The sequence below is a fragment of the Thalia democratica genome, chromosome 3 (assembly GCF_965202585.1).
Source record: "Thalia democratica chromosome 3, ktThaDemo2.hap1.1, whole genome shotgun sequence".
Lineage (NCBI taxonomy): Eukaryota > Metazoa > Chordata > Thaliacea > Salpida > Salpidae > Thalia > Thalia democratica.
Window position 1 is genome coordinate 49,841,797 of NC_139167.1, and position 133,701 is coordinate 49,975,497.

At 25.4% G+C, this 133,701-nt stretch overlaps 4 protein-coding genes across 7 annotated transcripts in view; 2 read left to right on the top strand and 2 right to left on the bottom strand.

The window, feature by feature from the left end:
- Positions 1-4,254, top strand: part of LOC145832352 (uncharacterized) — a 5,587-nt gene extending 1,333 nt beyond the window's left edge. Inside the window, exons 2-6 of the mRNA XM_082939670.1 lie at positions 1,138-1,253; positions 1,420-1,619; positions 2,246-2,387; positions 2,736-2,833; positions 3,925-4,254. Of these exons, the coding sequence (XP_082795796.1) occupies positions 1,138-1,253; positions 1,420-1,619; positions 2,246-2,387; positions 2,736-2,833; positions 3,925-4,096 (728 nt within the window). The 3' untranslated portion in view covers positions 4,097-4,254. The remainder of the gene's footprint in view (positions 1-1,137; positions 1,254-1,419; positions 1,620-2,245; positions 2,388-2,735; positions 2,834-3,924) is intronic.
- Positions 4,255-31,795: 27,541 nt separating this feature from the next.
- LOC145831380 (uncharacterized) lies at positions 31,796-51,286 on the bottom strand. Of its 4 annotated transcripts, none has more exons than XM_082938624.1 (25): positions 51,187-51,286; positions 50,435-50,510; positions 47,366-47,519; positions 46,334-46,575; positions 45,855-45,973; positions 45,571-45,630; positions 44,361-44,467; positions 43,973-44,152; positions 43,206-43,327; positions 42,428-42,767; positions 41,772-41,862; positions 41,580-41,674; positions 39,711-39,895; positions 37,799-37,859; positions 37,014-37,250; positions 34,671-34,759; positions 34,420-34,483; positions 34,284-34,356; positions 34,097-34,212; positions 33,762-33,892; positions 33,580-33,680; positions 33,220-33,292; positions 32,830-32,977; positions 32,654-32,769; positions 31,796-32,226 (listed from the first exon to the last, which is right to left on the bottom strand). In XM_082938624.1, exons 1-25 carry the CDS (start codon positions 51,230-51,232, stop codon positions 32,139-32,141), a joined length of 3,114 nt encoding a protein of 1,037 aa, XP_082794750.1. In that variant the 5' UTR covers positions 51,233-51,286; the 3' UTR covers positions 31,796-32,138. The 4 variants fall into 4 exon arrangements, with proteins under 4 accessions (XP_082794750.1, XP_082794751.1, XP_082794749.1 ...); XM_082938625.1 differs by having other exon boundaries at positions 34,136-34,212; positions 41,580-41,677; XM_082938623.1 differs by having other exon boundaries at positions 41,580-41,677.
- A 6,861-nt stretch (positions 51,287-58,147) lies between these two features.
- Positions 58,148-96,753, bottom strand: LOC145832354 (uncharacterized). The gene is made up of 59 exons (XM_082939671.1): positions 96,649-96,753; positions 96,336-96,482; positions 93,743-93,876; positions 93,310-93,407; positions 92,986-93,086; positions 92,478-92,585; positions 92,095-92,177; positions 91,873-91,956; positions 90,947-91,091; positions 90,485-90,642; positions 90,139-90,287; positions 89,352-89,518; positions 88,652-88,754; positions 88,233-88,354; positions 87,995-88,137; positions 86,624-86,723; positions 86,286-86,526; positions 85,756-85,842; positions 85,470-85,537; positions 83,325-83,396; positions 80,692-80,790; positions 80,158-80,220; positions 76,744-76,839; positions 74,388-74,483; positions 74,040-74,135; positions 73,717-73,812; positions 73,340-73,423; positions 71,907-71,996; positions 70,115-70,198; positions 69,408-69,503; positions 67,851-67,934; positions 67,445-67,540; positions 66,748-66,810; positions 66,259-66,342; positions 65,932-66,015; positions 65,375-65,440; positions 65,088-65,216; positions 64,776-64,883; positions 64,353-64,436; positions 63,887-63,961; positions 63,763-63,825; positions 63,562-63,624; positions 63,126-63,200; positions 62,944-63,006; positions 62,730-62,792; positions 62,421-62,495; positions 62,224-62,286; positions 62,062-62,145; positions 61,727-61,870; positions 61,331-61,438; positions 60,837-60,927; positions 60,279-60,431; positions 60,050-60,103; positions 59,813-59,850; positions 59,616-59,664; positions 59,137-59,231; positions 58,916-59,000; positions 58,621-58,685; positions 58,148-58,385 (listed from the first exon to the last, which is right to left on the bottom strand). The coding sequence occupies exons 1-59, from the start codon at positions 96,730-96,732 to the stop codon at positions 58,251-58,253; spliced, it is 5,733 nt and encodes a 1,910-aa protein (XP_082795797.1). The 5' UTR covers positions 96,733-96,753; the 3' UTR covers positions 58,148-58,250.
- A 30,778-nt stretch (positions 96,754-127,531) lies between these two features.
- LOC145832001 (ubiquitin-conjugating enzyme E2 R2-like) lies at positions 127,532-131,394 on the top strand. The gene is made up of 5 exons (XM_082939361.1): positions 127,532-127,714; positions 128,127-128,213; positions 128,602-128,699; positions 129,146-129,280; positions 130,342-131,394. Exons 1-5 carry the CDS (start codon positions 127,550-127,552, stop codon positions 130,589-130,591), a joined length of 735 nt encoding a protein of 244 aa, XP_082795487.1. The 5' UTR covers positions 127,532-127,549; the 3' UTR covers positions 130,592-131,394.
- Positions 131,395-133,701: the final 2,307 nt, after the last annotated feature.

Below are 133,701 nucleotides of genomic sequence, written 5' to 3' on the forward strand. Positions count from 1 at the left end.
ATAAAATATATAATACATTAAAAAAATTGAAAGGCTTGATCCTACTGTGCTACAAACGTAAGATTAGTAATACAATAATGGTTATTTTGATGATGTGTTGGTTTACACCAGAGGCATCATGTTGTGACATCATAAGGAGTGTTTAGCAATTTAAACTAATGAATTTTAGTTGATTTTTATATTTACTAACTAGTTTATGTTGAAATTTCAAAAACATTTTAAACTGAGCATTAAAGAATGAAAAATATCAAAACTTGAAGCATTATATTTTATTCTGTACCCTATAATGTTATCACCTGTAGCCATTGGTCTTCACTTAGTTTTCAATACTAGCTTTACAATTTATATGCATTGGAATTTTTTATTGCTAAAAGTTTAGTTTAGTGAGTGCTTAGAAAATTAGTTATATAAGTTTATACTCGTCTAACTTGATATTGTTTATCTAAGAGAAAGTAAACTTTAATTTTACATATTCATCAATGTTTAAACTAAATGTTCACCTAAAAGTAAAAACTTAAGAAGTTTTTTTTTTATATATAAATGTTAGAGGTTGTTTGAAAAGCATCTAGTTGATAAAATAAATTAATAAATCTCTACAGATCCCTGACTTTAAGTAGTAGTTTTTAGAAATCAGTTTGATTTATTTCAGTAAAAAATATTTAAAAAAATAAACTTTATAACTTAGTTTTGAAATACTCTTAAACATACTTTTCAAAGCTGCAAAATGATAATTTAGGCTAATACTTAGTACTTATTTATTATCTTAATGTATGTGAAAAAGTTTAATTAAGTTGTAGTTGTTAAAAACCAAAACATAATTATTTTGAAAAGTATAACTTTTAAACTGAAGTTTCTTAACTTTTTTATTAAATAAGTTGGTATGTTGTTTATCAAGCCATTTTACTAAATCAGTCTGTAATAGTTGTAGCTTGTTTTTATGGTCTCATTGATAGTTTTTCTAGCACTTAGATTTAAAAGCTTTTAACATTTAATTTTGTAAATTTATGTATTTTTTAGATATTTTTGATACTAAAATTTTAAAAACTAAAAACAGTTATAACTTTTAAAAAAAGCACACTTAAGATATAAGAAAGCTACTCATATTATTTTCCAAAAACTTAAAAATGAACTATATAGACATTGGAAAAGAAGTAGAAGGAAAAGTATCTAGTTTTTATAAGAAAAATACCGAAAAAACTGTTGAGGATGCTATTGAGAAAACAAAATATGAATGCAAGGCAAAGTATATACAAGTAGTTTAATTAATTAGTCAAAATTCATACATAGGGCAGCATGTCTAGTTAAAATTTTACTAAAAGAAATTTTTATGATATTTTTATTTTAATGTTTACTATAAAATTTTGAACCTAACTGATGAGGCATCTGTTTAAACAAAAATAATTGCTAGACTTAAAACAGTCTATCCAATCTGAAGTTAGAAAGGTTAATGAAGAAAATGAAGCTCTTGTTAATAGGTTAAAAGTAGATTTTGATCTAAAGCTATGTAAAGTAAAAGAAAATCACCAAATAAGACTTGAAGAAAAGCTTAATGAATTGCACAAGATATTGGATAGTAAAAGAGAAGAAGCTTTAAGAGTTCAAGCAGAAAAACATGAAAAGTTAGTATTTTGTTTAAAATGTCTTGTCTTAAACATAAATAATTTAGTTTCTCTAACCGAGACCGTCATATTGTAAGTATAAAATTAAGTTTACTTCTTTGTAAAGTAAACATTATCTTAGTAGTAATTTTTTTACCATCTTTGGTAAAGCCAAGATTTTCTCCCGTTATTACAATTATCAACGAACTGAACCGCACGATATCAATCCATTTGACATTCTGCTATCTAATTTCGTCCTCTAATTCAGGGTAAAAAAAGATAAAAGTCAGGAAATTTGATATAAACATGCTCTTAAAAACTGTATTTTGCTTATAATATTTTCTAGAAAATTTGCTTTTGCAATTCATCTTTTTTCAGGGTTTAATTGATTTTTTGAATAAATTAAAATGATTGAATCCAGCAAAAAAAAAACTGTTGCTTTAACCTATTTAAAAATAAGATTGAAAACTGTACATAACTTCCAGTCTTTGTTTATGTAGTTTTGAATTGGTTTTAATTAAGAATTTGATTTAGAAAAGTCAGGAAATTTTATCCAGCTTGATCTATGGCAACCCTGCTAATTGCAAACATTAACAAATTAAAATGTAAATTTAAATTAAAAGAAATAACTAGATTTAATAAAACAGGGAAAAAATAGATGCTGTTAAAGAAGCGTCTAGAAAGTTTTCAAATGATTTCTCACAATCAATTACAACAATGTTTGATCAAGTTTTACGAAAAGCTCTTTATAATCAACGTAAAGAACTCGAAAATGAGAAAAATAATGCTGTTTGTTTGTTTGTTCTATCTGTCTGATAATGAAAAACTTAGATTAGTATTGTAATTAACTAGTTAAAATATTTTTATTATTTTTCATAGTTTAGATTTTATTTTTTGGTGAGTTATTCACAAAATACAGTTACCATTGTTTGAAAAATTTGTTTTTAGTTTACATTAAGTTTTTATTTTTAAATGATTTTTTCATAAATTTTAAACCAAAATGGGTATTAATAAGACTACTTAGTTCAAACTATATATTTTCTTATTTTCAAAAGTTGATACTTTTTTTTGATATGTATTTCAACAATGCAAAAAATATATACTCGAAAAATTTTAAGTTTTTTATAAAAATTGTAGGTTGTACAAGCGTTAAACGAGTGCAAAATTAACTACGAAGAATTACTAAAGAATGAACAGCAAATACATCAATATGAAGTTGAAAAACTGAGAGAAAGGTAATTTTCGTTTTAAGATCCGAATATATTCAAATCAAATATTATTTTCAATCTAATGCTCCTTTTATATGTTTTATTAGTAAGTCGAAATCAGTTAATTTTCTACTTGTGATAAACTATTAGCAAATGATATTGTAAAAAATTATTACTGACTAAATTTATTCTTATTTTTTAACAGCTCTTATCTATTGGTTTCTATTTTATAATGATAAAAGTATTTTTAAAACGCTTTGAACTATAATATATTGCATTATGTTAATAAATAAAAACCTAAGTTTATAAAAGGGTTTCTACATTGATACTAAGATTAGTGTTGTTTTTATTTTAAAAGAGTTTACTACCTTAAAAAACTTAAAAAAATTATAACTGTATGGTTTTTAGATGATTTTTTATTTTATGATATGTTTAATAAAATTACAACAAAAATATGTTTTTAACACGAACTTCAACATGTCAATGGTTTAATAACAATTATAAAATAAAGCAAATTATTGCAGTTTATAACTAGTTATGTGTACTACTTTTTCAAAACTCACCTAATAAAAATACCACGTTTTATTGTGCTTATTTAGTTTCGTGGATTTATGAATTTGTCATCAGTTTATTGTACTTAATTTTTACTTTGTTTTAGTATGAGTGTTAAAAACATAGTTACATTAGTTGCATCTTATCAATCTTGCATCTAAATCTATTTTAATTGCATGTATTTCTTATCAAAAATTATTATTTTTTAATTATTATACGTTAAAATTAAAAAAAAAACTTAGTGTACGTATTTGTTTTCAGATTTTGTATTAGGTAAATATTTGTAATTATATATTTGACTGTTTTTTCATCTTCGTATCAAAGTTTTTTGACTAAAATATTTTGACGAGTTAGATAAACTAATTTCAATTACATGTGATCAAGCTACTTCGATTACATCAGATAAGTTCTTAAGAAGAAAAGCTTTTAATACGAACAGTTTGATAAGAAAAACAAAAAATACATTAAACTTGTTAGAAATATAATTTTTGTTTAATTTTAGAGAACTGTTAGAAATACTATACGATTCGGGTCGTAGTTGTTAGTAGTTAGTCGTTTATTTTCAGAATCGTTGTTCTATCGGCTGCTAAAGAAAAGAAAGAAAAATCAATTGTTTCACCCAAAGATCCATACAGCTGCAGTGTAAAACAGGACAACTTTCAACTTGATGAGTTTAGCGAAGTCCACAAAAATCGGTATGACTCTTCATCACAAACTAATCATGCTTCAGCTAGTTGATGTGAAAATCATTTACACTTTGTGAACTATGTAATTTTTATTGACTTCATAATGCATTTTTATTTTATATGCTTTCTTTCCAAAATATATTAAAATTTATTAATATTTTTTTTGGTACATAATTTAAAAATTAAACATATTCTATAATCTAATCAGAATACATGAACTTTCACATTTTTAATTATGACATAATAATTAGAAATTAATGTTTTAATTTTTAAATTAAACCCAAATATTTTTCTATTATTTATAACTTCATTAGTTATTCTTTACTTTGAAGAAAAATCCAAACTGATTTTTTTTTCATCACCGAATTTAATGTAATAAAATTGTTTCTATAAATTATAGTATTTTTTATAATATAATTTTGCATATTAACGATTGTTTTGTTGTTTCATACCCACAATCACCTCGAAAAAATGTTAACAAAGTATTGTAAGTCATTTATAAGTTGTTCGTAAAATATTTCACTTCACTAACAGTTAAAGTTATTTTAAGTTTTTATTTTTAGCATTATTGAAATTTTTTCTTTCAAAAATGTTTTCTATCGGTATACCAAGTTGCTGATAATTTAAAACAATTTCATTTGTATTTTGTTAAGTGTGGTTTTTTGAGTAGCGCTTACTCTAAAACTCATAACTAATAAACCATCAATGTAAATAAGGTAACTAATAAGTGTGATCATATTTTCTTTAAAAGGCTTGTAAGTCTTCTTTGATATATTCTGCAAACAAACAAAAAAAAACACAAAAAGAAATAGTTTATTTTCCCATCAGAGTTAATCTTTACACAACATATAGCTTATTGTTAATAATATATTATTTAAGTTTGAATGCAAACATAAATCCAATGTTTGTACATAATAATTAAACAAAAATGGTTTCGGATTACCTTTAAGACTAGAAACATTTTCTATGGATTTTAACTATACCTGTCTTAAATGTTTTAGATATGATACCCGCTAAATTTATTGAAAAATTATATTTTACAGCTAATTTTTCAAATTGATTGAATTTGAAAGTTACAGGGAGTTAAATTAGTTATTTAAAAACTCGTCAAGGTCCTTGAAGTTTGGGTTAATGTTCAAGTTTTTACTATTTGATTTACTTTATTTAAAATTGAGTGTATTGACATTTTTTCAAACAAATGTATAACATCTGCTAATTAATAAAAAAAAATTATGTTTTGAATATTTAGTTTAACTTAATTTTTTTTAGTTAGTTAAATTTTTATAAGTTACCAAGTTCATAAAATACTGCTGTTTTTAGATTTATTGTTTTTGAAAAATTTAAAAAGTAAAAAACAACGTAAAACTAAAATACAGAAAGAGATAAAGTATATACTTAACATCATTTGTACTTAATTACTATTGAAATGTTTTAAATGAATAAAATGATTTTTGTTTTCAGAGTAGTGAAAAAAAATCTTCTTATATCGCTTGACAATGACAATTGCAAAGTATTTTTAAATAAGCTGTTCTTTGTTTTTTTAAATGTAGTACGTTTTCAAAGTTTTAGATTTTTTTTAATTAAAAGAAAACTGAAATACATTGGATCCTTTAAACACTTGTTATTTTATAATTTTTTAACTGTTTTACTTTGATTAAAACTCTATACTTTTTATTCAAAATTAGTAAATTTTTGAATTAGTACAAACAGATGTGCTAACTTTTTTTTAACTTTTAACTAACTAAAAGTGTTATCAGCTACAAAAATTCAAATAGAGTTATTTAAACTTATTTAGTCTTTATTTAAATAACTGAATTATCTACAAAAGATCAACACTTAACTCCTGTTATTAAAGATATCAATAACTTTTAAGAAATGTAGAAACAAACGATTCAGCCAGTCTAAAAACTCAAACTTTTTTAACAAAACTAAAACAATTGTACATAAAAAGCTTAATAGTATTTTGTTATTTTCTTCTGACTGTACTACTTTGATAATAAATAATATACTGTTTTCTTTAATTTAAGCTGACTGTAGTTTTTTTCTGCAAATTTTAAGCAAAAAATACGCCGCACGTTTCATGACAATTCAAATTCGGATAACTCAAATTCTTAAAAAAATATTTAAAAGACTTTATCTCAATAAGTAATATAAATTTGAAAAAAATATTAATATATATGTACATCTTATTAACATCTACAAGCCAATTATTTTCTTTTTCAAAATCTAAAATATTTTTCAAGACATTTTAAAATTACTAAAAATAACTATGTTTTTTACTTTATTTAGGCCATATCTCAAAAAATATGCAACGTTTTGCAAAAAAAAAAGTCTTGTAGATATTAATATGACCTACATATGCATTTTTTATATTTGACAAATATACATTAATTCTTTATTTGTGGATGTTTCAATTTTTTTTAAAGAATTTGAGTTGTCGGAATTTGAATTGTCAGAATTTGAATAGTCGCCCACCCACGCCGCAGTTGTGTTATCTAATAAACATACCAATTACTTCTTTGCTTATTAGATTGCTAATAGATACTGATTTTTTTTTACATTTTGTTATGCTTACCATACATTCCTTTTGCTTGGCATTAAAACCCATAAGTTTACTTTAGTTTATTCAGTGTTTTATACTCTTCAAAAAGGCTTATTTTATTAATTTTTCTTTATGTTTGTAGAGACAGATTGCTCAAGATTAGGCATTCAATTTAACTGTGGTTGGTTTTTGTCGTGTTTTGTGTGCTCTGCGAAGTTTTAATTTGAAGTAAATAAAAAAGAGTTTGTTATGATTTAAATTTAGGTGTAATGAGGCAATAAAATAGTAACAAGTTCAAATTTTTTTATAGCTTTAAAAGTGTAACAGTACCCCAAAAAGCCTAAAATGATTAAATTGAAATTTAAGAAAAGTTTTTCAATTTTTAAAAATTAAAGATGTTGTATTTTAATCATGATAAAAGTAATTTTCTTAAAACCTAAAAAAAAATTAGAAACTACTAAAAGGTAATACAAAGTATTAGAAAAATAATATATACATTTAATCCCAAAAAGATTAATTTCTGTTCACTATTATAATAAATTGTAACTTACTGACGATCACATGAAATTTTACATTTCAATGTGTGAAACAGCTGTTTAAATTATAGTTTTTATATAATTAGATAAGTATATATATATATAATGGTTAAAAACCAGAAAACTCGACCTAAATCCTACTAAATGCAAGATTCTAACAATTAAAAAAAACTAATCGTTTGACCCAATTGACCTATTTATTAATAATACTAAGATACCAACATTTAAAGTTTTTATAGAATTAGGAATTTTTATTTCCGAAAATTTAAAATGGAACGAACACATAAACTATTTATATAATATTGCAAAAGTTTCATCCTATCGAATACTAAAAAGTTTCAAAACTAACTCAGCTACTATTCTAACAAAGCTATTTAAAATATACGTCCGTCCCAAGCTTGAATGCAACATACAAATTTGGTCACCTTTTGTAAAAAAAGACATTAACAAAATTGAGTCTGTGCAAAAAAATTTTACACGGTTGATATGTATTCGTTATAACATATCCCATTCATCATATAATGAAAGATTGGTTAAACTTGGATTGAGGTCTCTAGAGTATAGAAGATAGGAACTTGATTTATTTATGCTTTACGAAATTATTAATGGGAAATATAAGGCTTTTTTCAGTCAATTTTTCAGTTTTTCCTATAATAAATATCAATTAAGAGGAAATACCAAAAAAAAAATATATAAATAGTTTTAACAACAGTCAGTGGCAAGGTTCATTTTTTTGAAGAGTAGAGACTATGTGGAACAAATTACCACAGGATGTTGCATCGTGTGAGAAGGTGATTTTCGATTTTCGATGGAACATTTTCGATTAAAACTAAAAAAATTTAATTTGAATAGTATAATTATCACTAAAGTTCATTAACTTTTCACAAAAACAATACAGAAAAAAAAAAATAAAAATTTGAATGGTATTTATCTAATTTATATTAGCTACCGATTTCTTCATTTTCCTATTTGTAATATTAATTAGTTTTATTTTCCTACGCCTCCCCCTTGACAGAATATTAGCTTAATATAATTATTTTTGTACAAATGATCTTGTGTGTACTAAGTTATCACCTTTTATATCAATTAAATAAGTTTAAACTTGTTATTCTGTTTTTTTCTAATTTTAGCTATGTTTGATGTTTTGTTTATGTTTATTTTGTGTTGAATATAAATGTTTTTATTTTCGTTATTCTCATTGTGTGTTTTGTTAAAATGGCTCAGGTTTTGATGCCTGAGTCAAACATTGCAAAATCAACAAAACAATAATAATAATATTGTTTTAAATGTGTCTGTACACACTTAGATGTTACTTATAGAAACAATAATAATAATAATAATAATAATAAAATTAAACTTAACTTAATCTAACTAGTATCAAATGAAAAAGTAGTTCAAAAAATGAGCATCTGAGTACATTTATGTGCATAGGAATTAATTGATATCACAAAAGCTTCTTAAAAATCCAAATGAGTCGAAAACATTAAATAATAAACCTAAGTTTTTATTATTATGTAATTTTTAATGTGTTTGTGTACACTTAAATATAACGTATAGTTATAAAAAATCTATAAGAGAAACATAGGTATAAATCACATGTTAAACTAAATACTTAATTTGTAAATAAATGACATTTTTGTTAATTACTGTGCATTACTCTTGTACATAATGAAAAACATTTGCATTCGGTTTATTTATTAAATAAGTATTATATATATATATATATAACTTACTAAACCCAAGCAATTTTTACTTTTTGTTTCGGATAATAACTTGCTTTTGTAACGAGAAATTTATTATGAAGCTGTGAAAAAAAAAATTCTACTCGAATGCTAATCTGTATTTTTCATATCTTTAAGCCAAAGCAGTAAACCATTTTTTTAATTTTATACAGAGTCTTAAAACGAAATTAATCAAATTAAATCAAATTAAAAAATTTAACTAAAAATATTTTTGCTCAGCGGGCTACATTTACATGATCGCGGGCCACATAATTTTCTTTCGAGGGCCGCATTCAATTCAAAAAAAAAACGTGCTCCCGGGCTGAAGATTTACCCTTTGCGGGCCGCAGTTTACCGATCCTTGACTTAGATGAAAGCTTAAAAAACGACAAAAAAATTAACTATGTGAGTCGATTTTGGAAAGAGTTTTTAATACATACAAGTTTTTCTTGTTATTACATTTAAAATAGAAATTGAAGTTTATATAATTATATAATCAAACTGTTTTATATATTAATATTTCTAAGGCATAGTGTAATAAGTAAGCTGAAGTTTCGCAGATATTCAAAATCAGATATTCACATTTTTGAAAACTTACTTGCTAAAAACACGTTTTCGTTTAAAAAAAAAATAAAGCTTACAATTATTATTCAGTTAAGACAAAAAACATCTAAAACGGTTTATCTTGCCTGGTAGATATGACATTTTCGGTTTAGATTACATTAAAATATAAAGAAAATATTTTTTTAACCTAGAGCTCAACTTTTTTTCTTGTTTTTCTTTTTAAATAAAACATCAAGATATATTTTTCCTAAAAATTCAAATATATTTTTTTTGTTTATGTTATATAAAACAACTAAGTTTCGTAAAAAATAATGGAGCTTACAATTCTTATTCAATTAAGACTAAAAACATCTTAAACGATTTATCTTGTTTTGTACAAATGACATTTTTGGTTTAGATTACATTAAAACATCAAAAAAATAAAGTTCAAATGTACTTTTTCTTGTTTATTCTATATAAAACAACTAAGTTTATTAAAAAATTAATGGAGCTTACAATTCTTATTCAATTAAGACAAAAAACATTAATTTAAAATATTTGTCTTGTTTTTTAGATATGACATTTTTGGTTTAGATTAAATAAAAACAACAAAAAATACTTTTTTGACCTTAAAGTTCAAATGTATCTTTTCTTGTTTATGTCTAGATTATTTGTTTTTTTTTTTATTCCTACTGAATTTCTTAAAAAATTAATGGAGTTTACAACTCTTATTAAATTTAGACAAAAAACTTCTCAAACGGTTTATCTTGCCTGGTAGATATGACATTTTTGGTTTAGATCACATTAAAATACAAAGAAAATATTTTTTATTTACCTAAAAGTTCAAATAATTCTTTTCTTTTTTATTCTATATAAAACATCCAAGTTCCTTAAAAAGTTAATGGAGCTTACAATTCGTATTTAATTTAGACAAAAACATCTCAAACGATTTATCTTGATTTGTACATATGAAATTATTGGTTTAGATTAAACAAAAGCACAAAAAAGTTATGACCTAAAAACTAATCAATTATTTTAACATAATCGGTTTTCTTAACAGAAATAAAAAAAAATTCCAATTAGTATAAGTGACTTTTTAGTTCTAGATTTTTTTTTGTTAATTCTATATAAAACACCTAAGTCTCTTAAAGCTTACAATTCTTTTTTATTAAAAAAAAAAAATTTAAACGATTCCTATTTGTATTTATGACATTTTTATTTAGATTAAAGAATTGCAACGAAAAAAAACACTTAAATTAGACTTAAAGAATTTTAATTTTTTAATCAAATAAGTAAGAGTCTTTAAATTTTAACAATACACCTCATGATCTTCTTTCTTTTGCTGCTTCTTTCTTTAATTTATATGTTAATTAACTTTCATAAAAATAATTATTACCATTTTATTTAGGTCTATTTTTTTTCTCTATATAACTTTTTCAACTGTTATAAACCTTCAGCTGCTAAAATACAGATTCCAATTTCTATTCTTTTTTATCGGATATGTTCTCCGTGTTGCTAAATTTTTTTTCTTAACTCGGTATTGTTGGAAATACTCTCAGTACATCTTCAGCCATCTGCATAGAGTTTAATAAAATATTGAAATTAAGTTTTAGCTAGAGCCTTTGCTTTTTTTCTTAAAATATTACATTTTCAAACCTAAATGACATGAATTTCACAACATTTTTTGTCCATTTGTTGCTCATGCTGAATATAACCTTCTTCCTAGTTATTTAACCGTTCAATGCTTCCATAAGTTTGTTTAAAAATAGCGCTAAAAATATATAAAACTGTTAAAAAAATAATTCTTTTTTATTAAAATACATCAGATACAAAAAGCTTTACTTCACTTATACGAAGGCTATTTTGTATTTGCAAGCTGATCAGATTCTGTTGTTATAAAGGAACCCATAATATTTTCTTTACATTAAAAACTTTTAATTAATACCTGTACTAAACTATTTTTACTTACAAACAGTCATCAGTGTTTGTCATTAAGTTGAAAAAATGACAGTATTGCCTCGTGCATTTAGTGTTTTTTCTGTGATTTAATGAATGTTTTCAATTTAAGATTTACTTTTTTTACTTTACTTTTTAAATTCTTTGTTACCTCAGTTATAAATTTAGGTTGATTTTTATCAAAAAGAAGATCTAAAAAGGTGTTTTGGAGTATAATCTTTTCAATAAATCCAATATTTTTCCACTATTTTTATTAAGCAAATGAACGTATTGCCAATAATCTACAAACATTTTATCAATAAGCACTTATTTATAAAACATTTCATAAAATAAAAATAATCTACCGCGTTATTTAGATAATAACCTAATGTTGTAAGATCCTCTACCAAAATAGTTTTGTATGCATTTGGCATGTATGCAAAACTACAAACCTTAACAAAAATACCTTTCTCCATCTCTTTTATTAACTGTTTAGAAAATAATAACGCCTATTAACTTTAATAAACTAATAATAAGGCTTACAGCTTTCAAATATGTTATTTAACGTTATAGAAAATAACTGATAAGCTAAATCCTTTTTTTTAAAGAAATTTATAAACCACGAAATCATAAAAATAAGTATTAACTGAATATAGCTTAAAAATATTATTAACCGTTAAATAACTGCTCTGAAAACTTAAAACTAAACTTTTTGTATTCAAAAATGTTTATAGAATAATTTTTTTACTTACTTTATCTACCACTGTAAGCTCTTTTTTTATTAAACTGCTTACATCTTTTTAGAAACATTTCAATTTCTTGCCTCTCAATCGTCTTTAAAAACTGTTTCAAAATTAGAAAACTATCTATTCTAATACTCAGAAGCATAACTTTAAAGTTCAATTTTTAAAATTATATAAATTAAGGATCGTGAAATGTTCCATTATTAAAATCTAGTTGAACTTTTAGGTAAAAAAATATTTTTTGATGTTTTTATATAATCTTAACCAAAAATGGCATATCTATAAAGCAAAAAAATCTTTAAAAGTATTTTTTTGTCTAAATTGAACAAGAATTGTAAGCTCCATTAATTATTAACGAAACTTAGTTGTTTTGTATAGAATGAAGAAGAAAAAAAATATATATTTCAACTTTTAGGTTAATTATTAATAATTTTTTGATGTTTTTATTTAATCTAAATTAAAAACGTCATATCTAAAAAGCAAGAAAGGTCGTAAAAAGATGTTTTTTGTCTAAGTTAAATAAGAACTGTAAGCTCCAGTATTTTTTTACAAAAATTAGTTGTTTTGTGTATAATAAACAAGCAAAAATTAGCTAAACTTTCAGGTCAAAATTTTTTTTGTATTATTTATTTAATTAAACCAAAAATGTCATATCTATATTTTTTGTCTAAATTGAATAAGAATTGTCACCTCCATTAGTATTTTTACGTGTTAATAGCGAATAAGTGTTCAAAAATGCGAATATCTGATTTTGAATATCTGCGAAACTTCAGCTTCCCAGCGTAATAAGGCGTTAAATCCTAGAAATTAAAATAAGCAAAGCCAATTGGAAATCGGAACAAATTTTTTTTGTATGCAAATACTTAATTGACTTTCAGTTCATATTTTATGAGCAGCAAAACGTCCTAGTCACACGTTTTATTTAATTTGCGTAAAAGTATTTGCGTAAAAAAACAGTTTATATCTTAATACTTCTATAATACAACAAGTAAAGAATAAATTAGGTAACTAGGTAACTACGATGATAAATTGAACTTTTTATTCAACAATTTTACAAGTTTATTATTTTAATTTACTAATAATGTTTTACAAATAAATAGTATGGACAATAAATTGAACATAAAGCTTAAGGAATTCAGTAAAAAGGATAACAGCAAAAATCGTTATAACCGTATTATAAGTCCTCCTAAAATACCTAAGGACTTGAAAAAAAAGGTTTCGTTTTCCAAAAATACAGATGCTTCACTCATAACTAAAATTTCTGACAAAGCCTTGAAGCGCAAAAAAATTTTGAGCAGGCTTGCAGAGAATAACTCTAAAACTAGACTGCCTGCGGTTAAAAAAAATTCAACCGCTGTGAATGTTGAACAAGACGAACTAACCCAAAACCTTTACAATAGAAATGCATTACGTTTCGAGGAAATAAAAAATAGAATACAGGATGTTAGTTATTTGTTTGGTTCTTTAATTTTGCTTTTACTAGTGAATACCTCTTTAATCTCTGAACTTTATTTAATTTTTTTATTAAACTAAAGCAACCATCCATCTTTTTTCATAACTATACTAAGTAACTGATCTAGAATAACCATTTCGTGCAATCAGAAGATTTTTATTTAAATTAAAACTTGATTGTAATCTTAATTTTTCGATTTGATACTGTAGAATTAAAAAAATAATTTTGTTCAAAATTAAAAATGTTAAAACTCTTTGATTGAAAAAAATAATGTGAAAAAACTCTATTAAAGAAGAATGTAAAAAATGTTTATTTGAGTAAATAAATGTTATTTAGTTAATTTAAACGTTAAAATTAGTTTTTTAGTTTTTTATCAAATTGAGGAATGTTAAAATTTATGTTTGAAAAGTTTGTTGTTAATACATTAAAATAACTATTTTTAAAATAAAGCACTGCAAAAGTTTGTAACAAAAAGTTGCCTTTCAATAGCTTATAAAGTTTCCGAAATTTTATCAGTATTAGCGTTTTCTCTATAGGTATTAACATGTTATGGATTACTTAATAAATAACTTTAAACTACTAAAAACTAGTTTTTTAGGTGTTTGAGTCGAAAATTTAAATACCGAAAATACCTTTTTTAACAATTGTTAACATCAAAATGTTTTAGGGAATATTGTAAAATAACTAAGATTTAATGTTTAATCTACTAATAATTATTAAAATCCAAAAAATTTTACGTTTTTTTAAAAACATGTTTTATTAAATTTATTACTTGTTAGCAACCAATAAATTTTTAGCTAAAAACTTTTTCATGGTTAGAAAATACTTGAATAAGCTTCCAGGCTATATATTTGTGTTTAGTTTTAAACTTCAAAAATATCAAATTATACCTTTCTAATAACTTTTAACACTTAGCTTGTACATTTAAAATTTACTTATTTAGTTTAATGTACTTAAAAGTCAGCTATGTTTAAACTTTCAAAAGAATGAAAGTAAAAACTAAAAAAATTTAAACATTAAAAAAGTTTATTGTAATTTTACTGAACTACAGACAGTAGATGACTATGAGGAAACAGCGTACAAGCGAAACAAATTTGAAGAAGACGACGAACTTACCGACGAAATTGAAAAAGCACTACATCTAATTGAAAACGATGGGGTACGTTGAAATATTTTGATTATTTTTTTTGATGAGAAGTCTTTTGTGTATTTAGTTTATAACTTTTCTGACCAAACACTGACTGACATGAGTTGAAATACATTTTTTTATAGATTACTCGTTTGTAACGAGATGTTTATAAGTGTTGCGAGCTTATGTGTTATAAAGTAAGCAAACTATTGAAAATAAAGTTCAATTAAACAACAACTTTAAAAATAGTTTAACTCACTCTCTTTGTCCAAAGGTTCGAATCAATGTATCGTTGCTCGTGAATAAATTTCGCCAACTCGAGAGCATGAGAACCAACTACTTGAATGGATTTCCGGACAGAAAGAGCACCGAGGAATTTGAAACTTTGTTGGGAAATTTGGGATTGTGGACGGAAAAGGCCGGTCTCAACATGAAAACGCTTGTAAGTACGATTTATTTTATTTGGTGTTGAAATTATAAAAGAAAATAAGAATCGTTAGTAGTTTATTGTAATTTTCAATCATACAACGTTCGCTTTTTTTTCCAAAAAGTAATCAAAAAGGGGCTAAACTTAATTAAATGAAATAAATATTTTAAGAAATTCATCAGTTTATTTTACAAACCAAATTTTTTCCATTAGCTCACTAGTACAGATACATGTTTTTAAAATAGAACCTCACTTGAAGTTGTTTAAAGAATAATAAAGCTACTACCAGTTTCAGTGTTCCACTAAACAATATAAGTACAAAAAGGCTTGTGTTAAAGAAGGACAAAAGCTTTAATAAAGAAAAATACGTATTGAAAATTATCTAAACAACAAATTTATTGAGTCATTTGAAAATGCTTTATAAACTATAACCAAGCATATATCAAGTATATTTTTTTATTACCTTTGTCAAATTTGATTGGCAAAAAAATAATAAAATGTCAAAAGTATACGTTCAGTTTTATTAAAAATAATATTATTATATAATATTATACTAAATAATAAGTAGAACTATATTTAAAAAAAAAACTTTAAAGCAGAACTTTATTACATCAGTATTGCACTTCATTTAATGAAAATTTTAGTAAATTTTTTTAAGTTTGTTGACACTACTTTAGATAAAAATTAATTCTAACAAAAAAACTACTGGTTAAGAAAAAAAAATAGCAGTACTTATTCTAAAGCTTAAAAAACTTTAACAAAATAGATTAAGCTATAAGAAGTCTTGTATGTTTATAGATACACATAACTCTGAATAGTAAGTTATTGCAGTTACTTGTAAACGTAGTACTTAAAGTAGTATACTTTGTAAAACTTTTGTAATTCTAAACTTTTTACATACTACAAAACTAAGTATTTTTTTATCTTGGATCTTTTAAATTTATGTTTAAAACATAAGGGAATGCGGACAGATTATTTTCTGTAGTTTAAAAGATAATCATTAGCTAAGCTACTAGTTAGTTTTTATCGTTTTGTTTTAACCTAGTACAACTTTTGATTTATAAATGATTGAAGTTTAAGATTTTAAAAGGTTTATTCACTGGTAGATTTACTTTAACACATTGTTTCTAAAAATATATTAGAAATGAACATAATTTAATATAGCTTTAATATCTTTATATGTTTTGGTTTAATGTCATTGTCTTTTATAAATTTCACTTGATAGCAATTATAAGAACAGACATGTTTATCGGTTTGGAGAACTTATACAGTTTAAAAAAAGTTAAAGTAGACTTCTTAATAAAATTAAAATTTAGTTTTCGTTTTTTAATCATAACTTTTAAAATTTTCAAAAACTAGTTTAAAAACATAAATTAAATTCTTGTTTTTTTAAACAATTAAACAAGTTTATGATTAGAAGTATATTTATTTGTTACTATAATACTGTAACAATAGTTTAACTAAAGTACAACATTACTTTAATTGAAATTGTTATGTTTGTATGGTGTTATTTTTTTAATAGTAGATATTTTGTGTACTGATTATCTTGAATAAAGTAATTGTACAACTAAAGAGACTGTAGCAATGTAAAATTGACATTACATTTACAATGATAACAAATTAAACAGTATTCTTTCTTTACTACACTAACACATGTTTCTGTTAATTTGTGTAATAAAAAAAGAATACTTTTTAGTTTGTTATTATATATTCCAGTGAACTTGTTTCGCTCGGATCTTTGTTAGCAAACGCTTAAATTTCTATTTTTGAATAGTCATTATTTTTATAGTAATTATACCACGTATTTTTTTTTTGTTTGACAGAATAATGAAGTTGCTAAGTTGAACTTCCGCCATTCTGTTCAAACTTCTAGAAAAACCAAATTTGAGGATAATAAACAACTGATCAATAAAATTGCTTACCTCAAAATGAAAGTTGAGCTGAACGAGTTAAGAGGACAAAACACGAAGCACATCAGGGCCACGGTGGCAGCTCTCGAAAACCAACTAGAACAAGATACTGCAGTAAAGACTGACAACATTGGTAAAATCCTTAAATACATTTAGGTTGTAATTGCATGAATATTAAGTAATAAAAACTGCAGTAATGTCTTAAGTTTTTGTTTCAGTTGGATTTGATGTTTGACTGTGTTTATTAAAGTTTTTAAGCTTGAACTTGCAGCCAACCAAAAACTATTAACTTTATCCTATGAATTACACGTACATCTTTCAAATGAACTTAAATAGTCATTTCTATGTTGTCAAATGCAGAATATATATTTATTAATTTTAAGTTAATATATATTTATTTATTTTAAAGGTTTTTTTTTTTCAGAAATAGTACTAGAAAACAGAAACAAGCTGAACAACACAGACGACAGCTTTAATAACGAGCAGGACAAGGCGCTGTATTACAAAATAGTGTCGGAAGATGTGAGCAAGATGGTGATTGACGCGAGGGAGCAGGGTGAAGTGAAGTTCAAAGAAAACATTGCAAACTACTTCACGCACATGGCGAAGAAAGAAGAGGACATTCAGCTGCTCAACTACAAACTGCTGCTCACTTCTAAAGTTAGTTCTTCTAAACTTAAAAAAATGGTAAAATAAATTTTTGGTTGAGCATAATGAAATTTAGTTTTTATTTAAATACTTAGCAAGTTCAAAATGTTTTAGAAAAAAAATTTTACTAAAAAAAATAAAAACTTTTAAATATGATAACTACTATTTTGTGATGTAAAATTGTTAACAAATAATTGTATATAGTTTTAAAAAAGTATGTAAACTAAACTGTATAAATTTTTAAAGAATTTCAACTATTTCAAGTTTAATAAGCACTCACTTATTTAAACTCGTTATATTACGACTTACTTCAAAACAACTTTGAGTTTATGGTTTAATTTAAGAAAAAGTTATTTAAGAAAACATAATCTGTTATAAATTTTTGATGAATTTTTTGTATAAATACTTTTAAACTTTAAATGTAAAATTTTTATGTGAGAATTAGTCAACGAAAATATTTTATGAAGTATTAATGTTGTAACAGTTTGTAGAACGTCATACATCATAGTTTTTTTAGGTGGAAGAGCAACTAAAGGAAGATATTGATAGCAAACAGCGTCAAATAATTAACTTACAGCAAGCTCTTGCTGACAGTCAATTTTTACTAAAGGTATTTTTTTCTAAAATTTTATAAAAAGGTTTTAGGTAGACTTTTTCTACTTTATAACTTATTCTTAGATTTTTAACTATATTAAAAACTAAAAGTTTAAGTCTTAGGACTATAACTGTTTCTTTGTTTACTACATATTGAGACTTTTTACAATAATTATTAGGATTTTTTCTAAATTACAAAAGTAATATCTTGTAGAACAACTTTTTGTTTTAATAATTATTTTATGTAGAGATGATAAGTGAGTTTCATATACAGATAAACCAAAATCATCGTTCGAATATAACCTTAGCAAACCAAAAAGAAGAACAAGAAAATTTAAAAGCAGCTAGTAAAGTTTATACATTTTGTTTCTACAAAAAAAGTACGATATTAAATTCTACAAAGTTTTCAATAGTTAACTACGTGAGAAGTAGTTTAAATAATTAAAATAACATAAAAAGCTAGAAATCTTATGTTTTTACTTGATTCTCAAAATAACTATTGAAAATCTATGTTTTTAATTTTATCTTTGCTTTAGTAATGAAAAAAGTATGATTTTTTAGTATAATAAATTTGCGGAGAAGCATCAAATATACTTATATATATCTTTAATATTTAAATACTTATTGTATTTACAATTACATATACTTTCAAAAAACAAAATTGAATCTAAACATTGTAGAAAGGTAGCTTTTACCTACGAATTGCTGTAGTTGAACGAGTAACGCGGAAATATGACGTCGCTTTACAGTTCACACAAAGGCTGCATACAGCAGTTGTAAAATTATGACTTTTTCAAATTAAAACTTAGAAAGTTTAATACAGGGGTCAGCAGGCGTTTGGTAATCGCAGGCCAAGTTTTGGAAATAAAAATATTTGCGGGCCGCAGTTGTAACTTTAGTTATAACGCGTAAGTTTCAAATGTTTCAGACCAAAGAATGTCTACTTTAATTTTCAATTCTCACGTCTACTATAAGACCTTTTTTTTTTTTACTCTTCATTAGAAACCCCAGAATGTCTAATATAAGTTTCAAAAACTTCTTTAGCGGGCCAAATTTACATGCTTGCGGACCGCATTTAAATTTTCAAGGATCGCTGTTCTACCGTATCCTACAGTTTTCCGACCCGACCCTGTTCTGATACTATAGTTTTAGTAAAAAATCATAAGTTTTAAAACCCCAAAACTTTAAATGATTCATTTATAACAAGTAAGCTTTAAATGAGAGTTTCCTAAAGTTGGCGATATCGCCTCCTTTTAGGCGATTTTGGTTGTCCTTGAGTGAAAAATAGTAAGGAGATATAAACATAAATTGGTAACTAACTAGTAAAGGTTAAATATTTACTAAAGGGATGCGATGGTTTTTAATTTCTTCTTTGTGGGTGATTATTAAAATTTGTTTGAAAAACCCTATGATTTAAAATAAATCACAATGCAAGTCCAATTTAATTGCCTGATTTTTAACCAAACTTTTTGTAAAACACTAACAGTCATTAACATTTAAAGATAGCTTGGAAATAACTGTTTTATACCTACCGGTTATTTTAGTAATTAGAAGAAACATTCATTTCTAAACAAATTTAAACAGTTATCTTTTTTTCCCATCAAACTTAATGTTTTGTAGTTCATAAGACTGGAATTAAAATCAAATCCAGGACAGTTAAATAAAAATACTTTCTACTATTTTAAATTTTGCAGAATAATGTCCGAAATAAAGAAAAAAAAGATGAATTAAAAGAAGAGGGTGAAATTAAACCGATTTTCGAGGTAAAAATTGAATCGGTGAATACTGAAGTAAATGAAAAAATCGAAGGTAATTTGAATAAAAAGATTAGTGTCCTTTCATCAAAAAAAGCTTCAACAACGACGAAGATTAATTTTAATGAAAGTTTTGAGGAGAAAAGATCACAAGAAAAACAAGTATAATTTTGTTTGATTACTATACAAGTGTGTTATGTAAATGCGTACTTTTTTACGAGTAAATGTAAAATTAAAAAAAAATAATGTACCGACAAATTATGAAAGGTTTTTATAGTTTTAAACTGTTAGTAAAAAATCGTTTAGTTTATTGATTTTGCAACTAACGAATCTAAAGTATTATTTTAAAGATTATTCTTAAAACTTGTTTCGTTATCCAAATTAAAAAAACACAGTTAGCTTAAAGTATTTTGTAATTAGTATAAAATTATTGCTTAATTAATTAAAACAAAGCTTAGTTTGCACTGATGGTTTTAAAGAATATGACTAACAGTTTTTTCATTCTAATTGTGCTAGCTATTCAAAGTTAAAACTAGTTGCTTTAAAACAATAAAGGTAGGTTCAGAAATATCTTCAAAAGAACTTAAGAAAAAAAGGTCCAAGTTAATGAAAGGGGCAACTAGTTCAAGCCTTGGAAAATCCTTAGACAAGTAAGTTAAAGAGTTGTTTATTTTATTCTATCTTTGAAACGTACAACGCAAAAACAGTTATCTACAAGCTAGAAAAATTACAACTTCAAGTGACTTTCTAATAATATTTTTTCATTATCCAAAAGCAGTAAACAACATATTGATTAACTGTTTTTTCGAAGGTTTTTTTCTTTTTCATTTGTAGATTGCATTCTATGCAACAATTTAGTAGTAGTATGTAAAACACTTAAAGCCACAAAAATAAGTTTAGTGAATTATATATTTTATAACAAGAATTTCTATTATTTAGTACTGGAAAAAAGTCTAAAACCAAAATACTTAGAAAAAGTTTGCCAACAAAATCATACAATAAGAAACCGACTTCAAAATCAAATTTTAAAAAAGAAACAAAAAATAATACATCTCTTCATAAAAAAAATAAAAAAGAAGGAAGTTGTACAAAAATTGAAGAAAAAACATGCAAAATAATAGAAGAAGAAAATGAAACTAGTTCTAATGATAGTATATTAAAGGATTCAGATGAAAATGTTTCATTAGTTGTGGATGAAAAAGTAACACGTAGTGATAACAGTGTATCTACAATTTCTGCAGGCTTTGAGGAAACAACCTCAAAAATAGACGTGCCTTTTAAAGACTCGACAAGTGAATGTAACTCTCAGTCAAAACTTCCTGTTTGTACTAAATCTTCTGCGACTGTAAATGATCTGTCAATTATTTGTTCTGAAGTAGACAAAGTTGATTTTACAGATACGAGTTTACCTACTCAGAATTTTCAGCCAGATGACTATTCTAAATCTACTTATCTCACAAACACATTAACCACGTTGAACTCAATTCTACATGAAGCAAAGCATTTGAGAGATAAGCCAGCTATAAGACTCTCTGAATCTAATAAGCGAACTTTCAAAGAAAACGAAAAAAAAGAACGTATAGGTCATATCAAAAAAGAGCAAACTTCTGCAGACAAAGGTAAAAGAAGATTAGGTTCAACATTGAAAAAAACGCACGACATTTCAAACAGAGACTTGGTAAGCTAATTTAATAATTTTAATAAAACCTTGACAAAATATATTTGAACTAGAAAAATTTAAGGTAGCTTTGGTTGTATTACTAAAAATTTTAAGAACGTATCCTAAAAAACTAATTAAGTAATATACTCTATTATTTCCTGCTTCGTTTTTTAATAAACAAATATTTGTCGTAAATGTCACTATCTTGTTCTAACTGCTCAATCATTTGATTAATCAAAGTTTTGCTTTGAACTTCTTTTTACATAGTCATAGTATACTAAAGGTAAGTAGAATTACAATAGTTATTAAATCATAAAAAAAGCTTACTTAGTTGCTGAAAAATAAATTATGTACGAAAGTACTCTAATGCTAATTTTCATTAATTTTCTTTTTCGTTCTATGTATAAAAGTTATATATACTACCTGATAATTTTGAAACACATCAATTAATGATAAGGAATTTAGTAGAACTTTCAAGCAAGAATTTTTTTTTTAAATATATTATCAAAACATTAATTCTATCTATCAAAATAAGTGGATATTTTCATCCTTAAATAAAAAAACAAGCTTAAAGTATTTTGACTTTAAAAAGCCAATACTTTTAGTTGTTATAAAACTTATTTGTAGCGTTTGTAAGCTTTATTTATTTTCATTAGTTTTTTTGTTTACAAAAGCAGTTGTTACGCGATAAGTGTTTTTAAAGTTTATCGGTTTTAAAAAGTTATTTTAAAACTTACTGCAATCGAAAAAAAAAAGTTAAGTCTTATGTCTAGTTAGGTTAAAAGTTGATTGTTAAGTAGTTTTAAAGAAATGTTCATAAAACGGTTTTATACTACTTGATAGTTTTGAAGTTTTCAGTATGAATTTATAACAAGTTAATCTTCATAGACTGCGAAAAATAGTTTTAATCAAAAGCAAGAAAAGCATGGAATACCACCAAAGTTTAATGAAGGTGTGGAATGTTTTGTAAGTGTATTTCGTATTTTTAAAATTTTAAAAAGACATATCCTTTAACATTTTCTATACTGTTATTTTTTTAGAACAAACTTATAATTGATTTTAATAGGAAGTAACACAAAAAAAGTTGCAAGCACAATCAAGGTTAAACAAAGATTTTGAATCTCTTGTAAGTAAAATTTATATTGATGTAATGTAATCCAAAGTATTAATATTAGCTTATATTCCAACAATTAAATATCTTTTAAAGTTTCATAAAAAACTATAACAAGTTAATTATCATAGGAAAAAATAAACAACATAGACAGAAAACATAATTACCATGAAACACTAACAAGGTCTAACAAACATTCGGAACCTTTTGTAAGTTTTATAAATCTCACTTAAAATCTTTCTAGCAAAAACTTGCTTAAATCCATTTTAGTTCTTTAACTTCACCAAAAAATTACAATAAATTTATTAAAAAGCAGATGAAAAAACAATTTGTGAATTGGCAGGAAATGTATGAAGCAATAACAAACTCTAACGACACATCTGTACCAACCGTAAGATATAGTTTGTTTTTTTGTTAAGCAGCAATTAAGTGTAAATAGTTTTTAAGTATTTTCTACCGTTAGCTAATTTTAGAGAGTTTAAACTTTTAACATTTTTTTTTGTTTTGAATATAGCAAAGACATATATGCTTAGTTTATTTTGAAAATAGTAATTTTCAGATAAGTATTTTTTCAGTTTTTGAAAAAGAGTAGTATTTTTACAGGTTAAGAACTACGAAAAAAAAGAAGTAAATCATAATTTGTGGAAGATTAAAGAAGGTTTGAGTTTTGTTTACTTTTGTAATAATGAAATATAGGTGGTGGACAAGCAGTAAATACTTTCCTTGTACCATATAACTTAAGAAGAGTATGTAAATTGTTTTAATTTAGATAAATTGATACAGAATAAATAACAATTATGGGTTTTTAATTGAAGCTTAGAATATTAATAACTATAAGTAATCAAAAAAAAAGTATAAAACTATTTTTGTTAAAAATTGAACCCTTTGGAAAAATTTAAAACATTGATCTAAATTTCAACTAAAAAAAAATTTTTCAAAAATTAAAAGAGTTTTAAACTTAATATCTTTTAAACATATACAAGGTTTAGATAAATCGATTTAATTTCGATGTATTTAATATCTAGTAAAATTTCTAGTTTTAAAAATATTTTAAATTTTTTTATATACATTTTGCTTTATATTAAAAAAGGATTACTTATTTTTTTTTCTAGATATAAACTAGGTTTGTCGGAAATTGTTAATTAAAGCATTTAGAAACATTTTTTTATATTTTTTCTGTGTTAGTACATAGCTGACTCTGTTCTAAAGTGTCTTCCTCAATTAAAAAATATGTACTCTGCATGCCTTGTACGAGTTTTAAAAGATTGTTCCAAATGTAGTATCTTAACGAAAACTACTGTTTTTATGGACATTTTTATTGGGAAAGTTAATATGTTATTTAAAGCGAAGTTAGATAGAAATTTATTTAAAAGCACAAGAACAAAAAACTACTGTCCTAGGCAAGACATTTAACTGTATACATGGTCTTTGACTCTATAATCAAAAAGTTTTTTCGTACACCATGTCCTTGGACCAAAATTTTTAACGCTTATTTCAAAACAAACTTTCTGTATAAACTAAAATAACTGCTTAGCATCTACTAAAAAAGGTTTGTAGCATAATACTTCTAAAATCGAATTTTAAAGCATAACAAATATTTCAAAACTAATTTAGTGATTTACTTGCTTAGTATATTAATTTAACTCAAATGTATTTCATCTAAAGTATTTAAATCGTCTGTAAAATTTTATTTATTTATTTAGTTTTCATTATCACTGTTACGCCTGAACCTTACCCTCGATCGGTCAGCGGTTTTAGAATTTAATTGGGTGGGTTTTGATCGGGTTGATTTTGAACGTGGGTGAATTTTGAACTGGTCCCGTTACTCTAAAAGTTTTGCAAAATTCTCTTGCGTGTTATTGCAGAAACGGATTGAAATTTTAAAAAAAATGTTTAAAGCTATTTTAAACTAATATAACAACAACTTTTATCTTTTAGTTTTACTAAGAAAAATAACTGTTTACTAACAACATTGCACACATCAGTTTGTTCAAAAAAAACCCAAAGTTTTTTGTTGTCATATTCTGAAAAAAAACGGTTTTTGAGTTATAGAAACAAATGTTTAAATTTTAGTTCCATATGCTTTATTTTTCAAACCCTTAAAAAATCTCGTTAAAACACGAAAGACGCTGTTAAAGTTTTAAAAGTATTAATTGTTTATTCTTAACTTTTTTTTTAATAAATAAAAAACAACAAAATAAAAGTATACAATTATGGTTCGTTTTTCTTTCAAAACTAAAGTTTTGTTGATTTTTTTGCAGACTCTGATGTCAAGACTGCAAACCAAGTTTACTTCAACCCATTTTCAACGTCGACATCAACGAAAAACCATGGCTTTGTTATAGAAGACAGCGCCTTCAAAGAAAGTATAGAATCAGGTAAACAATGTTACATCTTTAGGTTAAATGTTAAACAAAAATTGTCATTAAAAAAATTATTTAAATCATAACCAAAGTAAGCAATGATTACAAATACTTCAAAACTGTTGACATAAACTTTTACATATTAAATTTTTTATTATACAATGTAAAAAGTAACATAAGATAATAAATTTAGAGCAGTAAACATTAAGTGCTCTTTTTATATTTACTAGTAAAACTTAATACGAGTAAATGCTTGGCATTAAATTATTATATAGATTTAGAGAACTTCTATGAACGTTGAAAAAATTTAAACAAAACTGTTATAGTTTTAGAGCTAAAAAATTACGAAAGATTCTCGTTATATAAAAGTATTTGCTTAATAAACAACTAGCTTTTTTTTATGTCTAAACTGACGAATTTTAATATGTATTGTGGTATTTTTATTTTTCTATTTAATCAAAAAGTTTAAGTACAACTTTAATGAAAATGAAAAATAAAAATGACAATCAATTTGTTACTTAACTATTTTTGCATGCAGAAATAATAACTTTTTAGAAAAGACAATTGAACACCACGCTATGAATTTCCTCTGCTCAACAAATTTCTTCACTCCCTTTGAACTGGTTATGATTTTTAAAAGGCTCGGATACATAAAAAGAGATGTTCAAAATAACAAAAAGCTATTACGAAAAGAAGACAGTTCTAAAGTAACTCCAGCATGGGTTGATAAAATCCTAGAAGACGAAGTAAAACTTAAAAGACTTACAGAAGCAAATAAAATACTAGTAGATAACGAATACTTTGAACCTCATTTTTATGAGGAGAAAGTAGTTTACGATGATAGTCTTATTTCACTCAATTCAGTTGAAACCGAATACAATAAAGTTTGTTGTTTTTTCAATGATACCATAAAAAGTTCTTTTTATCTTAACTTATAACTTTACAGTAACATTTATATTAAATTTTACTTTATCTTTTTTATCAACCGGGTGATGTTTTTTATCTAGGTTTATTTTATCCAGAATCCTTTTTTGTTTTGTTTTTAGAGCTTAAAGCTTAGCAACTGAACTTGTAAAGATTCATTTTTCTATTTTAATTTTGCGCTTTGAGATAAACTAGTTATCTTGTTTTTAACATACAACTTTGTAAAAAATTTCTTTTCTTATGCTAACCGTACTACTTCCATAGCAAAGTTCAAATGCGACAAAAGTAGCAGCACGTATGCTTGATGGGGCAGAAGTTGTCGAGATAAAGCAGCTAGTTACCAAATCAGTTGCTCAGCTGTGTGTCGATGTAAGTTGTAATCTGTTTTTCTAGCAAAATTACTTCGAAAAACAAAAACAACTACATTTGAATTTTTTTTTCATTTAAACTAAAACCATAAGTAATTGATAATACTATAGATTTTTTATAAAAAAACACGAAAAACTTTAATATTGTTATGTGTTAAGAAGAGAATATAAATAGTATGATGTAAAAAATAAAAGTATTTCTAACCTAATAAAGATATTACGATAAAATATGTTGCTTTTAATGCTGTAAACTAAATATAGTTTTAATGCTTTAAAACCTGTTTTATAAACAGTAATATTTTAGAGAAGCGTATAACAGATGCTCATTGTTTTCTAACGACTAGTCTTAGTAAATATATTTGATCCTCGCGAGTTATATTTTACCCAAAGCTCTTCAAAAATATTTTTTACAGTTGAATGAAATATTACAAGGACTAACTCACTTTTTTAATCATTCTCAACAAACTTTGGGAAGTGTTGTTTGCATGATGTCGAGAGCAAACGACACCATAGCTCGATCTACCGAATACGAGAATGAATACGTTAGTTTATAAATACTCATCGTAAAAGTGGTACATTTTTAAGAAGGTTCAATTTGTCTTAAAATAATATTTTGCTTTTACACAACTATGTTTAATACATAGAATCATCACATTTACAGCTTTCTCGGCGCAAAACAAACAACATTGAGCTGCAAAGAACTAAAAAGGAATCGATATTCGGTGAAAAGGTTGGTTCATTAGATATGATAAAATAACTCTTCGTTTACACCAAAAAAAATTACAGACACGAAAACAATTGAAAAGAGTTGAACTGAAAGTCACACAAGCTATCAGTGAGTTTATGCGAGCTTGTACAGCTGAAATTGATATTGAGGTTCTTTTTTATTTTTTAATGTTCATTTTTTTTCTAATTTTTAAGGTTCTTATTATTTTAAAGTCATTTCCAGCCAATTACCTACATTATTTTTTTTTGAAATTGCTTTTTTGTCATTTTCGTTTTTGCATACAATTTAAAGGTAGATGCGTACGAGCACTTGCGCGATCTTCTTGGATTACGTCACTTTGATCGACACCATTCAGTGTTCGTAGACAGTTTTAAAGGAATACGGGATAACGCGAACACTGTTTGCAAGCATCAAACCTTTATTTCAAATCAAGAAAGACGCAAAATTTGGCAAGAAAAAAGATGGGTGTGCATCATGCAGAAGCTTGCAAAATACTATGATGGTAAAGTTTAGATTACTTTTACAATAGTATGTTTTTTTTTTGAGCCGGTTTTTGGTCTAACATGATTTATAAACTCTTTAAATATCAGCCTGTCTGAATATGCTTTTAATGCTACAATTTCTTTGTTGTTTGTTGTGAATACATTTAACTTGAAACTTCAAAACATCATTACAAACTCAGTCTGTAATAGTAGTTCTTCATTCAATATTAAGACTTAATTTATATTTTGTTTTTATGTCATCATTCAGCTGGAAACGGAAGTTTGAATTGTGGTGCACTTCGTAAAATGAACTTTTTCAATACTTCCACTCATATCAACCACAAAACCAACAATCATCTCTGTAAAAAAGTTTCATCACGATTCAGTAAGTCGACTAACAGTTTATCTTAGCCTAAAAATTGGTTCTTTGGTTTTGATTTTGTTCATTCTCTTTTTTTATTAGAGTGGACCTATCCAAAAAATGAACCAAACCCAATAAAGCACATTAGGCTAAAAAATATGAAAAATGATTTTAGTTTTGACTACTTAGAAGATGAAGATAGTATCACTGCTTGGAAATTAGTCAAAGAAGCTTCAAGTTAGTGCACTATAAACAATTTTTACACGTAAAAAAATTAAAAAGACTTTTAAAAACAAAATGAAACTAAAGTTTTTAACAAGTTTTTATTGTTTTAGCCGAGAGAAAAATTAATAGTTTAGTTTATGTTAGATTAATTATTCTTTATAGTTGTTTAATATACTTAACACCTTTTTCTAAACTATTGTTTAAGAAACATATAAGTAGCTTATTGATTTTTTTTTGTTTTAAGGAAGCATACTAGAAATTAAATCTAAACCAATAAATACTGTAATAAAACTTAAAATAAATGGTTCTATAATATTTAAACTAGTAGATAATTAAAAAGAAAAAAATTGTAAAAAGTACGAAAATGATTAATTTATGTTAGTGTAAAAGCGATTTATTATTTAAAATTAAAGAAAAGAAAAATATGTAAAACAGTGTGTGATTTATTTGTTTAATTGTTCTATTGATACTTTTAGAATCCCACATAAAAATACTTTTAATGATTTAAGATTAATTACGTAATAACATTTTTAAAGATTTTTAAAAAACTACTAATACTTAGATCACCCAAAAGGAGTGAGCAACACAGGTGACTACATCAAAGGTGAGTCGTTTGAAGGAAGCAAAAGATTCAGTTGGCTGCACCCTGCTATGCATGATGTTAATGCTAGATAAAAAAAATAAACAAAATTAAGTGTATAACCGGATTCTTTTTTCTTATAAATGCTTCGAATGAAGCTAAATTTTCCACAAAAAACAAATTCTAATCTGTTTATATTTATTTTTCGACTGGTAAACCAGGAGATAGTTATGTTTGTAAGAAAAGCGAAGCTTTCAGCTGGCTGCAGCCTGCTATGCATGATTTTTATGCTACAAAATGAAGAAAACAAACATTTAAATAAAAATTTACCTTTTTATGAATGCTTTATTGATACTAAAAGTTTCAAAAAAAGGACAACAATAGTTTGCTTATACTTAATTTAGCGAGTGGTAATTGTCTTTGTCAAGAGGTCTATAAACAGGATAGTTTTATTTTTCATGACAAACGTTTTAAAGGTACTATAAGGTACCCAAACGTATAAATACACATTATAAGTAGTCAATGATAAATATGCTACGTAATACTTTTTCAGCTGCTTTTAACTTAAATCTTATAAAGTTAGAAAGCTTTGGTGTTACAATTTTTTCTATTTAACAGAATATATACAACATTTAACTTAATAACAAAATTGAGGAGTGAACAATGATTTTTTTAGTTAACAAAGTATTCAAATAAATTAAAAACATATTTTTCTAGTTGTGGTTTCAGCTAAAATTTGCTTCTAAATCTTTAATAAAGTACTTGGTATGGTTTATTGAATACTTTGTAATTTTAGTTGTTTTTTTCGTAGTTTTAACTATGCGCGAAACTTGTTGGAGCTTCAATAATTTTTTTTTTCAGTTGCATCCGATTATGACCTTTCTATATTTGGATTGATTTAAAAATTTTCCTTAAGTTAAAATAATGGTTTAAAAAATGTTTTTAATCTTAAATAAATCTTCTTTTCTTTTAAAACTAAATGGATTTGGATTAGGCAGGTTGATAGGTTAGGATCTGAGGGTAACCTGATATTTTGTTTTTGTAATTAAAATCCGGTAGATCTTTAGAATTTGATAATTCTTGGTCAAAATTAAGTGAAACTAAACTTAGTATAACTAACTTATTAACTTACTATGAATTATCAAAGTTTTTGTTAAAGTTTAATTTGATTATTGCTTTAGTATACAACATTACTGCTAAGTTTATTTGGAAGACATAAGTTTGTTATATTTCATAACACTACCAAAATATGTACTAAAGTCTATATTTAGACTCTATTAACAGGCAAAGTCTTAAAAGTACTACTACTAGTACGCTAAGGTAAAAAAAAACCTTCAAAGTAAACTAAAGCTACTCTTTGTAATAAAGCTTTTTTTTTTGAAAAACTGCTATCTCCACTTAAAAAACTATTTCATTATAAACTATTATGCAAAAAGTATTCAATAAGTTACACAAGATACACAATTTCAAAAACACTGAATATATTTCGAGCAATTCTCTTCAGTAGAGTACAATGCTAACAAATAATAAGATACTTCACACTTATATAGTAACCAAGCAATAATAAAGTAATCAAGAAATTAATAAAAGACAAAAGCAATTAGTAAAAGTTAAAATCAAATAATCCCATTCACGTTATAATTAATCTAAATTAAAACTAAACATAAATAAAATGAAAACAATCCTTATAAATGTTACGAAAATAAAGAAACAGTATAGTCAAAACCTTTTTGCTTACATAAAACAGGTTTCCTTAACAAAATACAAATGGCTTCTAATTTAATCAAATCGAAAACATACTACAAATTTTAAATCCATCTATATTATAATTGTTTGCACAAGTTGGATTATTAACAAGATGTTCTGAAATAGATGAACGTTTAGATGCATTTAAAACCTTTACCAATATATCATCTTTCTTATCTGACAGGCAAAAATGCTCTACACATTTTGGTATGTGTTCTTTTATTCTCTTCCTTAGATCCAATACAATTGGTTGTTAATCCAATATAACTTGATGTACAACAGCAACTGTACTGGTAGATTACCATACTTTTATTTAATTTTGATACTCGATCCGTACCACCTGGTGTTATTAGTGGCTTAGAGGTAAAAACAATTCTAGGGTTCGCTGCATAATAAGTATTTCTTACTAATTGTCTAATTTATTAAATATATTCATAATATTATCATAACCTGTTTTAAATTAAATAATATTTTTCAAACCAATGAAACAATTAGTTTGCTCTATAGATTAAAAATATTATGTCTAACATTTAATCAGTAAGTTGTAAAATTCTATTTTAAACCAGCTTTATTACACTAATACGAACTTGTAGGAGTTACTCTAACTCGGCCAAAGCGTCTATAAAGAATAAGAGTTTACATTAGACTAGAAATGTAATTTGACATATATAAAACTTAATAATTAAAAATAATCTTTCTTGCTTACCTCTGTTTATGGAAATTTAAATAGTTATTTATAATCAAATGAAATAAAGTGAACCATTATTTTTATGGTAATAACTTAAAACCTCTACTGCACTACACAAAACTTTTTGTGATAAAATCTTTGATGAAACCAAACTAATTTCAAACTTGAACATCAACTATAGAAAATGTAAAGGTTAAAAAATACACCGTATAAAAACAATTAATTTTAAACTTCTTTCATACACTTATTCTACTTATACATAAAGTGATAAGAAGTTGCCACAAAATATTTTAGTTGCGTTTGTGCATTTTTCATTAGCGAAACTATATTTAAAATACACAAAACTTTTTTTTTTAATTCTTAAAAGTTATTTTGACAATACAACCAAATAAAAAACTAATTTTGATTACTTGTAAGCTTGTTTATTAAAAGTTCAAATGCGCAAACATTATTAATACCTGAATATTAAATTTTTTTACGAGTCATCTTCCATACATAAATAAATTGAACCAAATGGAAAACTATGAAAGGTTTTATATATCTTTAATTTATTAAACACATTAAATAAACCCTTCGTGCTTTTTGTTCAAAAACTAGTACTAAGTTGTAACACTAGCTCGCTTAAAAATATCAATAAAACGGAAATAACAATAATCTCTTTGGATATAAAGATCGGTATTACTTAGTCTCATTTCTAAAATAAACATATATTACGTATAAGTGTAAAAAAATTAAAACTTATTTACGAAACAAATAAAGGATAAACGTTAAATTAATGGCTTAATTCCTAGAAATAAGATTGTCGCAAATAAAAGTGTTAAAATAAAACAAAAAAAAAAATAAAACATGAATTCTATTAAATATAAACAAAATATTCGAACATTGAGGTTAAAACGGCAAGAATAGAAAGTAAAGTTTATCTGACTAAGAAATATCTAAATGTTCAAAATCTTCTTTATAATCTTCATTTTTTGTAATTTCAATTTTGTATGAGACTTCCTTCGAGCTTGTTCTAAAGAGTAAAAAAAATAAACGTTCTGAAAATTTTAAACTTTTAAATTTTAATAAAGTAGTATTATACTGACAATTTAAAATAGAACTGACATAAAAGTTTTCAGTAGTATTTAGTCTAACAGCATTTCAATATTTAGTTTTATAGAGAACAAAATATTTTTTGTATGTTTCATTACCGTATAATTTTTTGATTAAACACAAAATCTTATTAAAATAGTTAAACTTTTTTATCAACTACAAAAGTTTAATATTTTAAGTTTTTTGTACTGTTTCTTCGTTTTAAATTTGAAAATTCTAAGAATAATTGAAAAATCCTTAAAATTTATATAAAGAATCTAATCTATAGTATATCAAAACTACAATTTTTAATTCACATGATTAGCTTTAAAATTAGTTGAAAAAAAATACAAACTATTGAAACTGACTTGTCAAAGCTGTTATCCAACACTAATGTGTAATATCCTATTTTATCTGGAACGTAATGGATGATATCGACTCCTTTCATTTTCCTAGCGCAACAAACCACATCCAAATCACTTTCCTGTCATTTTTTCATAAATGTAAAACACTGCCCTGTTTTCTATAAAAATTTCAAACTGACCTCATTTTGGGAATAAGCGAGAGAAATGTATATCTCTCCTCGCACCTGCACCTTCCAAGCCACGTCAATGTGCGCCTGTTCAACCAGCAACGGGATGTGCAGAGTCTCTCCCTTCTTAACTGTTACTGCTTCTTCATTTTTCCTCGCACTGGTAGTTTGTTTGAAATTTATTTTAGCCTAGTTTTTTTAGACTAGAAAATTTAAGGCTTGAGTTATTTGCAGAGTAAAAGATTATAAAGTTCAAAAAATTGAAAAAAAATATTTTTGAGAACCATGATTAAAATAACAAGTAGTACTTCCTCTATAAATATTTTTAAAAGTTTTTATTAACGCTCTTAAAGTAAATTTTTAGCTTAAACATGCTTTTATAAAAAAATAAAACAAAACTACTTTGATTTAGTAGATGTTGGTACTAAATTTGAAACGAAATTTGACATCATATTGTAACTTCCATTTAATAGATCTGAAAATATTATTTAGTAAAAAAATATTTTAATAATTTAATAAAAAGACTTTGTATCAAAAATTGTGCTTAGTAATACAAGGAGAGTAATATACGCTGAATATAAATAAGTTATTTTTGATTCTCTCTAAAATTGGTAGGTCTTGAGATTAAGTTACATAGTTAAGTTTAAACTATAACATTATTGTTCGTTTAACTAAAAATTTTTGATTCATCAAAAGTATTGAGTTACTGTGTAAATTTTTTACCATAATGAAGCTATCAAGGTATAAACGAAAAATAATTACCCATTGATGTGTAGGAATTGTTTTCTACTTTTTCATTGTTGGAATCTTCAGTTTTAGAGTTTTCTAGATGGTATTTGTCTTCATAAAGCTTGCTTTTGTCGCTACAAAAGTTATTATCAATTTTGATAGTTACAAAGTATTTTTTCACAGATAACGAAACATTTTAAAGTCAGATGACTTACTGTAAGAGTTGTTGAGTTTTTTCAACAAGTTGTTTAATGTCATTTTCGTTGCTTTTTATTTTTTCTTCAAAGCAAGTGAACAATAAACTAATCGATTTTTCTAGTTTTGAACTATTTTCATCTTTTTCAAACTTTGTGTAAATTTTATTATTTTGGTTATTAAATTATGTTTCTAAAATGATATTTATTTAAAATAATAACACATAATAATTTAGTATAACGACTAAGCACTTTTTTTTAGTTTTCTGCCTTCAATAAAAAAAAGAAGTTAAAGCAATTAAAAATTGATTGATATAAATTTGTAATATATTTCACCGTTTATTCATTGCAAATACCTTTAACTCATGATATTTTTCGTCAACAACTGCATTTACTTTATACATTTCGTCTTCCAGTAATTCCAAACGTTGTTTGAAATCAATATTGTCTTTTATTTTTTCTTGAAAACATCCTACAATAACAAATAAAAACATTAACAATTATAAAACTGTTTTAATACGAAATACATAAAACAGCAACTACTCTGCGTTTTGTTCATTTCGGATAATACCAGGCAAAACCTGCCTGGAAGTTCCGCTACTAGCTCTTTTTCATCCTGTACATTATCAAAACATTAGTTGGTTAAGTCTAAAATCAGTTCAAAAGATGAAAAACAAACCATTAGTTTCGACAATTCAGGCAATCGATCCTTGTCATTATCAGCCGACAAGTTTAAATGATCTCTGTTAAAAAAAAAACGGCTGATAGATATAAAAAGCTAAAATACTTGTTTTATCAAGTAGACTATTCAAAAACTATTGATTAAACCATGACTGAAAAATTATATTGATTTGATAAATAATATTTGATTTCTTAACTTAATAATTTTAAATTTTCATAATTTAGATTTGTCAGATATTAAACACTTACCTAAAATTTTCAAAGAAAGTCTGCAGAAGCTGATGAACTGCAATAATAATATTATTTTGATCTTCATTTTCCTTTAGAAGTTGTACGATCTGAAAAAATATTTTCATTTGAATTTAAACTTTCTACAAAAACTTTAATGTTAATATGAGTTTTATGAGCAGTTTTTATATGGTAACTAATTGCATGAAGAATTTAACTAATTTTAACATTATAAAGTTTAAAATTTGTAAACATTATCATTAAAAAGCTTATAAACCTGAAAATATCTGTCTTAACAATTTTTTTAAATTAAAAAATTTAAAATGTTATGACAAAAGTAAATAAGAAAATGTTTTTTTTTTCGTTTTTTTGTTAAATTTTTATATAAAAACTTTTTTTAATTTGGTACGACATATTTTTCTAAATGTTACAAAGAAAATTTTCTAAAAGTTTGATTTATTTATCTCGAAAAACATAAGAAGAGATATATATTTAGTCATTTCTATTTATTCGCCGTTTTAGTTTTCTCCTCTCATAAGGAACATATTTTACTCTCCGACTTTAACCGATATATCTCAAAAATTATTTTGAATATTATAAAGCTATAAAAGCAACTTGTAGCTTAGATAAAAATCTAAAAAATAAGATCAAATTGTGAAAAAAGTGATGTACCCCTCCCCCTATGGAAACAAAAGACAAACTTTAAATATTTTTTTTCTCAGTTTAATTTTCAACTAATCTAATTTATCTGCACAGAAGAATATAACATATATGCCATTGCTGTTATTATGTAAGAAAGAAACTATATGTTAACATAACTTATTTTTTAGTAAAAAAAAGTTAACTAAGATTTTAGCAGTACTTTTTTACCAGATAGTCAGGGTTGCCACAGATCAAGCTTGAAAAATTTCCTAACTTTTTACTAAAATTTTCCTGACTTTTCTAAATCAAACTCTTAATTTAAACTGATTGTAAAATACATAATCAAACACTTGAAACTATACAAAGCTTTCAATCTTATTTTTATACAGGTTAAAACAACAGTTTTTTTGCTGAATTCAATCATCTAACTTCCATTACATCACTTGAACCACCTGTGTGTGATTGATTTATTTGCAATAAACAGCTCTATTATGAAAACAATTGTATTTATTAACTTATAAACACGACTTGTCTGAAAATAGAAACAATATTTTAGCATTTCTTAACATAAAAGTAACTAAATAAACGTAAATACATATAATGAGCTTTTGAAATTAAAACTTTAATACAGTAATGAACTTTTACAACTAAAACCTTAAAACAATTAAGAACTTAATCAAACACAGTTTTTTTTTACTATATGTAATAAAATTTATTTCTACGTTTCTTTGTTAGCACTTCAACTTCTTCATCTAATGAAGATATAGTTTCCTTCATCTGGTCTGCATCCCGCTTAAATATTCTTGACAGTTATCACCATTTGCCTCATTTTACTTAAATCGTTCTCATCTGCTGCCCCTACACTTATCAAAGAGAATATTTTCTCTAAATCTAGCCACAGTTTGTTGGCTTCATTTCTTTTCTTTTTTGCACTCATTTTATTAATTTTAACCAGATGAAGGCATTGTAAAAAAAGTAAGTTAGTAAATTTCTAGGAAATTTTAAAAATTTTAGTCTGATATCAAAGGATTTTTAACTAACACTTTACCATTTCAAGGCTTTGGAAAATTAGGAATTTTTTAAATTTGAACTAACAAAATCTGACATTATTTCAAATTTTGTCAAATTTCCTGACTTTTGTCAGTTTTTTTTTCTGACTTTTCCTGAATTTCTTGACCTTGTGGCAACCCTAGTATAGTAATTAAAAAATAAATAAACTTAGATTAAATATTAAAAATAATTTTCACATGCTACAACTTATAAAAAACTTAAACGTACTCTTAAACTTTTGTCATATTTTTTGAACATGAACTAATACTGAACTAAAAGTATAAACAAATTTAACTTGTTTTAACGTGTTTAGTTAACATTTACATTTAAAAAAGCAACTGTTTAGCTTGGATATTTTGCTTTAAAATTTTTGATATCACACAACTGCACACAAAAATAATTTTATAAGAATGTTCACACTAATTGCTTAAAACAAATTTTATTTACCAAACTTCCAATAGAAAAGTTCTGTTTTGAAGTAAAAAAAGTTGGTTAAAACTTTGTTAAATATTAACAAAAATACCAAATCAAACTTTTGTTTGTCTGATAGGTTGATTAAGATTTATTTTGAAATCCTTAAGAATAGCTTTTTAACGTTACTAAAATACACTTCTTACAAATAAATTAAACAAAATTAATCAAAACTTATAAATGAAAAGTCAACCTAATTACCTTTAATTGAGCTTCCTCAACTGCTTTCTGTTTCGATTGCAGCAACTCCTCAGTCTTTATAACCTTATCTCTTGTCTCGGATGTTTCTAGTTCGGACTTAGCCACTTTATCTGTGTACTTTTCCACGATATCCTTGGAAAACTGCATCTCATCTTTGAGGTTGTTGATCATGACTTCAGCTTCTCTCAACTCGGTCGTTAGTTTTGTATTACAGGCTCGGTCTAATTCTAACTGGTCCTGGAATTGGTTTTATTTGTTTATATGCGGCTTATAAAACTAATGTTATGATTAACTTCACAATTAAGTAAAACTAAATGAACATATGTAAGATAAAGTTTACTTTTCAATCTTTCAGCAAATTTAACACAGTGGGTAGTATCATAAAAATGTGTGTAGGCAAAAACTACAAGTTAAAAAACAGAAATTACTTAAAACTTCAACTTTTATATTATAAATAGGGTTAGAAACTTTTTCAAACATTACTTAAGATCCATTACAATAATACAAGACAAAAAAAACAAGCAAAACCTGTTTTTCTTAATCAATCCCTACTTTTTTTAAACAAAGAAATTACTAATATTTATTTAATTTTAAGTTTTCACTGTTAAATCTTAAACGTTGAATTATTTATTTAATAAAATTAAAAACTAATCACTAACTTTTGCGCACACTACCCATTATGTCACTTTAATGCTTTTACAAAAGTAGCTAAAACATTCAAACTTTTAAAGTATCATTAAAAATACTTAAAATAATAAATCAATAGTTATTAATTAATTATTAACCCTTAAAGTTTTAATTTCTTCCTCTTTTTCCAAGATAGTAGCATTATCTACAGTGGAATCTCTGTGTATAAAATATTACTTTAAATTACGAAAAACTGACAAAAAGTTTAAATTATCTAACAATTGTATTAAGTCAAAATCAGATATAAAACTTTTATTTTTTTTCAGATGATAATAAAGTTTATACATTAAAAAAAATTAAATTTTTAGCTAGCTTTAGATGCAAACAAAAATATCTACTACTTGAATAACTTGGAAATTTTAGACATATAACTTCAAAACGAACCGCTTAATTCAACAAGTCCACATTTTATTTTGCCTGTTTGACTAGCTAAAAAATAAAATGTGGACTTGTTGAGTTAAGAATAAAAACTAATTTCTAATGCCTGTTTATTTACTAAGAAATCAAGGATAGAGTTTTAAAACTAATCTAAAAACGGCTACTTTTAATACTTTTTAAACATATCTACTTGAATAATAATTTGACTTGCAAGGATTGTAATGAAACGAATCTGCAGGCTTAAAAATTGATAATACTCCTAATGAAAAACAAAAAATTTGTAAATAATGAAAAACTTTTAATCTTTCAAATATATTAGTAAAAAAGCGAATATGAAAACCAAACATTCAGCAAAAACTGCTATTTTCTTTTAAGTAAAATTTGCTTAGTAGTACTTATAATGTGACATATTGTTATTCAAAACTTCTCAGTAAATGAATTATTAATTGCAAAAGCAAAATGAAACTCGGAAATAATACTTGCAAGATTTGCTTTCTAAAAGTATACTTAGAAACGCGCAATTCAAGAAACCACTAGTTTAGGTAAACAAACTCAAGGGCAATTATTTTAAACTCAAATAAATTTTATGTTTAAAAAGCTAAAGTTTTATTGGCAAACAATTACAAGCTTAACTAACCAAATAAAATATTCACTACATAAAACTGTTTTAGCTGCATATAATAAATATTATCAATTTTACTACACAATATTAATACTTCTTAGGAAAAACAGCTTTTACACAAGCAATAATTGTAATAATTTGTTGTACTCATAATGAAACAAAATGTAAGATGAACCTCATAGTTTTATGTTTTTATTATTATTTAACTGGCTATTGAGTAAAATTAAATTGGATAAAATTTGCTATTCAGCTACATTTTCAAATAAGAAATCGATCAATTTGTCAAACAATACGACTATGATGTTTGTCGTTATATTTTAACTTTAATTTTAGTAAAATAATCATTCATTTACTTTTCTGTATTTTTCACAGAAAAAAATATTAACTAAATGCTACTTTCCAAGGTTGTTTTCCATTTATTTAAATAGTTAAAATCATAACAAGAATTAATTTAAAAGTTGATACAAAAAGTTATCGAAAATACATTGTTTGGGTCATAAAAGTTTATTATCACAATATGAACTTAAACTACAATAAGAAACATTACAAACAGTTAAAATCGACTAAACAGGCAAGAAAGCAATTTTTAGCGAAACATCTCGTACTAATGTTCACTTTAATTAAACTTTAAATTTTATCGGCTCCAATTAATACTTCTAATTATTTGTAAACGTATCATGAGCTTATTTGGATTTAATTTTTAATTAATAAAAGACAGTTGACTAAAGAAGTATTTATTTTGTGAATAAAATTGAAAGAATCAGCAAAAAAAAAACAAAAAAATCACAGTAAAAATAATGGAAATAAATTATTTAATAAATTACAAACGTATGTTTTTTTTTCTATTTCTAATAACCAAATTAAAAAGCAAATCACAAAGTAAAAACTACGCAAATTAAACATGTGCAAGAGTTAGCGATCCTTATAAATCATTTAAAACACCACTCATATCTAATTCTATTGTCTAGCAGGCTTTCTATATAAATTCACCAATCAATACAGCAATCTACCTTTTATCGAGTTGCTCGATTCTGCATTCTGCAGCTCTCAGCTGTTCGTGAGCGGCACTCAAATCCGCGATCATCTCGCCTCGCTGAAGCTCCAAACTGTCGTTTTGCTGTTTCGTCACCGAGACCTCCTCCTCCAGATCGGATATTTTTTGGGCGAAAACGTTTTTCTGCACTTCCAATTGCAACTGCCGTCAAACAAGTTTTTGTTTAATTCAAAATGAACTTCTAAAAGTTAAGTATGTAAGTTACTGGTTATGAATATTGCAAAAGTTTATTTTTTAATTTCGTTTAGCACTCAACAGAATAAAAGTGCTAAGGCCTAATATTAGTATAGCATGTATTTTAGTTAAGTATCAAATTTTTTGAATGTCTATTAACAAAAGTTATTTAATAAAGATTCAAATGTAAATAGTCTCTTTAAAGCTTAAAATTTGGATTAAGTAAAACTGTACTGATTTAAAGTTATGTTTAAGACAGGTTTATCAGAATGTAAAAAACTAAGATTATATGAAGTTAACTAAAAACTGATTTAAAAAGTAAAACATTACAAAAACCGACAATAATAAGAACACTAAAATTATTTCATTTATATACTTTTAAGTTATAAACATCTCGTTGTTTACAAATTTTCGGCTCACAAATTCTAATGAACAATGGTTCTAGAACTGAGAAGTGGTAGACCAAAAAAATTGCAAACCACGAGATATTTATAACTTTAAATTAAATAAATAATGTGTTTTTAGTGTTGTCGGTTTTTGTAATGAATTTCTTTTTTTAGTTTATTTAACTCAGTTTTTATTAATTTTTATACAATCTTAAATGTCTTTTTTCGATTTATTCTTTCTTAAACATAAAATTAATCAGTATAGAATTACTTAATGAAAACTTAATGCTTTACACAGACTATTTACACTTGAATCTTTATGATGTAACTATTATTACAAAATAATCAAAGATAGATGTATACTTTACTAAAGTGTACATAAGTGTAGTATAAACTTTAAACTACTTTAAACTAAATAGTGTAGTATAAAATTAAAGTTTTTACTACACTTATGTACACTTTACTTTTTATCAATTTTATTTTATTGAGTGCTAAACGAAAATGCTAAGTAATCTTTCTGAACTTTCAAAGTGAGTAAGTTATATATAATATTTTGATAAAAATCAGTACCACATAAAAAACTTTTCAAATGGTTAAAAATAAATAATGTTCTACTACTTTAAGTAATTAAAACTGTATACCAACCAATAATATACAAATTAAAAATGTTAGCTTTTATAAAAATACTCACTTACGTAAAAGTAAAACAAAATGATATTCTAAAACATAATTTTTAAAAGACTATGCTGTTAAACTTTTTTTGATTAAAGATGTATTAAACATTAAGTTTTTAAAGCAGTAAATAAATGCATAAATCACTTAAATTTTAATAAAAAATGAATATTTATTAGAAAGTTAGAGTAATAATTTAAAGTTAAATTAAAATAAACAATGTGCTGCTTTAAAGCGAAATCGACCACAAAAATGTGCTGCTTTTTAGCGAATTGTTGTATCTATGACATCATTTTGGCATAAATAGATAGTTTGTTCTTGTAAAACTTATAAGTTGTACAATAAGAACTAAGATAATGAGCGGTTTAAAGACTAACAAAATTTCAATAATTCCTTTTTTAGATTTTAATTAGGTATTTTAAAGTAATTTGGTAAAAACTTAATATAATATGTACTAATTATTTTTAAAACATACAATACATTAATAAAACATAATGAACAAAACAGGTAAATAGAAATTTAGAAAATTTAAAAAAGCTGTTAACTTTTAAACTTATTTTAGAACTTTTTTAACTATTTTATGTTAAAATCACCTTGTAATCATGTATTGAAGTTTCATACAGATCAAGCTGCTGTTTCATATTTACAATTTCCATTTCATTGTTGGCTGCTTGATTTAATTCGCTTACTACTGAGAATAAAAATTATTTGTTCTTTCTAATTTTTTGTTTTAATGATAATAAAAACAAATATATTTTTTTATTTTCCGAAACTAAAGAAATTACCTTGACCAGAACTACCATTATTACTGCTTTGATGAAGGTGTATTTTCTCTATCTCACGAAGATTGTCTATCGTATCGATGATGAGATTGACCTAAAGTTTTAAATTATCTATTTTTAAAGAAAATTTTTATACCCTTAATAATTTTGATACTTTTATTTTAGTGTGTATGACTTAGATACGAGAAAAATATTAAACGATTAATATATTAAGAAATAAATCTAACAATTGAATTATTACTAAACAATATTACAAAACAGGTACTAAAATTTAGTCAATTTTTTTAATAAAGCAATTTTTTGACAAGTTCTACACTTTGAGCACTATATACTAGTGTTATTCCCACAATTAAATAAGACAATACTACAAGAAAACATATTTGAATAATGACACATATTTTATAGTTTTCATAAACCTTTGTCGAAAAGTAAACTACAAACTTTTTAAATTTCCAGGTGATTACAATTATTTTTTTATTTTAGTTTTTCTTTAAAATTCAACAATCTGGCATAATAGAACCTATTTACTTTTTTATTTATTATTTTTTAACTGATATTTTAAACTGAAATACCGACAAAAATAAAACATACCACTTAACTTTTCTTTTAGTATGATCATAGAGTTTTTATTCGAATAAAATATTATGAAGAAAATAAACCTGGTTATCAGAAGTTAACTCTGCCATTTCCTCCTCCAGCCCCAGCGCCTCAACTATTTTCATAACGACCAAGTCGTCATCATCCCTCTGTGACGTCATAATGTCATCGTCAACGTCACCGTTCTCTATTGCAACACGCAGATTTTCTAGGTGCTCGTTCAGCTCCGGCTTGGTCTGTATGAGCCGTTCCAAGCACTTGGCGTACTGCTGACATCTCAGCAGCTGCTCCGACGGTAGGTCGTCAGTTCCGACGTTGTTGTTGTGACGCAACAAGGCGTGTCGCTCGTCGTTCGCCAGATCGTCGCTGCTCGACGTGAAATTCGAGGTTATGTTTTCCATTCTGCAGTCAAGATCAGTTTTGTCGATTTTATTTAGGTATTGTTTGATAACATTTTTCGTAATTTTACAACTGTTTTTAATTAAACATTAAAAAAAAAGAACAATTTCTTATGGTACTTATATATAAAGCAAAAATAAAAATACGGATTACAAATTTTAATAAGGCAAAACTTATTTTTAAGGATCTCCATTCATTTGTTTTTATTGTTTTTACTGGTAACTATAGCTACAGTTCTTCTCAATTAAAAACTTTTATGTATTACAAATAATCAAAAAAAAAACTCTAAATCCTATGAAAAACTCCTACTTGAAAATCTAGGATTCCTATGAAAACATTCAAAAAATTCTAATTGCAACTTAAATAACTTTCAAGTAGGATTATCACTTCTGTAAGTTTAAGTTATTAAAAAGTTTTTACGTTTATGTTTTAAAATCATACTTCTGTGAAACAAGTTGTTCCAAGTTATATTTATCTTCCTGGAGTCTAGAATTTTTTTCTTCTAGATCCTTGTTATTTTGTTCCACTGTTTGTAATTTCCTGGATAAACCTTCATCACGCGTCTGTTTCAGCAATTAATTGATTTCATAAATTTTTGTGCACACATTTTATAAATCCACCAAGATAATACAACTAAATAAATCTTTGTTCTATGTAATTTTTAAGGAAATAATTAAAATGATACTAAACTGGATGTTGCCAGAATATTTAATTGAATATCAGTTTTTTGTATACTCTAACAAAAATTATTTTGCTTTTACAATGTTTATAATTGGATGATTTAAGATATTAAAAATAGCGAATGTTAAAAGATAGAAAGTGTTTAATTTCATACTAGCGCCCTATATATTAACAAGTAAAGTAATTTTTAAAGCCCCGCATATAAAAACTCAGTAAGAAAATCAGTAAAAGCTTAGAAAAACATAAAAAAATTATCTTTATCTGCAAACTTTAAGGTCGATTGATGAATAGTTTTATATTTTTATTTAGTTGAAGCCAACTTGATTTTATTTGTTTTCTTTTTTTATTAAAAATATAGTTTGCTCTTACATCAATTCGAACCTAATAAATTGGTTGAGATAATTAAAGGTTTTAATTCGTTTCACTTCTTAACTTGAATATATAAAAACCTATAGATAAAAAACATAATGATTTTTCTCAATTCTAATTTGATAAAATAATTAATTTTCTTTTAATGAAAAATATACTTGAAATTCTTCAGACATGTGGGATAAGGCGTCGTGCAAGTGGCGGTTTTTGCTTTCAAGATCCGATATGACCTTGGCGAGAATTTCCTCCTTCTCAATAACACCATGCAAATCATCCTCCTTGTCAAGGATCTCCTTTTCGAGTTGGGAGTTAACTTTTCGTAAGTTGTGAATGGTCCTCTACGCGAAATTATAAATTTTAAAAAACTTGAATTTATATAATTTTCAGTCATGGCTAAAATTTAAATTTAAAATATTGTATTCGTTAACAAGCAAAATTTACTAACATTTGTTATTGTAAGAATAGAAAAAGTCAAAATCAATATGTTTAGCACATTTCAATTTTACTGAAATTAAAAGATAAAAACAAAGCATATGAGAAACGAACGTTGTGTTCCTTGATAGTCTTGTCGCTCTGCTCAAGTTCAAGTATCAATTCCTCCATTCTCTGGTCGACTTCAACCGATGGAGCTGACGGTGGTCCGCCACTGCTACCTGTTTGAATATTTTCAACTTGCTTAATTATTATTATTGATTTATTAATATTTAACTATGCTAAACAACAAGTCCTTAAGTGTACATTTACAATACTTTCAATATTGTAAACAAACCATTACACTTTAACAAAATATTTTTAACAACTTTTACAAACGTAAAACTTTTAAAAACTTCTTTAAAAGCAGTATCATACTAAATTGTATAAATTAATTTAAACAAATAAATCTATTTTAAACTACATCTAAGCCAAATATAAATTTTATTTTCTGCTATCACCTTAAATTAGTGAGTATGTGATATTTCAATTTTGTAATGTAAAACTATTAGTAAAAGACAAGCATAATTATTCTAAACTTTTTTGAAGCTTCTAGTTTTGTACAAAATTTTAATGTCTAGCAAATGAGAAAAAGTTGTTAACAACAAGAAAAATTTTATTCTAAAACTTATAGAGCACTTTTTTTTTATGTTGAAAACAAAATGTAAGCTAATATATAACTACCTTAAAAATAAAGTACACATTAATTAATAAGAAAGTTTGATTAGTTGTTAAATCAAATAAATGAAACGCGTAAATTATAAAGAAATTAATGAGTACAAAAACTCATTACTATAACTCAGGATTTTTTTTTCTATTGTAAAATTTACTATTCTTAATTATTACAAATCATAAAAATAAAAAGAAATAAAACCGCGAAAAAACGAGGTACTTTTCAAAATAACTGTAACACAAAACATATTTCTAACATTTTATATCATAAAATAAATAACAGCTAGTAATTACGTTTAAAATATTTTAACTTTCTAGTTCTAGCATAAAGAAAAAAATTATAAGTCAATATCATACAATTAATAATCACAAAACATTTCATGTGTATAATTCCATTATGTTATGTAGAAGTAAAGTATTGAAAGTCTTAAATACTTTCAAGCCTATATTTAAAAAACAAAAATAAATTGACGTCATAAATTACTCAAATATTGCCACTGCAAATTGCTCAAACTAAATTGAGGTTAGTATGAGTAAACTAAACTAAAAAATAATTCAAGTACAAATTAAGGCTACATTTAACTGCTAAACTGATTGCCCTTTTCAAACTTACCAATGTTACCCGAGTCTTCACACCATCTATCAACATCTGACATTTTGTTTGTATATCTTCCTATATTGGACAATAAAAATGTTGAAACTTAAAAAGATCTCAATTAAATTCAACGCTTTTGCACTAAACACCAAAAATTCCAGTGTTTTTAAGATGCTTTTAATAAAATATTTTTGAATGCAGTTTTTGGTGTGTTTGTATAACTTTTCTTGAAGATTTTCAAGTTACTTTCATAGTTTTATCTCATTTAAAAAAATGTTATCCAATATTTAAAAAAACAATACCTGTAGCAGTGAAACCATGATTCAATCTGGAGTCCATTATGACTGAGGGAGGAGGAAGACTTGACAGGCCTATTTGTGATTGCACCGCCCAATGTTCTGAACCAACTAACACTCGTTTGCTATAAAAAAAAAATTATAAATTTAAAGTATTCTTCTTAGAAAACTAGCATTATAGGAATAAAATTAAAAACTTTTTTAAAACTTTATGTTTTTAAATTTTGCATAACTTTACAAAAAATAAAACAAAAAAGTACAGTATCTATTGAAATACAAAAATTAATTTGTTTTGTTTTCATTCAATGTTAACTTAGAGATACTAATTATTGATTAAATTATCTAAATTTAAAATTATACAGTGCTTTTTAAAATAATGTATAACAAGAACATTAGCAAAACTTTACTTAACTTATTCTCCATTACTTAGTTAAAATATTTTTGTGTTGTGACATAACTAATTATTTCTTCAATATTACAAAAACCTTGCAAAAGTCGGCCAACCAGAATCAAGATCGTAGCCTTTTGAGTTGAGATCGAAATACACAGTGTTGAGATCATACAAACTCTGAATGAGCTCTGTTGCGTGGTTAGGGTTAGAAAGGACACTGTCTGGTTTCAAGTATGATTGGCCTTGCAAGAGGCAATTTTGTAAGCTATCGGCTAGTGTTTGATGAACGAGGCAGTACCTTATGAAAGCTCTCCCCCTTCCCTTTGAGGACCTTACCTGATTTAAGATAGATAATTTTTATACAAAATAATCACTTAAAGCTATGCTAAATAAAAAACTAACTGCCACTAAGCTAACAAAAAATCATACAGTGGCTACAAGCTAAAGTTTAAGTTTTTGTTGTCTTTAAAACTATAGCCTGATTAGCTTATTTCAAAAAAAACTAATTCTATCATCTAAAAATAAAACGTATCTTTTAAATTAGTTGAGCTTAACAAACAGAAACACATTTTGACAAATTTATAAACAATTTTATCATTTTGAACATTTTTGAAATCATTACTTTTTGTTCCTGTTTTAGAAAAATAAAAATAAAATTTACAGCATTTTTAAACTATAAAACATTAGACAAAATAAAAATAGGACAAAACAAAATATAAATTATTCTAAAAAAATGTATATTTTTAAAGCTTAATTCTTAATTTTTAAATAATATAGTTAAGTATGCTAATCTTTAAAAAGTATATACATTTTAAAACTTTAAATATGTCAGTTTAATATAAAGTGAGTATTACTTTTGAAAAAATATAATCCTTGTCCTAATAATTATTGATAATAGTTTTCAAATATTATAAATTTTGTTCACTTCAATAAAACAACAGTGTTATTAAACTTCGAGAAAAAAAAAGTACTTTATAGAAAATTCCGAACACTTAAAAACTAAATTAGACGATTACTTTAACATCCATGATTGTTTAGTAGTAAAATATTTTAAAAATCACTAATTACTTAAATCTAAAATAAATCATATTTGAAGATTCTTTCAAAATTAAGTAACATTGTTCACCTCTTTATTCGCTTGAACAAACTTTAATGAGTCATTCAAACCATTCTTTTTTCTTAGGCAAGAGTATATCCAATGCCAGTATGTTCTTTTTTGTCCAAGCAAAGACTTTTCTTTAACTCCTAAAGTGAGAACTAACTCTAATTTGGCACATAACCTATATAAATTCAATTTTTTTTAATAATTTATAGCTGAAACAGTAAAGGAAGTATAACAACACAGAAGTGTACAAAGTAAATTCAACAAAAGGTTTTTTTCATATTTTTAATATATTTGAACATAAAAAAAGTAGGAACAAAATTAATTAAACTAAAAATAACTTTTGCGTACATAAAAAATTCAAATGTAGCTAAAATGTTTCTTATAAAGCTAACTTAATGCTTTGTTTAAAAAACTAATACAGATAACAGTTAAGTATTAAAATTGTTTTAAATGAGATTAGATTAAAACTCATATGAAAGCATACATTCCACATAAACTGGAAATAGCATTATCCTTTTTTTAAATAAGTTTTTGTTTAACAAAGTCAAACTTTAATACAAACAAATAACTTAATTTTCTTATTAGTTTGCAAGATTAAACACTTGGAATGTAATAAGATCTTTACTTAATGTAATAAATATTTTAAACTAAATAAAAATTTTAAATAATTAAATTCTATTTTAAATATTTTATTCAGTAAACAAAATGTAGTGTTAAATCTATTAACTTTTGGGAAATATTTAATAAGCTGTTTATATTATATCAAAGCAAAGGTTATCATAGTTTTATAGGTTTTTATATAGTTTTTAAGGAGGATTATTAAGTAAGTCCTCCAATAACAACTAATATTGAGACTAGCTAGTAAAAGCTGAAGTGTTATGTTTAAGGAAAAGTAGTATATGCCAAATATTTAATAACAAAAACTTTTAAAAAAATAGTGTATCTTGAACTAAAATGAATTAACTTTTAATACCATTTGTATACTATTTTTTAATGCATATTTTTTCTCAAATAACCAATTTTTATTTTAACTTTTTGGGTTTGTAAAAAATTCAAACTTATCCAAATTTATTGTTTATGGCCTCAGTACTTTATTACTCATTTATTTATTCTATTTTAGAGGTTTTTTGTGTATAACTGAATTCAAATTAATAAAATCACTGAGGTGAACAAAATTAAACTTAATCTATTGTATATACAGTGCTTATTCACTTATCCGGACTTCACTTATCCGGACGCTCACTTATCCAGACAGTTTCGGTCAGAAGAAAATTCAAATAATTTTCAATAGTAAACACAAAAATGGATTCAAAAAGTTAGGCAACTTATTAAATTCCATGAGTTTTCTGCTGAAAAAGGTGGAAAAATTATAAAACAAACGTTTATATCTAATTTAAAACATTCAATAAAAACTAGTTTGTTAGAGGAGTATTAGTTTCCGTTAAATTGACTTTAAACTTATTCAAAGTTTCCTGTTTTCTTTCTATCTGTTTTTTATGTAAAAATATATTATTTAAAGAGATAGGTTTACATTATTTTTTGTTTTTAAAGATAAATTTAATTTATATTTTCTTCTAAACAAAATTAATATTTTTTAAAATTAATAGTTAGGGCAGGTGGAATTAAAAGTGATGAATTTTACTTGCTTGACCCATAAAAAATGTATAAAGTTGCAGAGGGTTAGTAAGTCTGATGTTTTTCTACCATAGAAAAAATAAATTAATTAACCTTATGTTTAGCTTTTACCATTTATCATTTTATCATATATTACTACAATTACTATGTATTTGTTTTTACCATAACACTTTTATTATGCATTGCGTTATATGCAGCAGATTTGTTATTATATGAAAAAAAAATTTTTTTGTAGTTATCTGGATTTTTAGTTATCCGGACATGTTTACAGAAAAATCTTGCCCAACGTGTCCGAATAAGTGAATAAGCACTGTACTATTATATTGTTTTTTGAACAATAAAAAAACGCTCAAAAAGTTTAATCTAAGGACCTGGTGTACAAAAAAAATATTTTGGTTATCAAGTGAGTTGTACACCACATGCTTTTACAATTTCTTACAAGCTAAAATAGTAATTTTTTTAATCTGAACTTTTAAACCTAAAGAAATAAAAAAAATCAATAAAATAAAAGAATAGAAAGGAACATTAAACAAAAACTAACTAAGTTATTTATTTACTGAAAAATAGTGTTATTCATAATGTACTCAAAAACTTGTCTAACAAAACAAAAATTAAAGTACACTCAAAGCCTAAAACTTTAAAGAATAAAAAAAGAAGTAGAGAACATGTTTAGAATTAAAAAAAAATTAACTTAACTTATAAAACTAGATAAACAATACTTATAGCAGACATGAAAATACTTGAAAAATAGGTCACAACTTTTCTAAAGAAGATAAAATTGTGACAAGCTGAAATACTTTTTTTGAAATTCGTTGAATTTTATCAATATTTTGTGCTTAAATTTTAACTTTTATTTTTTCTAGTTAATTGTAATACTTAAGAAGTTTATACTTGAATAAATAAATAAAATATATTATACAACACTTATAACTTTTTTAAGTGAGTTTAACCATAAACTCAACTTAACTTTTATAAATTTCAATATAAAAATAAGTACTGTAACATTTACACACTATGCACTTAATGGAAAAAAAAACAATAACAACGAATAGTAGAAACAAAAAAAACTTTCTTCTATTTTTTTTTTTTTTTGAATACTTTTGTAAGCCCTAAAATTTAACTACTATAAAGAAGCAAATAATATTTGTAAACACAAAAAAAAATCTTTTTAGATTTCTTCAGAAAATTAGATTAATCTATTACAAGTTATATACACTTTTAAAAACAGTGAAACTCTTAAATGGTTTCATTTTATTAACATTTAAAACAAACAGAAGAAAAAACCTAATAACTTTTATTTAGGTAATAATTAAAATACATATGAATGATATTACTTCTGTGCACAAAAACTAGTATTATAAATTTAAGCTAATCGTGTTCTTTATAAATATAAATTCAAAAAAAAGAAGTAATTGGTATAAAAACTGCTGTAGTTACAAAAATCAGTGTACTAACCTGTGTAAACAATTATTGTCATCTGTTATAGGCTCTTTCACATTTTCATAAAACTGAACAAGACTTCTGATGACATCTATTTAATAAAAAAATTATTAAAATTGTTTGAAGAGTATTACAATTAAAAAGAGTTAACAATTTTTTTAAAAATTTAGTTCATAAAATTATAAAAAGTAAAACAAATTTAACTACTTTGTTTTATAAACTTTGATAATAAAGCATTAATTAACTTTGAAGCTTATCTTAACTACTTTTCTTCAAACAAAAACAAATGTTAAATAACTTTATAAAACTTTGCTAAGGTATACAAAAGTCTAAATGTTAAATATAGTTTGTTTATTGTATCTCTACTTTTTTGTAATATGTATTTAAAAGTAAATAAATCAATAAGCACTATTTTTACAAAAGTAACCACTTTTACTTTAATGAGAAATTTGCATGTATGCAATTTTTTTATGTATTTTCTTCTGCACAAAAAATTTTGAATAATATTATTTAGAATTGGAACGCCTAAAAGTTGAAGTTATGTTAATTTTCATGCCAATCTGACACATAACCAGTTTTAAGTATAGTTATTGCAAAACTAAAAATATAAAATATTTTTCTTATAAAAATTAACTGAAAGCTTCTTGCTTTATACCAAACAAATATTAGTTAAATGGAATATAAACTATAAACAAGTTCAGTGCATATCATATAATATTTAACACATTAGCTAATTCTTATATTTAAACATATTTAAGTCACCTTACCTTTGATATCTCTAATTATTTTCGGGAGCTGCTCTATTGGATTCATTCAACCAGAATAAAAACAAGGGTTTAAAATACTAATAAATAATGTATGTAACCTGTTTGTAAGGTAGTATGAATTTTACTTACTAGAAATGCTTATAGTTTTAATTACAAGTTTACATAAAAAAGCAACACATTGAAAAAAATACAACAAGAATGATTGTGAACACTTAACAATTGTACTAGTTGTCATATATTACAAATCTTGTAAATTATCATTAATCATAACAAATAAATTTAACAAATAAATAAAATTAACATTATGATTTTTTTTTTCTTAAAATGTTATCTTGATTTCTATTTTATCTATGTTACATTAGTATTTTTCTTTTTGTTGTAAAATTCTAAACAATATATTTATCTTCTTGGAAAATAATCTTGTCAAACTAAGACAGAATAAATAAATATAGTTTGCTTAAATATTTTTCAAGTTATAATTTTAGTTAAAGCAATACAAAAATACTATACTTAACGCATAGAAAAGTCCACTTTTACAGGAGGGTTCACTTTTACACAAAGACGTTTTTGCATGACAATAAAAAAAGTTATTAATAAATAAATATTGACAAAGGCTAAGGGATAGGAGTTAGTGATAGTAAAAAAAAAAATTAATAAAAGAATGGAAAAAAAAATTATAAAATAACAATAAATAAATATTATAAACTAGAGTAAGGGTTAGGGGTAACACAATTGTAAAAAAAATAAGAAGAAAAAAAAGTTTGCCCAAGGATAAGAAGGGTTATTAGTGATAAAAAAATATACTAGTAATGAAAAATAAATAAAATAAAAAATTTAATCACTTCAAAAGTGTCTTTGTGCAAAAGTGTCCCTTAATGCATTTTTTACACCTACCCATCTTAAGTATATTTATACTTTTAAAAACTTAATTTTGTTCCTTAACGTTCATTTTTTTACAATTAGTTTCTAATATAATGATCATTAAATTGTTGAAAATATTAGAGACATGTGGTAAAATTAAGCCATTATATTGGATTTTTACAAAAATTAAGTGTAAAAATGTAGGCACATGCATTTAAACTTTGTTTACTATTTGAGGGCAGCTGTAAACAATGGGCATTTAGCATTATTTTCAAAGTGCTTTTAGAAAAATGACAACTTCAGCTTTGTCTTTAGCGAAATACATAATAAAAAGTTTTCTGTTACGGGCTAAGGCAGCTAAGTAAGGCAATTGTTTTAGTAAGGGTGGGCAACGTTCGGCCTAAGGACCAGATTAGGCGGGCCAAGCATAAACTTTTGCCCACGCTTATTTTAAATTTTTAATTACTTATGAAAACAGATAAAATTTTGCTTTGTTGTGACGAAAATTTTGTCAGTTTGGTTTTCAGTGTAAGTAATAAGTAGTCACACAACTATATATTATTTAGTAATTAGAAAAAATTGTATCAAGATGTTTTATTTTAAATAAGACATTTTTAAGTACAGCCGACCTAGGTTGCAAGATTTTGAACATGACGAAAGTATGTTGGCTTAGATTAATTTTTTAACATAGGATTTCAAGCGTCTTATCTCGAATTCATGAAATTTCATTTATAACAGATTTGCTTCGAAAAAAGGTTTAGAAAAAAAAAATTCAATAAAATTAAAATTAATTTATTATGGCGAGGCAAGTATGCCGCCACGCTGACTATATAATTTACCAAAAGAGTTTTAGAAGTTTATTAAGAAAAGACATTAAATTGTGTCCGTGGTGTATGATTCGATAACCAAAAGGTTTTTTTGTACACCAGGTCCTCGGACTAAACTTTTTGAGCTCTTTTTCTTTCGTGGTTTAATAAAGGTAGTTTAAGTTACTTTAATGAATAAAAAGTAATTATCAAAACTAACTATCAAAATAAAGCTGTTGTTGAAGTTGACACACATATTCAAAAAAATATGTCTACATTAATAAAAATTTGCATTATCACACTTTTTAGATTATTTATTGAAAACTTGTCGAATTAAAATGTTCAAATTATTTCTATTTGAAAATAGGAGGCCCAGTAAAATTAGGAGCTGTATGAAAATTTCAATAAAATAAAAAACAAATAAAAGTTTTAAGAATAAGTTTGATAGTGCTCATGATAAAACGCTTTGAAAAACTTGTACTACAAAGTAAACAACCAACATGAAAAATATAATTTATAACATGTTCTTTTTAACAATTTTTTTGGATACTGAAATTTTCATCTAAAAACTGATTAAATGTCACTAAATTAACTGGAAATAAACATTTAAAGATCGAAAATACATATAAAACCTCTTTTCACAAAACAATGTATTGTTTTTGTTGAATAAGTTACCACAGAAGGTAATCTCATTAAAAGAGAGTAAGAGAGATTTCCTTTAAAACTTTAAAATTTTGATTGAAAAGAATATTTGTTTGTAAAATATGGTAAACACCCAAAATAAAATTTTAACAATGATAAAATACTAAATAATTAACCTACCTTTATCTCAATTACCTATGGTAGTGTTAAAAAATTACTAATAGTTGTTTTCCCCTTTGCCTCCCCTTAAAAGTATTTAATCGTTAATCAATTTAAAATTTTGTTTAAATTCTTAAACTTTTTCACAAATTAGCTAACCTTCAAGTTTGTTTTAATCATATGTTTTATGTGTTTTAATATCATTTTAATAAAATTTATTTGTCTAAAAACGTTATGTTTGTTTTTATATACTAAGTTTTTTTTTTTAATTACATTAGGACATATGTTTTGTATTTATTTTATGTTGTTTTTTTACTATTTTATTTTATAATTATGCATTAATTTCGTCTTCATGTGGTTTTTGTTTGCTTAAGTAGTTCAGGCCTTAATGCCTGAGTTCAGCGTTGCACAATAAATCACAACAATAATACAATAGTATAAATTCTTTATTTACATATTTATTTATTTATTTTTGTAGTAAACTTGTAAGACTTAGAGATACTAATTAAAGAAAATAAGTATCTTTTATCTATAATGATCATCGATAAGAGTTGAAAAATACACACGAAAATACAATCAGAAGGATAAAAAAAAGATAACATTGATTGTTTTAAATGGATACGGCTTCTTTTGTAAACAGTGACTAAGTCGTGACAATGTGTTTTTGAAGAAAATAGCTTTTACATCTACCTTATTTTTTATGTTTTATGTAATTTAATTGTTTTATGAAGTCTTTTTGCGAAATATACAATTATAGAAATATTATTTTTACATATCTACAAATTTGTTTTGCACAATAATCTTTATAGTACTATTAAGAGTGCTACTCTCATCATCAATAAACCTAGGGTAAAAACAAACCAATTTTTTTCCGAAAATAATCAATTTTCTGAGTATATAACTCATGGTTTATTTAGGATTAGAGTAACACAATTAAAAGTACTATTATTATTACTCCTATTAGTATATTTTCAATAAGAATTCTGTGATTATTTATTTATCTGGTCACTGTTTTAAAAATCACAAAACGCTTTGACACTTTCCGGGATAGATTTTAAAATTTAATTTTAATTTCAAAAACTTTTTTCAGCGATTCACCACAAAATTAAGCTACAATACGCTTTAATTTGTGAACCAAAAATTTTATCTAAATACCATAAAAACAGTGATCGCGTTCATCAAACTGTTACAATTAGAAAATACTATCTAATTTCACAGCAAGTAAGCTGCTATAATGTTTTCGAGACCAATTAATAATCAAATGAAAACGGTTTAACAACTTCTTAATATGAAGGTTGTCTAAATATAAGGGATAGTTTAAAAAGGTAGAGATAACTTCTTGCAACATTATGAGTAACACCTTTATCTAAAATTTAAAACATCTAATTTGTTTCTGAAGATAGTTAAACAACTGCTGCAACTTCAAGTGGATTACAAAAAACATTACAGAAAAATCTTGTATAACTACCAATGTAAACAATAAAATAAAGAAGTTTAATTAGATATTTTAACTTTTTCTGTTTTTATTCTTGTTTCAATTTCATCGCTTCTGAAAACTAAGACCAGTAAATTTCTTACACTATGTAATAAAATATAAAGACTTTTACGTTGTCAAATGAACACTCTTGAATGATAAAACGGCAAAAATTAAATACTTAAAGTTATAGTGATCGTTAACTCTTTGGCACTGGTACTCCTAAATGTTTTAGTCTAAAAGACGAAGATTTAATAGATATAAACGAAAATTTTAAAACTTATAAAGCTTAAAATAAACATTAAAGCTTACGTAGTCTATTTTCATATTATTATTTGTTTAAGCTTACGTAATACCAAAATGTTCAAAAAAAAAAACTATCGTAGACAAGAAAATTTCGTAGATGTCTGTAAAAATAAAGCAATTTTTTTTTGCTTCTTTAAACTTTTTATTCTTTGATGCATAATAACATATTCCAATAAGTTCTTCACTGACAAAAAATTCCTTATTACTATTTGAAATGTTTAAAACTAGTCATTTTGTTTTGACTGTCTAATTAGAATAATAATTCATATCTAAAATTTAAGTTTCGGACGAACATAAGTCTAGCTTAGAAAATAGTTCAAATAATTCTGTTTTGGTTTTTGGTGAATTATGTTGGTTTTTCAACATATTGTAGTTAATAAAAATTTTTGAAGATGATATCCATAACGCTAATAGTAACAAAATTTTGACAAACGGTAAAATACTATACTCCAAAATAAATAACAATAACGACTTAAAAAGGTTGCATTATAAGAACTTCGATTAGTATTTTTCCAATAACTAAGCTAGTTGACCAAAACTAACTAATAATTACGACTTTTTTAAATTCAGGTACACGTACAGTAAGCAATTAGAATTAAATTATTTAAAACCGTAAATAATTTAAAAGAAAATTAAATTAAAAAAAACCTTTAAATTATACTAATAACTGTTGAAGTTTTCCGAAATAAATTTTAGACTGATATAAAAAAACTAGAGGCCTCGAAAGAAAAATAATTTTTAGCATGTATGATGGTCGGAAAGTGTTTTAAACAAATAATTTAAAGTCTATTGACCTAAAAAAATAAACTAACTGTTTTCACGTGCTTATTATTCTTTATTGAAAAATGTTCTTAATAGTGTTTTACCACTAAGATAGTCCAAACAAGTTTTAAAAATTATATAATATAATAGTTGTTAAAAAATGCCAATGTTCATATTAGGTTTTAACTTATACTAACAATGCTTCAACGTAAAGATTCTTAAAGAATGACTGACCAAGTATTGATATCTGCCAATGGTGTACACCATGGAGAACTTACAGTAAAATTTGCGATTATTTTTAAATTGAAATTATAATGCAATTAGTTTATAGATGTAAATATAGTTTATTGATATACTTAAAAACATTCTGAAATTTTTGAGCATTTGACAGGGTTGCCACTTGTTTTTTCCAAATTTCTTCCAGGTTTTCAAAAATACACATTTAGGGTCTATTTTTAGTTTTAAGTTAATTTTTATTTAAGAAACTGTTAAATAGTATAAAAATATTGAAAAGATACTGTAAAGTTACTTTAAATGTGAATTTTAATAAAAAAAAAAATTGATGATGACAAAAAATCTTAATATTATGATATATTTTTTGTGTCAAATCTAAATTTTACTACTGAAAATGTTAAAATTATTTAAAATTCCAGGTTGTTTTTGCCTAAATTTTCGAATTCCAGGTAAAGTGGCAACCCTGATTTGAACACATTCAGTAGTTTTCAAGTACTTGATGTGACATTTTGCCACGCTTTTCAAATAACTGATTTAAGCTGAAGCGTACGAACTCTGTATTATTATAAAACCCGTATAATTAAGGAGTAAAATACTTATTGCGTTGTATAGGTAGAGGTTTTAAAACTACTGAAGTAATGTATCTACCAAGTTTTTCTTTAGATGTCATTTTAATTTCAATTAAAAAATTAAGTTACAAGTTGAACAAATGAAGAAATTCTCACTAAAACTCATAGGTAAAATATATGTAACTGCAAATTTCTAGGGAAAACATCTTTTTTTTGTTGTTTAAATGGTGTTAGAAAAAAACTATAAAGCTACCGATTTATAATCTACTTTAACTTAATTTTAACATATATTTATATGTCAATATTGCTGTATTTTTTTCATCAAGATATTAACAGGGTTGCCACTCGTTTTTTCAAAAGTTTTTCTAGGTTTTCCAAATATCTTCCAGGTTTTTAAAAGTACACCTTTTTGGGTCTATTTTAAGGTAAGAAACTGTGTTAAATAGTGTAAAAACATTGAAAAGATACTGTAAAGCTACTTTAAATATGTTTAAAAAAAAAAAAAATTTCATGATGAAAAAGTTTTTTTATTTATATGATAGATTTTTTGAGTCAAATCTGAATTTCACTACTGAACATGTGAAAATTATTAAAATTCCAGTTTTTTTTTGTCTAAATTGTCAAATTTCAGGTTTTTAAAGGTTTCCAGCTAAAGTGGCAACCCTGTATTAAGTTTTACTTTTACCAAACATTTACATCATCTTAATAACAGTTTTTGTAAAAAAATACCACGGGAAGATCTCTTATTTATATATTAAAACAAAAACTGAATACAAACTTACAACGGCTTTAATTACATTTAATCATATAAACCAAAATCTCTATTGAAGCTTAAAATAGTGTTTAAACTAAATTCTAATTAATACGGGTTTGGATTCTATTTTAATTAAACTAGTTGTAAAAAACTAATTAAATAGTAACCAAAAAAAATAATAGTATATTGATGATATAGTTATGTAGAAATGTAAAAAAAAAAATCTATAAGAAGTGCTATTCTGTGCAACAAGTTTTATTTAATAAAAAGATATCAACTTATTCAAAAACTGCCAGTTAAAATATTGAAAAATTACTCTTATTTTTAAACTACTGCAAGCACAGCTAGTTACAACTAAATCACTCAAATACTATTTTGCAAAAAAATGGCCAAAAATCTACTATAAATAATTTTGCGAGATTTAACATAAGCGCTCAATAAATGCACGAAGCTCAAACAAAATATGAAAACTATATGAAGGGGCAGCTTGGGTAAAATTATTTTCTGTTCCTCAGCCTCCTGCTCCTGGTCGAGGTGACGGGCGTGGGCAGGGTGAAGTCATCGTCCGAATGCTTTAGGGGAGTCCCCGGCAGCTCGTCCAAAACCGGGTTTGTTTCATCCACTAGACGGCGCTGTTTTTATCAATGGAATATTGTTTTAAAAATATTTACAATTATATTCATTCGTACTTCAAGTATTTTTAAGTATATTTCAAGGTCACTACTTTTTACCGATTAAAAACTGATTTTAGTCGACTCTGATTGTATTATAAATAAGAGTTTTTTTCCAACTATATATTGACCATACTTAAAGCAATATTAAAAGTGTATTTTAAGGTCGCTATTTTTTTTCAGGTTAAAAACTAACCGTTTTTCTCTTATTCTTTCTTGCTTTGGCACTTTCTGATGTTCCACCAACTGCGTTCTTCAGCGCTGCAAATGTTTGATGATATAAAGACCAGCAGTGAATTATTATAAACATTATTTTAAAATTTAAATATTTTTTTTAGTTGAAAATTCAAAGGTTTGTTAAAAAAAAATATAAAAACTAAAACGTAAAGATTTTAGTATTTAATTAAAAATCATTGCAATTAAAATGAAAAACACACTTTAAACAAACTTAAAATTGTACAACATTAAACTTTTACACATTATATTTGTACCTTGAACAACGGGAGAACTTCTCAGTTGGTCGAACAAACCTCCTTTCTTCTTTGTACTTGTGGATGCTTCATCCTCAGCTTGGTTCTAATATTTTTTTATTTTTATAACTTAAAAAGAATCTTTTTTGAAATAAAAAGATTGTAATCTTTGACAATTATAGAAAAACTATCAAATTTGCAGGTTTTGTTTATATATTTATAAAACATCACACAAAAATAACCTTAGCTGCTTTTGCTTTCCTTCCTCTTTTCTTTTTAGTAGAAGCCACAGCAACTTCAATCGATGGTTTCTTGTATTTAACATCTTTCACTTCATCTAAGCAATAAAAAACAATTAATTAACCGCGGCTATTAACAGAAATCATTAATTATATATGCAACTTTTTAACAAAAAACATCGGCGAAAGTCTGCAAAGCAGAAGCCTGGACTTTCGTTTGCCGTGAGACAAGCTAAGTTTAACAAAAGGGTTGATCATGACAATTCGATCATAAGACCACAAGTTTCGGTAGACTGAGACCGGTTTCGTAACTTTTTAGGTTACTTTCATTTCAAATTGACAAAATCAAAGTTTAGGGTATGAATTTTTAATTTAACTAACTATATTATTTACTCAAGTTGTTGCTTTAAATAATACCTAAAAGAAAGAATTGTTACTTGGTTTTAAAAAAAAACAAACAAACGGTATAAACTATAACTGACCAACGGCAGAAGTTGCTTCCTCTTCATTAGCAGTAGACTCTTCTGATATCTAAAAAAAAATTACTATTTTGATATCTAATCATATAATCTAAATAAACAGTTTATACTTTAATTAGATGAATACAGTTACATTGAATCTATAAAATAACAAAGAAAATTCATTGTAAAAAAATCCTCAAAAATAATATCAAAAATACCTTATGAATTCTTGTCTTTTTCTTCGGAGCAGCTACTTCTGTGAAAATATTATTTCACAATTAGTAATTATTCATGATTTATTTAAACTTATTAATACTTTAAAGCTTTTTTAAGATATTAAGCTCAGATATATATATTTTTAAACAACTTAGACTTTTGAAACTAAAATAGTATGAAGCAAAACAAATTTACTAAACAACCGAGAAATAATAACAATAAACACTCAAAAGTATTACTTTTAGGCTTTGTGGTTCTAGCTTTTTTTGTCGACTTCTGTTTGTATTCTTCAGCTGAAAAATTATCGACAAAGTTTAGTTGTAGTGTAAAACAAAGACTAAAAAATTATGCTTACATCAAAAAATTTAACATTATAACATTAGAAAAAATATCGTTTTAATTATAAAACAACTATTTTTTTTTTAATAACACATAAATATTAATACAAAGGGTTGTACAAAAACTAACGGTTGAAATCAGAATCGTCGCTCTCAGTCATTTCTTTCAAATCGAACTCGCTGTCCGACATCTGTTCTTCTTCCTGCTTCAATTTGGAAAGCTCGGCCGATTCGGCCAAGGTGGACATGTCCATCATTTGGACTTCCTCGTACTCGCTCGAACCTGCATAGTACAAAAATGTTTGATCAATAACCACAGGGTGGTTAGTATTGTTTTTAGAAGTTTATTCTAGGCTCTTTGATTTTCTCTAAGGTTTTTATACTAGAAGTGTTTTGTCGTTTTTTAGAATGAAATCAAACTTTAGGTAGACAATATTAAAAAAAAAAACTAATAGGTTTTGCACATTAAATTTGTCTAATTAAAATAAAGTTATGAATATTATATAAACTTTATATTGTATTCTATAGCTGTTAGTTATATAATCAATTTTTTTCTACTTTACAAAAAAAATTGTTCTAAATTTTATCATTTTTTGGTCTAATCAAATTTAAGTTTTTTGGCCTAAATTTAAATTTTCCACTGGTAAAATTGCTACCGTGAGTTATCAAGTTGATTAATGAAACGTACAAGTTTCATTGGCAGTCTTGTTGGATTCCAACACTTCATTTGATGACTCGTAGTCGAGAGTGTCGTCTAACTTCCTGTTTACTTTTGTTGTCTGTAAAAATAAAATGAAACTTTAAATGTAACTCACATTACAATAATAACATTTAAAGTATTTAATAAGTACTAAAAATAAATACTTACTGTATTAAAAACTTTAAATTGGTTAATGGTTATATCTTTTTTGTTTGATTCTTAGAATTTATTATTTCTATACGAGAATAAATTTATGTAAGTTTAATATAAAAACAAAGAAGTCTTACAAATAGTAATTAAACATACTTGGTATGAAATCTTTTTATGCTATAACTTTACAAAAGTTTATTCATTTAAAAAATCTGAACAAAAATTTTCAATTAGTTTATTAAAATGACAATAGTAATATACTTAAAGGTGCAAATAAACTGAAAACTAAGTCTAGAGTACAGAAAAAAGTATTAGGTTTATCTATAATTTACTTGTGACGGCTGAAATTCAACTTTTTGTTGGTTAGATTTTTGCATTTGCAACTGATTATTTTCTGATTTCAGTTTGATCACTTCACCTATCCTTTCGTTTAGTTCAGTCTATAGATGAATAAAAATAATATAATTTTAATTCCTGGTACCATCAAAGTATTTAAACAAAGTTGATAATTTGAATAGAATTTCAAAGAAGTAGAAAAAAACACTTACTATTTTTAAGTTAAACTAATGATTATTTATCACAATCCGAATAAAATTTAAAATTTTTAAAAACTACATTTTATAAAAATCAAATAAAATATATTTACTTATGTTTTTTATTTTATTAATAGAGTACATTTATTTTTAACTAAATATGCTTTTAAATCAGTAAAAAGTAAGTGTTGTAACCTTGACATTGTCAAATCTTTGTTTCAACTGTTTATTTTCACTTTGTAGCGACTTGACCAAATCAAATTGCTTCTTGAAATCTTCCTGACTTTCCTTGTCAATCTTTTCTATTTCGGATGCATGTGAAAACTGCATTTCGCTTATCTACAATAATTTTTAGTATTTCTATTGTCAGAAGGAGTTTTGTTGTATTTAAGTACCACTTGAACCTTAAGATAATTTTAATTATGTTATGCCTTTAGCAACTTTTTAAGAAACCGTATCTAATAATGAAAATACAATTTAAAAAAAAAAAAAATTTGCATTAAATTTATGTTTTTAAGTTAACAACTTACTTTACGCTTAAGATCTGTAGTTTCTTTTTTATTTTCAGAAAATTTATCTTTCCATTCCTCTTCGTTCGTTTCTAAGGCATCAACCTATAGTATTTAAACGTTATTAAAATATTAAAAAGTACAAATATACTAAGTATCTTTTATATATACAATTATACTAACTTTTGAAATTAATACTTTAAGTTTATTGTCTTTATCTTCAATCTTACTTTCCAAACTAATGATCTGTAAAAAAATGTAAATGTATTTGTGATGAATAAATTGATTTAACAAAAGTTTAATAACGCTTGTATAACATTAATGAAATATAATTTTCAAGTTTTAATCTAAATAAATTGTTTTTTATTAATAAAACTAACATTGCGTTTCAGTGCATCTGATTCGCTTTCTTTTTCTTTTATTTTCAATTCATTCTCACTTTTGAACTCCGACACCTGAGAGTCGAAATTAGAAATGATCGTTCACTAAATTAATAAAATTTCTGGTGTTCCAGAGTTTTAAAAACGTATACCTATATACATTGCAATGATATAAACTTATTGTTTTAAAACATACATATTAGTTATAAGCTGCTTTAAATGTAAAACATCAAAAAAATTAAATAATACAATGTTGTTTTGAATAAATTGTTTAAATACTTGTCGTTATAAATAAAGTTGTCTACATACTTTTGTTTGTGATTGTAGAAGCTCATTTTTAAGCTCAGATTTTTCTTTTTCGGTTGAAGAAAGCTAAAATTTGAAAACATGGTTAGGAACAAATTGAGAACAAAACGTTTAAGTGTATAAAAAAAAACGATATTACAAATAAAACATTCATAATAGTTTTCACAGCTAGCAAACAGACTCTTAAACGTTAAAGAAATAACTTGTTTAAACTTACTTGCAAATTCAGTTTTTCTAGCTCATTGTCTTTTACTTGAAGTTTTTCTACAAACTCTTTGACCTGTAAGAAACAGACAATTGTATTCATATAAAAATTTGTTTAAGGAACTACTTAAGTTTTTTATAAATAAAATACCTTTAAAAATTTTCATTAAAATAGTTTTTCAAAACTACACTAACAATATCTTTTAGTGAATCAGTTTCTTGTATATCCTTTAAATCCTTAGATTCTAGTTCTGTCTGAAGATTTAATATCTGAAAAACATTTGTGTAACACAGACATTATTTTCGCTAGACAACAAAAACTATATGATAAATAAAATACTATAAAATTAATGTAATTAATTAATACTGGATTAAATAGAAGTAATTTATGAAATCAATTAAATTCAAATTAAGCAAGTATAAATAAATGTTCAATATTTAGAAATAAGTTTAATTTAAATTACTTAAAACACATATACGTAGTTTCAAAATTTAAAATCTGATCAACAAAATAAAATCAACGAAAGTAACATTAGTTGTTTCAAACTTTTTTTTCTAAAATTTATAACATTATTTGTTTTCCATGAACAATATTAAAAACAGATAAATTTCACAAATCTTATAAATTTACTTGTTCTTTTGTTCTGAAAAGTTGTTTTTCTAGTTCCTCATTTTCTTTTTCTTTCATGGTAAGCTGAAAAAATTTAATTATAAAAGTCTACAAATAGATTTTACCGATTTTAAAACTATGTAACCTACTGTAAACTTGTAGTCTAAACTTAGTACTAAAATCGTAAAAAAATACATTAGAATTTAATAATTGGGAGCTTACGCATTCTTTTGATTCAGAAACTTCTTTTTCTAGTTTTTCATTTTCGTTTTCTTTCGTTTTAAGCTGTAAAATAACAAGTTGTATTTAAGTTGAGTTATAAATCCACATAACAAGTTTAAACTACCTCCTCCTGAACAGTTGTTATTTTCTTATTACCTTCTTCTATTTTGTCATGAAGTTCTAAAATTCTTGTTTCCAGCTGAAATATAATGAAACGATTTTATTAGCTATTTAGAAAATGTTTTACTGGATTTTCTTATCATAAAGAAAAAATATATATGTTTTTGACTTTTATGTATAATTTTGTTGAAATTGAAATAATAACAACAAGCTAGGTTGTATTTAAATCATTTTGTTCATTAATAGTGGTAAACAAGAAACAAAACAATAGTAATTTTTATATAAGACAAACTATATGCTTTTGTTTACGTATTGCATACAAAAATCTTTCCTGACAACAAAATAAATTTTTGCTACACTTTAGTATTTTATATATATACTTAAGCATGCATACTTAACTAAATAACTTATAATAAGTTTAGATTTAAATAACAGCACTTTTATTTGCTTTTAAGAACTTTTAAACTAACTTTAAGTTGATTATTGTTATTTTCAGAACTTTTTCTGCTTAGTTGATTCTTCTCTTCCAAGTAAACATTTTCACGTTCTTCTGCCTAGTAAAAATATTAGAAACTAAAATAAAAATTAATATTAATCCAATGGTTTTCAAATTATAAACATGCAATTATGAACCTAGAACTTTAAAAGAGGCCAGCAGCCTTTTATAAGTAGCAGGGCTGATTTAATGGATTAAGTCTATAATAAATTTGTCAACTTAAAAAAAAAAAATTAACATTTCAATCTTTTAACTACCACACTTAATGACTAATTATAAAAAATCGCATACTTGTTTAATTAAAAAGATTAGATTGTTTACAGATACTTTTGAAGTAAACATATATGTATAGAAATTAAGTGTATTTTAAAATTATAAACAAATACAAAAATACTACTTCAGAGATGACAGTAGCAATTTGTTCGTCCTTAGTTGCAAGATCTTTATTGAGTTCACTTATTAATTTTTCAAAATCATTTTTAGTATTTTTCAACTCATTCTCCATCTGCAAATTTTAAAATTAAAAAAGTTTTTTTTAATCATAACCAAGTTATAACAAACTGCTAGTCTCTAGCTAACTTCACTACGCATAATCAACAGTACAGTTAAGCTAAAAATAATATTTTAATTGTCGAAAATTAGCTCAGTTTGCTTAGTTATAAACTACTGCAAAATTTAATTACTTAATCCTAATACAGCTTATTTTTACTTGTGAGCGGAGAGAAGAAACTTCTTCAGATTTTTCTTCAATCAGCTTGTTTTTAGAAGCAATTTCGTTTTTGAGCTCAACAACTTTTTGATTGTGCTCTTCATTCATTTTTTCTAAGTTATCGCTCGCCTATTATTTAATGGTTTTAAAAGCTACTAGAAACTTAATATTGTTGAATTGAAAACTTAATTCATATATTAAGATTTTAAAAGAAATTTCTTTTAATAATATTTAAACAAAATATATTCAAAATAAATTATAAGATATTAAAAACAAATAAAATTTACCGCAGCTAAAACATCTTCCTTTTCAGTATTAAACAACTTCATTTGTAAATCACAACTTTGTTTGATCTTTAAAAAATGTTAACAAGCTTAGTTTTATAATTTAAACTAATTAAAACTATTAATATAACTATATGTCATCGATCTTTAATAAAGTTATAAAGATAATATCATATAATACAATTTTATACACAACAACTTTGTTCCATAATTTTTTATAAATCATAACATCAGTTTTATTCAAGTATATATAAAAAGATAGGTGCTTTTCACACAAAATTTGAGTTTAATCTTTAGCAGGTTCATTAAAGCAAAAAATAATGAAAATCATACAATAAAAAGTCTTTAAATATCTAAGTAATTAAATACAAACAAAAACTTTCAGATATGTAAACATAATTATTAAATTTAAGTAGTACCAACTTAAAAAAGAGTTGAGAACTCTACAATCATTAAAACATAGTATCAATTTAATCTAAACAATTCAAAACATGAACTAACCATATCATTAAAGTTAACTTTTATTTTAATTGTTTGAGTGAAAAATAATTAAATATTACCTCTTCCACTTCATTATTTTTTTCTTTTAATTCATTTCGTAAACCATCATTTTCCGTTTTGCAGGAAATTATTTCTTTAGAGGCCTTAAAATACAAACAACTAATTTTAAAAACAAAATAAGTGTATAGTATAAATAATAATAAGCTATTCACATACTAATAAAAATAAAATAATTTTTGTTTTCCTATACTTAACAACTTAAATAATCTGAGACTTTTAATACAGGTTAAATTTTCAAAAGGCGAATAATAAGAAGGTACTTTAAAACTTAAATTCAAAGACTAAACCTGATTTACTCAAAAACTAATCATTAATCGTAACATTACCTCAGCTATTTCTTCATTTAAATTTTCGTTCAACTGTTGTAACTTTTCACAATCATTTGAATATTTGACAGATTCTGATCGAATCTAGAAAACAAGCATTATAATATTAAAATAGTAAAGGTAAGAGAGAAATTACAAAATATACTTATATATAAATAAAGTTTTTGGAATGAAAGATTAGTTTTGAAGAAAGTCGAAAGAGATGTGAGATAAAGATGAGTGAGGTAATCTTTGTTCAAGTAAAGCAAGTGTTTGTTTTAGATTTTTACAGTATTTTTTGATTCAAATATCTAATAATAAAAACTACAAAAAATAATTTAAATTTAAGCTTATTCTTAATGTATACATTCAACTTTAATGCCGTTTTAAAAAACATTAATATGAATGAATTTTTTTTATAGATATGTTTGTATATTTTTAATAGAAGTTTCCTGTCAAATGCTAAAATGGTAAACCAATATTAATTGTAAAGAAAAAATAATAACAAACTGTGGCAATTTCTTTGTACTTCAGATCACACTGATTTTCCAGTCTGGATACTTCCTCTTTCAGCTTAATTTAATTATAAAGTTTAATAATCCAAAGGTAAAACAAAAAAATTAAATGAATGTAGTTTAAGGAAAAGTTATATAATTTAATTATACTAAGCACAACGACCAAAAACTGCGAAGCAAACCTTTGTAAACCTTTCAAGTTAAATTTATCTTCTATAATTTATTAACTTTTTAGTTTGACACAAGGAGAAAAAGTTGTCAACTTTATTTACTGCTATAAGTATAATATTATTATAAATTTTATTAATTCACTTTTAATAGGTTTACAAGAATATTGTTTCAATATAAACAGAGGCTATCATATTTTTATTAGGTCTTTAGTAAATCTTCTTAACTCACTCAAACATGTTTTATTAGTTACATTTTAAATTTCAGCAGAGTTTTATCAAAATTAGGCTTTAAATAAAACTTTATAACTGCTGTATAAACTATATAAGTTTTTTTATATAGATATACATATTTAAAAGTTTTTTTTGGATAGGTTTAGCCTAAATTTGTAATTTCTATCTTAAAGAACCAAAAAATAATTTCCAATACTATATTTATATTATTTATGATAAAAACTCAAAGACTTACTGAAACACTATTAAAATAATTAAAAATTACAATTATATTTTAAACTATTTTAAAACCTGTGATTCTACTAATTCAGCCTCACAACACCTTTTGTTGAATTTAGTTGTTAATTCCTCTAACTTTGCATTTACTTCTACATGGTTTAGTTGTACCTTTTAATAAAGATTATATTTAGTCTCGTTTCAACCATTTTAATTTAGAAATAACTTAGATATAATGAGTATTAATTAAATTGCAAATAACTTTTTTTTAAACAACGTTCTTTAGTAATAACTATTTTATAATAAAAATTAAAGCAACCAAATAGTTTTTACGGACAGTCAGCTTTCAAGTACTTATCAGTAAATTTCAAAACTAATGTGCTATGAAAAGCAGGTTTTTACTATTTAAAATATGACAACTACCAAATTAACATTTACATTTATAACAAACGAATTTAAGTATATAAACTGAAAAACAAACTTCTTCTTTTTTGTTTCTTAAATCACTGATGGACTTTTGGTATTCAAGATTTTCAGATTCCAAATTTGATAGTTTTGTTTCCATCTAGTAAGTTTATTATAAAGCTTATTTACTAAATATTAAACGTAATAAAGTATAATAAGATGATAGCCAATCACATTTACAAAATACCAAAAGGTTAAAATCTAATTATTTTTTTTATTCTTCACATCTCATGAAAAAACTATAACTGAAACTATTTGACTATTTATTTCAAATAAAAAAATATAGAAAAACAATGTAGTTAGCTGTTCTATTAAAATTACTCTTGGAGTAAAAGACATAATTCTTCTTTAACTAGACATGTTATAATAATTTATATTGTTAATAAACTTTAATATAAGTCTAAATTTAGGCAGCGCTTTTATTGTATTCAGTAAATACATAAATTATGATGTGTCTAATTAGTTCGTTAATAGTGGCTAATGCTGTTAAAATCAGTTACTAAGCGCGTTTGCATTATTTAACTACATTATTTCAAAAAAAACACAGACCGTGGTCTACTGTTCTTTAAAAGACATCTAAGACTTTAGCTAGGGCTTTAAATAGTCTATGCTGAGTTTTTTCAGTAGTTTACAGTACACAGTAAATAAAATTTATAACTTGTATATAAATAAGTAATAATTAATATTACTGGACTGGGTGATGGTTTAAGAAACCCCTTACAGCTATACACCATTAGAGTAAAAACAACACAAATAAAAAACTAATAATAAGAAATAGGGTCTGTAGAAATAGTAAAAAAACTTTTAATTATTATACATACTGTTTTAATATAGTGAAAGGTACTATTATATTTTTTTGATTTTTAGAAAACAAATAAGGAGATCTCAACTACTAGAGGAGAAATAAAGAATTTATTCTTTCAAGACTTTATTTTACAAACTAAGTTTCGGTCAAAGACCTCGTCAGTGCTTAAATAAATCTTATTCAATAGATTTAATTCATAGTAAAATTCATAGCAATTCATAGTAAAAGATACATTAAAAAAAAATTAAAACTGACTTATACTGTAAAAATGTTCACTTTTAAGCACAATATCTAGTTTCTTCAAAATTTATAAGAAAAAGTGACTGAAAAATAAATATTTGTAAATTTATTCTGTATAGTCATTTTGAATAAAAAAGTTTTTTTTATTTAACAAAAAAATCTACAAATATATTAGTATTCGTTATATTGCCTAAAGTACTTTCAAAATGTTCTTCAGTAGGCAATTAGAACTGATTAATTCAAAATTTTCTTGCATATAAAAGTTTAAAAAAGTTTGATCGATAAAGACAAAAAAATCACGAAAAACATCACACAACCAAGGGAAGATTTGAGACACTTAAAACTAAAATATTCTTACTGTTCTGTATATTCAGTAATAAAAAAATATATAAAAAGCATTTTACTAACGTTTAAAACCTAATACTTTAAATACTATATACTTTACAAAAAAAAAGTTTTTTTTTATACAACAACTAATGCTTTTCTTTAATGATGTAAAACCGATCACATTAAAAACTTGTTATGTACCTGTGACTTAAACGATTCAGCCTCACTGCATTTTTCATTAAATCTTGATTTCAAATTTTCAAACTCTGCATTTATTTCTACATCTTCCAGTTGCACCTTTTAGTTGCATTATTATTAAATAGTTTTTAATTTTAACGTAGGGATAAATTTTCAAAACATATCTAGTTTAAAAGTTTTTAGTGGCATTTAATTTAAGGAAAAACTAAAAAACATAAAAATTCTTAACTAAAAAGCATTTGATAAGTTTTTAATTACATTTCACAGTATATATCTTTTTAATTAAAAATTGATTTGATGCAATATAAACTTTATTTGTAGAGAAGTTTTTAATTATTAATTTTTTCATTAGTTTTATTTTTTAATAAATGAAATGTGTTTTTACTATGTTAGTACAACTTCTTTAGAAATTTTAGGTCACGATGTCAAAATGTTAAAACATAGATGTTGTAGTTTTCTGTTTTTTTTTAATTATTAGTTAGTAAAATGGCTACCAATTTGTACAAGTATTGTACAAAACTTTATATAACTAATATGTTAATCTGATCATATAGTTTCTATTAAAAGTAGCTCTTAGTTTATGCCTTAATAAAAACAAAAACTAGCTCTTAATTGTTTCACCGATAATGTTATCTAAACTACATATTTTAAACTTATACTTTTAATATTTTTTATATGAACTAGAAGTATATAAAATTAAGGTAACAAACTTTTTCCTTTTCGTTTCTTAAACTGCTGATTACTCGTTGAAATTCAAGATTTTCTGTCTCTAAACCTGATAGCTTTGTCTCCATCTATCCATAAGTTTAGCATAATTAACTTTCTTATAAAACATATTTTCAAAGTACTACAAACAATTAAATATAGAACATACAATATAAGTTAAACTTGTTTGCATCTAGATAATAAAGTTTAATCAATTGTAGCTACTGCTTTAAACTGAAACTTCATCTGAGCTTAACCAGACTGTAATGGTATCATTACACGTAGATTTTTGTAGAAAAAATAGCTGAGCTTAGTTCACAAAAAACTAAAATTACTTGTAAATGTTACAAAACTTTTATTATAGAAATAAAACTTGTAACATAAATGAAAATAACTTGATAAAAAATTTATCTCAAATATATCATTAAATTGAGATGCTATTATAAATTAAATATGTTTTATTTTTCAAATCCCACAATAGCTGTAACAAAATTACATACCGTGTAGAATTATATTACTTTTATAACCCATGGTTGCCACTGATCAAGCTGAGAAAAATTTCCTGACTTTTCCTGACTTTTTACCAAAATTTTCCTGACTTTTCTAAATCAAACTCTTAAATTAAACTTATTCTATAATATATAATATAACACTAGAAACTATATTTAGCTTTCAATCAAATTTTCATACAGGAGACTGCAGTTTTATAAAGGATATTTTAGTAATTTATACCAGATGAAGGCACTGGAAATAAAGTTAAATATTTTTGTAAATTTTTGGGAAATTTTTGAATTTTTTTCTGACTTCAAAGGACTTTCAATTAATTTTTACCATTTGAAGGCTTTGGAAACAAGGAATTCTGGAAATTTAAACGGACAAAATTTGACTTTTTTTTTAATTTTATCAAATTTCCTGACTTTTGTCATTTTTTTAAATTTTTCCTGACCGAGTGGCAACCCTGACAACCTATAACGATTTGAAAAAAAGTCAAAAATATTGATTTTTAACTAAAAATATATTAATTTAATTGTATTTACTCTTTTAAATAGCAGTAAATAGAACTTAATGTACCATGCAATTTTTAATTATGTTAATGAACTTAGTTAAAAACCCATACCGATTTTAAATATTCGTTCATACATTTTAAATCTATTGGTAACAAAAGATTGCTGGCGATCATAATACTTATTTTAATTCACGAAAAATTAAACTAAAAAAGAAAAAGTTTTGAAAGCAACAGAATTAGAACTCAACCTTAGTGCTAGATAAGTAAACACTGTAAGAATAGAGAGTTTATAAGACTTTAAATATTTCATTTTGCTACTCAAGTTTATACTCAAATTTTTACTACTAATAATTAGTATATTAACATAAACTAATACATTTTAAATAAAACAGTTATAGCTTTGTTTTTTCACTTAATTTTGTTAACCATCTTAAAATTTTTTTGTTAAATATTTATCTCTATATAGTATTGATCTGTTGAAGATTGGAATAAATCAGAATACTTGTAAATAATTTTATCTAAATAATAACACCGTTGTTTCTAAAACTTTTGCATCCGAATTATATGAAGTTGATTAAAAAAAATACAACAAAAACAATTAATACGACTAATTATAAATTTGATTAATGGTAAAAGAAACTGGAAAAATATCAATAGAAAAAAGGTTTTCATTGCTAATCACAAAACAATATAAAATCTTTACTTGTCAGACACATTTTATAACTCTTTAGTACTTTTTTTTATGTTTTTTACCTAAAAACAATCAAAGTATATTAAAATTTACTATATACCTGTGACTTTAATGATTCAGCCTCACAACATTTTTCATTGAACTTGATTTTTAAGTATTCTAACTCTGCTTCTACGTCTTCTAATTGTACCTGTTATATATACGAATTGCTTTATCCCGTAACATTAAAAAACATAAAATCTTTGCTAAAATTTTAGCTTATGGCTATATTTACCTTGATTTTTCAAGTTAGTCTTATTTTGTTAAGTTTTATTTTAGCAATCAGACACTTTTTTACGCTTGACAAAACTCAAAGTAATTTTGAAAACATAAGGGATCATAGCAGATAAGTTAAATAAGTCCTTTTCGGAAGGCGCAAACCAAAGCAGCAAAAACATTACTTTTACTTAAAAGATCTTATTTTTTTAACCATTTTTGCAGCAATTTTACTATTACTGATATTTGAATGTTTCTCAAATTTTATTTTGAAAATAAATTATAGTACACGAAAATTATAACATTTTTTGTTTCTTACTTTAAATCTTTGTTTTAACATAAGTTATCTTTTTGACAATTTAGTAATGCTTTCTGAAAATTTGAGGTCTCTGGTTTAATAAATAAAAAATACTTCTAGTTAATATATTAGTTTTATAGAAACAAGATAATCAAAAATAATGGTCCGTACCGGTTTTATAGGATACTTTTATAAAAACTACTATATTTTAGAAGATAAAGGAAGTTTTTTTATTTAAAAAAACTGATTATAGTTTTTTTCAGGGTTCCAGAGGGGTATCAGAGAGCGTAAAGGTGAAAAGGTAGCTGAGGAATTAACTATTAAAGGTGCATTTATTTTTTTAATACTCTGCCAGGGGGAATTTTTTGAAAATGAGCTTGGGAAACCATGGATTATACTCTAATCCCGGTTTTTTTCCAAAGTGGGCCATAAGCTGCAAAGGGGCAAAAGGGGGCCATAAAGCCATAATTTAAAACTTATAAGGGATATTCTGGAGTTAATGGTGAAATGCAAAAAAAGGTCTTAGGCGTACTAAGATTAGTTTCGAAACTTATACTAGATACAACTGGAAAATGTAAATTTTACACTAGATCAGGGCTTACCGGAACGGATTTTAGTAATTCAGGGGGTCATAAGCCGCAAAGGGGACCTTGTGAAAATAAGTCATAAGGCAATAAATTGAAACTTAAACTATATATTCTTGAGGTGATTGTAAAAAGCAAATAAAAGGTCTTGAGTGTATTTAAGATTAGTTTTTTGAGAAATATATTTGAAGGGGCCATAGCTTTTTTAATTTCTTCAAAGGGAGCCTTATGAAAAAAAATTGGGAAACCCTGCTCTAAGCTTTCATAAAAAAGCCAATGCTACCTTTTGTAAAAAAATACTTTGATTTTTCTATGGCTTTTTTTCATTTGCTAATTAGATAACAGTTTTACCAAGCAAATACTAATAATCGTACATATATATACAATAGTACAAACTTTTTCTTGTTCTGTTTTTAAATCACTTAAGATTTTTTCATATTCAACATTTTCAGACTCCAAACTTGATATTTTTGTTTCCATCTATTAAAAGAATGTTTTAATTAATACATTTAAGTAAAAATGCTTAACAACCTTTATAAGAATAAAATATTGAAAGTGTCCGGTTTGAAATTAATGAAATCTATTTATGAATAAAGTACATAACTTAAACCAAAAAAAGATAATCTCATAAGTTATTTTGCCGTATTTAGATGCATTCAACTTAAAAAATTATAAAGTTCTACTACCAAAAAATATTATTGATAACTAATTTTATTCATTACAACTTCAAAACATTTATCTTAAATCATATAACATAAAGAACAAATGTTTACCTGTACTTTCATTGCCTCAGAGAAGGTACATTTTTCTTCTATCTGCTGTTTTAGTTCACTTACTTCTGTTTTAAAATCATCATCCATATTTTGTACCTGAAAATTCAATTTAATGTATAAAAACTAAAACAACATTAACATACCGACTACTCAACACTACTAAAACTGTGAAATATACATTTTTTTATTCATACAAAATTAATAACTAGCTTACTTGTAACCGCAAAGACTCTATAAGGTAATTTATATATTAAAAGTAAAATTTACATAAATTTTTATTAATTATAAGTTTTCAATTTATATGAAACTAATATATAGCTTACCTGTATCTGCAATGTTTCATTTTCACTACATTTTTCTTCATACTTTTTCTGAAGCTCATTTAATTTTACATCGAGTTGTTCAGCTTTATTTTCATTCTAAAATATTTAAACAACCATATAAACAAGGATTCATCGTGGATTTTTTACAATTGGATTTTATTTTTCTACATACAGTTTTCAAACAAATTACTAGTAATACAATAATACATACTGTTTTGGTCTAATCAGAAGTCTTAATAAATGATCAAGTTTAATAAACTAAACAGTAACTTATATATTAAAAATTAAAACTTACATATTTTCTTTAATATGAAGTTTTAATTCATATGAAACTAATATATAGCTTACCTGTAGTTTCAATGTTTCATTTTCACTGCATTTTTCTTCATACTTTTTCTGAAGCTCATTTAATTTTACATCGAGGTTTTCATCTTTATTTTCATTCTAAAATATTAAACAGACATGTAAACTAATATTCATTGTGGAATCTTTTTTCATAATTTGGAATTTACTTTTTCTACTTAAACTTTAAAGTAAAATACTTAATGATACATAACAGCAGGAATTCCACAGATTAAGCTGAGAAAAATTTCTTGACTTCTCCTGACTTTTTACTAAAATTTTCTTGACTTTTATATATTAAATTCTTATTTAAACTTATTCTAAAATACATTATCAAACACTTGAAACTATACAAAGCTTTCAATCTTATTTTTATACAGCTTAAAACAACAGTTTTTTTTGCTGAACTCAATCATCTAACTTCCATTACATCACTTGAACCATCTGTGTATGATTGATTTATTTGCAATAAACAGCTCTATCAGCAAAATATTTGTATTTCCAACTTAAAAACAAAACAAAAATGATTCTAAAATTCTGCAAGATAAACTTTTGAGTATGTATCACAGTTTCACTATGGAAGTGTCCTTGCCACAGATCATCAATACTAAAAAGCATATAAAAACTGCTTGTTCAAGTAGGGTAGTTTTTCAACATGTTAATAGAAAAATTTAGCAGTTTTATAAAAAATGTTTTATTATTTTTTAATAGATGAAGGTATTGGAAACTAAGTAATTTGGTAAATTTCTAGAAAATTTTAGTAATTTTAGTCTGACTTTAAAGAATTTTTAATTAATTTTTTACCATTTAAAGGCTTTGGAAAATAATAAATTTTGTGAATTTGAACTGACAAAATCTGACGTTTTTTCAAATGTTGTCAAACTTACTGACTTTTTTCATTTTTTTAGTTTTTCCTGACCTTGTGGCAGCCCTGTACCAGACACGTAGCTTGGTACGTTTCTGCAAACCTGCAGGAACATTTTTTTTAAACGCTTCTTTGTTTCAATTCATAAGCTTAAAAACATTATTTTATCTTTTAGTACTCCTTTATATTTAGTTTTGCGCTTATCATAGATTTTTTATGCTAATTTATTTTTAGTTGTTTAAGAACTTGTAATAAATTAGTTGTAGTAATAAAAATATAGTATTTTTATAACTTCATACAATATAAATGTATAATATAAATAATTATATTATGTAATACAATGTAAATATAAATTTATTACAACAGCTTTTAGCAACCAAAGTTAAAAATAACATTTAATAAGACATTTACTCATTTTATTTTTTACAAACTGTTTTTGATTTAAGTAAAATAATTGCATCTCTAAAAAAACGTAGTTATGCTAAAAATTTCAAGATTTTTTTAATTTTTCAATAAAACAAATAAAAAGTTTAGCAGTAATTTTTGATAAAAGCAACAAATGTAGCGAATAACTTAAGAATTGTGGAGAATTTTTACGAACAATATAAATTTTAAGCCTAGCAAACGTATTTTTCAATAAAATTGTGATTTTTTTATACTTTTTTTGAATGAAAGTTATCAAGAGTTTTCACGAGTGGCAACAAATAAGGAATCATAGAAGCTACGTGTGTAGCACCATAAACTGTCTTGTATAAAATTATTTCTCATGCATAGAAATTTCATTATCTTTTGAAGTTTTAACAAGACTGCATATTTAATTATAAAACACAGTAACACTATAGGTAGTTTAAATTGCCCTGTACCCCCTACGCGTACCCACTACGCGTCGTCCCTAAAGTTTTTGTTATTTTGCATATTCGTAACTTTTTCAGGCTAGCTACGTCCCTGATACATACTGTTTTGCAGGGTTGCCACTCGTTTTTTCAAATTTTTTATCCAGGATTTCAAAATTTCTTCCAGGTTTTTAAAAGTACACATTTTTGGGTCTATTTTTAGTTTAAAGTTAAGTTTAAGGTAAGAAAATGTGTAAAATAGTATAACAACATTGAAAAGATATCGTAAAGCTACTTTAAATATATTTTTTAATAAAAAAATTTTTAGATGATGACAAAATCTTTTTATTTATATGATTGATTTTTTGAGTCAAATCGAAATTTTACTACTGAACATGTGAAAATTGTTAAAAATCCAGGTTTTTCCAGGTTTTTTTTTGCCTAAATTGCCAAATTCCAGCTTTTCCAGGATTCCAGGTAAAGTGGCAACCCTGATATTCGTAACTTTTTCAGGCTAGCTACGTCCCTGATACATACTGTTTTGGTCTTATCGAAAAACTTGATTAATAATAAGGTTTAATAAACTAAACAGTAATTTGGGAATTTTAAAACAAAACTTTAAAAATAAACTATGCTTTAAATATTTAAAAATCATATAGCTTACTTGTAGCTGCAATGTTTCATTTTCACTGCATTTTTCTTCATACTTTTTCTGAAGCTCATTTAATTTTACACTGAGGTGTTCATCTTCAATTTCATTCTAAAATGTCAAAACAAATGGTGACTTAACTTTTTAATGAGTTATTTTCTACAGTTTTCTAACTGTAATATTAATATATTTTCATGTTAGATTTTAACGATCGTTTATCAATTGTAAATGAAACTAAAAATAATAAAACAGGATTTTTTTATTCACCAAAAGTAAAACGGTCGTTATTAAATTCTCGACCAACGGATTTAAGTGTCAAACACCAAATGAATTAAATGATATTGTTTGCAGCCTTTCCGATCTTTACAAAGTCTAGCATGAGCAGTCGTCTAGTTCATCCGGTCATGCAAAAGTTCCAAATAAGTCTCAGCTGATTTGGTTAAGAGTTGACTAAAGAATTAAGAAACGTGACTAGAATTCAATCGCAGATTGGAGAAATTCGTGGTTGGATCAAATATAAGTGCAGGGATCCTCTTACTTCAATGTGCGCAAGACAGGTTAGGTGAACTTACGCTTGCTAACGGTTATCGACTAGCGACAAAGTTTGAAAATTATGTTGTCAGACTTATAGAATAAGTTTCTGTAATTAAAGTTGCCATTTGTGTAAAGAGAGCTGAGCTTATGGGCCAGATCGTGAAAAATGACAAAGCTTTCAGAATGCTCTACTTGTATTCGCAGCAAACCCAAAACTTTCAATTTCACGACTGTCAGTGGGTGCAGATGTTGGAAATGAAATGTGACAATTCAGACGTATATGATGCTTGCTGGTGGGGGAGACATTGACATTAGAAGAAAAAACTGTAAGACGCAGGATATTTGGACTATATATTACTGTGAGATAATTTCCTCAAATAAAAGCAGCTAAATGGGCAGCATACACAAGAAAATTCACTGACAGTATCAGCATTGTCCTTTTATAAAAGTCAAAAAAAGAGCTTTTTAACGTAGGGGATAGGTCCCGTCTTGATCCTTGCCAGGCCTGTAAGAAATCATTTTATTATTTCTATAAAAAAGTGCTTGGAACAAAAACTTTTTAGGTATAAACTGCTCAGTTGGTGTAATTGATCAAGAAATATCTAAAAGATTGATGTTAGCAATTTCTTACAGCAAGATACCCAGATAACGGCATTATATGCTAGTAAAAGTATCAGGTAAAAGAAAATTATATTTTAGCAAAGATACCTTGCTTTTAGCAATTGTTTATCATCTTACTTACTCTTTCAAAATTGTCATCAAAATTACATTAGCTACGAGCTATCATAAAAAGGAAGAAAATCACATTAAGACACGTGATGATAAAGTGCTCTGAGTGTAACATGGTATTTTTAAAGGAGGTCGAAGCTTAAAAAATATTTTTTGTAATTTTGTAAAAGTACTTAAGATAGGATTATGCATTATATCTTGTGGCAGGGTTATACTCTACTAGAACAGATTAGCAGTAGTAACCGTCAGCTTACACTGTCCTCACCAAGCTCGTTCCGCACACCATATTTACGTCCATGGAAAGTTGAGCTCAAAAGATCGTTGTCTGGCCGAATATTAAGCAAAAGGTAGAAGCACTTCAAATAAAATTTCAAGTCTGCAATTCCAATTTAACTTGTCACACAAAGTCACAGGAGTGTACGATCCTCCTAAAAGCTTTTTTGAAAAGATATTTGCTGTTTTTTAATGTCTTTAGTAAAAATGTTTTGATGTTGGTAAACAGATATTCAGGTCAGACGGATTTAAAAAAAAACCAGTGGAGTCTTTTAGGGCAGATAGCGTGGATTTGTTAAGTGGTTCGACATTTATAATATAACTTTTAGGTTTCTAACAAAATAACTAAAGGGTTCCCACTAAAATTAAAAAAAAAATTATAGGGAAATCCATAAAATATAACAAATTTATTGGGAAATTATCAAAAAAACAAAGAATTTTAGACGTTAAGAACATATTTTTAAGGTACAGAAAGTAAAATATGTCATTAACCGTTTATAAGCATAGTCTTAATAAGAAATTTACGAAAGTTTGAGGGTTTTTGAGCTCTAATTTTAGTTAAATAAGTAAACTTAATATTAATTGTATTAAGTATTAAAAATATCCGCTAGGTGGCGCAATAGAGTTACATTTTGTACTGAGTTTGAAAAGATTTTGATTATACATCATGATTAAATTTTTCAATGAGCTTTTTCACCACGTGGTGCTACTGTTTTTGCTTTTAAATTTCAATCACCAAGCAAAAAAACGTAATTTCTAGGATATCCTAGGGATTTTCACATATTTTTAATTTTTTTTAGGGATTTATAGATTATTGCAAATTTATAGGGAATTATAGGAAATGGAAACTCTGTAACTAGTCATGGCGGAGCGAATTCACATCTAGTGTTACTTTGGAACTGCTGTAGAATTATGGTGTCACCCACAGTTTAACATTTGCTTACAACCCAATGTCATAAAAGTACCATAAAAGAAGTAGTCTTCAAACAATCAGTTGGAAAGAATGCTTTCCTGTTTTGATTCGTCCAATAGAAGGTTACTTCCTTTACGTCGGTTGAAGTACTTTAATTAGCCAGAAAAGAATGAGTTTGAATTACGTTAACTAGACTGCTTATTTTCGTTCAAAGATTTATTTATTTTGTTCGATTGTACAGTTTTTCAGTTTAACTCTGTTAGATCTTGTGTTTAGGAGGTTTTTTTTAAGTCTAATCATAATTTATTTAGTTTTTAAACTTTTTAAAAGACGATGATTACGATAAATTTTAGTTATAGGAAGTTTAAACAGATTTTTTTGCTTACATTAATATAGGAAGTTTAAAATTTTATAGCTCAATATAGTAATATGTGATTATGTTGTGTTTTACAGAACATAAATTTTTGTAAATAAAAATAAATATATTAAAATAAGATATCTTCTTTCAAATAAGAATTTATTTTTTCTGCGTACAATTAACACAACTACAATAAAAACACAACGATATAAATTAGCTTGATTTATGTAGTTGAAGGACAAATCAAAATATCTTTTTAGCTTAAACAAAAATCACTGATTTAAAAAATTTGTTAACAAGTATCTTGTGTAGTTTTACATATATCAAATAATAGCTTTATACAGCAAATATACATTTTAACCAAACTAATTTGCTTCTATAATTAGTAAAAAACTTGCCCACATAATAAAATTAGCTAAAATACTTATTTTCTAATGCATCTTTAAATCAGACTTCAGCAAACTCAGTAAAATTTTATATAATTCCAGTATTAGTTTAGTTTACTATCCAAGGTTTAATGCATGAAAATAATAAAAGTTATAAAAATGTGAAAAATACATGATTTTAAGCAAATTTAAGTTTAACTAGAGAACGGTCAAAAACTTTATTTTGAATTTTTAACCTCTTTTAAACATTTCTCTTTTTCAGCAAACTCTTCCAACATTTGTTTTTCCTTTTTCATTGCCTAAATCGTATACTTAAACATTAAGAAAATGTTGTTAACTTATCATTTAAGTATACTTCAACTTAAATAATTTCAGAAAATATTTATAAGATACAGCATTTAATGAACTCCTTCAAAAATTTGAGTTTAAAATCAAACAAACAAACTAAAAATTTAAGATAGATGTTTTTTCATTTATTATGTTTCCTACTTCTTACTTGAAACTATAATTAAAATAGTATTATTTTATTTTTTTAATCTCCTAGACAGTTTAAAAAAAAATTAACTAACTCCTAAAATACTTTTGTTATTTAAATTAAATGCACCAAATTTTAACAAACCTGTAGCAAAATCATTTTTAACACAACTTTTTTTTTAATATTCTAAATTTGAAACATAAAAAGAATACAATCATCTTACAATTACAAAATATATGGTATTACCCAAATTTTTATTTACTAAATATTTTTTTAACATTAAAAGCATAGTTACCTCTTCCTTGACTGCAACCAAATCATTTTCAAGCTGCTTGACTTGCTCTTCATAACTATCCACTTGTATTTGTAAAAGTTTGGACTTTTGATGATCGATCTGGAACAAATGTAATAACTATGAAGACTTGTAGTATAAAAAAATTAGTATTTAATAATATTTAAATGTTTTTGATAATTTACAACATTAATCTAGTTCAATGTTGATTTTGGTAACATTGATGTAAATACATAGCTTAAATTCAAAGATTGCTTATGTCTCTAAACCTATTTTAATTAACTCTTTTCAAACATATATAGAACTAAACTAAATTTGAACAGATCTTTTATATGGTACATTTTAGTAATTTAACACATAATTCAACTTTATAAAAATATAATATTTGAAAAAATTCTATTTTATTTTAAGAAAATAAGTAATCGGGAACAAAAATTTTTTTTTGTTAGCATTTATATTTATTCATAAACAAAAACATGTGAATTAAAGCAAGTTCAGGAATGCCACACAAAAATTTCAAATAAATAAGTTTTAATTGACTAAGTTTAAAGATTAATTAAACAAAGTTCCTAAATGTGCCACTTTGCATGTTGGGGACTAGTCAAATATGCACAATGACACTTTTGCACGGAGGGTGAAATATCCACAAATACACTCTTGCACGGAGGGTCAAATATGCACAAAGACGTTTTTGCAATAAGGACACTTTTCCACTTAAGGCAATTTTTACACGAGAGTAAAAATACAAAGTAAAACAAAAAGAAAAAATATATAATTGAGTTTAAGGAAAAAATAGTAATAATAAAACTACCGACCAAGGGTAAGGGGTAACAGTGATAGTAAAAAAAATACTAAGAAAAAAAAAGAATATCTATTTGAAAAAATAATAGTAATAAACAGTTAAAAAAGACATTAACAGAAAACAAAGTCATAGACCAAGGGTAAGGGGTAACAGTGATTATTTAAAAAAAAATATTGATTAACAAAAATTAAAAAGAAGAAAAATAAGTTACCGAACAAGGGTAACAGTGATAGTTAAAATTAAAAAAAAAACTCTATTAAAATTAATAAGATTAAATAAACTTCAAACCGTGCAAAAGTGGGGTAGCTGTCTAAATTGCACAAGCGTACAAAATTGCACGAAGATACTTTTGCACAAGGGGATAAACATGCACAAAGTTGCACGAAGACACTTTTGCACGGACTATTTGTTGTTTTATTTTTTTTACTATCACTGTTACCCCTAACCCTTACTCTCGGTCGGTAGCATTTTTTTTTTTTAATTTTTATTAATTTTTTTTTTCTTTCATTTTTACTATCACTGTTACCCCTAACCCTTACCCTCGGTCAGTAACTTTTTTTTCGTTTTTTTTTTTTATCAACTTATTTTTTCTGTTTATTTTTTTAGTCTCGTGCAAAAATGTAACTCGCGCAAAATTGACCCTTAATGCAATTTTCTGCCCTCGTGCAAATTTGGCTTCATGCAATTTAGACCCATTGCCTCAAAAGTGACCCTTCGTGTAAAAGTGTCCGTTCGTGCATATTTGACACCTATCCGTGCATTTTATACTTATTCTTTGTAAAGTTACTAAAGTCTATGCAATACTAGATGTGTTAAAATTTAGTACCGTAAATTTATTGAGTATAATGTACTACTTTTTTAAGCTCTATAAACTATTTCAAACAAGTATTTCTACTTCATTTAAATTTTTCTTTTAGTCATAAATATTAAGGATATTACTAGAGTTAATTTAAGTGTATCCTTTGTTTAATATTTTACTTATCGAAATAAATGTAGGCTGTAGAGTGTAGGAGATGATAAATAAATAATCTATAAAAGAGTAAATGCCTTCAAAAACTATATAATTTCGTACAATTAAATAGTCAAAATTATAATATTCATATTTTTATAATTCTTTTGAATCTTTCAAAACTCAAACGATTAAAGCAATAAATTTAAACTGACACATGTTATAATTTATACTAAAAAGGTCCAAACATAATATATGAACAATATACTACTTTTAATCTAGTTTTTGATAAAAAAAAGGACCTTAACAGAAGCTCTCACTACAGTCTTTACAACATTTGATTTCAAAACAAAACGGTGAATGAAATCTGTATGCTTAGCATTTTGATGATGCTTAAAATCTATTTCGCATAGTGTTTTCAAGTTATGAATTAAAACAATCTAAATGATAAGCTATATAATAAGCAACTACCAGACAAAACTCTGTGTTGCAAAACTAACAGACACCAGTATAAAAACAATTAAAACCATAAACGAAAACTTAAAGAACTAAAAAAAAATTAATTGCCTTTTTTGTCGCATTCGTTTTTCATGACAAATAAATAAAACACAATATGTACATAAATGTATATTAGGGTTTCCCAAAATAGGCGGTATCGCCCCCTGGGTTGATCTTGGTTATCAAAAGAAAATATTTGTTAAGTAGAAAAAACAAACGGATAATTGACTAATAAAGGGGCAAACCTAACAAAGGGTGGCAATTAATTTTGAATTTCTGCTAAAATGACGATGATTTAAAAGAGTTTGGGAAACCCTTATTTAGACTACAAAGCGATTTTCTATGGTTGTGTGGCACCCTTTACTACAATGAAACATGCAAACGAACCAAACAAATAGAACAGTGTGCTGACGTTTCCCCAATACTTTTGTCTTGTTTTCCCAGCTGATCCAATGATAACTTAAATGAAAAAAACTCATGCAAACACTTAAAAATAGTTTAACTTTAGTGTATTAAACATAATAGACTAATTTTAATGTTATCAAATTTCTAACACCATTTTCTACAAAATGTTTGACATTGAAGTCATTTAATTATCAGATAAATCAGTAGCTCTAGTTGATAAATTGTGTTATAGAATATTATTTAACTTAATACTAATTAAAAACTAAGGTGCAAGACTATTCAAATTCTGACTATTCAATTTCTGATAATTCAGATTTTATTAATTCTTAGTTATTTAGAATTATTTATACTATTGGATGAAGGTTTTCGTAACTTTTAAATACGATTTGCAACTTATAATATATAAATTTAAATAAAATAGAAAATGAGTAATTTAAATGTATATATTTTAGGTTGCAAATGTGAGTCATTCACTATGTAACGATAGCTGCACACATCGTTCTGAAGAAAGTATAAAAAACGCAAAAAAAAAAACGCGAAAACGGTATAAAAATCACCGTGAGAGAGATCAAGCGTAGTAGTTAAGTCGTTGTAGTCGTGATGGCCGTAACGTGGTTGCGTTAGCATTAATATTAGTTGGCATCAATTTATGTTCTCGTAGGGGTAGGCGTATGTGTTTATTTTTCGAGCACTATTTTGATTATGTTTAGGACGTACTTTTGAGTCGTTTACTAAGCATTATTTTGTTATTGGGCATTGATTCATACTCTTGCTAATATTTTTAATTCTCATTTAGCGAGTCACTTAGTTTCTTTTCCAAGTTCGTAGAATTTTACATCGTACAATAAACGTTGAGTGTAAATTCATATTCGTTTACTAACTAGAATTTAACCTAGTTAATCTTAACTTATACATCTAGCATTTATTTATAGGCTAGATTAAATTAGACCTTCTGTAGAATACGTTTAAATGTAACATACTCTCACTAACACGATTAGTAGCACTAATTTGAGTATGAGCACTAGCAGCAAGAAATCCATACCTGTGTCAGTATACAACCGCTCGAGGTTAGTTACTGATGCTGAAGAAGGTATGGATGCTGATTACCACAAACCAACTATAAACCCTGAGCCAATTAAGATAAGAGAAGATATTGTAAGAGGTGAGGGTTATAACTAAAATAAACTTTGTTTTAATTTTTGTTATTTTAACAATTAAAACTATAAGAAAAATTCTTTTCAAAACTAAAATATTTTAAAATAATTTATAGTTATGGTTATAAAAGTTTTTAGCTTACTAAAACATGGTTATTTTTACTAATTATAAATTTTTGTCTGTCAATTGTTTACCCTTGTCTGTGTATTATCTAGACCTACTTATACTTTTTTATTCAAACATTTTTTTTTATTGCAGGGTTGCCACTGACTTTTGGCAATTTTTTTTCCAGTCTTTCAAAATTTCTACCAGGTTTTTAAAAGTACTTGTTTTTGGGTCTATTTTTAGTTTAAACTAAGTTCAAGGTTAAAAGTTGTGTTAAATAGTATAAAAACATTGAAAAGATACTGTAGAGCTACTTCAAATGTGTTTTTTAATAAAAAAAAACTCTACTTAACATATAAAAATTGTTAAAAATTTCATGTTTTTTCAGGTTTCCAGGTTAAGTGGCAACCCTGTAATTGGCCTTTTTTAGTTTTTTTATAAGAATTTAAATTTTCAGAACTTGAATTGTCGAAACTTGAATAGTCATGTAATCAATATATTAATACTTAACTTTTTTTTTAATTTTCAGGTCATAACTTTAATATCAAAATGTGTATTATTTTTTTCACATTCTTTAACTTAATATTCTTTAAATTATACAATGTGGTTGTAAAAAATTTACTGAAAATATCAGAACAATATGCATAAGAAGCGTATGTAATTATTATCTTTGAAAAAATACTTTTATTTTTGTTAAAATAGTTATGAATTAAAAAATAAAAAACAGCATGCAATAAAACTTTCAATAAAACATGCAAACTTAAAGTTGGATAATAAAAACATAGCTTTTTTAAATATGATAAAGATCTAGAAATCTAAGCCAAACAGTTTTTATACTTTTTTGTCGTTAATTAAGCTTTTAAAAACCTTCAACTGCTCAACTTCGTTCTTTCCATTCTCTATTTCTTGCATTTGGTATTGAATAATTTCTCTTCCTTTAAATTAAAATATAGATAGCTAGATAAATAGATAAACATTCATTAACAAACTTTAAGATATAGATAAATAAATATCTATTATGATTAAATTAAATTCATTATACATTAGTTTTATTCATATTGATTCCTTTAACATTTTTTCAACTTGAAAACTTCCAAAAAATATAATTAATAATCTACAAAATTTTAAAAATGTACCAAATAACTATAAAAACCTTCTTCATTTTCAACCGTGAGTTCTTGTATTTTTTTCATTAATTCTGCCACATTTTCATTATTTTGTTGTTTTTCGACACATTGTTCTATATTAAAAAAAAAGATTGTTAATTAACTTAGGCTTACATAAAATCAAAGACACATTACTGAAAAAAAAGGTGAATTCTTTTAAGGAAAATAATACAAAAGTAAAAAATTAAAAGACAATATAAAAAAGGTTAAAACAAACTAAAATTATTAATTAAACTACTGGTAACCTATTAAAATAAAAATTATAAATATAGGAACCAAGTGAGACTTGTAAAACTAATGTTACTGAGACAAATTATATATCTGAAAAACAACTTAAGTGATTTTGTAATAAAGTAAACTGAAGAAAATTATGCTAAACTGTTTACTATTTCACATAAACTGCAAACTATTTTTGTCAACACGTATAACTTTCCTATAAACTCAGGTATCAAACATTTTATGGAAAAATTTTAAACTTTTATTAAATTAAACGTTACAAGCAAACTAAAGTGACAACCTGCAACCGGCTCTTCACTTTTAGGTTCGTCATTTTCAGGTTTTTCTTTTTTAGGTTCGTCATTTTCAGGTTCATCACTTTTAGGTTCGTCCTTCCTGACGATGACGGTCGCGTTCGCTTCATCTTCATCAGATTCCTCATCTTCCTCAGAACCTTCAGAATCACTTTCACTTTCGGAAGACGAAGAAACCTGCTCGCCTTCCATCTTTCTGATCTTCTTGTTCAGCTTTTTTATTTCATCCTGATAATTCAAAGAAAAATGAGCGTGCTGTCATTTGTAACAAAAGATTTTAAATTAAAACAGTTTACGAAAAGTGTAAATAACTTTAAAGTCTAACATCTTTCTCTTCAAACTCGATCTTCATGAGTTCGTAATAGTCGTTCATTTTCTGGTCGTCGTGGGTCTTGATCATTTTCACTTCTTTTTCTCTACGTTCACTGTTAAGGTTTTTAAACGTTGTTACAAGCAAATTGAAAATTAATAATTGTATCTTCAACGTTTATAACAAAATAAAAGTTTATACTTTTATCAAAATGTAATGTAATGTAACGTAAATTAATCTTAATTTTTTTTTGTAGTAGCTCAACATAGTAATTCGATATTTTAATTATTAAACAGAATTTTGTTTACGAATCATAATTAAACTTATATATATCTAATGTTTTACCTGAGTTGTACAACTTATCTCTAAATATATTTATTAATTTTATACAGAATTTTAAAAATTAAATTATTTTTTTACGTTTTTTGTTTTCCAATATCAAAGCATGTTTAAAAATTTAGCTTCAAAAAAAAATTTAAAAATAAATAAATATTACTTCTGTTTTATAAATTTTAATTTTTATTTGATTATTATAGTATGACATCTAATAATAATTTTTATTAATTTACAATATCAAACTAAAGCAACTTTTTAAAAACCATATATCTTGATTAATCTTAATAGGTTTAAGGTCTTTACAGAGGTTAATTTAAAAAAATAAAGTTATGTCTAAAAACAACAAAAAATATTATGACTAAATTTTGTATGTTATAGAAATTTGGATAGATTTAAAACAAATTAAGCAGCATATATTTAATTTTTTAAATAACTCTTAAATTTAAAAAGAAACACTAGTTGAAAAATGCTATTATTCTCAATTCTTTTAAAATTCAATAAATTGATAACAAAGTGCTGTAATACGGCTACAGTAAGTATTTCTGCTCAAACTTTATTGATTTCAGTTTATTTCAAACTTAAACAATTTTAAAGTTTTATTTATTCAAAACTAAGTACCGTTTGTTATGGTTATGTAAGATGCGTTAGGGGTAAGAATTTAGATTTTAAATTTTGGTTAAATTGGGTTGGGGAAAGGATTTTAAGTTTTGTTACTGTATTGTTGTAATAGTACTGTATCATATACAAACTTAACAGAAAACGATGAAATAATGCTCAAAACAATACTACTGTCACCACCCTTAGTGTTCTATACTCGATTTTGACCGGTAACAATACAAAAAAAAAAAACTTCAATATAACTCAACTTACTCATGGAAATCTAGCTAATTAAGTCGGACAAACAATTTTTTATTTCTATTTTATCAACATAACTTTTATAACTTTATTAACACATAGAAAACATTTTAGTTAAGAAAATTGAGCAACATAATACTAGCACAATCTTGTCATCAAACTAAAAACTTCTCAGAACTTCAAGTAAATACTAACTTGTGAAATTCTGTCAGGTCTTTGTACTGCTTTCTCATTTTAGCTGTGAAATCGTTTCTCAGCTTGACCTCTAGGTTGTACATGTCTTCCTTCGCTTGCTTGTAACACACCTGCATCTTTTCCATGAATTCTGCTTGCTTTTTCTGTTTGTTTAGAAAATTCAATAAAACAATAAAAGTTACAACTTTAAACAAAGAAATAATTGACTCAAAAAGTGTTTACGATGTAAAATACTGACAATGTGAATGCATGCAGCGTCATACTGAGATTTGGGCACCGTCAATTGGTTCTCTTTATCTTCTATTTGCTCAACGTTATTCAATTTGCCTTTTGAGGATAACACTTCATTCTCTTTTATACCTGATTATAAAACATTTAAAGTCTTCTTTTTACTTACACTTACTACAATCATAATAAACTATAAACTTTGTCATGTAGAAACTGTTTTGCTACTTTTTTAACAGTCTACTTCAACTACTAATTAAGATTAAACTCCGAGAAAACAAAACATACTTATATAATCAAAAACAAAGCCTAATTAAATTATTGATAGTAAAGTATAACAACAAGGAAAAAATTCCTTATATACACCAAGGATGTTGTCAACATAGTATAATAGTTGTATCTAATCTTCATCTAAAATATAAATATTCTTACCTTGAAGGGTAAATTTGTTTTCAGCGTTTTTACCAAACGAAGAAGTTTTCTTTTTTGGAACAGTAGATTTTCTAGATATCATAGAATCGGTTCTTAGTTTCATCTGTTAGTTAAATTGAATTGACTATAGTAAAAATTTCAATAAAAAATTAATACATTTCAAAAACTTCGTAAGTCAATAAATTATTTTACTGACACTTTTTATACGTCTAAAACAGTTTTTGTAGTTAACATTAACTCAATTACAGTAGTATCAATATCAAAAGTTCTTAATTGTTTTAAATTGATATAATACAAATTTAAACCAAAACTTAACTAATATACTACAATATAAACAGAAATGCATAAAAGTTGATAATATTTATTTTACAGCTTAAGTAGAGCTCAAGCAAACTAATTATTAAAAAATCCGTTAACAATACTAAAAGATCTTGCTATTTTTAATAAACAGAAATTACAAAAATGTTCAGATCTTGTTTTTTGTATTACGTTTTAGTTATGCTATTTAGTTACTTTTATTTATAATAAAAATTCATTCAAACAGAATAAAACATCTAAGTATTAAAGTGAATATTCCCAAACACTTTGTATCAACTATACAGTAACGATACTAAAACTTTACAAGTATAACAAAAATAAGAAAAAAATATTTTTGGTACTTTACAAATTTCACATTCTACAAAATATACTACATAGTCACCTGTGAAGCGGTGATGGCGGAAAACTTGAGAATTTGTGAAGTTTCGTCGTAAGTGACGGGCGAGGGGCTGATGTTGACCAGCATGCAAGCCTGAGCGTCGCCGTTCAAATACCTCTGCAGCAACCTGGTCAGCTTCGACTCCCTGTACGGTATCACCAGATTGCCGTCTGTGTAAATCGCTAATAAGAATACATAAAACTATAAGCTGCTAAATTATCAAAATAATATTTGATGCGAAGTTTTCATCAGATAACTAACTACTAAAAGATTTAAAACTTTTTTTTCGACCATTAAAAGTTTTATTGGACACTGAAAAAATGCTTAGTGATACAACTTTACATGGAACCTATCATAACAAGATTTTATCAATAACTATTGATACAGAAATAATTTTGTAGTTATAATAACACTAATGATTCTAAAATACAGTTAAATCAATTAATAAAATAGTCTTTTACAAACATAGTTGTTTTTCTACAGTCAGATTTATACAAAGTTAGATATGATAACCACTCAGTTAAATCTCAAATTTTATTATAAAAGTTTAGTGAAAGTTAATAACTTTGAAAATAAAATTTAATTATAACATTTTAAGACTTATAAAACTATTTTAAACCTTCTATATGTATACATACTTTCAAAAAAAATCTTATTCAGTACCAAACTTTCTAAACAAATTATCAAAAGTGGCTTACTTTACTAAAAACAAAATTAACATTAAAAAGGTAAACGAGTGAAAAATCAAGTAATGATAGCACACATTTCTATTATACTTGGCAAAACATACTTTTAGCTTTTTGATTTTCTCTCACAACCCTGATGCACTTTTCCAAGGTCATCATCGACTTGTTGATTTGCTTCGCCTCATTCAACCTTTCACCAGTAGTAGACGTTTTATTTTGTCGCTCAATTCCAGCCAAATCACAAAACGATATGCTGAAAATTTTCATGAGCTTTCAAGATTTAAGTTTTGTATGTTTGTCATGTCTTTTTTATTTTCAATTACATTCAAGTTACATCTTAGTTACTAATCTCATTTTAATATTACTAACTAAACTGTATACGTATGATTATAAAAATCAATAAATAACTTTCTTTGATAAATTTATTTTCTATAAATAATCCAAACAAACGTTGAAATGTAACCATCTGTGTTGTTTTCAACTCTGACGCATTTAATAGAAAAGATAGCGTGACTTCTGCTAGAAGTCTTATTTATTTTAGTTGCTGCAAAATGAAGATTTTTCTTTCCCAATTCTAACAGCTTGAACACTTCACTTTGACTATAAACCTATAGAAATATATTTTATTTTATCAATAACACAAACTATAATACTAATTTATCTAAAAATAAAATACTAAATCTTTTTTTTTTTTCATTATTTGTTCATTTAATTAAAAAGTAGTGAAGTCTAGTTTTAATATAAAGATGAACAAAGCATTATACATTACATAAACGATTTAATAACTAAGTAAACACATACATTTAACGCTAGTGATAACGATTTTAATTTTTTTACAATTTTACCAAAAAATATCAAAAAACTACTAACAACGGATTTAAGTATAAATATTATCTATAAAACAAAACATACAGGTATTTGCAAGGCTCCTTTCACATACGGTTGCTGATATTTGTTTTCTTTGATCTGCAGGATTTTTCTGTTGTGCTTTATTGGAGTGAGAAGGTCATACACCTGCTCTTTGTACAATTCCACATAGCTCACAAGAAGCATGTACCTGAAAATTTATACATGGATGATAGCTCAAGTGTTATTTATTGCTTAACGGCAACTTAAAATGACTTGTTTTGTTGTCGAAACTTATCGAAACAGGGTTACCAAATGTTTTTGGCAAATTTTCTCCAGGTTTTCAAAATTTCCTTTAAGATTTTAGAAGTACACACTTTTGGGTCTATTTTTAGTTTAAATTAAAGTTTAAAATCTTAAATAGTATAAAAACATTGAAAAGGCACTGTAAAGCTACTTTAAATGTGTTTTTTGATAAAATAAAGAGTTGATGGTGACAAAAAAAATTATCTATATGATATATTTTTTGTGTCAAATCAAAATTTTACTACTGAAAATGTTAAAATAGTTAAAAATTCTAGGTTTTTCCAGGTTTTCTTTTCAAAATTTCTCAAATTCCAGGTTTTTTAGCCTGAATTATCAAATTCCAGATTTTTCCAGGTTTTCAGATTTTTTGGTAAGCCTGGTGAAACTACTATAAAAGCTTCTTTTTTTTCAGATGTTTTCTATACAACTCAATAATATACATACATTGGTAAGAATATATGACTTTGAAAGTTTAAATTAATTTAATTACAACTACCTTTTTTTCAATTATTATTGAAGAGTAACTATAAAGACAGATATAATAATTCATGGAATTAAGTATTATCCAACTACTAGCTAAAAACTGATCATAATAACATAAATACCAAAGTTTGATTCGAAATTGAGAATTTACTAGTCGAAATAAATATTTAAAATTTGAAATATTAACACAAAATCAAACTAACTTAATATCTACGTTTGATTTGTTCAAGTTGAGGCTCTCGTTCAATTTAGAGTTGCTGAATTCAATAAAGGAAACTCTCCTACTGCTAAAAAATATTTAAGCTTAAAAAAAACTATTTAATTCACAAAAGTCTCTTAATTAATTTCAAAAACGTATTGAGCAATCAATATTTATCTATGTCTTTTAGACTATATTCTATTACAGAATAATAAATTATTAAAACTTTTTAGAAGTATTTGAAGACGAAAATGAGTCCTGTTGGCTGGTATTGGAGTCGAAACTAAATTCACCAGACATTTCTGAATCCTATAAAAATTACAAAAGTTGTTAAGCTTTATTTTAATTAATTTTTGCTTTTATAAACTCATTATATTCTATTTTATACATTTGTATTAAATAAAATATTTAAAAAAAGTTAAATATTTTCTCAAAGTTTTAACTAATATTTACTGCTGTTGATAATTTACATTAAATACTGAATAATATTCAAGTATGAAAGATATCAATATCGCAAGTAAAACAGAAATAACCTTAAGTCTTAAAAAAATATGAAAACAAATACTATAAAGAAAAAATCATTTTGGATAGCTAAAAATTTTTACAAACTTTTTCTGCAAGGATTAAAATATCATTTTTCTTTTTCAAAATTTTTTTCTTCTCTTCTTTTGTGAGGAGTATAATGCAATCATTATCATCTAAACTATACAAAGAATCCTTCAAAATATACTTCAATTTAATTTACTGTTGATAAATGTAAATACAGTTTAAAAATTTATATAAATGTTTTCAGTAGATACTAGGCTTAATAAAGATTTTTTAATATTAACAATTTTTAGGAGATTTTTAAGGACATAGTATCTTGTTTTTTTTTACTTTTTAATTATTTTATTTAGTAAAAAACAGTTGAGTTATAGTAAAGTAATATGATTCTGTTACTAAATACGTTTCTAATTTCGATAGTTGTTAAGACTTATTAGGTAACAAGTTTTATAAAGATAATCATAGACAACTTGCTGGAGTTATCTATCAATTTAGTTAATTATTACTCATTTTTAATTTTCAATAAGTAACATTGTTAATAATCATGTTCAATATTTGAAAAAAAAATACCAACTTTTTCAATAATGTTGTTCCCAACAGTATTAAAAATATTGACAATAGAACGAGGAAGCACTCCCTCTTCTCCTAACTTTCCTTGCAATGTGTAAGTTTTGCCTGTAAAAAAAAAAAAGCTACTTAGAGAAGGTTTTAAATTTATTTGAGAAAAGTTAATTACATTTAATACATAAAATAAACTTATTTGATTTATAACAATATTTTTTTTATTTTTCACAACTAATTTGTAATTATAAATTAGTAATTGATTATTTCAATATCACTTTTTTACAAAAAGTACCCCGTCAAATTAAACTAAAAAAATTATATTAAGAAATAATACCTGCATTAGTAACACCGTATGTAAAAACAAGACCATTTTTTCCATTAACAAAATCTTGTACCATCTGAGAACAAGTTCCATCGAAGAAATCCTTCTGACTGTGAAAATAATTTATAAGTTAAAAACTTAACAGTACAAAATTTAATATTAAAATAAATGTATAATAATAATAAAAAAATAACTATTAATAAATACTAAGTTGTAAAGGAGTATTTGTAATTTATAGCAAATAATTCTTTTGATTAGAAATAAAAGTTTAAAAATTTAATTTCAATTAATAAATAACATTTTACTTAATTAATATATTTCTTAATCATACTTTAGGCATTACACTATTACTATAAAAAACAAAAATAAAAATTATAACTGAATGGATTTTATATTTAAAATATATACAAACAATTTTTTTAGTTGAATATACAAAGTTACCAACTTTATATGTTCATCAAATATTTTGGAGAAATAGTAAGACGATTGCAGTTGTACTTGATTTTGACGGTGTGAAGTTGATTTTTTATGAGGGGGAATTGACTTCAAGCAACCATCATCGTGTAGTTCAAAACACGCCTGAAATAATTAATATTTTAATTTATAAGATTAGCTTATTTTTGACTGATGTTGCTATAATGTGAGAACAAATTTATGATAACAACTAAAATTTTGTTTGTAAAACTCCTCTGTACAAATGCTTTTGAAAAAGTATTTTTATAGAACAGACATGTAGAGACCTACAAATATTTAAAAAACTAAACACGATTGTATACTTTAAAGTATATGTTTTTTTTTTATACTTCAATAAAAAATATTTGAAATTAAGTAACTGTATAAAACATTTAAAGCATGTAAGAAAACTATACACTCATTTAAAATATAACAAAACATTTGAAGGGAAAAATTTCAAAAAAAGTTATTCAACTAGTCTAAAGCAGTAAGTAACTTTATTTCAATATCACTATACACCAGGGGCGTGTTTTGACTGGTTTCCTGTTTCCTAGGAACCCCCTGAATAAAAAAAGAAAAGAAAAAAGAAAAAAAAATCTTAGAATATCACTAAAAACGTTGTTTATTGACTTTGTTTTGGTTATTAAATAAACTTTGAATAATAAATGTTGAATTTATAACACTGAAAGATCAAAAAGTTTCCTTAACAAAAAATGCTCTTTTTTGCCAAGCTGAAATAGATTTTAAATAAAATTTCAATTGTGACGTCATAATAGGTAAAAGTTTTAAAGTAGCATTTTCTTTCTAGGAAACTTTTTACTAAGATGCTCTTAGTTCCAACTATAAATTGTTACTTAGTGTAAATAACTTTTGATACAGTATTGTTTTTGAACTAGTAAGTACAATTTTACTTAAAATAAAGTCCAATACAACCACTTGAACTTTATTTTACTTATTTGGTTGTATATAATAATGTTGTGTGAAGCTTTTTTACTGTAAAATTTATATTTTTGATTATGTGTCAACCAACTGGGTTTAAACCTTGAAAAGTTCAATTTATTCTTGTATCATTTAATGGTATTTTAATATTTTTTATTTAAGTTGTTTTATTTTTGTATGTCTGTTGGCCACAAAGTTAATTATTGATTTTTTGAAGTTTTTAACTCAGAGAGATTTCAAAATCATTATTAGAATTCCTGCACCATCAGGCAAACATTTAAATATAATTAAAAGATTTTTCAACTTATTTGTAAAAGTCTAAACATTATTGGTAATTACCTAGGATGATGTTGCACCGATATCAAGCTGAAAATATATTCTGTTTAATATCTTTTTGAACCATAATTTTAGGCTTAAAATCAATATTTTAAGCCTTGTATGATTGATCTAAAATTATACTTCGTTTTAAACAAGCTATATAAATACATAGTTAGAATTAAATTCATTTGTTATAAACTAAAATACTTAATTGATTTTAATTTACAGTATTGTAATGCATATAAATTATTGTATCATTTGCTTTATTTTAAAAATAAAATCAATTAAATACTTAAGTTTTATAGGTTTATGATAATTAAGTTATATTTATGTGTTTATAAAATATAATTTTTTAGCCTATAACTATGGTAAAAGAGATTCTTTAAAAAATATACAACAATGAATTTAATATTATTTTAGCTTGATATTGGTGCAACATCATCCTAGGCAGTTACCCATTTTTTTTAGTAAAATTTAAATTTTTATAGATTAAATTACTTGAAAAAATGTTTTTATTATAAATACTTATCTTCCGGCTCTTTTAGTTTTAATTTATTTTAATTTAATACAGTATAATAAATAAAAAAATATATTATTTTTCTATTACTACTTATATGTTTTTTTATTTAAAAGCAGAAAAAAGCATTTTAAACACAGAGTTTTTCGGCTAAATATTGCGTACTTAACTGGCAGTGCATACCTAAGAAATGGGTACTTAAGCGGGAAATTAAGAACAAAAAAAATTGTGAACCCATTTGAAAAAAGTCTAGACACGCCCCTGCTATACACAGCTAGCACATATAATTGCCTTTGCTTCTTTCTTAGTTGAATTTAAGTTATTGGACAACACTAAACTAATCGTAAGCAGTTTATAACAATAAAAACTACTACTCTTAGACTTAAAGTGAATAAAACTATTTATTTGGTTAACATATTTTAAAAAAAATAATTCAAATTTGTTTATCAAAAAAAAATATAGTGTTTATTTAAAAAACCCTTACTCATTTTCACTTCTAATAGAAAAAATATTCTTTGAAAATATTTAATTTAATTTTAAAACAGTTTAAATGCCTACTTTATGTATTTAAGTGTTATAACAAAATTTAAATACAAGTGTTCAAATTTTTAGGTTGTAACTCTAGAAAAATTTAGTTTCTAGAATATAAAAATTTGACATTAAAGTTGACCCTAATAAACTACAAAGTCCAAACATTTTATGTTATACAGTTTACAGTCTTTTTTAGACTCTCATAAATATATAACAGTTTTTAATTTTTTATATGTTTGTAGTGCAATAAAAACAAAATTATTTTACTTAAACTACTTACAACAGAGTTTGATTTTAGCTCTTGTACTGTGTATGGCCTTACTCTTAGGAAAACTTTTAGGAAATTCTGAGTATTTGCAAAAGCTTCTGAATCTATGTGCTTAATTGTTTCATTGAAATCATTCTCATCAAATTCCTCAACTAAATTCTGTTTTTAAAAATTATAATATGTTTTTTAATTCAATAAGCTTTTTTCTAAATTATAAGAACTTACTGCTAGAAAATGTTTAATAGAAGTAAAAACTTTACATAATCAAAATATGTATAAGAAATTAAAAATAATTCAAAATACAAAAAGTGGCAAACAAAGTTACCTTCTTTATTTCATTGTATGAGGATATAGTAGTATCTTCAAAACTTCTATCGGCTGCTGATATCCAAGATGCATCCGAAGCCATTTTAAAAACTAACCTAACTACTTACCTAAATATAATTCATAAAAAAATATTGTTTACAAATCTAAAACACAAATTAAAGTACCTAAATAGTATCTAAAAATACTTAATTCACATTAAAATAATTCTATTACCTCAAACATAACAAACAAATATTTACTGCATTTTAAAATGTTTTTCACAAATACCTATTTAAAAGTTAACATATATAACTAAAACAAGTTAATAATATTCAACTCTCTACATCTTAAAAAGTTAAAATTATTACAAAAGATTAAAAATTTCAAAAGAAAAATATATTGATAAACAGGATAGCTAAACTTTTCTTTAAGTTTATTCATAATTTTTACATTTATTTAAAACAATAAAGAGTGGTTTATGAGTATTTAATTTTTAATAAAAAGTTAAACTGTTATGCTCTTTCTGAGTCCTCTTATTTAGTATGCAATTAAAGTATTTTATTATAAATATATACTTTTACTCATCAAATAAAACACAAATTAATGTGATCAACTACTTGAAAACTTTAAAATGTATATTATTTTTATCTATAAAAACTGTCTTTTAGTTTAAACTTTAAGCTATCATGTGAAAGCTAATCTTAAGTTTAGTGAAAAAATGTTCTTAACTCTCATGCCCTTAGCTCAAAGAACTTTAAAACTAAAACATTAAAAAATATAAAATATTATATACAAACACAATAAAAATAAAAATTATATTTAACTGTGTTATGAGTTTAAGCTTATGTATCAGACTATAACAGTTTATATTAAAGGCATATGTAGAAAATCACTTTTTTCACATCTTATTTAATTTTTTGAGTTATACATAAGCTACAAATTTTTTAATAACTTTTTTTTTTTTTTATATCTGAAAACTTAAAATTAGACTATATTTATACAGTTAATTCGAACTTTTATGTTCTTTACAAACTGACTTGTATTTCATACTTAAAATTTTCAAATATAAACCAATGTTATTTTTGTACTAAAAATACCTCGACCCCTACAACCTTAGTTTCAATATCTTTTTAATACAGTTTTGTCACCTTTTGAAAGAACAAAGCCGGCTTAAGTTACATCAAACTGTCCTGTTTTATTGTGAGAAAAAAAAAATTTGGACAAAAAAATAATAGAAATACTATTAAGGTCATAGGGGTCCTATACTTTTTTGATGAAAATTAATATTTAGCCTTAATTAAAAATTCAAACTTCATAAAAAACCTTTTAAAGAACATAAAAATTTAAACTAACCTCCAAGTTATAGTCAGTTTAGTACAACACTTCTAATACATTTGTAAAAAGTAGAAACTTTTAATTGCTTGCTTTTTTAGAGTATTGAAAAAACTAATTGAAAATTTGACTTATATTTCATTTTCTAAGCAACTTAATTTCATATTTTCAGGAATATTTTCATTGCATTAAAGAGAAAAAACTATTTTGGTCCTTCCATTAGGAAACTATGGAGTTCTCAAACTGTGTACTTCTATTTCTCAAAAAATTATTTGATTTTTTATAAACAGTAAAAAGCAACTGCTAGTCCTAACTATGTTAAATATCTTCAGAGTTGCCACTCAAAAAACTATACTGATTAAGCAAAAAATGTCCGGAGTGATCTTAAACTCAGGGTTGCCACCCATTTTTTCAATTTTTTTTCCAGGTTTTCCAAATTTCTTCCAGGTTTTTAAAAGTACACATTTTTGGGTCTATTTTTAGTTGTAAGTTAATTTCTATTAAAGAAACTGTGTTAAATAGAATAAAAGCATTGAAAAGATACTGTAAAGTTACTATACATGTGTTTTTCAATATAAAAAAATGTTTGATGATGACAAAAAATCTTAATTATATGATAGATTTTTTGTGTCAAATCAAAATTTTACAACTGAAAATGTTAAAGTTATTAAAAATTCCAGGTTTTTCCAGGTTTTTTTCAAAATTTCTCAAATTCCAGGTTTTTCCAGGTTATTTTAGCCTAAATTGTCAAATTCCAGGTTTTCAGGTAAAGTGGCAACCCTGTAAACTGTCCTGAGTCATTCATAGTTTTTTTTAATCTTAATAGAAAAAAATTAATTTAATAAAATAAAGTTATTCAACAAAACTAATATAAAACAACTAAAACTTGAATCTTTATCAACTAAATCTCATTCAAAATCTAGAAAAAATATGTCCTGAGATTATTAAAAAACCTGAATCTATCCTGAGTTTTTCTTTAAAAAAAAATGAGTCAGCCTGAACTTAATTATAATCCAAAATATCCTAATTCCTCCCGAGTTCCTGAGTAAGTGGCAATTCTATATCTTCCAAATGAAACCAATCTGTTAAAAATTTTCTTACTCTTCTTCGGCCTTAACTGGGCTTTAATACCAAAACTATTATAACAACATATGAACTTGATTTCCAGAGAAGTAAAATTAACTTGCAAAAAAAGACATCTAAATTATTAAAACAAGCATGAGATTTAATAAAGATATCCAAACTAGCTTGAGTTCTTAAAAAAAAAAATCTAAATAAGAATGAGCTAATCTGTTTTTTTAACCACAATGTAGTTTAAACTGGTCTATTTGAATCTAAGATTTTTTCAACTCAAAATTACCTGAGTGACCAAAACCTAGCCAGATTCACTATAAACAAGTTTGTCACAACACCTTTTCTTTATTTCTTTTTATCTCGAGCATAGTTCATTCTTTAGTAAGGCTTGTATTAGGGTGCTTATAAAAAATTCAACCTTTGAGTTTTCAGCTAGTAAACTTATTTATTCACCAATTATCACAATTACACCTGTGCAAAATTTTTGCTGTTTTCAAAGTCTTTTTAGAAGCTAATATTGATTTTTTGAAAACAGCCCAATATCAAATGTATAGAACCCAAAAAATTTAACCTTAAAGTTTTAAGCTGAAAATTGATTTACATGTGTCAATTATCACAAAAACACATTATGAAGAATTTAAGGCTACTTAAAAAAAATTTCACACAATTACTTTTTGATTATACAAGATTTTTATCATTTTTTGTAAACTTTTTTATGTAATTTCATATACTTGAATTTTAACACTCAAGAATTATTTAAGAATGTTAAATTAAGATAGAAACGTTTATCTTTTAATTGAGATCAAGTATGTAAAAATAACAATAATTTAATTGTAGATCATACTTCCTACATAATTACAAAATATTTAGATCTGAATCAACTCAACCTCATTGAAGTTTTATCAAAAAATTTATCTGAGAATTATTTTTTGTCTTCAAACTAGCCAAAGCTCGGCTGAGTTTTTCAAAAAACTTTAAAAATAAACAAATTATAAATTTAATAATGATAAACAAATTTAGCAATGAATGCATAAGATTTTTAGTTACTAGCCTAAGCATGTAGCAACCCTGTATGACAGTAATAAGTGCAGACAATCCTGCTTACCAATAAGAATATTTAACCACAAAATTTCATCCAGTCTATTTACTTTATTACTTTATTAATCAAATTAACTTGACTTCATTATGTAAACAAGTTTAAAAATTCAAACTCAGAGAGGAAATGGTCTATTGTTTATTGTAAATTATTTTTTTAAGTTTATTATTAGCAGCTATGGCTTTAAAACTATTTTTTACCATATTCTAAATATAAAAATAGTTATATTTCTACATTTGATTTTTATTTTAATGTGTGTTTGTTATTGTTACTCTTTTTTATTGCTAAATAAATTAAAAGAAGAACTGAGTGTATCGAAATGAGTATCTAAGTACTTTTTCAAGAGCAGGTCAATTGACAGTAATTGTGAAGCTTCACATATTTTTTACAAACACTAAGATTTGTGAAGTCAGACCTTAACTTTCTTGGAAGGTTATAGTATAAACTCAATTTCTAGATTTTTCAGGTAGTTAATGAAAATTTATACAAAACTACTTGTTTAGTTAAATTTTTTTTTTTTCTTTAATAAATTTAGTTTAAATTTTTGTTCGTTTTATTACAATTTTGGGTAGATGTTTCTTTTTTTCTTTTTTCACTGCAGGCTAATTCCCTCCACAAGTTTAAAGCATGCATTCCACAATTTGAATTTCTGGCTATTAACATTTTGTTTAAAAGTAAAGCACCAACGCAAAAGTGAAATGTATGCAATGCATCCATGTTTTTTAAAGTTTTATGTGGAAGAAAATAAATTATGTATAACTTAAGTTCAAAAAAATTAACTTAAGAATTCTTAATCTTTTTCTATCCTTTTAAGAAAAATTTAAGTTTTCAAAGTCAGTTCCGACTTTAATTCATACGTTTGTACTTATATTTATATATAATAAAATTTTAAAAATAGAAAAAAATGAACTTTCATTTGTTTTTAAAATATTGTAATTAAATCTTTAAAAAAACTTTTCAGTCAAAACAAAAAAAAATAAATTAACCGTAAAATTTGTTAAAATTTTGTTTAAAATACTTTTTTAAACTAATAGAATATCTTGGCTATATTTAGCTAAGTTTAGTTGTTTACAACCATTAAACAACAAGTGCTTGTGCAATTATTAACATTAATCCATGCTACACTCTGCTACCTGGTTGTGTCCTCATCTGGACTCATCAGGTAGACATAGTCACGATGAACCGCTGTATCAATTTAACAAAACATTCTTAAGTACTTAAGCACAAAATATCGCGTGCGGCAGAGTATCACGTCGAGTATTATTAACGGTTGTCCAGTGCTCATTGTTTTATGGCTAAAAAAGTTGAAGCTAGCCAAAATATTGCTATTAGTAAACTGATCAAACGAGCAAAAACTATGATTTTACATTGAAACTGACAATGTCTTAAACGTTAAATTACAAACGATTAAGTTGAATAAAAACTTTTCACTATACCAACAAATAAAAGCTTTAGAGCTAATGTAGTTAAGGTTTGTTTAAACGAAGATTTAAAGTGACTATGTCTGGCTAAAAATTCCCAGCAAGCACAAAACTAGATCGTAGAATGTCGCATAAACTATTTTAGATATTACCACGGTACAGTCTAGTGCTTATTTAAAAAAAAAATATTTAAGTTGCTACAAATTAAAAGTAAATTTATATAGTTATTTTATCAAAAATATCTTTTTAGAAAAGTAGATATAAGGCGACGACTGACGTACATCTGGGAAAGTTTATACTGTCCTTTTAGTGCAAAATATTTTGGTAGTTTTTTACTGTATTTGTGACATTTATCTTTTTTTAATAACTAATATCAAAAATGCTGTTAACGTTTTGTTTTTAAAAGTTATAGTGTGAAATAAACTATTCAAGTAAATAACTTATTTGTTTATTTAAAAGTTTTTATTTTAGACTATTTTAGCTTTTTCATTTGAACAGCTAATCTATAACCAAATAAATGTCAGTTGAAAGCTTCAAATTATTTTTTACAAGTATTTCAGTCTAATATTAAGTTTAAAAAGTTTATTTAATTATATTAGTTTTAAAGGTTGCTTATTACATTTAAACTTCAGATAGTTCAATTTTCTATATTTTGCTTGATTGGGTTGTTAATGTTGGTTTGTTAATGTTAATCTCCACATAAAAATAGATGAGTTTTACATCTTTTTGATTTAAAAATATTATTTAAGAATATTTTTTTTTATAGTTATTCTATTGTTATCTTATTTAAACTTCTACTACTACGTTTCTTTTCATAAATTTTTTTTTGTTCTTCAATTTAAAACTACTGTTTAAGAAATCGCAAAAATTATTTTTAAAATTTTCATGATTTTTATAGTGGTCCTAATGGAACTATAAGAAAATATCAGCGGTTGGTTTAGTAAATACGATCAGTTTGCAAGGTAGAAAAACTTATCTTTATTATAACATTACAAAACTCTAGCTTTTTTTAATCTGACTGCTGGTCAGGCTAAACTTTGTAACGATAATTTTTTTTTAACCAATAATGAGTGTTTTACATCATATGCAATTTTACCTACCCCATTAATATTTGTTATCGTAGATAACCAAAAAGTTTTTTTGTTAGTCCCTAGACCTTTTGAGCGATTTCTTTTGACGGTCATCAATTAATATTATTATTATTATTATTATTATTATTATTATTATTATTATTATTATTATTATTATTATTATTATTATTATTATTATTATTATTATTATTATTATTATTATTATTATTATTATTATTATTATTATTATTATTATTTACGTTTAAAAAATCATTTTATTAGTTTTCGATAATACTTTGTGCATTAATTAAGTTTTGTTTGTTTAATTTTTTAAGACAGATTTGATAAATATATTTTGTTTTTAATAAATAAAAGTTCTATAAGAAATAAGCAATATATAGTCATCGATTGTTTGTTAATTACTTTTAAAAGTAATTATGAGAAAATAGATAGAAAACATTTTTAGAGAAACATCACACATTGTTTTAATTTTAAGTTTCATTTCAGTTTTTTTTAAAGAGAACACGATTATGAGATTTCTTAATTTTATTTTTTTGATTTAATTTAGATCTGGTAAATCTCCTTTTTAAGTAGACACCAAAACCTACTTTTGTACTTAAATACAATCAAACTTTATTATATTGTTTTTGTTAAACACACCTATGACAAACCGAATTTGCTGTAGTTGAAAATATTCTATTCATCAGATTTTTCTAATTATTTTTTAACATAGTCTTATTAAACTGTTTTTTACTTTAATACAGTGAAATTTTAACAGTTTGTTTTTATTTAAAAAAACTATGACATGTCTTTTTATTTCTAATTAAAGTAAATAAGTATGTTCAAAAAAATTGATAAAGTACTTGACGATTTAATAAAGTATTTAATTCTGAATTTTTACTCTAAACATTGATTATATTTATATAGTAAGTATTGTTTGATCTGTTATATTTCGCGAAAAAAAGTTATTTTACTGAGAGTTTAAGATTAATAAGGTTTTAATTTATAAAATTGCAAGTCTACAAAAAATTATAAAGTTTATCTTTTTTATCTTAAATTATTAAATTAGTTAGTTTTGTTTTACCTTAAAAACATATGTTGGTTGCATTTTAGTTTTAGCTTATTAGGTTTTTAAACTAATTCAAGAGTTTTATATCAAAATTAAATACTTTAGCAATTCTTAAAAACCAAATACAACTAAGGAACATGACTTTTTAAGTGTTTTTTTATAAATAATTTTATACTAATTTAGTGTAGTTTGAATTATATATTAAGTTTTAACAGACTATATATACTAGTGAAGTAAAGTTTAATTTTATTTATATTTGGAATTTCACTGATTAACACTTATATATTTTTTATTATTGAAGTTATTTATTAAACACAATCTTAGTTTATATAACTGTTACAACTTTACTATTCAAAAATGATTGTTTTAGCATAAAAATATTTCTAACTGATAGTTCAGCAAAAAAGTTTTTAATTTAGTGCAAACTTATAGAAAATGTTTAAAGTCACTATACTAGGTTGTTAAAATAATATGGTTATTTAATGTATTATAAAAAAAAGATCAAACAATAACATGAAAACTTCACAGTAAAAAAAAGTACACGAATATGCTTTTATGTAACCAAGCTTTTAAGCTCTATTTATTTATATAAATAAAAAATCGCTTCTCATAATTTTTTTTTAATAAACAAGTTTAGTTAAATCTTAGAATTTAATAGTTAATAATTTGAACTAAATTAGTACTTTTTAATTTGAACATTTCATAACTTTTTTTTAACTTATACTATCGTTTTATGTTAAAAACTTTAAGGAAAATATTGAAGAGGCTGTCACTGCAAATAGTCTCTTATAATTTTGCTAGAACTTTATTTTAACTTTCTTTTAATTAATAACAAGAATTTTTAAAATGGTATTAGTAATATTTAATGTTCCTTTGTTGTAAAATTAACACTTAAAACTTTTATTAAAAAACCACAAATAATTATACTAACATATGTAAAAATTTTGTAAGATAACCAGTCTAGAGCTGTTTCTGATGTATATACACAATAAAAGTTTTATATTTAAAAAATATATATATTGCTGTGATCTCTAGATTAGATTGAAAATTTGTTGTTGCTATGTTTGACTTAAGGTTTTTAAATTTTTGTCTTCTTTATTTTTTTCCTAAGTTTTGTTTCAAGTAAATACAGATTTAAAAACTTACTAGAGCAATTTATATACTATATGAATTACTTTACTTGTTCTTCTTTTTGATAGACTTTTAACTTTTCATAACATTTGACCGTTTTTGTGTAAGTTAATTTGTTATAATTTATAGTTGTAAAGTTCTTACTATAATTTGTTCTTTCTGTATTTACTATTATACGCTTTTACTATATTATAAATAAAACTAGTTTTTTTTTCTATTTACTATACATGATATAATATCAGGAAATATATATGATTATAGAACATATTTGATCTCAAAAAATTGATAAATTTTTGTCTGAGTAATTTTTTTTTATTCAAAAACAATAAATATAAGCAACTTTTTGCACCGTACTTATAAAACGATGCATAACTTAAACCAAAACAATAATCATAAATTAAATTAAAGCATAACACGTATAACAGATTTTGCAAAGTTTATAAACATCAATGGATATTTTAACACCATCGCAAGCGCAATAAAGACAGCAAAAAAATATTTTGCTACCAACTTTACCGCGGAACGCTTTAACTAACTCGGGTGTATGTCAGGGGCGTCGCGTGGGGTGGAACGCTGGAGCTGTAGCTCCACCTAAAAAAATGAAAAAAAAGATTTTTAGAGTTTAAGCCTTTAAACACGCTGCTTTAAATGGACCCCTGCTTTAGCTGTACAACCCCAAACTACGTCAAAGTAAATTTATTTTAAAGTTGAGGAATTGAGCTTGAAAATTATATAATTTTTTTTATATTATCTTTAGAAAAAAAAAAAAAAAATTATCATGAAGTTGTACAAAAGTTACAGCTAAATGTGTACATCAGGGTTTTCCAAACTCAATTACTATATCGCCCCCTTTTCAGAAATTTGAAAAATAATCGCCCCCCACGATTTTAAAAAGTAGTTTTTCTCTTGAGTACAAACTTTTGAGCCTAGAAATTTGTGTTCGATATGTAATTTAGTCTGGTATTTCTTATGCACGCACTTTTAGGCTGTGTTTAAAGTAGTTTACAGGGCTTGGGGTATTAAGTTACAGTTGTTTTCTTATAAGCCCAGTAAAGTGTATTAAATTACTTAAATTTTAAAAAGCCTTGTTTAATCAGTAATCAATCCTGATTATATATAAACTGTTTTAAAACTAATGAAACTTTTAGGGTTGTGGTGGACAACTTTTGTAGTCAGCAATTCATGTAAACTAAAAAATATTTTCTTGTTTCAACTCGTTAAAAAAATGTAATTGCAGGCTGCATAATTAAAAAAAAAAAACATAGAGAAAATTAAAAAGCTCGAGCATTATTGTAATAAAATGATTTACTATTATTGTGATCTAGGAAATACTAAAGTAACTGAAAACCAAATCGAAAGTGTATTTCAAAATCATAAGCATCAAAAAACTAAATTTTGTTTATTTTGCACAAGTAGTTTTCAAGTTACTTAGCGGGTCGAAATTTGGTTGGATCTGGACCGTACGCTACCCATCTGAAATCTTAACTGAAACCTGACATTATAACTATCTCTCATTTAACAAATTTCGGACATTTAGAAGTGAATACTAAGTAACTTATTTAAGCCGCACAAAATACTTAAATTATTTTATAAATAGGCATGTTCTAAAATTAAATACCAGAGATTTAAAAACTATAAAAGAATGAACAGATTATTTTACACATAGTAAAATAAATATTAAAACACCATTGCTGATCTAGTTTTAGGAAGTTTGACCGACTGGCTTATTATCTCATAAAAAGTAGTTTTATCAATAGCTTCTGTTAATGCAGTAAAATTATTAATTTCAATGCTAAGATATATTACAAGCAAATTAGTTGTAAAATTAAAAATTTAATTTTAAACCTTTTAAACTATATTTTTTGTAGTAGAATACCATTAAATAGTATTTGACTTGGAATAACTTTTAGGAAACTAAACCTTAATTTTAACATTATTTTCTTAATTTAAATTAAAAAAAATCAAATGTTTTACAGTTAGTTCTGGGAACAGAAATTAATCAATTAAAAAATTCTTTTAATTATGTTAAAACTTTGTTTTGTCACTGTAGCAGTCTTTTTGACGGCTTATTTAAAACTGTTTAATTTTATTTTTTCTCTAGTTATTAGCCTATAATAGTTTACCAGAAGAAAATAGTGAAAAACTAAAAGCTATTGTTGAAATATTAAATTAAACAACATATTCTAATTGCTAATATATTAAAAAATAAGATAAAACAAAAACAGTTGTATTAATAGTTTAAAATTATTTAATATATAGATTTTCTAACAATAATAAATCAAGTTAGAAAATAAATCTGAGTTAAACAATCTTTTAAATAAAAAATTTGAAGTCATTTCAAATAGAGACATCAAATCTATACTCTTTTAAAACCAAAAAATAGTTTTTGAAATAAAAACTTTAATGGTTATCTATTTTTTTTTATACAGATTAAACAAGTAATGACAAAAATATGTCAAATAAATTTTCTTTCAAACAAATACTTTGACCACTATGCTATAAAAACTTTTAGTGTAATGTAAATCGACTAATATCAACTACAAAACTAACCAGGTCAAAACAAAGCTATTAACATATTTAAAACATAAACCATTTTATAAATACAGTAGACTTCCTCTTCAGTTCGCACTTTGAACAAAATCAAAAAGTTTAAACTCAAAAATTGTTACCATTTTTTATACAAAATGATAAATTTAAATATGTTATATGCAATAACGTTATGAATAAACATGAAATCAAGTAAAACATAAAACAAACATTCATAAAAAAAAAGATCTATATAAGCTATTAAATATTGTTTATTTTTTGTTTTATTAATACTTAGTTAGTAATAGACTTTATCTAAGTTAAATTTAAGAAAATATAAATTTGAACTTATTTTTTGGTTAAAAAGTGCGAACTCAAGAAGAAGTCTACCGTAATTAATATTTATTAGGAATTATGCAAACCTGTTATAGAATAAATAATTTAGAATAATTTTTAATATAAAAAGACTACTTAAATACAATACAAACTAGGTTATAAGAAGTATTTTAAAAGATCAAATAAATAAATAAAACTTTCATAAAATAATGTCTGCTACTGAATTCTAATATAATGCGAAGGAATATAAGTTCATTCTAATATAAGTTCATGAAAGCTTGCAAATTTTTCTAATCTGATTCTAAATCAGTCAAATAAAGCCTCAAATCACCTCCTTTACAAATATCTAGATTAGATATTTTGCTCAAGATGTTGATAACTAAACTAAAAGCTTTCTCAACAACATAGCTAGAAGGAAAAACTATACACAACAATCTAAATTCCTCTCAAATGATTGGATACTTTTGCCTTAGTTTTTGTTGAGTCCAAAAGCTTTCATATCGTTCTTGGGGAAAAAAATTACTTTAAATTCAAGGCCAGTTTGTAAGTCTGAGAAGGTATCCTGTGAGTCGTTTACTTCAAAAAGATCTGCCACGAAAAGGAGAAAATTGTCAAATTCCAGGTTTTTCTAGGTAAATTGGCAACCCTGTATATTTTTATTTCTTAGTCTAACTTAATGACTTTTCAAAAAACAATTGGAAGTATCATGAGGTTTAGTTAATATAGAAAACATAGACTTTTACAAACCATTTATGATCCTAAATAACATATATTTCAGGTTAAAAGATAGGGAGAGGAATTCCGATCGTCTATGATCTATGTAATTGTTAAATAAGAAAATATATGTTATTACAATGAAAGTAGGAGCCATAAGTACTTGATTTTTTTCTCTATATTTTACATAAACACAATAAACTTTTTTGTTTAAGTTTTACCTCAGGGTCAAATATTTAATAGCAAGTTAAAATTAGTAAAATAGCAAGATATAAAGTAAAAATTTTATGACAACCCAAAATTTTAAAATCGCCCCCTTTTCGCCCCCTTACTAGTTATCGCCCACCCTTTCGCCCCCTTACTAATTATCGCCCCCAGGGGGGGCGATATCGCCCACTTTGGGAAACCCTGGTGTACATGAACGTCGTTAACTTCCCTGCTAAATTAGTTTTTTTCAGATTTTTATATTTGATGTTCAAAATGTTTGTAAAATTGGAGCTGCAAGCTTCATCTGATTCAGCTGCATCTTAAATGTTTACAAGTTTTCCATACAAAAAATGTTTAAAAGCTGAATTCTAGAGCTGCATGAACTTTCAACTTTGAATTAAATCGTTGTTTGAAATTTACTACAACGCGAGAACAATAAGACAAGTAAAACTCGAGCAGGGAATACTCAATCAGAGACAACTCGAACAGGAACAACTCGAGCTGGGGCAGCTCGAGAAGGAATAAACTCGAGCAGGAGCAACTCGAGCAGGAAAAACTCGAGCAGGGACAACTCGAGCAGAGATAACTCGAGCAGGATAAACTCGAGCAGGGAAAACTCAAGCAGGAAAACTCGAGAAGGAATAAACTCTAGCAGGGAAAACTCGAGCAGGAAAAAACTCGAGCAGAAACAACTCCAGCAGGAACAACTCGAGTAAGAAAAACTTGAGCAAGAGCAATTCGAGCAGAGAAAACTCGAGCAGGGAAAACTCGAGCAGGAACAACTCGAGCAGGAAAAAACTTAAACAGGAAAAACTCGAATCGGAAACACTCATGCAGGAGCAACTCGAGCAGGAAAAACTCGAGCAGGGGCAACCTCGTTTTTTTTAAGGAACTTGCTTGTGTTTTTTAATTTTTTGTTACTAGTTAGACAAGTCATTTTACTATTAAAAGTTAGTAAATTTATAATTGTAGAAACACAGAAACTTACATGGACATAAAAACAAAAGTAGCTGTAGTTGTTAGGAAAGGGTGATGATATACAAATTTTGGACTTTATAGTGTATATTATACACTATAAAGCCCAAAAATAAAAAAGAAAAGCTAGCAAAAGTTTTTGACGTCAGGAAGTAATTAAATTACATAAATAATAGCGAAAACTAATAAAGAACAAATTTCATTATGGATTTTGATTACTCATTAGTAGTGTTTGAGACTACAACCTTCAAAAAAGCTCAGTAAACAAACCGAGAGAAAAAATGATTCAACTTTTATACCGTGATTAAATTTGTGTTTATTTTCTAAAATTTATAAAAAAATTATGTTGATATAAATAAAAAAATACTTAACAATATCTACTTAAAGAAAAAAAATTCAAGATTATGGGATCCATAAAAGTTTCTTTTAATTTACAAACTTATTCGCTAAAGTTCTACGTCACGATGCTAAATTTTTATTTTGAATTTACAGCTTTATACTTATTTTTAGAAAACAAAGCAGTAACAGCATCTTAAAGTATCTACATCAAGGCTTAACTTGGTCAGTTTTTTGTTTAGTACTTTTTTATACGTAACTCGGAGAGCTTTTAAAATGTTTTGCTTGAACATGTAGCAACTTTAAAAATGGAATCAACTAAATGTTATTTACAGCGCACAGGTTTAGTTTTAAGATATAAATTTGCTTAATCTTATTTTGCTTTCAAGATGTGTCTTGCCGCAAGTTTCAACAAGTTTAAGTAAAATATATTTAAATTCATGTTTGTAGCAATAGTTCTTAAACTAATCATAAACAGTACACATTACATTGCTAATAAACATGTGCACTGCACACTTGAAAAATAAGTAAGTAGTTTTTTAAGCAGCGAAATTGTTTAAAGGTATCGAATAATAACTTTTAAAACAAAGCTAGCTAAAAAAGTAATAATATCAAAAATATTTTTAGTTTTCGGCAAAATTTATTTGCAATGTTCATTTCTATGCACACTAAGGTAAACGCTTTGAGAAATATTGTTTTTTAGTACCTTATTATGTTCTTAAAACAATTTAAATCTGCTTTTATCTTATAATTGGTTTCAGATCCTTTGAACTCAGATCCGGTACAACTTAAAACTAATTTTCAATTGTATTTATAACGAAAATAAATCTTATACCAACTTCTTGCGGTGAAAAATATAACCGTTTGATTTTTAACTTAAAAATAATACTTGACAAAAAAAAAATCAGAAAAAGTTAATCTTATTATTACGTAGGTTTTTTAGCTGTAGAAAAACGTAAAATCTTATAAGTTGTATTTTTTGAACACACAGATACGAGTGTATGAAGCAAACATGAACAAACTCGTAATTTCACTGATCTTCGTTCTCGGCCGCGCGCTTCCGAGCCGAAGTCAGATCATAGGCCGGGAGGCCAAGGTGGTGCGAGACATGTCCGAGTTTCCCAGCCAGGTGCACATCGAAGTGAGGGTCGGCTGGCTCCCGAGAGGGTTGAACAGCGACGAAACGGCCACCATGAAAAGATACGTGGAAGAAGGAAGATTGGAAATGGAGGAAAACTTTTGGGCGCCCCGAGGCAGCGGCACCATCTTGAGTCCTTCGTGGGTTTTGACCGCGGCGCACCTGTTCCAAATCCCCGAAGAGGAGGAAACTCTAAAGGGCGTCGCCAACCGGCTGCCGGGCTTCGAAGGCAGGACGGTGAGGTTCGTGAGGGGGGTCGTCGCGGTGAGGGTGATGGCGGGACAACTGAGGAGGACGGAGGCGTCAGAGTGGAATCGGGCCGAACAGGTCAGGATCCACGACCGGTACTTCCGGAAGGGTGCGGGAAACGACATCGCGCTGGTGCAGCTCAAGGATCCTCTGAGGCTCGGGTCGGCGCGGATCGGCTCGCTGCCCCTTCCCCCGGTCGACCCCGCCCTCAATTTGGACATGAACTGCAGGATGGTGGGTTGGGGAAGAAGCTCGATGCGTCGTCTGCCCGACCTGGTCATGAGGTGGGCCAACACCCACATTGTCAGCAGGGAGCCCTTCGTAACGCGGGTCAACCAGTTTTCTTACTCGGACCACAACGACCTGCTGCCCGTCGGCACGCCATACGACGAGGCGTTGAAAAGGTTCGCGCCGGCGTCGCTCCTGGATGGGGATTCGGGTGGCGGGCTGATTTGCAGCCACGAGGGCAGAGATTACGTTTTCGCGGTCGGGCAGGGCGCGTTGAAAATTCCGCCGACCGTGCGTGAGAAGTGGCGCGGAACGAAGCACGTCCCTTCGTTTTACACCAACGTCTTCCGTCACCGGGGGTGGATTTTGAGGGAAATGGGGAGGCCGGCTCCGGCGGGCAGCAGCGAGAGAAACCTGATTTCGCCTTACCAGGAAATCGGGCCGCCGCCGGTCGACGACGAAGGCAACTGGAACGGAAACGGGTGGAACTATCCAAACCCTGGGTGGTAGTGGTGCGGCTTTCAAGTGGAGCTATTGTGTTGAAAAGAACTCTGAGCCTTTGAAATGTGCATATTTTAAATGATAATAAATGAAACAATTGTTAAAACTGTTAACACATAAAGTTAATTTTAATAAAAAGTTTGTTGTACTCAGCCCTGGGTTGAGCCCAATGTAAACAAAATTCGTTACGTTTGTGAAAGAAATATTAACTTACTATCAGTTTGTTTCCGGCTTCTTCTAGACCAGTGGTTCCCAACCTTTTTGATGCCCCGCACCCCTAAAGTCTCTTAATTTGATCTCGCACCCCTAGTACTATATGCTATAATTTTTTATTAACAATTTGATTATAAAGTCATTGATTTCATTAATTAATAATTTGTATTTTAATTTTGAAAATAAATCTTCTTTTATCGAACCATCATGCACATATCTCACTAGTACAATCAATTGACTGCAATTTTCAACAACGATTGATTCGTCCAACTGGAGAGAGATTTTTAAAGAATTAGCTTTGATTTCAGCAATGACTTGATGCAAAACATCCGAACTTAAAGCTTTAATTCGACTTTGAATAATATTATTAGATAGCGGCACTAATTCAAGATTTTTTGAAGCTTCTTTTCCTAGAACATCTTCTGTCATTTGTAACACACATGGCTTTATCAACTCTTTAGCAATTGTATGAGACTTTTTGGATTTAGCTACGTTATACGCAACATGGTAAGAAGCCAATAAAAGAAGTTTGCTAGCAGATACAAAACCGAACTTTGGAAGTTTTCCTCGTGATTCATAGCGGATCCTTAAGATTTCAATGACTCAAAATCATGACCTGAAATATCTGCCCCACCATATCGTTTGTTAAAATGTTCTTGCAACTTAGATAGCTTCAAATTTGAGTTCGAAAATACAATGTTACATAACATGCATTGCGGTTTTTGCAGGCCTTTAACTGTTTCAGTGCAAGTAAAACCAAACTGAACATAACTATCATTCCTATTCCTTATCTTTGACATGATTAAGTACTAATTAAATAAACTGTATTCTAAAAAAAAATAAAACAGTCAATTACTAAGACATTTTTTTTCATAAAATTTATACAAAAACAATGCTTCAGTCATTTAGTTTTTTAAGATTTGAAAAAATATTAGAAGTGAGAAAAAAGCACTAGAAAAGTAATAAATATTAAGCCTAAACTTAAAACTAAACTTTTTATACATTTTGTTATGAATATATGTACTTAAAAAATAAAAATCAGCTGTTTTAAGTTAAGCTTATGTAATGTTTTATTTTCAAAACTATTAGCAACTAGGAGGTTTTAAAATAATAAAAGTTTGAGTGAAGGTTTTTAAAATTTAAAATATATTTAGTCTTAAATTGTAAAAAGATGTGTATAAAAGCAAATACAAAAAAAGTTTGTATGCTTATAACAATAATAGAAAAAAGTAAATTGAAAAAGGTAAACGGTTTAAGTTCAAAAAAGGGATAAATAGAAATAAAGTTGATGCATTGAATACTTTTGCTGATCTATAAAAATTGGTTTCACTAAAGCTAAAAACAAGTTTTCTTAAATAGTATAACATACAGTAATTGCTGTGAACTTTACAATTTACTGATGTTAAATCTTTAAGCATCACTTTCTGCACAACTAAGCTTAATAAAATAAAATATTTAAAGAATAAATGATTAAAATTCACAGGTGTAAAATTCTAAGAAAGCTTTACTGAAATGTTAATTGTAAACTAACAGCTATTAAATGATATTAGTAAAATGAACTTACTTCTAGAAAAGCGCTCTAGATCTATGACGTATTAATAAAATTAATTTATTCAGAAAATTAGCGCCAACTTTTTTTTATGGCAAAATGTACTTTTTAACTTTATAAACTTTATCAGAGAGTGAAAATCTCCTTATTTATAATACAAAAATGAAAAGCCATCTCGCACCCCTGGTTGGGAACCCCTGTTCTAGACCTTAATAAATAGGCCTTAATAGGCTTATTGTGTGGCTACATTTTTTTAAAACTTTTATAAAATTCTAGCAAAATTAGCCATTTAAATGCCATATTATATAGATTTTTTTGATAAAATTATCTGCAATAATATTAAGTCTACTTATATTTAAAGTTACTAATATTATGCTTAATTTTAGGTAGGATTTTATTTGGTTGTCAAATCTATAATTATTTCATACTTTTTTTTTTAAATATGTTATTTATATAAAGTTTGTAGTTTTGTATTAAGCTTATTGCCGACTATGCCAATCTGTGAAAGAGTTTGAATTTTAATTTAAGTAGAAGTTACAGTCAAAATTTATTCAACTATTGTATGATAAATTCATCCGTTAGTAGTTTATATAGCAACTTTTTTTGTTATCTACACTTTTCTTGATTGAGAATGCATTCTAAATTCTAGTAAGAAACTAACAGTGTATTTCTCATTCTAGAAAATTTAATGCGACAATTGTCAACTACAATTTTCATAGTATTGAGAATCAATCTTCCTTAACATAGTTAACTTAAATAAATGTTAATAAAAAAAAAAGCACATTTTGAAAAAAAAAAAAACAAACTGATTAAATTACTGTGTGTTTTTTTGAAAGTCAAATAAAAAAGTCAAAAATAGTTAGTAAATAAAAAGAATAATCATAGTTGAATAAGAAAAAATATTATTTTTTATTAAAGTAAAAGTTTATTTCTAAAAGATTATCAAAAAATAGGTATATGGCATCTTATATTGAGTCAAAAAAGTAGTGTTTAGATTTAAATTTAAGATACTTCGTTTTATATTGGTATATATTTGTTTATATTATATCTTCCGTAAATTTTATTTTTCAATTAAATTATGTTTTTTAAGAATGTACACTACATTGAATGTGTTACTACACTATGTAGCAGGGACGTAGCTAGCCTGAAAAAGTTATAGAATCTCTAAAAAGTTATAACATCTGAAATGACGCGTGATGGTGTCATACGGGATATAGAGAGCAATTTAAATTACCTTTTACAGTTTTTATTTTATTTTAAAGTACGCAGTTTTGTTATAACTTCAAAAGTTAACAAATTTCTTTGTATGAGAAATAACACAACATATTAAATGCATAACATATGCATAGATAACATGATTTATACATATTTATTATTTTACATTTTATATAAGTTTTGTTTAAAAAAATATGTTAAAGTTTCGTCTGGAAAGTTAGCTTTTTCTTTATATTGCTTTTATGATTTTTACCTTAATGTTTCAAACGAGTGATTTTTTTAAATTTGATAATGCAAATCTGCAGCATCCCCTAATAAAAAGACCACACAACGCCACTGGTGAATGTGATACATTTAACAGCATAAACGAATTGAACATTTTACAAACCGACGAGTTGGACAGTTGCGGCATGACAGCAGCCATGGCAACGATTGCTAGCAACAAAGACGTTTTCGACAACAAAGACGTTCAACTGCTCTTCGATGAGAACTATGAGCAATGCAAAAATTTTATTGGTACCCAAATTCTTTCGAGCTTGACGAACAGTTTTTTCGAGGAACACCTAACAGAATCAGAATATTTGTATTTCGGAGCGGGAGACTTGTTTGATTACGGTTGGAGAAACAGGTGTCAAATTATTTTTTTTATTTTAAAGAAGACTCAGAAGAGTACGACACCATACACTTAAGTTGGAGCGTTGCCTGAATCGTTTTTTCTTTACAACCCTCACGGCGAAGCTTTGATAATTCCGAAACATGTTTGCATTAGCAACATGCGCGGTTTTGAAATACAGTATTCTGAAAACAACATATTTAGAATTTCAGAAATACAAAATTCCGTAGAGTTTCTTGAAAATTGGTCGGATTTTGAAGTAAATGAAACTATACACTTTAATAGCTACGACTTAACGGTTAAAGAAAGTACGAATGTGCTTATCAAATTAATAGAAAAACATCATGCAGGAATAAGGAAATACATCTTCATCTTTGATGAAAGCATTAAGATTATACCTAGTTCGCTTTCGACCAGCAAGAAATACCAACAAACCAGAAAGTCCTTGAGAGCGGTTTTAAAAGGTGGAAGGTACAAGGTATTACTTGCTTTGAGATCTTTAGACCCTGTTAACTGCCAAGAGTTTGGAAAGTACATGAAGAGTATTTTATTTTCCGTCTCGCAGCATTAAAAAACTGCATAGTTTAAAAATCGGAATATGAAGAAAAACATGAAAAAGTCTTGCTACACTGGTTTGACGAAAAAGGACTAGGAAAGCCCTCAATTGAAAAGAAGTAGTTTGTGCTTATAACTAGACTTAGTAAAAATGAGTGTTAAAAGTGTCAAAAAATTTCCGACAGTAGATTTTTAAGTATTTTTCAATTAATTCAAATCCATCTACCGAGTTTTTTATAACTTATAGAACTGCTTTTGACCAAGTCTGGTCGGGAACCTGTAATTTTAATCATATTTTAGTTAAATTTTAGTAATATCGCCAAAAAAAGCATTTAAGTAAAAGATTTTTTTTTTTAATTTTACAAATAAATAAATTCTATATATTATTTTTTTTAACAAATTCAGTTCTTAAATTTTTTTGAACAAGCTTATTTTGGACTTGAAAGTATTTATAACCTATCGGTTACATGGGTGCACGAATATTCAAGTTCAGACAACTCAGATTCTTAAGTTTTTTGAAGGGCCATAACTCAAAAAGTATTATATTTTGAAAAAAAAAGTGTTTGTAGGTGTAATTAATAGCTACAAACATTCTGTATTTCTTGGAGAGTTTTTTAATATTTTTAGAGATATGGTATAAAAAAGTTTCAAAATAAAGTAAATTTTAGTTACAATTTTTTTTAATATTTTTCCAAAAACAAAAAAAATAGTGTTTGTAGGTATTAATTATACCTTCATACAGTTTATATGTATATATATCATATAAATAAGAACAAATTATACAGCAATCTTCCTTTACTGTACCAACATATGTGTTAGTGAATCAACACACTTCAACTGGGTTTTTAATGGAAAGAAAATCTCTTTCTTTCTTTTTTTCCATTTAAAAACCCAGTTGAAGTGTGTTGATTCGTTAACTCACAGAAACATATTTTGGTACAATAATAGAAGATTACTGTATAATTATTTTTTGTCTATATTACAGTGAACTTGTTTCACTAGGATCTTTTCTTAGCAAACGATTAAATCTATATTTTGAACAGTTATATATCATATATTAATTTTTGTGTTGTGGCTCTTTAAATTTTTTAAGAATTTGAATAGTCACACTCTGCTGGTACTTCCGTTTTATACGATAATTAATTATTAATGTTGGTTATTTATGCAAAAATAAATAATAATAGTAAAGACTATAAAAACAAAAAATATCTAAACAAATAAAGTAATTAATTGTTTTTTAACTTTAGAGCTTTTAGTATCCATCTAGTAAGTATACAATTTCTAAGAAAAGATTAATAAACTATTGTTTAATAAAAAATAATATAACTACAAAGATTTAAATGTTCGTGTTGAAAAAAACAAGCAATGTTAAAACCCCTTTGAGCTATATAAGATTAACGAGAGACAACACAATATAAAGTATTTGCAAATTGTCATTATAACTACTCTTAACCAACAAATGTACAATCATTCTTACATAGTGATTTTTTTACAAATAGTGTTATAAAGTTAGATGTTCAAGTTATAGTTAACAACAATGAGTTAAAAACAATATATTTGTTTAACTAAAAGGAGTTTCAAAAAAATGTATGCTATAAACACGTTTTTATTCATATCAATTAAAATTAGGCACTAGCTATATATTTCGAGTAAAGTTGTTTTACGGGAAATTCAGAAGATCTTTTTTTTTTGAAAATATATTAATTAGAATTAAACCCAAAAGAATTTGAGAAAAGTTAATCCATGTAACATTTAAAATATTGCTTTAAAATGAGTCCTAAAACTATCATAAAATAGATATTAGTAATAAAATACGTAAAATAAACATTCCTTAAATCTTTTTAGCTGCTTATCTACATTTTTGTCCACTATATATTAATTCTTGTGCAAACTTTGGGTAATTTGTTATATACATAAATATTAAAAATCTATATTGAACTTAAAGTGGGTTCATTTATACAAAAAACTTTATTAGCGCAGGATTTCTATTATATTACGCTTTCTGAATCAAAACCAATAGTTAACCTAATGAACAATACCGTTACCCTTCGGAACTACTGCTTTATTAAGATGAATCAAGTTTTGTATAAACCATTCTTTTATATTTTAACTAGTGTAGTGTCAAATATGTGAAAAACGGTTTAGTTTTTTAAACAAGTCATCAAATAAAGTATACTTTCACTTAACAAATACTTATACATGAACATTTTCAATCGTGTTTATAGTTCAGTAATCTAAATCATTATTTCTTTAAAGCCTTTAAAAGTCTATGTTATAGACTATTTGGATAAAACTTGGCCTCTGATTTTTTTTAGATTATCTAATAATCTTTATACATTACATTTTTACTAACGAAAAAATTATTTTATAAATAGGTTTAGTAATGAATAAAGTACGGGTTTATTAAACCAATATATTTTTAGTACTTAATTAAATGTAAGTAACTTTGTACAACAGTAGCTATAAAGCAATCTGTAAGTAACAAGTTAAACAGACTGAACAAACTACTTCATAAAAATATTGTTACACACTTCTTCCCACGTGTTTTTGAGATTTTGATCGTTCTTACATATTTCGTAAATTTTTTATTGTTAATGTATACAGAAAATCACCAATTAATAGAATTTTGTCTGAAACAATCGTTTAAGCTTTTTAATGACTATTGCTTGTCTAAACTCTAAACCTTAATTGTTTATACTATTTTATAATAGCTTTTAAAAACTTTATGATTTTTTAAACATTTAAAAATTATAAAAAGTTTTAATAATGTTTGTATATAGTTTTTTAAAGTCCTCTTTAGGTTTTTTTTTTGTTATGAACAAGTATTTAATAACTTTTCTCATCGTTTTAGTCTTTACTTTGTTATGAATGTGATTGTTCATAAGTTTTTATTGTAAATGTAGATTAAATTTACTAATTAAGGTTTTTACAATCACCAAAAAAACTTGTACATAACAGTTAAAGGTATCAAGTCTAACAATTTCAAACTTTATTTTTAACCAGCTATTGCAATAGTAAAAATTAGTTTTAAAGTATTATCTGTTTCAAATAGTTATTAAAAAGAAAACAAAATAAAAAAAGTAAAATTATTTAATATAAAAGAGAAATATTTTCTTAATCTGACAACTAAAATTTTTGTAGCTTATCAATAATATTATGAAAAATAAAGCTCATGTCAAAATTATAATTTTTTTTTTACTATTGTAATTTTTAAATAGTTATACTTATAACCATAGTACCAAAAATAGATTTTCTAGTGGATTTAAACAGTATGGTTTCTATATTGTCAACCATTAATAGTTTAGAGTTGACTAATTTTAAAATAAGCATTATTACATTTATAACCTCTATACTGAAAGTAACTTTATTTAAACTGACTCTGCTCTATAAATAAAGTTGCAACGTACATCCGACTGGATTTAAATTTAGTAACTACAATTATCATTAGTACTTAATTTGTTTTGAGACTATAAAGACCTAACTTTATGAGACTTAGTATTGATACTTTTTTGTGTCTTAAGTTAACTTTTACATTTAATATGGTGTCAAATAGTTTTTTCGAAATTTAAGTTAGAAGCCAAAACCTCTACTGTAAGTTTTTGTCATACTAAGCTCTGAGTTTTGTCCAATTATACTCTTTTAAACAATTGTTATGTTTGCTTCTTATGTTTTACAAACGTTTACAGCAGTTTTAAAAACAGATTTAAACACCTCCAAGCATAAAAAATTCCAATAATTAAAGAGGCTAGCTATTTTCAAAGAACTTTAAAAATAGGTATGATGTTGTCGAATTAATAAAGTTTAGACATTTAGACTGGTAAATCCAACAAAGCTATTACATATTGAAAAAGCATAACTTAAAATAAAGAGTTTTGTATGAGATGTTTTTACCCGCATGTGTGCTATATCGCTATTTTGGATTAGATTATTTTAATGTTTTCATTTAATAAAAACAAACTTTGCTTCTTAAAAATTATAATAGTGTTTTTTTTATATTAATGCCTTTAATCAGGGTCGTTTTTGTTATTCTTTTTGTATAGCGAAAATTAATTGAGCACGAATTTTAAGTTTAAGTAAGTAATAATACGTTTTCAGTGTTTAAAAATCTTAATATTTTGCAACACAGATTTAAGTATATTTCAAATAAAATCAAAATATTTTATGTATTGTTGTTAGTTAAAAGATCATATAAAAATTTAAATTCAGACACAAACAATAATAAATACTCTTTTATAATACAGCTGTTATCAAAAGACTAAACTTTTAAGATTTCTGTCAACAAATCACCAAACAGTTAGCTGAAAATGATATCTTAAATTATCACAATTTAAATTTTTTTCAGTATTCAGAAATCGTTATTTCTTGAATTCTGACAACTTTGATTGGACGTCATATCCACTACTACTACAACATATGGATGCACAAAATGTTGCTATTTTTTAGAATTTTTTTTAGAAAAAAAACCGAGCTTTATACTTCAAGTTTAAATGAAAAAGTATTTTTTAAGTGTCTAGTGTTTTATTTGCATGGCACAAACCTCCCTTTTGAAATAATGTAGCTTTAGTTGCAGTTGCTCAATTAAGCGTACTTTTTCACATATTTTATAAAGAAATATTAGGAACTGTGTTCTCCTAATTAAGGTAAGTTAAAAAACTAAAATATGAAGTATTATTTTCAGGCAACTCTGCTGTGACGGCTAACTATGACTGCCTATTATGTGCCAAAGTATAAACTGTTGTACTTTAATTAATTTTTTTTACTTTAATTTTATTTTAGTTTTTTGAAAACACAATTATTTCTAAGTTGTCATCAGAAAATAAAGTAACTTAGTTTAATTAATTTTTTTTTTCAAATACTGAAAAATACCAAACAAGATTATGATTGGTTCTACATTAAGAGTTGGCAACGTTATGCCCCCGGGGCCCGGACCTGGAGTCAAAATAACCTGCCCGCCAATGTTTACACAATTTAGGTGGAATATAGCCAGCAAAAAATGAAATAGCGGCCCGTGAATCTATACTACTAAACCAAATTTTGAAACTGAAACTTAAAATAGATGAAGAAAAAAAGATTATATTGTATTGTTTATTAAACGACAAAAAATACGGTCAAAAAATTTGGTCCAAGGACCTGGTGTACGAAAAAACCTTTTAGTTTTCGATTCGTACAATAGAACACTTTAATTTCATGTTTAGGACAGAACATAGAGTTAGTATATTGTCGAATCTAATTGGACAGTTGTGTAATTTTCGTAAAATAAATGTTGTTTAAATAGTATAGTCAGGCTCTGGCCCTCCATGAACTAAGTTTTTTACATTTGGTTCGCCAACTATTGTCACCCCTATTCTATATGGAGTAAGGCTTATAGTTTCAGCTTTTTAACTGATTATTTAAATCGGTTTAAATACGCGTGTAGCAAATAAATATCTATATATTGGTTTTGTATTTATTACTTTTATTATCCCAGATCAAGATTTAAAAAAAGTTATGTAATGATGATAATAATAGAATCGTTATAGGGATGATTTACTTTGAATCAAAATACATAAAGTGTTTTTTTTATGTGAAAATAGTGTTGCTAATGACACTGATATCAGAGTGTAGAAATCAATTGTTTTTCAACTGTTTTAGAACATTGTTTGTGTTTTTGATTGCACTCAAGATAAATTGTGATTGCAGCTATGATGTTTACCATTTTTTTACTTAATCAACATTGCACATTAAGTGTTTTAGTTCACAAATTGTTTAAAGTCAATTAAGTTTAAAATAAAACATAGTTTTTTGATGTTTTTTGACAAAAAAAGAACAAACATGTTTAAATATTCAAATCACTTTTTTCGCAACTTGATCTTATTTTGCAGTGTATTAGCTAAACTAAAATTTGCTTTTTACATATTTGTAAATGTTCTAAGTATTTTTTGAGATATAACTGGTTAAAGTCAGAGAGTACAACAGGTTCCTTATGGGAGAAGAAAACAAAATTGACAAGTAAATAGAAATCACTAAAAATCTATATCCTCCTTCGTTTTTTGAGATAAATACCTCAATTTTTCAGAAAATGTTCCTTGCAATGTTTAGAAAAATATGCTGTAACAAGTTAGAAAAAAATTATGACAAAAAAAAAACATTTATTTTTGTCATAAAATCTTTAATTTTTAGCTAATACAATAATAAATGACAAAATTTAACAAATAGTTACTCTTGTTTTAAAACTGAATTTTTATTGATCTTGGAATTATTTCTTATTTTGAAATTAACTGGTTATTTTGATCAAAATTTATTAAAAGATTTGTAAGTAAATTCTTCTTTAACTTTTCTGATATGTTTTTAAACATCAGTCTCAAACTTTATCCCTTGCAACAATAAACTTTTTTCAGGAATTTTTTTTATTTTAATTACTCACAGTTTTGCCTCACACTCAGGAAAAATAAAATTATATAAAAATGTTTAGAAATCTTTGGATGACTCAGTAAAACTTGGATAGTTTCTATGTAAATTTTAAAACCAGGCTGTCTCAGGAAACTTTTAAGATTTCAAAAATCTCAGGCCAGTTTTTTTATAAACTATCTTAAAGATTTGGTTGATCTAGTTTAAATATTTTGTTATTTTATAATTAATTTTGTTGAAAAATTTGATTTTAATTGATTTTAAAAAGTTATCAAGTTTTTAAGGATTTGAAAAAAAACTCACAATGACTCAGGAAAGTTAAAGGTCACTCAGGACAGTTTGTAGTCATCAAGGACAATTTTTAGTGTGTACTTAATTTACTTATGTAATAGCAGATTTCAACAAAGTTTTTTTAAGCTGATTGTTTTTGATTTTTAAATTTCATCATAGTTTAGTTCTTATTCTTATAGTTCTATACAAACTGACATTGTCATTTTGAATATCCTATATGCTTAACATATGATTATTAGTCTATATAAAAAATATAATGAAAAACAGTCTAAATCAAATATAGACAGGGTTGTCACAAACTCATATCAGACAGACTAATTTAACTCTTAAAGAAACTAAAGCTAATCTAAAGATTTTTAAAAGCCTTGACCAATTTTTGTTTTAACTTAAATAAGGTTGACTTGAATCAGTTTTCAATATTATTTTTTATTAGTTAATCTGTGCTAGACCATTCAACTTTAGTTTGTTTTAAGTTTGCTTTAAAAAATAAAAAAAAATTAGTGCTCAAGTTAAGGTTATTGTTAAAACCATACACAGTTTTTTATTAAAACAATTCAAGTTAGTTTTATACAGTTCTTCATACACTGTTTTTGGGTTGTAAGAAATGAGTAACAACTAAAATTAATAATTACAATAGTTAATCTGAGAATAATAGTAAAATTAGGAATAATAAGTAACTGTTACTTTTTTATTGTATTAAAAATGCTTAAACTTATTTTGTGTTTTTACATTAAATAAATATCACTCAAGTGTTTAGATTGTAACTGTACAAAATTTATATTTTTCTTTTGGATTTTCAGTTGTTATTTTAAACTAATAATTTGTTTTGTTATAATTTAAATTTAGTTTTAATATTTGATTTATCCATTAAAACAATATTTATAATAATATCTACTGAAATTCTCTTTTACAGAATAAAAATAATAATTTATTTTTGAGATATTGTTGGTTGTGTGAAATGTTTTGATACAAATGTAGGGAGGAAAAATTCTTTATTGCTCATTTTCTTGGAATTTTGAAAAGTCCACTTGAAATCTACTTTATCCTTCATTTTATGTTCAATTAAAATCAAAATTTTTGGAAATGCTCCATACATTAATAGAAAAAATCTTATTGTAAGAATTTTAAAAATATTAAAATTAAAGAATTTTATGACCAAAATGAAAAAATTAATAATTTTTTCAAATAAATGTTTATTATTTGGGTAGGTGTCAAAAATGCTCAAAGAGACACTTTTGCAAGAAGGGTAACTTTTGCACAAGGGTCATTTTTAAACAAGGGTTCACTTTTGCAGGAAGACACTTAAGCACAAAGGATCACTTTTGCACAAATTAAAACTTATTTATTTTTATTATTGTTTTTTTACTATTACTTATACCCTTCACCCTTGGTCAATAAATTTTATAGTTTTTTTTGAAATAATTTTTTTGTTTATTTCTTTTTTTAACTATCACTGTTACCCCTAACCCTTACCTTTGGTCAGTTTTTTTTTTCATCTTATTTTTCTTTTTTTACCTATCACTGTTATGCCTTACCCTTTGTTGGTTTTTTATTTGTTATTTTATTTTTCAATATTATTTTATTATTATTATTATTATTATTTTAATGAAAAGTTTTTTTTTTGCCTTTTTACTTAGGTGTGTCCCTAAGTAACCTATTGAGGTCATCAACTTTGTACCCTCATATCTAAAAAACTATTTTAGTTTTACAAAACATTTAAAAGCTCTAGCCAAGTCAAAAATGTTTGAAATAAGATCAACATGTTAAAAAAAGTGTTCACTGCCCGATGGCCTTAAGGGCATAGAGGGGGGGGGGTTAAATCACCTTTTTCACAATTAAGTCTTATTTTATATAGTTTTTACTAAGCTGCAAGTTGATTTTTACAGTCTTTTAAACTCAAAATAGTTTTTGAGATATAGCTGGTCAAAGTCAGAGACTAATTAGGTTCCTTATGGAAGGCGCAAACTAAAACAGCAAATAACTAGAAATTGCTAAAAATATATCTTCTCCTACGTTTTTTGAGATAAATGCAGGGTTGCCACTTTACCTGGAAAAACATGGAAGAACCTGGAGTTTAACAATTTAAGCGAAAATAATCTGGAAAACATGGAATTTGAGAAATTAAAAAAAAAAAAAACCTAAAAAAACCTGGAATTTTGATCAAAATACCTGGAAAAACCTGGAATTTTTAATAATTCAAAAATTTTCAGTAGTAAAACTTTGAATCTTTGAATTGTCACAAAAAATCATTTATATAAATAAGATTTTTGGTCATCATCAAAAAAGTTTTTTTTATTAAAAAACACATTTAAAGTAACTCAACAGTATCTTTTCAATGTTTTTATACTATTTAACACAGTTTTTTATATAGAAATTAACTTAAAATGTATATAGACCCAAAAACGTGTACTTTTAAAAACCTGGAAGAAACTTGGAAAACCTGGAAATAATTTTGAAAAAACAAGTGGCAACCCTGTAACTACCTCAAACTTTCAGGAAATGTTTCTTGCAGTATTTAGAAAATTCTGTCGAAACTAAATTTAAAAAATTAAAAAAACTGTTTTTTTTGTTTATTCTTTAAATAATTATTTTATTTTTCAATTTAAAAAAAAATCCTTCCAACAGAATTGTCTAAATGTTGCAAGAAACATTTCCTGAAAGTTTGAGGTTTTTATCTCAAAAAACGTAGGAGAAGATAGATTTTTAGTGAAATAGTCTTTTTTTGCGGTTTATGTTTGTGCTTCTCATAAGGAACCTATTGTTGCCTCCAACTTTGACCTGCTTTATCTCAAAATTTATTTTGAATTTTTTAAATTTGTTAAAAGAATCTCGTAGCTTAGATAAAACTCAATAAAGTATGATCAAATTGTAAAAAAAAAGTGAAACCCCCCTATGCCCTTAAATTAAGTATTAAGATATAATTAGTCAAAGTCAGAGATTACAATATATTTCTTATTGGAAAAGGAAACTAAGACAGTAAATAAAAAGAATTCACTATAAACCTTATCTCCTATGTTTTTAAGATAAATACCTCGATTTTTCAAGAAATGTTCTTGTAATATTTAAAAAGTCTATGATAAGGAATTAAAAAAAAACTTTTTTTTTTGATTTTTTGCCAAAGTTTTTAATTCTTTTTTTTTAAATTTGTTACAACAGAAAATTATTTAAATCTTTTCAATCACTTGTTAATTTTATATTATAATAGAGTGATTAAGTTTGAATACAGTTACATGAATGTTGGAGCATAAAACCTTTCAATGAAATTAAAGTAAATTACTTTATTAGTTTACAATAATAAATAAAGTTAATTTATTTATGAATATATTAGACTCAACTTTTACTTCTTCTTCTTAAAGTTTGATTTAAATAAAACTTTAAGCAGTAAAAATAGCTGTATTGTTTGCACTTTAAAATATCAAGAAAAACAACTCTGTATTGTAAAATAATATTTATGCGTTATTTTCTTTCACAGGACTTCTAATATAACTAAATACTAACGCTTTACCAGCATGTACATTCTCCTCAATATATTCAAAATCTTGAGGTGGTTTGAAAATAGTATTATTAATATTAACTTATGTTTTTCCATTGTGTAGATTTTCTTCAATGTATTCAAAATCGTAAGGGTGTTTTAAATTCAGCAATAATCCTTAAGTTCAGAATAAAAATTCAACCAGGTATGGCAGTTGTAGGTAGATAAATCTAAAAATGCAACAAGCAAACTTGTTTTGATAAATGGGATGCACCCCATGAAAGGTAAATCACCCACGAAAAAATAAAAATAAGTTCTCAAAAGTGACATACAATGGCAAGAGCAGGAGTACAGACGGGTTTTAATTTTATATTTTCTTTACTCTTTTTTTTATACTCTTTGTGTTTATTCTGTTTTAGCTGCTCAGATTTTGATGCCTGAGTTTTACAATGTACAATAAACAACAACAATAATTTCATATGAAAGAGGTTATAAATATAATAAACGGTTTTAGATGTAAAAATGATAACTTTATGAAAAATTATTTAACTCAGAGTAGTATTGTTTTGGATAAAAAAGCATGGTTTAACTTAAAGTGATTGTTTTTATAATTTTAAGTGAATTTTTTATTGAACTAGATGCTAAAAAATTTTTTTAGCAAAATTTTATCAGCTCTCAAGCAGTTAAAACAATTTAAGACAAATATGTTTGTTTTGAATTATTGTTATGGTTTAAAAACTTTTTTACCAACACTTTTATCGACTATTTTTACCAACACTATACTATTAAATTCCAGTTTTATCAAGAGATATACAGTCAAAAATAAAACTTTATTTTTTAAGAAATATTTACTGTTGATTTATACTATTTCACCAGTTTTAACACTTTCAATTGTAATTTTATTCTAGTTAGTTAATGTCCAAATAACATTAGTTTTAAAAGTTTAATTTAAGTTTTCAGTATCATATGTCAGTTGTTCTCTATTTCTTTAAAACCTGTTGATAGTGAGATAAGTAAAGGGTAATTTCTGTACACACCAAGTAATACATTTCTAATAAAAATATTACTTGTAATCTTAACTTTAATAAAGTATGTTTGGAAAGTGCATATAGAAGCTAAAGTAAATGAATTAAATACAATATTAGTTTGTTGTATGAAAAATAACCTTTAATTTAGTTTTAAGTTGTTGTAACTTGTTAGTTTTTAGTAAAGTAATTAAAAAATGAAAAGCCAAGCAACCAAAATACTTCAATCTGAATACAAAAATATTTTCAAAACTCCTGTAGAAGGGTTTAAAATATCACTAGTAGATGATAGTGACATGTTTCAATGGAAAATAGCTTTGTTTGGGCCTCCTGATACCTTATACGCTGGTGGATACTTTAAGGTTAGAAAAGTAAATTTATAAATTATTTATGACAGTATAAATCTCTATATATGAACAAAACAAATAATTATTATTAAAAAAAAAATATAGGTAAATTAGATAAAAAAGTGTTTACTATACCTTATAAAATAAAACAAAAGTGTACTTGGTTAATTTCTATATTTTACTAAATTTTTTAATGTATTTCATACTAAGGAGAAAAGTCTTAAATTATTTATATAATTTATTTTTTATTTAAAGACTAGGATTTTTTATTTATTTAAGTTTAATAGTATTCAAAAACTAAGTTAGTATATCCTTAAATACTATTTTTTATGTTTTACAACTAAATAAATAGTTACTTTTTTTTTGAGTTGATTATTGATTTTTTATTGCTTTTTAGAGTTGTTTGTAATAGTTTTTAATTTTATAGGCTTTGATGAAGTTTCCTGATGATTATCCATATTCTCCACCAACATTTAGATTTATTACAAAAATGTTTCATTCTAACATATACCAGGTAATAATGTTACAGTTTCACAATATTTATTGTTTGTGACTAAAGCGAAATCTTAGTTTCAAAGTTGTACTTTTGTTTATTTCGTTTAATTGAATAAGAACTTTTTTATAGATTGTATTTTTAAACATTGTATACTTCTTATCCTAAAAAGTTAATAGTTTTTAACTGTATGCTTGATGCTTATACCAGTGTTTAAAAAGTTGTTTACTCAGTATTAATAAATATAGTGTCAAAAAAAAATACTGAACAATATACTCTACTGTTCATCTAAAAATTGATAAAAGTTAACAACATTTTAAAATGAATAAGTCAGTGTTTAAAATACAGCTTCTGTAATTTTTTTTTATCCAGTCGTTTATGACTTAAATAAAATCATAAATTTTTGCAGAATGGAGAAGTTTGCATATCAATTTTACACCAACCTGGAACTGATGAACAAAGCGGAGAATCTCCCAATGAAAGGTGGAACCCAACTCAGAATGTTAGGTAAATCTCAATATATCCATTTTTAAATACACTATATTGAAAGAAAGTCTGTTTTTACTATACATACATATATATAATTATTTTATATACCTTATATTTAATTAAAGTTTTTATTTTTTATACTTTATGTTGCAACTTAATTTAAACTTAAGTTTCGATTGAAAATCAAAAAGTTATACAGTTTAAAAATAATTTACTAGTCAGTTGGTCGTCGTTTTAAAGTGCTTAGTTCTGTAACAACTACTATTACTAAAGTGAACAAAGCTTGATATATTTTTTAAAATGTTTTATACATTTAATCAAATAATTATTTTGAACTGTAAATTGTCAAGAAAAAACAATTGAACAATACCATATATTAGATTTTATATATGTAGTTTGTATGTTTTTATGTTTTTATTCTTTATAGTCTAAAAATTAGTTTATTGTAATATTTAAACTTTCAGGACAATTTTGTTGTCTGTTGTGTCGCTACTGAATGAACCTAATACTTCTTCACCTGCAAATGTGGACGCCTCTGTCATGTACCGAAAGTGGAAGGAAAGCGATGGCAAAGAAACTGAATATGCTAATATAATCAAGTATGTCCCTTTTTTCTACAAATTTTCATGAAACGTTTTTAAGGGCATGCAATTATACTTTTTTCGTATTTCTAAAGTTGAGTATGAAATATAGTAGTGATCTACCATATCCAAATTTAAAAATAGGTCCTGAACTGGCCGGAGATTTAGTAGATCATTTTAGATTAAGTAAACAATTGTTTTTTTTAGTATTTCAGAATTTTTTATCCATATTTATTAATTAGTTTTAGAAGCATTTAGTTGAAATTAAGTATTTAATTTATAATTTTTTGTAAATACAGCTTAAATTTACACTTTTATTAACTAAATTTTTAATGGATGCATGTATTGTATACCTAATTGCTACCATTTTGAAATTTTTAATAATTCATATGTAAACTTAAAATTCTTTTCATATTTCATAATAATCAGGAAGAAGTTTTTGATAATTTAAAAATTTTATAATAATTTTATTTAAAAAAAAGTTCAAGCTATTTAGATATGCAAGCATTAAATTTTTCAACATATAGTTAACTCAAAATTCCTTAGAAAAGATTAATAAAGTTACATCGTAAACTTGAAAGACAATTGTAACAACATCTAAACTAGGGTTTATTAAACTCATTTTCATAATTGCCCTTTTAGCATTAAAGTAATAATTGCCCCCTGTTCAGGAATCTGCAGGCAAACCTTTAAATATGTAGTGTAAGTTTCAAGTATATTGTCAATTATCCCTCAGACTTTTTTTTACTCTTTACTACAAACCTCAGTATATCTAGTGTGCATTAGTTTTATTAAAAATCCAATAACACCTCAAAGTATTATTGCCCCACCGCTTTTTTCGCCCCAATGAACTAAAATATACCAAAAAGGGCAATATTACCTTTTGTTGGGAAAAACTTGACTGTAACAATGCTTAACTTAAACAATATTTTTTTATTTTCAAACTATACTTGGTTGGCTACTTTTATCCATATTGTGTTTCAATATTGTTTTACATAAAATTTTCACAGTTTTGCAATTAAATTTTTTAATGTTTTTCAACAAAATTCAGCATTTTAAAATGTCAACCACTGTCGCAGGAACCAAGTGGAAGAATCCAAAAAAGAAGCGGCGTTGGACGGAGTGGAGGTGCCGACGACCGTGGAAGACTACTGCATCAGCGACAAGTCACGTGCCAGCGACGAAACAGCCAATCATCAGGCGGAATTCAACGAAGAAGACTTCTACTCGATTTCCGATGATTCGGACGACGACGACGATGATGATGACGACAATTACCACGAAAATGACGTCGATATACACACAGACAACGATGAAGACTGCAGCTAAACGGCACAATGAACAAAGTACGCATATCATATCAAAAAGAGAGTTTTTACTTCAGCTCAATACTAACATTCGAGAAATAAAATAAAACATATTTATACTTAGCATCAAAGTTTGAACTTGTAATGAAACAAGCATTAATAGAATAACGTTGCGTACCTAAGTGGAGTTTTTGAAAATGTTAGATTTTTATCAACAATCATTTATATTTACATCATAAGCTAGATACATTGAAGTAAAAAAAAAATATATGTAAGTTTTATTACGATTGAGCTGCAATTTTTAAAAGTTATTTGTAAACTGTAATTTTATCCTTCTTATATTTCTTAACCTGTTTAAAATTCAGTACTTCTACTAATATATAGTTGGTTAAGCTAATTTTTTATTTAACAAGAATAAACGCCAAAAGTGTAACTTGCTTCTTTTGCTTGCTTTTTGCTGATTTATTATTTGGTCACTGAGTGAACTTGCTGTTATTGTACTTACATATATACTTATTTTTACTTGAAAATTTTTATATTTGGTGTGTTTGTGTTCAAGTTTTTTTGAATTATTTTTACTGCCCTTCGTTTATACTATGTTTAGCTACAAAGACTGATTTTTTAGTTTACGTTAAAAATTATACATATGTATGAAAAAAGCTTTTTTAATTTTTTTTTACAGTTTTTAACTTTCTTAAAGCGTAGTATTTATAAAAGTATGTTATTTCAAAAAGTGTGCTATTTTTAAAGATAAAATTGAAAGCTGTTTTAAGTTTTTATTTTGATTAAATGCTTTCACTGTTTTATTTTTTTTAAACTACATCAGCTGAATAAAGATTTTAAAATAACAATTTTTGTTTTTATTACTTAAAGATTTTTTTAAAGTTTTATTTGTTTTATTATTTAAAGTTAGTATAAAAAGCTATAAAATAAAACAATACTTTATATTATACATGTTGATTGTTAAAAAATTCAGAGTCAACTTTTTTTGTTCTATTTTTTAATGATAAATAATAGATATGCAATACAAATGAGACACAACATTTTAGAAACAAGGTTTTAAAATTTATTTAAGATTAAACCGTACTAAAAAGTGAAACTTTTATAAGGAATATTTGTAAAGTTGTGTGTGATGATTAGTGCATCACACAAATTTATTATAGTAATGTGATTCCTGTTTTATAGTCTAAAGTTTTAAACAAAACATAAAAAAATTCTGTACAACAAATTATTTATTTTCCAAAATACTAAATTTAAATGAAATGCTAAATTTAATTTACTTTTAAATTACCTAGCCTAAGTTTTAACTTCTAATTAAGCTAATAAAGTTTTTTGATTGTCTAAATTTGTTATTTATTTATCACTAATGTGGTTTATTGTGCAACATTAGGCTCAGACACCAAAACCAAAGCCACTTAAACAAAAGATATATGAATTTGAAAATAAAACAATGAAAAAGTCAGTTGGTTTTACAAAAATAAATAAGTTTAAGAAAAGACTGTAATTTACTTAAAAAAAAACACAAAAAACAATTAAAAGCAATTAAATTATTAAGTTGAGCAATTTAAAAAAAAAAAAATTAGTAAAAATTTTATTATTAAAAAAGTTAGCAAGTAAAAGATTAATTATTCTATAGTCGAAGCTAAACTTAAAGCTGGAGACTTTCTTAATATAATTTTTTACTTTAACGGTAAGCATCATTGTAAACTTTTAAAACTTTACTGCAAAATGAAATTAATTTTTATTTGTTGAATTGTTCATGTTTCTGAAAAAAGGTCGCGCTGTTTCATTTAGCGAGAATGAGTAAATAATATTTACTTGGGTTAGTTTTTAATAACTTCTTTTTTAATGAAATTCATTAATATGTATTTAAGTACATAAGACGGTCATATTCTTATATAGTTAATCATTTGTAAGGTAATCATTTTAGCTGATTTTTTTTGTTAAGTAAATTTTTCTATGAAAAGTACTATAAGGTCTGGGAAAAATGATTGTTTTAAGTATTTATTTTTCCTTGGTAGTATTCTAAAGCGCATAACTATGTTTATCAAAATGCTCATAGAAAATATTTTCTTACATATTTTCATAAAAATTAAGAATTTTTCCAAAATTACTGAATAATATAAATTTATAAGTTAAGAGAAAAAAAAAACATTTTTATAGTTTTAAAAACAAAACATTATTTACTGTACAAAATTTAACCATAAATATTTAGCTTAAAAAAAATGCACTAAACTGTTTTGTACAAAGATTTATGCCTTCACTAATTAACTGTGCAAAGCTTTTATCATTTTTAAGATTCTTTGACCTTAATTATGATTTGCTAAAAAGTCTTTAATTCTTGTCTAATTTTGAAGCTGCTTAGTTAAAAATAACTAATTAAACACTTTTTTCTTAATTTTCTTTTTGGAATTTTTTTGACTGCTTTCTTATTGCTTGATTTCATTCAACTTATGTTCTATTTTAAAACATTTGTGAATATACTTACGAGTGCGAGACTATATTCAAATGATGCTTGTGATGAAATAGCAACAATAAGCACGTCCACCAACACCAGTTGTTTCCAAGGCAATACACTTTTCTTCCTTATTGATACTCATAAGGCAGAAATAGTCACGAAGAACATCTGCTTTTGTCTAAGCGGTCTTATTTATTGAAAGTGGATGCTTTAGTTTAGAGTCTTTCAGCTGTGACTATAGCCGAAATACAGGTTAAAAAAAGGTAGTTATATAGGAATAACTAGAAATAAGTTACAATAAATTAATTAACTTTGGACAAAATAATGTATCTAAGTTGATCTTTATTTATTAGGATTGTTCCATGATATTAACTAGAATACAAAACTGTAGGTTTATCAAACCTAAAACTTAATGTACTTTTAAAGGTTATCTGTATAAACAAAATAGTGATGAAATAATCAGTAAATTAGAAACACTGTGTACTTTAAATAGAGTCAAGAGTACATATGAAAATGCTTTTTGTAAACAAAATATAAAACTTTATGGTAATTTTTTATATGTAGTTCCTAAATTTCGATAATTAATCGCTGTTAATAGACCTACCGTGAACAAAGCATTGGTTAACAGCAAATTATAAATTTCATAAAACTTATGCACGCCAGTAAAAGCAGCT

What these genes read in the sequence shown, in the direction of transcription:
- LOC145831380 (XM_082938623.1), bottom strand. Translation starts at nt 51,232, where the DNA reads ATGAATCCAATAGAGCAGCTCCCGAAAATAATTAGAGATATCAAAG. An exon ending in AATAATTAGAGATATCAAAG is followed by an intron (nt 50,511 to 51,186) that starts GTAAGGTGACTT and finishes TTTATTAAATAG; the next exon opens with ATGTCATCAGAAGTCTTGTT. An exon ending in ACTTTCTTTGAAAATTTTAG is followed by an intron (nt 34,484 to 34,670) that starts GTAAGTGTTTAA and finishes TTTTTTTAACAG; the next exon opens with AGATCATTTAAACTTGTCGG.
- LOC145832001 (XM_082939361.1), top strand. Translation starts at nt 127,550, where the DNA reads ATGAAAAGCCAAGCAACCAAAATACTTCAATCTGAATACAAAAATATT. An exon ending in ACGCTGGTGGATACTTTAAG is followed by an intron (nt 127,715 to 128,126) that starts GTTAGAAAAGTA and finishes TTAATTTTATAG; the next exon opens with GCTTTGATGAAGTTTCCTGA. An exon ending in AACCCAACTCAGAATGTTAG is followed by an intron (nt 128,700 to 129,145) that starts GTAAATCTCAAT and finishes TTAAACTTTCAG; the next exon opens with GACAATTTTGTTGTCTGTTG.
- LOC145832354 (XM_082939671.1), bottom strand. Translation starts at nt 96,732, where the DNA reads ATGGCTTCGGATGCATCTTGGATATCAGCAGCCGATAGAAGTTTTGAA. An exon ending in ATATTTGATGAACATATAAA is followed by an intron (nt 93,408 to 93,742) that starts GTTGGTAACTTT and finishes TTATTTTCACAG; the next exon opens with TCAGAAGGATTTCTTCGATG. An exon ending in ATACGGTGTTACTAATGCAG is followed by an intron (nt 93,087 to 93,309) that starts GTATTATTTCTT and finishes TTTTTTTTACAG; the next exon opens with GCAAAACTTACACATTGCAA.